At 40.4% G+C, this 143,577-nt stretch overlaps 10 protein-coding genes and 1 pseudogene across 14 annotated transcripts; 8 read left to right on the top strand and 3 right to left on the bottom strand.

The window, feature by feature from the left end:
- The first annotated feature begins 21,451 nt into the window (after nucleotides 1-21,451).
- On the top strand, nucleotides 21,452-22,879 carry LOC104414111 (UDP-glycosyltransferase 91A1). The gene has a single exon (XM_010025130.3). The coding sequence runs from the start codon at nucleotides 21,452-21,454 to the stop codon at nucleotides 22,877-22,879; it is 1,428 nt and encodes a 475-aa protein (XP_010023432.2).
- A 7,797-nt stretch (nucleotides 22,880-30,676) lies between these two features.
- LOC104414112 (UDP-glycosyltransferase 91A1-like) lies at nucleotides 30,677-32,347 on the top strand. Its single transcript, XM_010025131.3, has one exon. The coding sequence runs from the start codon at nucleotides 30,704-30,706 to the stop codon at nucleotides 32,129-32,131; it is 1,428 nt and encodes a 475-aa protein (XP_010023433.2). The 5' UTR covers nucleotides 30,677-30,703; the 3' UTR covers nucleotides 32,132-32,347.
- A 1,967-nt stretch (nucleotides 32,348-34,314) lies between these two features.
- On the bottom strand, nucleotides 34,315-39,445 carry LOC104414113. Its single transcript, XM_010025132.3, has 6 exons — nucleotides 39,069-39,445; nucleotides 38,834-38,940; nucleotides 37,611-38,431; nucleotides 36,974-37,106; nucleotides 34,780-35,105; nucleotides 34,315-34,706 (listed from the first exon to the last, which is right to left on the bottom strand). The coding sequence occupies exons 1-6, from the start codon at nucleotides 39,409-39,411 to the stop codon at nucleotides 34,583-34,585; spliced, it is 1,854 nt and encodes a 617-aa protein (XP_010023434.2). The 5' UTR covers nucleotides 39,412-39,445; the 3' UTR covers nucleotides 34,315-34,582.
- A 19,969-nt stretch (nucleotides 39,446-59,414) lies between these two features.
- Nucleotides 59,415-61,465, top strand: LOC104414114 (probable pectate lyase 5). The gene is made up of 4 exons (XM_010025133.3): nucleotides 59,415-59,671; nucleotides 59,777-60,520; nucleotides 60,636-60,774; nucleotides 61,025-61,465. Exons 1-4 carry the CDS (start codon nucleotides 59,556-59,558, stop codon nucleotides 61,244-61,246), a joined length of 1,221 nt encoding a protein of 406 aa, XP_010023435.2. The 5' UTR covers nucleotides 59,415-59,555; the 3' UTR covers nucleotides 61,247-61,465.
- Nucleotides 61,466-66,847: 5,382 nt separating this feature from the next.
- On the top strand, nucleotides 66,848-67,174 carry LOC104416958 (classical arabinogalactan protein 11-like). The gene has a single exon (XM_010028288.3). It carries the CDS (start codon nucleotides 66,848-66,850, stop codon nucleotides 67,172-67,174), a length of 327 nt encoding a protein of 108 aa, XP_010026590.2.
- A 1,650-nt stretch (nucleotides 67,175-68,824) lies between these two features.
- LOC104414115 (actin-related protein 3) lies at nucleotides 68,825-77,110 on the bottom strand. Its single transcript, XM_010025134.3, has 9 exons — nucleotides 76,523-77,110; nucleotides 75,927-76,389; nucleotides 74,224-74,370; nucleotides 72,276-72,368; nucleotides 72,051-72,170; nucleotides 71,211-71,321; nucleotides 70,708-70,833; nucleotides 70,505-70,603; nucleotides 68,825-69,454 (listed from the first exon to the last, which is right to left on the bottom strand). The coding sequence occupies exons 1-9, from the start codon at nucleotides 76,570-76,572 to the stop codon at nucleotides 69,374-69,376; spliced, it is 1,290 nt and encodes a 429-aa protein (XP_010023436.1). The 5' UTR covers nucleotides 76,573-77,110; the 3' UTR covers nucleotides 68,825-69,373.
- A 3,006-nt stretch (nucleotides 77,111-80,116) lies between these two features.
- On the bottom strand, nucleotides 80,117-85,963 carry LOC104414118 (protein SDA1 homolog). The gene is made up of 15 exons (XM_010025137.3): nucleotides 85,485-85,963; nucleotides 84,919-85,095; nucleotides 84,705-84,829; nucleotides 84,483-84,621; nucleotides 84,024-84,173; nucleotides 83,892-83,945; nucleotides 83,130-83,225; nucleotides 82,987-83,046; nucleotides 82,749-82,823; nucleotides 82,620-82,673; nucleotides 82,240-82,341; nucleotides 81,463-82,158; nucleotides 81,207-81,338; nucleotides 80,777-80,884; nucleotides 80,117-80,620 (listed from the first exon to the last, which is right to left on the bottom strand). The coding sequence occupies exons 1-15, from the start codon at nucleotides 85,884-85,886 to the stop codon at nucleotides 80,471-80,473; spliced, it is 2,520 nt and encodes an 839-aa protein (XP_010023439.2). The 5' UTR covers nucleotides 85,887-85,963; the 3' UTR covers nucleotides 80,117-80,470.
- A 635-nt stretch (nucleotides 85,964-86,598) lies between these two features.
- LOC104414116 (D-cysteine desulfhydrase 2, mitochondrial) lies at nucleotides 86,599-90,564 on the top strand. 3 transcript variants are annotated; one of them, XM_010025135.3, is made up of 7 exons: nucleotides 86,599-86,733; nucleotides 87,169-87,495; nucleotides 87,850-87,892; nucleotides 88,204-88,557; nucleotides 88,945-89,074; nucleotides 89,239-89,412; nucleotides 90,230-90,564. In XM_010025135.3, exons 1-7 carry the CDS (start codon nucleotides 86,650-86,652, stop codon nucleotides 90,462-90,464), a joined length of 1,347 nt encoding a protein of 448 aa, XP_010023437.2. In that variant the 5' UTR covers nucleotides 86,599-86,649; the 3' UTR covers nucleotides 90,465-90,564. The 3 variants fall into 3 exon arrangements, with proteins under 3 accessions (XP_010023437.2, XP_039155093.1, XP_039155094.1); XM_039299159.1 differs by having other exon boundaries at nucleotides 90,046-90,368; XM_039299160.1 differs by having other exon boundaries at nucleotides 90,205-90,368.
- Nucleotides 90,565-94,690: 4,126 nt separating this feature from the next.
- On the top strand, nucleotides 94,691-98,634 carry LOC104416959 (D-cysteine desulfhydrase 2, mitochondrial). Of its 3 annotated transcripts, none has more exons than XM_010028289.3 (7): nucleotides 94,691-94,833; nucleotides 95,292-95,618; nucleotides 95,973-96,015; nucleotides 96,326-96,679; nucleotides 97,065-97,194; nucleotides 97,359-97,532; nucleotides 98,323-98,634. In XM_010028289.3, the coding sequence occupies exons 1-7, from the start codon at nucleotides 94,747-94,749 to the stop codon at nucleotides 98,555-98,557; spliced, it is 1,350 nt and encodes a 449-aa protein (XP_010026591.2). In that variant the 5' UTR covers nucleotides 94,691-94,746; the 3' UTR covers nucleotides 98,558-98,634. The 3 variants fall into 3 exon arrangements, with proteins under 3 accessions (XP_010026591.2, XP_039155165.1, XP_039155166.1); XM_039299231.1 differs by having other exon boundaries at nucleotides 98,299-98,432; XM_039299232.1 differs by lacking the exon at nucleotides 94,691-94,833 and having other exon boundaries at nucleotides 95,481-95,618; nucleotides 95,902-96,679.
- A 9,998-nt stretch (nucleotides 98,635-108,632) lies between these two features.
- Nucleotides 108,633-112,300, top strand: LOC104416961 (protein terminal ear1 homolog). The gene is given in 7 exon segments (XM_039299879.1): nucleotides 108,633-109,179; nucleotides 109,221-109,716; nucleotides 110,029-110,354; nucleotides 110,357-110,805; nucleotides 110,932-111,069; nucleotides 111,197-111,338; nucleotides 111,536-112,300. Coding segments are annotated over 7 exon segments (2,520 nt in total). The 5' UTR covers nucleotides 108,633-108,966; the 3' UTR covers nucleotides 112,292-112,300.
- A 25,098-nt stretch (nucleotides 112,301-137,398) lies between these two features.
- Nucleotides 137,399-142,224, top strand: LOC120286784 (annotated as a pseudogene).
- Nucleotides 142,225-143,577: the final 1,353 nt, after the last annotated feature.

Consider the following 143,577-nt stretch of genomic DNA (forward strand, 5'->3'; position numbering starts at 1 on the left):
TGGAAAAAACATTTGATTTCAATCAGCATCATGTGGCGCAAAATTGTCATCTTGCTCGTGGATATATCATTGATCATTAAATTCTCTAGGAGTCAAGTTCTTATCAGAATGGCTACGACTCGTGAAAAAGGTTCATTAGGCATGCCAAACTATAGCTTTTAGTCAGAAAGGGCTTCTCACACACTTTTGATAAAATGGCTGCTTAATCTCATCCATTCATGTGGGAGATAATTGGTGGCTGAGGGTATCTCACATAACCCAGATCAAAGGCTTTCAGAAACATTTGATATGAGCACAATCTGATCAATCAAAAAGGTCTTTTGAAATGATCGCAATATAGGCTCGTTTAGGGCTTACACAAAGGAATTATTGCTTTGAGGCCAATAGGGGAACATTTGTTGCTATCTTCGTCGGGTTTACAAGTCGAGAACTTGAAAGATAAGACAAGATAGGATTACTTCCACTTCTTCAAGCAATAGCTTCTTTGTGGCATTCTCATTTTTACTCGAACCATCCCAATTAGAAGAGACTTCGAAAGAGAGTTGTAATGTTGGCTTAGGAAAGGCTTGAAAGGCTTAAAATTCTCAATGGGGTTTTTAAGAGTCAGTGATCATCATAGCATCGTGACCATGTCATTCGATCTTTCGAAGTCACTTGGCTTTTGAAACACAACACATCTCGAAAGTCCCTTGATTAATCATTTATGCATGGAGGTTCGCTCCTCTCTAATTTCTTTTGCACTTGCGATGATTTTTTACGCAGGCACTTGGACTTTGATAATTTTTTTTCACATAAGATGCAGCTTTTAGTTTTTTTCTTGACAGGCATTGTCATTGCTTTTACTAGGCATACTGGTTTTTCATGCCTCCTAATTTGTCTAACTTTTTGCTCTTTGAACTTTTGTAGCTCTTATGACTTTCGAGATGCTTTTCACATTTTCTCGTGACTGTCAATTGTATTTGGTCAATTCTTATGACTTGCCCCAGTGAAAGGGGATGATCACTGCTCAGGGTTCAGAAATGAATAATCAGGCCCAAATTGGTTAAAACAATGGATATCAGTGTTTGGGTAGAAAAGGAAATGCTCTTCTTCACCTTGGGATGAGTCAAGCTTTAATGAGAATTCATTTGAAGCTATCACTAGAAGATTGATGCAAGTGAAAGTAATAGAATCTTTCCCAATCTTTCATTCTACAACATGATCATAACCTCCTATGATGCCACAGTGTAGGGTTGTTCTTGACAATGGTACTTTAAAGTATCATCTTTTTTTTTTCCAGCCCAAAGTGATAACAGGAGATTAGTACAATGCCTGGGATTGATGAAAGGAACGCCTTTATCATTTCGATCTTTGTGCTCCATGCAAATGAATCATTTGTCCTAAGAAAAGGTCGATCTTCACTCAACTCTCAAAAGCGTCTGGAGGATGTGTCTGGAAATGGGCTTGCCTTTCTTCATCCTAAGTACTTCTTGTTTGGCATGGTTAACCTTTCACTCTTTTGCCCGAAAAAAGTCATTTTTATGAGCCATTTTTCTTGAGGGTCGCAGATGTGAAGTGTGCATAGTGACACCAGAGAATAGGTCATGTGAATCATGTCATGCATTTTTTGTTTTTGTCCTTATTCTTTTGTTTGTTTGTTTTGTTTTGTTTTGCCCTCCTTTTTATCATCTCGAGTTACCTCTCAAAAGAGACATTCAACCTGTTGTGCAAAGACTTGATGGATTCTTGAGTCAGTTCTTTCCCTTGCCATTTCCTCGTTAGACGGTAGGGTGCCTAAAACACAAGTAGTTATGCGTGTATGCAACGTATGCATGATATCTGCAATGCTATGCATGATGTGACTTGAATTGTGCATGAAGTGGCCCCTCGGCCTTAATTTCATTCATGGAAAATACTTCTTGACTGCATCAGCATTTACAGGTCTAGGCAATTCACTGTCATCCATTTCAACTAAAATCATGGTACCACCAGGAAGAATCTTCTTAATGACATACGGTCCTTCGTAGTTCAGGGTGAATTTGCCACGAGGATCTGGTATGATTGGAAGCACTTTCCTCAACACCAGGTCGTTGACTTCGAAGTGTCTGGGACGCACCTTTCGGTTGAAGGCTTTTGCAACTCGTCTCTGATAGCACTGACCATGACACATAACTTGCAATCTCTTCTCATCGATCATGTTTAACTGCTCATGCCTTTGTTGCATCCACTCAATCTCATCAAGCGTAGATTGAGAAAGGACCCTTAAAGAAGGGACTTCAACTTCAACAGGCAAGACTGCCTCCATCTCGTACACGAGTGAGAAAGGAGTTGCCCTCGCGGAGGTGTGGATAGAAGTTTGGTATGCCATTAGCGTGTAAGGAAGCCTATCGTGCCAATCACAATAATTTTCAGCGGTCTTTGATAAGATTTTCTTTATGATCTTGTTCGCCGCCTCCACTGCTCCATTCATTTGAGGACGGTACGGTGACGAGTTCAAATGCTTAGTTCGAAACTCACTAAACAAACCATCCACGACTTTGTTGTTCAAATTAGTGCCGTTGTTGATAATGATTGCCTCCGGCACCCCATAACGAGTGATAATGTCACGACGAATGAACTTTGCCACACTCTTGGCAGTAACATTAACATACGAGTTGGCCTCAATCCATTTGGTAAAATAGTCTATCACCATCAAGATAAATCGATGCCCATTTGAAGCTTTAGGGTTAATGGGCCCGATCACGTCAATTCCCCACATTGAAAAGTGCCAAGGTTGAGACATTTGGTGAAGTTCAATTGAAGGGACATTTATCCTGTCTCCATAAATCTGGCATTGATGACACCATCGTACGTGCTGAATGTAGTCAGACTCCATGGTCAACCAATAATAACCAAGTCGCATGATCTTTCTCACCAATAAGTGTCCATTCATATGGGGGCCGCACTCCCCTTCATGTATTTATTTCATCAACCGATCGGCTTCTTTAGCATTGACACACCTTAGCAATGTCAAGTCGAAGGACCTTTTATAGAGGACATTTCTACTAGTGAAGAATTTTGATGCTAGCTTTATCAAATGATTTCTGTCCACTGCTTCACTTCCTTCGGGGAATTCACCCTTCTGTAGATACTTCAAGATGTCGTGATACCAATGTTGTCCATCCAGTTCCTCTTCAACTGTCATACAATAAGCCAAGCCTCCAACTACTTGCAACATCGAAGACAAAGTAGCTAAGGCATCAACGAACTAATTTTGAGACCTTGGTAAGTATTCGAATGATATTTCTTGGAATTCTTTCGTCAACTCCCCTAGGAACTCATGATACATAATCAATTTAGAATCCTGTGTTCGCCATTTGCCTTCAGTCTGTAAAATGATAAAGGCTGAATCACCATAAACTTGCAACTTCCGAATTTCCATATCAACGGCGGCTTGGAGGCCAAGAATGCATGCTTCATATTCAATGATGTTATTTGTGCAAGAGAACGTCAATTTAGCAGTGATGGGATAATGTTGTCCATCCGGGGAGATAAGAGCTGCCCCAGTACTTGACCCGACTAAGTTAACCACACCATCAAAGTACATTGTCCATTTGTCACTTGATACAAGTGAAATTCGCTCTTCTGCATTACTATCCTCATCAAATGCTCTGGACCTCTCGGAATTTTCTACCAACATGTCTGCTATGGCTCAACCTTTAACAAACTTCTGTCCCAAGCTTTGAACATCAAACTCAGAAATTAAGTTTTGCCACTTGGTCAACTTGCCAACCAATGCTGGCTTCTCTAGGAGATACCTGATGGGATTATTTTCGGTCACCAACAAGATTCGGTGATAAAGTGTGTACTGCCGCAGCCTGTGCAAGACCTAAATTAAAGCCACACAAGTTCTCTCAGCTTCTGTATAGTTCATCTCGGAAATAGTGAACTTCTTGCTCAAGTAGTATATTGCACATTCTCTCCCATCATTTGGTCTTTTCTGGGCTAGCATAGTTCCCAATGACTCGTCATGTATGGTTAAGTATAAAATCAGGGGAATTTTAGAGAGTGGGGGCACTAAGACTAGTGCATAAGTGAGATAATGTTTTATTTTCTCAAAGGCACCCCGGCACTCGGCATTCCACTTAATCTTTGCATTCTTTTTCATGAGCTTGAAGAATGGCTTCACCGTTTCAGACAACTGACAAATGAATCTTGCCACATAATTAAGTCGTCCCATCAGGCTACGGACTTCTTTGATGGTAGTCAAGAGTCGTAAATCGTAAATGGCTTTAACCTTCGACGGATCAATCTCTATGCCCCTATTACTAACCATGAATCATAATAACTTCCCAGATTTCGCTCCAAAAACGCATTTTGCGGGATTGAGGCGCAACTTGAACTTTCGAAGACATTCGAACAACCTTCGCAAGACTTTAACATGATCTTCACCACGTCTCGATTTCACAATCATGTCATCGACGTATACTTCGATTTCCTTGTGCATCATGTCATGGAATAACATGACCATGGTCCTTTGATACGTTGCCCCAATATTCTTTAAACCGAAAGGCATCACTTTGTAGCAAAAAGTTCCCCAAGGAGTTATGAATGATGTTTTGCTCATGTCTTCCTCTTTCATACGAATTTGGTTATATCTAGAAAAGCCATCCATGAAGGAGAATAATTCAAATCCCGCCATACTATCAACTAAGACATCGATATGTGGGAGCGGAAAGTCGTCTTTGGGACTTGCTCGATTCAAGTCACGATAGTTAACACACACCCTGATTCGCCCATCTTTCTTCATTACGGGTACGATATTTGCTACCCAATCAGGGTAACGAGTCACTTCGATAAAGTCTATTTTCAGTAGTTTCATCACTTCTTCTTCAATCTTCTTGAACAACTCTAGTTTAGTTCTCCTGAGTCTTTGCTTCTTGGGTGGCACATTGGGATCCGTTGGTAAAGCATGTTCCACAATTTCAGGATCCAATCTCGGCATGTCAGCATATGTATAGGTGAACACATCTTGATACTCTTTCAGGAGATTAGTCATCCTTTCCACTTCTGACTCTGAGAGACATGCCCCGATTTTTACTTCCTTGACATTCTCTACATCACCCAAATTTATGGTGATTGTTCACTCTTCGGTCAACGGCTTCGATTCTTCGTGTCGATTCCATTCGTGCTCAATCACCTTCCGATCGTCATCATCGGTGTCATCGGAATCTGAGGGACTTTCTTCATGCACATCTGAGTCACATGCGTCCTTATCATGATTATGCATAATGTAATGCCTGAAATGTGATGAGATGAGTTAGGGTAATGTCAACAACAAAGACGATGCATGTCATTTTCAAAAAAATTTGAAGTATTTTTGTAAAAATTCCAAGAACTCATCCTCATATCCTCGGATTTCCTCGTTCTTGCAAAACAGTCAAATAAGGGAGCATGTGGAGACCTAGGCCTAAGCGACCATCATAGGGCTAGTTTGATGTGTCTCCACATGTCTTTAATAAAACATGTGTCTATTTTATTTAATGAAGAGAGATAAGGCTGTATTTTAACACACATCACCCTTGACCAACGGCTCAAGATCGGGGTTGACAAAGTTTACGTTACAAATGACATGAACAGAAAACAAAGAAAGAAAAGCTACGAGATCCCACATAGGGGAGAAGACATAAAATGAAAGACTAAGCTCAACGAGAGCCACCCTACTCTTGAGGGACAGCCATAACTTCAGAGGACTCAGCTTCCTCGCATGCCATGATGGTGCATATGACGTCCTCCTCGAATAGCTCGGTCACACCATAGACATCCTCCTCTTCCTCAAACATCCTTGGGGGTCCTGAAAACGTCTCATCCAGCAACGGGGAAAGCGGGCTTTGATAGCCCTCGTCCTCTCCAGTCTAGGCAACGCATTCACTCTGGTCTCTGTACCCGCCTCGGCCTCCTCGAGCACCTGGCCTCTATGCCTTCCACGGCCTCTTCGGTTGTTATGGCCTCCTCGCTTCTCAACATATCTTAAGCCTTTTCTTTGAAATTTTTACGAGCTTCAATGGGTTTTCGCACACCCTGGCCATGCAATCCAAGACCCTCCCCAGGATTATATCCGCTTGCTAGCATGATCTTTCCCGCAGCTATAGCTAGCCTAGACAACTCGGGAGCCCTTGTGAAAGAGCCCGTAAGCACATGAATCATGGACACCAGCTTTAATGTTTGAAAGCTGGATTCCTCGGTACATTCGAGCTCTACATAAGGGATGGCCGTCTCGTGGTAGATCTTGAAATCAAACTCTCCATGGACCGTGACAAGCCTGTTGTCCACCACAAATCGTACTTTCTGATGAAAGCTGGATGCAACAGCACCCACCGTGTGGATCCATGGCCTCCCTAGTGAAAAATTAAAAGCGCTTGGTATATCTAACACTTGGAATGGGATTTGGAAAAGTATAGGGCCAATCAACAGCTCAAGTTCAATTTCCCCTATCACCTCCTTCTTCATCCCGTCAAAAGTCCGCATAGTTGACTTGCTAGTATGAATTCTTCCAAGATCGATGTCGAGACGGTGGAGTGTAGCCAACATGCATATATTGAGCACCGAACCATTATCGATCAACACTCTGCAAACAAGAATGCTCTCATGCTTTACCAAAATGTGTAATGCTTTGGTGTGATTAGGGCCCTCAGGGGGGAGATCTTCATCAGTAAAGGAGATTTGGTCCTTTAGTAGAATGGCCCTAACAAACTCTTCCAATTGGACTTCATCGATTGATTCTAGCACGTGCACCTCATTAAGGACTTTAAGCAAAATATCCCTATGTTTCTCAGTAGATTTGAATAATTCTAGGAGGGAGATTTGAGCCGGCAGCTTCTGCAGTTGATCTACCACATTGAATTCACTAGACTTTACTATAACCAAGAGTTGCTTTGCCTCCTCCTCGGTCATGGTCCTTTTTTCTACTTCTTTATCAGGGGCGTAACAACGTCCTGATCGTGTGACGGCGTCTACCTTAGTTGTTCCATAGTCCCAAGGTACAGCTTTGGGATCAAATTTGGGAGGATTCTCCAACACTATCACTCAATCTTTCCCCCAAGGTGGCAATTCTATCTTGACTGGCATTGCGTTCCCTCCCGTGACTTCAATTGCCGACATCTCCTCGACCATAAGGTCGATCACCATGGGTTCAGTGATTTCCACCTTAATATCATTAGCGGGCTCCTCATCAAGTAGTTCAATCACCATTGGGGTTATCATAGCTATCACCCATTCCTCATACAAAGCTGGAGTCTTCGAAATTCCAGGCATAACCTTCTTTGCCCGAGATATACAAGCAAACTTGCGGAAAGAAGAACCGAATGATGATGGCATTATCATGGACACGACCCCCTCCTCTTCTTCTCCATGTCGAATTACCCCCATGGCTATCATCCTACGGACGCGGTTCAACTTCTCTTCTAGAGTCACATCATCCTGACCTCCATAGTATCCTGCCAGCACTAAGGAATCGTACAACCTAGAAGCATCCACCACTAAAGGCTGTTGACTCGCCCGCGTCTCCTCAGAAATTGAGTTCACTCCCCCTGCATGATTTGGTAGAGAGTTTTGTTGCACGTTAGGTTAGGCCCTTGAAAGTCAAGATCTTCTTGTCCAAAAGCTATTGAACTTTATATCTCAACACGTTGCAATCATCTACATCATGCCCCATTTCTCCCATGTGGTATTCGCAGGTCTTGTTCATATCGAACCCGGTGAACCTCGGGGGATTGTCCCTTGGTACTTCCTTCGCGACCATCCTCTTTTCGAGGAGCATGGGCAACAGCTTTGATAGTAGGCGTGGCAGTGGAGAAAAATCCTTTTGAAAAGGCCTCTTGACATTATCATATGATCGTGACAAGCTACCTTGGACCATTATGGGCTTATGCGCGGGTGTTGAGAATGATCGAGGGAAAGGCAGCTCCTGCACAAGCGCTACTTCAATTGCGGCCTCCTTATCTTTTCTTGCCATAAATTTTTCCGTGCCTCCGGTTGAAATCTTTCTCTCAACCATTGCCCATTTGACTCCTTCACCTACCTCAACTAGTTGCAAAAATGTCTAGCAACCCGAGAACACTAACCATTGGAAGTATTCAGGGGGCAATGTCTTGAGGAACAGTCGTTTCATCTCCCTCTCATTCAAGGCCGGCTTCACTTGTGAGACCATGGTCCTCCATCTTTGCGTAAAGGCCTTAAATGGATTGTTCCTCTTCTTCTCAATACGGGCTAATTCTTCCCTCGTGGGGGTGAGCTCAGTATTAAACTAGTATTGTTGCAAGAACTCATTAGTTAAATCTTCCCAACTAGTGAGTTCTTCAATGTCCAGTGCAATGAACCACGTTAGGGCAATGCCTTCCAAGCTATTTTGAAATGTGTGTATGAGAAATGGCACGTTGTTAGCGTAGCGAGCCATCTTCCTCATGTAATATCCGAGGTGGGTCTTAGGACATCCCGTTCCGTCATATTTTCTTATGAATTCAAGCTCCTGGAAGTTCTCAGGGAAGTTCGTCTTGGTGTATGGAGACAGCCTATCAGCCCATTTCAGCTCGTAACCTTGCAAGGCACACAGTCGCTCCTCCATCTTTGCCAAATGTTTTTCACTATCTTCGCTTAGGCGAGGTGTTGGGTTTTCTTTCGGAGGAGAATCCAGATTGACGATGATTAGCGTGACAGAAGGAGCCTCCCCGGCAATTTCTTTCCTGGGGGGATCAGCAACATGCGTGCCTTCCGTCGACGCCGGAGTAGATGTTCCCGTAACAACTACAGTAGGGGGCTCCTTGAGTTTCTAGCTTATTTCAAGCATAATTGTGGTGAGTTGGGCCAGCTGGTCCTCCATCTTGGCCATGTGTATATTAGTGTCCTCGTTCTCCATTCTGACTTTCGCGCACATGCGAATTGGGGATCTTCGCTTGGCCGTGTCGACGATCGGTAAAAGACAATCAATCGATTAATACCTTAACAATGATAGATAAGTATGTATAAGCAGGGAGTAATGATTAGGCGGCGGTCCATGACAAAGATCTAATCGCCCCAATTTGCTTATTTCATTGAAAGCAGGGTTGCTATATAACGCAGGAGAAAACATGAGGGAGAACCCCTAAACAACGAAGCTAATCATGACTCTTATCTCCCGATAACGCAACTCGAGACAATTTTTTTTTTTTTAACATTATAACATGTGGGCATGGGCCCATTACATATCGCACTTGACTCAATCTAACTAACGAGGACAGCTCCCGCTTGTGACCGCCCCACTAACTCGAGTCGACTTCGAGGCACGCTCCTCGACTTCTTGGAGCTTCCTTTTGAGGCGCTTGATCTCGGCTCGGTGGATGGTCTTTAATGGCACAACGAGAATCTTTGGGCGTAGGCTCTCTAGGATTTTATGCCTAAGGATGTATTCCATTGAGGCATAGTAGGTCTTCTCTTGCCCTTCCAACTCCTCTTTGGGCCATATAAGCTTCCGAGGATGGCACATATCCCACATCAACTTGACTAATGCAACGGAGTCTTCATGATCTTGGCATCCATCAGGGAAGTCTATCCGGAGTGGGTCTTCTTGAATCATCGGTGGAAGTTGTTGAACCTCTTGGAATTGACGGGCGACTCGGGTTGGGTAATACTTGGTGACTCTGGTAATTCCCAACAAAGGAACAGGTCTAATAAGCCCACACACGAACCGCGCTTCTCGAACTCGGAGCCATTTGGCATGCCATTGGAAATATTCGGGTCCAGGGTTGGTCATGAAAGCTAACCACTCAAAATAGTGATAGTCGGGGGCAAACGTCTTCATATCTTTAAACTTCAGGATAGGGTGGCTAGAGTCAGAATGTCATTCACGGTCATTAGACTACCAAACCCTTTAACATGAGAAGAACCAAATTTGCAAGAGTTCAGGAAGAGCGTGGAAAGTTTTGTTTTTGTTTTCTTTGAAACAAGTAAGGGAAAGAAAAGTTTCAATCAGGACGGCGTTAACAAAACCCTTTCCCATACATACCTCATGAACTACCCATGCCACATAAGGGTTAATAGCATTCCTACAATGTGGGAATAACATGAACTCAAAGAAAGCTAACAGGAAGATCCTATTCTTTTGAAAAAGCTCATTTAGGAATGAAAATGGGCAAGTCTTGCGATTAGCTTTCAAAACTTTCCTCACATCATCCTCCTTAGCTCTAAGGAAATCAGATAAGGTCGATGCATGCTTAGTCCCTATAGGTGGGCCAATTAACTCATACACCAAGGGCTTTCCCATGGCAACACTGTATTCTTCCAGGGTTGGAGTGAGTTCGTGATCATTGAGTATGGACGTGCAAGTTTCGGGGCACCACACATGCGCTAACGCTTGTACTACACCAGAATGAGTTTCTATCTCTAATAGGGGAAGTAAACGTCCAACATATGATCGCACCCAATCATAGCCAATTGGATCCAATTTATTCCACCACACGCGAAGCTCGGCTTTCGGGATGGAGATGATGCGAAGGTCGGGTACCCCCATCGTATGATTAACCTAATTTATCATGGACCGACCAAAATGAAAGCAAATAAGTAAATTGTGAAGAAAAGAATTCAAGAAAAACTTACCCTACTCATTAAGCATCGATGTAAAGGTCATGGATATGTGCATGGACAGTGGTTCGATTTCTACTCTAAATGGCCCAAAATGAAGCCATGGGATCACAGGACTAAACCAACAAGCTCGTGGCTAGATCGTGTTACCCATGACTCCGGCTTTATCAAAGGACCGACCCATGTCACATGCTCGTAGACTAGGGTGGGGACCTCTGACATCAAAAAAGAAATTTTGGGGTTAAGGTGGGCGACTCGTACGACATGCTTATAGTCGGAGTGGTATCCACCTCAACACCATCCTAAATGACCTATGCGGCCCAAGTTCGGTGGCAGGTAATGTGTGCTATAGTGTAGTGCAATGCAGGGGACTCATGCATGACAATTTAAAAACAATCAACATTTCAAACATAGATAAACCATTCACTCTTGCACCCTCTACAAAACAAAGGTTAGAAATCACCACCCCATAAACAATCAACATTCGACATGTTATGGATGCACATAATATCTTCGCTGCTAAACAAAAATATTTTTGAACAAAATTAATTTTGACCTAAGTCCTTTAAGGTTTAAAATCAAGTCCCCAACGAAGTCGCCAAGCTGTCGCGACCTACCCTCGGGGGGAGGAAACAGGTTTAGGGGTATTGCCTAAAGAACGGGCCTAAGGCCCATGATTAAGCGTGAGCTCTCCCAAGCCCATACCCCGTGTGACATTTGGATATTTCCTATGAATTTTGCAAAAATGAGTCGCCACTAGCCCATTGGGGTCGGCTACAAACCAAGTGAGGCATGGGAGTGTACCTGACTTCCTACGCAACTAGAGAATCTAAGGTTGGGGACTTAATTACATTAATTGGTCAATTAATGCCCTTTCAGTACCTAATCTTGTTCATTTTAACAAAATGATTTTTTGTCAGGCAGTTTGGATTGATTTTACTCATCCACAAACATATTAAAGTGATCATACGGGTGTAATCTAAATACGTACTATTAAACATACCATATGACTACACACATACCATTAAACATAACAAGATATACAATCTAAACATGCGATATAATCAAAATAAATACATAATTACACTTAAAACGACAACACCTAGCAATTTTTAACCAAACTCTAGCATTTTTTTAATTTTCGAAAATTTTTAATTTTTTAATTAATTAATTAATTTTAATTTTTTAATCATTAATTTACTTTTTTTTATTTTAAAATTTTTGAATTTTCGATTTTTTTAAAGAATTTCCGATTTTTTTATTTTTCTTTTTTAAAATTAAAATTTTTTAACATTTTTTTTATTTTCGAAATTTTTTTTTTTAAATAAATTTTGGGATCGAACCGGTCGGATCCGGTCTAATCCGACCCGGTTTGGCCCGGTCACAGAGTCGGGTCGATCGGAGACCGGACCGGGTTTGGTCCGGCTGGGAGACGAGCTGATTGGCCCAATCGAAGCCTTCAATTAAATTCAAATCAGGCCCAACCTAGTCTAAATTTTTTTGTTTTAAAACAAAGCCCACAAACCCTATGCACTAAAACAGCCCAAAATGAAGCCCATTCCTCTATTCCTATTTTTTAATCTTTTTGTGCTTTTGTTTTGTTTTGTTTTTCTTTTTCTTTTTACCCCATTTTCGATCGTCTTCTTCGGGGCCTCCCCTCCCGCAGCCGCGACACGCCGAAGCTTCTGCAGCTCCTTTACCGGTCCGACGCCGACAACACCACGAGTTCTGACCGCCCTAAGGAAGTCGTCGAACCACTGCCGCTCACCGGTCGTCCCCCTCGACCGGCGCCGGTTACCTATTCTGGCAACCCCTAATCTATTTCTGATGAAACGAGTCCTCAGTCCAACTACATGCCAATATCTTGCGCAAACCGTCTGAAAACACAACAAATTAGGGCAAAGCAACAAGGATTCAGCAAACATGGGGGGAAAATGAATAGGTCCGGTGTTAAAACGCGAGCTACTCCTCGGTCTTCTTTGAGGAATTTTGTCGAACACATGGTTTGCACTACCGAACTTGAAGGATTTCAGCTCAACCGAACACCAAACACTCTTTAGGGGTCTCAAGATATAACGTATAAGGACAGGGGAGCAAAGAGCAAAGGCGACATGGACCGGAGCTCACGAGAATCGGTCGACTGTGAGCTTCGGCCCACCGTTTTCCGGAAACTAGACCGCGGGGTTCGGGAGACCTACCTCGTCCGGTGATGGGCTATGGCGGACAACGGTTGGTGAACGAACTTCTAGTGATGACGAGCTGCTCCCTCGAGCTTCCTACCTCTGATTCAGCCTCTCTTTCCCTCCGTGTTACTCTCTCGCTCGCTATCAGCCTTGTGTTTTTTTTTTTTTGTTCGGATCCTCTCCTCTGTGTCGATTCTGTTCTTCGGTTTTTATGCCCGGCCAGCAAGCGCGCATGGCTCCTGTAGCTGCCAGCTTGCCGGCTAGACTGCACGCCCGACCCGCGGATCACGCCGTTCGCCTGTCACCGATCCTCTGCTGCCCCTGTTTTTGCTGCCCTCCTGCTGCTTTGTCTTCTGCAAGTCTTCGAGCGAAGACCAGCAGAAGAAAAGAAAAAAGGGATGGGCCGGTCGAAAGGAGAGAATGGGCCAGGCCCAACTCGCAGGGGAAGAAAAAAGAGAGAGAGAGGCGGGTCGGGCCATGGTCGAATCCGACCCAACCTGACCATTTTCGTTTTTTTTTTCAAATTTTTTTTAACTCTCTTTTTTGAATAATAACCCTTTTTGTGACTAATTCCTAACCTTTAACACTACTTTAAATTAATTAATTTCAGTAAAAAATTAGATCTCAACAAGATGCAATTATAGAACATATAAGTGGGTAAAATTCGTGCCAAAACAACCGACCACGTGATTCATGTTACTAGTGATAAAAACTGACCACAGGTTTCATGTTCTTGAAAATTCAAATGACTAAAGTACTAACATAAAATTAAACTTAAGGAGCAATTACTAGTGATAAAAAAAAAGTTAACAAGAAGAAAACTTCAGGTTATCAAAGAGCCACCATGTTCTGTAATAGCAAATATTTCATAAATAACTTATATAGACAACTAACTATGAGTTTCATGTCTTTTATGAGAGCCATCATCACCAACCCGACCGATGATATGGATTTTATGGTGATTCTATTAATTAAGTAATATAGCCAATGGAATAAAATATTAAAATCATCACAAAAAGTATTTTTTTTTTTTTTGTACCGTCATTGCAGATATTTCTTAAATAAATGAGCAAACAACCGCCATAATCGTCACCATAAATTATGATTTTTTCTATCATAGCATCATCTTCTGAAATTAATCCCATCTTCTTTTGTTCCTTTTTTTGTCTAAAAAAATAAACTTATCTCACCAAATTCACTTCTTTTTGGGAAAAAAAAGTGTCACTAATGTATCTACCAACTCATTCTTAGAATTTGTCTCTCAACGTGCTAATTTAATCAACTGATAGTCAATCGGTCAAATGAAAGGGGAAGGAGAGATGAGAGATCAACAATCAAATTCGATCCTAGAAAATTGTGGTGTAATAAGGAAAAGATTATTGCTATAAAACTATTCTTAATTTGGGAAGATCATTGTTTGGAGGGAATTATTGGGCGGAAAATGGCGAGATGATAATCTATTTAATGTTCTCCATAAGAAGATCTCTCGCACTAGGGTGGGAGACCCCACAATGTCAACCTTGTATTTCCTCTCCGTTGGGAAAAAAATAAAAGGGAATTAGAGGACCTCACGATGGTAAAGGTAGACATCATGTCAAACTTTTCAACCTTGACTTCCACCAAATAAGGTAAGTATAATAGCCTCCCATGTCTGAGGTGAGTGAAGGTATTTGAAAATCCCATTGCTGAGTTGGTTTGCCTTTAGGCAACGGGAAAATTATCAAAATAGTCTTAAACCTATTACAATTGTGTCAATTCAGTCCTAAAAAAATTTTTTTTTACCAAATGAGTCATAAACCTTTTACAATTATTTTCGATCAGTCCATCCGATCAAAATTGGCTAGCCGGCGCTGACATAACAGTTGGCCAACGCTAGTGATAATTTTTTTAATAATATTTTTTGAAATATTTTATTAGTTTTTTTATTTTTATTTTTTCCTTTTTTTCCCTTTTTTTTTTCTTCTCCCTCTTCCTCCTTCCTCCTCCTTTGCTCATCCCTCCTTCTTTCCTTTGGCTCCGGTGACTGGCCAAATGGGAGGGCTAGCCGTCGCCGAATTGAGGTGGCCAAGCTAGCTCGCCTCGCCGTCACTGGGCGAGGGCAAGCTCGCCCAACCATTGGCGGGGCAAGCCCTTGCCAAATCCCGACGAGGGGGCCTTGCCATCGCCGGGTCTGGCGAGGCAAGCCCCGCCAGTCAACGAGCTCGTGCCTAGCAATGGCGAGGCGAAACCCCACCGAATCTAGCGAGGCGATCCGATGGGCTCACCTTGCCTAGTCGGCGAGCTCGCACCCAGTGACGGCGTGGTGAGCCCCCGCCAAATCCGGCGAGGGCTCGCCTCGCCCAGCTAAAAGTTCCAAAATTTACACTTAAGTACTAAAATCAGAGAATGATAGAACACTTAAGTGCCAATGGTGAAAAATTCCGGGCTAAATTACTAGCATGACATTTTCCCACTACCATTTTTATTGATGTGACAAATTTTAAAAAAGAAATTATCCATGTGGCAATTCTTTTTTAAAAACTATCAACATTAATAAAAAGCCCCTAAAATTAATTTTAATATAAATAGTAATTAAAAATAAATTAAAAGCTAGATTATTTGTAAATAAAAAGGAAGGAGAAGGGGAACAATAGGTTCAGCGAGGGCCTCGGTCCTTGCCACCGCCGCTCCACCATCTCCGAAAAGAGCCGGCGATGGTGGGGCAAGTGTTTGCTAAGGTTGCGGGCCCCTAGGCAGTGGCCAACAACCTTAGTTGACCACCGGCTCAGATCTAGGGTAAGAGTCGCGGCCCTCCCCCAAATCCGACGAAAGTTGTCGGTCGACGCTTGCCCCACCGTCGTTGGCCCTTTCGGCGATGGTGGGGTGGTGATGGCGAGGGCCAAGGCCCTCACCGAACTTGCTATTTCCCCTTCTTCTTTCTTTTTGTTTTTTTAATATTTATAATTTAGTTTTCTACTTTATTTATAATTAATATTAAATTAATAAATTTATGGGCAAAATGACATTGTTTTGCACTTTCATTGTTGAGTTGGCTTTCGACGAGCCATAGAGATCATATATATTATTAAAAAAATGTCACGTCGGATTTTCAGCTACTCTCGCCAAATTTGGTATTGAAGTGTCTCATTTTTTAAAAAAAAATAGCATTAAATGTACTTTTTGGAACTTTTAACACTAAAGTATCTACCTATGCCAAGTTTTGACACTTTCACTATCATTTCTTCCTTAGACTCATATTGATTCGGGGCGGGCCAAGAAAGTTGTCACATAATAGCACTTAGAAGTAGTTATGAGTTCCAACCCGAATGGTCAAGTCTCCTCAAGGATATCCACGGCAAACCATTCTTCCCTGTTGGGGCAAATTCCCTAGAGCGATCCCGAGACGCAAGGCAAAACCAACATGTGGTGACCGATCAAGGAATGGCTCGATGCGCAGAGGAAAGGTACTGTAGTGTACATGGCATTCCGGAGCGCAGCCAAATCGAGCCAAACCGAACTGACTGAAATTGCCCTAGAGCTAGAGCTTTCGGGGTTACCATTTCTCTGGGCACTCAAGACCCGGCTCGGCTCGGCCGACAACAAGTCGGTCGTGTTGCCAAATGGTTTTGAGGAACGAGTCAAACGGTGAGGCATGGTTTGCAAGAGCAGCTCAATATACTCACGCACGAGTCGAGGGGCGGGTTCTTGACTCATGCCAGGTGGAGTTCAGGCGTGGAGGCGCAAAGCTTCGAGAGAGCCCTACTACTTTTCACATTCTTGGCGGATCAAAGGACTGAGTGCGAGGTTCTTGGAAGTGAGACAGATTGGGTATTCGATACCGAGAAACGAGTCCGATGGGTTGGTCACAAGGCAATTAGTGGCCGTGTCGCTGAGGCTGGTGATGGTGGAAGAGGAGAGTAGGGTTTACCGAGAGAAAAAGAAGGAGACGAGGCCTATTTTTGGAGACAAGGACATCCAAAAACGTTATGTCGACAACCTTCTGAACTATTTGAAGGAGCACAGGCTTATGAACCGCCTAAAATCATATGGGATTTCCACGTGAGCCAAGAAGCTATGACGTGGTTTGAGCGTTCTTAGGCGTGCGTATCTTGTGCTTCTGCTGAGTTATTCAATGTTTGGCGAGACAAAGGTGGTTTGCGTCCTATGTGAAACCGAGTGTGCGCTTTCGTAAGGAAGAATTTTAAGAAGAAAGTAGTGTGTGCATACAAGGTATAATCAATCAATAATATAAATCATGGGTATATACTCCACATAACTTTATGTTTAAAATTTTGAAAACCATCGCTTTTAATTGACTTGCTTCTCCATAATGCCATGTGACGTGGCCTCTACACAAAACACCTTTTAATTAGGACTTTGAATATTCTTTGCCAAATAGTTTCTTGAGCAGAAGTATTATTTTGCAAGAGACGGAGATTTATACCGGAGGAGTTGAAGATTTGAAAGTCAACTCAAATGCGATAATGAAAATGCTCACCGCCCATTACAGTCCATTTCGGAATATAACAAATGTAACTCACGCTGAAAGTAATTCACTGAAGAGATAGAGAGGAGAACTTTAATCAAAGAGTACAAATCCAAAATATCATTAAAATACTCGCTCACCCTCAAGAAAACTTTAGAGGAGTTTACACATACTTTAACTTGGTACAACCTCCAAGCATAGGCATATCTCAAGACTCTTATAATACCCAAGACAAAATCAACAATCCTTAGAAGATATATATATAAATTGACTGTTGACACTACTCCAGGAATAAAAACATTAGACTGGAACCGGCGTTTTCAACCATATATTATTTGACCATATTGAAGCACAGAAACCCTTCAAAATATCTAAACAAAGTGATCCTTAATAGATGGACTTAACCTTTATGTTTGCATTGAGTGTTGACGAGGCTCTTGCTCCTCACTGACATTTTGTTGGGTATGGTAATACCAGTCCAATACCCTGAGTCCATGTACTGTCCCCATTCAAGGTCCTACCTGATTTGGGTCACATGTCCATAAAAAATCCAATTCCAAAATTCTCCCCCTGCCCCTCTCCTCTCCTTTCTCAAGCTTCTGCACACAGACCACCCACCCTTGCCACCACGTGCCCACCGCCTCGCGACGGCCATCTTTAGCGGATTGTCATTGGCCTTCGTCAGCGGATGCCGTCGCTTGGATTGGCACGCTGCTTGTCTGACCAGCGGCTACCCCATCACTTTTCTGTGGCTAAACTGAACCTTCAATCAACCAAGGATAGATCGCATAACAGCAAAGCTGTTCAAGAAATGATCGATCAGAGAAAGAGTGAAGGAGGTGCTAGTAGTGTTGAAATCTGAGATTCAGAAAGCTGGTTCGCAACAATGCATGGATGTGTTTGGCGGGTCAACCATGGTTGCACCTTCATTAAGTTTAAAAGAAGTGCTTCATCTTTGTCAAAATTATTTTACTCGGTTTGAAGATGAAGAGGTGGATAAGTTAATGTTAGAAATCCTCAATTCTAGACCAGGCAGTGAGCTAGCAGTGGAAAGAGTGGTCACAAAGAGGTCAGATAAACGAGGTTAACCAATTATACAAATAGTGATCAAGTTTCTCGACCGAAATCATCAAACGTTCAAACTGCTTGTGACTCGAAGTGGGGAGTGGCATAGGCCCAAAGTACAGAAGTAAAGGGTGCCCGTATCAAAGAGGCTTAGTAGGGTGCACCGACCAGCCAAAGGCCATCAGGGCATAACAAAGACTCAGTAAAGGAGATGGCAAAGAATACGACAGGCCGAAAGAACGAAGAATGTGGTAGTGAAAGGATGGGTAGAAAAAGGCTAGCAGGATGCTGGTGAGGGTTTGGGCCAATCCAAGCGGGGAGAGGTCATAAGGAGCTACAGTTTGGCACCCTGCCAGCATTAGCGAAGAAAAAAGAGTGATTTGGTTACTCTTTCCCCTTCTGCCAAGAAGACTGGCTCTCACTCATTCTTTGAGGCCTTTGGATTCACACCCCCCCCCCACTCTCTCCCCCACTCTACACCGTGATCCTCCCCCTCCCTTCCTCCCCTGCTGTCACACCGTCGACGCGCTGAGAACCGAGGGCGAGGCGCCGACAAGCCGATATCCAAGCTCAAATCGTGCCAAGTGTTGAATATCTGCTCAAGCGAAGCTCATCCAGTTCTTTGCTTGAATTCGTTCGGAGACGACAACCGCGCTCCATCAACCCATCTTTTGTAGCACTAATTTAATGCACACAAAGGCTGACTGGGTTGGAAAAATATTGAGAAAACATCTTAATATGGCACGAAACAATAATAATAATAATAATAATAATAATAATAATAATAATAATAATAATAATAATAATAATAATAATAATAATAATAATAATAATAATAATAATAATAATAATAATAATAATAATAATAATAATAATAATAATAATAATAATAATAATAATAATAATAATAATAATAATAATAATAATAATAATAATAATAATAATAATAAGGTATTCGGATGCAAATGACTAAAGTACTAACACAAACTTAAACTTAAGGTTCCTACCAAAAAAAAAAAAAACTTAAGGAGCAATTACAAGTGATTAAAAAAAAAAAGTTAACAAGAAGCAAAATTTGAGTTATCAAAGAGCCACCATATTCTGTAATAGCAAATATTTCATAAATAACTAATATAGACAACTGACTACGAGTTTCATGTCTTTTATGAGAGCCATCATCACCAACCTGACCGATGATGTGGATTTTATGGTGATTATATTAATTAAGTAATATAGCCAATGGAATAAAACATTAAAAATCATCACAAAAAGTATATTTTTTGTGTACCGTGATTGCAGATATTTCTTAAATAAATGAGCAAACAATCACCAAAGTTTTATAGATATATAATCGTCACCATAAATTTTATGACTTTTTCTATCATAGCATCATCTTCAGAAATTAATCCCATCTTCTTTTATTCCTTATTTTGTCTAACAAAAATAAACTTATCTCACCAAGTTCACTTCTGTTTGGGAGAAAAAAAAAGTGTCACAAATGTATCTACCAACTTATTCTTGAAATTTGTCTCTCGATGTGACAACTTAATGAACCGATAGTCAGTCAATCAAATGAAAGGGGAAGGAGAGATAAGAGATCAACAATCGAATTCAATCCCAAAAAATTGTGGTGTAATAAAAAAAATATGCTATAAGACAATTGTGCGGAGGGAATTATTGAGCGGAAAATGGCTAGATGATAATCTATTTAATGTTCTCCATGAGAAGATCTCTCGCCCTAGGATAGGAGACCCCGCCATGTCACCCCTATATTCCTTCTCTATTGGGAAAAAAAATAAACAGAAAATTAGGGGGTCTCACAATGATGAAGGTAGATATCACGTCAAGATTTTTAACCTTAGCTACCATCAGATAAGATAAATATAGTGACTTCCCATGTTTGAGGTAAATGAGGATAGTTGAAAATCCCATTGCTAAGTTGGCTTGCCTTTAAGCAATTGTAGACAACCCCAAGCCAACTCAATATCTCTGGTAAAAAAAAATGTTAAATTATGTCTCAAGTTTGAGCTCATTAGACAAATATGCATAAGTATGGCCAAATAAACAAAGTTCATGGGAGATTTGTGATGTCTTTGAATTTTGATCAGCCATTAGTCCTAGCTCCATGCGTAGAAGGAAGAAGCTAAAGAAAGGCGCATGAGTGGTTTAAGTTCTTTGACTTTCAGGTGGGCAAGCGAAGTCAAAGAAGAGTGATTTGCCTCAGCCGAAAGGGTAGGCATCCACAATCTTCTGCATTAAATAAAGAGACCCACAGCCTGCAGCACATGCCTGCAGCACATGCATGAAGAAGAACCCTATAGCGTTGTCTTCTCTCCAGCAACAAGAGTTTTGAAGACGGCGGCCCACCTCATAGGCACGCGTTATTATCACTCATCTATTCTGCCTCATTGAATGCGTGCCCATGCACATGCACGATCTGCATGCATGCCTACAAATATGGTGGGCGTGGGTGAGGATTGTGGGCTTGTCTAGTGGGTGCCTGTGCTGCATTTAATGAGACCAATTACTTTCATTTTTGTCCTGTTTTTCTGCTCTCCTTGCTAAAAGGAGAAGACGTCTGAAGATGCAGAGAGAGCAAAAAGGAAAGAGCTCGAGAGAGAGTGAGAGGCGTGAGCTTAGAGAGGTTTGCGCAAAGTCAAGTCTATTGAGTTGAGTTGTTAAACACTGTGAGTATTGGGTATAAAGTAGGCTGAGAAACACTTTAGTGTATAAGTGATTGTAATTCTATAATTCTCCGATTTATAGTGAATTATTTTACTGGCTCTCTTTGTGGACGTAAGTTCTTATATTCGAACTGAATCATGTAAATTTCTGATGTCCTTTTATTGTTCCTCATTTTATTTTTGTCGATTTCTATAGCTTCCGATATAATTGCAAAATTACAATATGCTTCTGATGCGCCACCTATTCTAACAAGAAGATCTCTAGCAAACACGACTTCCAATGCCTGCAACATAATTAATTAAAGAGTCCGAAAAAAGATAACGTAAGATAATGCATTGCCACAAACGTCATGGATGACAAAAGTTTCTTGAATGATGCTCTATTTATAGAACTTCATGGTCTTATAAGCTCACAAACTTGTCAATACCCAGTACAGCGTTGTAGCTTCTGCTGAGCTCTCCATATTTTCGTCTATTGCGAAATGGCCGAAACACGTGACAGTCTCCACATAGTGATGCTTCCATGGTTAGCCTTTGGCCACATGATGCCATACTTGGAGCTAGCCAAGTTGATGGCCGGAAAGGGTCACCGGATATCGTTCCTATCAGCCCCGAGAAACATAGATCGCATCCCTAAACCCCCTTCAGACCTCGCCTCTCTCATCAGCTTCGTGAAGCTCCCCTTACCAGCCGTCGAACACTTGCCAGAAGGCGCCGAAGCCACCAGCGACTTGCCCTACAACAAGATCCAATACCTCAAGAAGTCTTACGACATGCTCCAAGAACCCGTGGCCCAGTTCCTCGAATCTTCGGATCCCGATTGGATCATGTACGATTTCGCCCCGTATTGGGCCGGCTCGATCGCTTCTAGGCTCGGTATAAGGAGTGTTTTCTTCAGTATTATGACTGGTGCCTGCTTGGGCTTCCTTGGGCCAGTATGGGCTTTAAAGGGGGGAGACTACAGAAAAACTCCGGAGGATTTCACGAAGCGCCCCAACTGGGTTCCGTTCCCGACAAGGGTCGCATTCCGCCACTTCGAGATCAAGAAGATTTTCGATGCGGTTATAGGCAATGCGTCGGGCGTCACAGATTTATATCGCTTTGGGGCAGGCCAAGAAAGTTGTGACATAATAGCACTTAGAAGCAGCTATGAGGTCGAACCCGAATGGTTGAGCCTCCTCAGGGATATCCACACCAAGCCAATCTTCCCCGTTGGGCTACTACCCCCACGCGATCCCGAGACGCGAGGCGAAATGGACTCGTGGCGGTCAATCAAGGAATGGCTAGATTCGCAGAAGAAAGGTACCGTGGTATATGTGGCATTTGGGAGCGAGGCCAAACCAAGCCAAATCGAATTGACTGAGATCGCCCTAGGGCTAGAGCTTTCGGGGTTACCGTTTTTCTGGGTACTCAAGACTCGGCTCGGCTCATCCGACACCGAGTCGGTCGTGTTGCCGAACGGTTTTGAGGAGCGAGTCAAAGGGCATGGTGTGGTTTGGGATAGCTGGGTGCCTCAGCTCAATATACTCGCGCACGACTCGGTGGGCGGGTTCTTGACTCATGCCGGGTGGAGTTCGGTGGTGGAGGCGCTAAGCTTCGAGAGAGCCCTTATACTTTTCACATTCTTGGCAGATCAAGGACTAAATGCGAGGTTCTTGGAGGAGAGACAGATTGGGTATCCGATACCAAGGAATGAGTCCGATGGGTCGGTCACAAGGCAGTCCGTGGCCGAGTCGCTAAGGCTGGTGATGGTGGAAGAGAAGGGTAGGGTTTACCGAGAGAAAGCAAAGGAGATGAGGCCTATATTTGGGGACAAGGAGATCCAAGAACGTTATGTCAACAACCTTCTCAACTATCTGAAGGAACACAGGCCTGTGAAACACCTGAAATCAAAGGGGATCACAATATGAGGCAAGAAGTTATGACGTGGTTCAAGTGTCCTCAGGAATGTCTGGTGCTTCTGCTGAGTTATTCAATGTTTTACAACAAAGGTGGTTTGCTTTGTACGTAAAACTAGATGTGTTCTTTTGTTACGTCAAGGAGAAAGTGGTTTATGTATCAATCGCTCAATGGACAAAGCATAATTGATCAATAATCATATTGTTTGCAATCCAAAAAACTATTGAGTTTGAATTTTGAATTCTCTTACTTTTGATTGACTTACTTCTCAATATATCAATGCCATGCAGCTACAAAAAGTACCTTCTTCGAATTGGGACTTTGGATATTCTTTGCCAAATAGTTTCCATGAGCAGCACAATTATTTTTCTAATGACATAGATTGATACTGGAGGAGTAAGAGATTTTAAAGTCAACACAAATGTGACAACTAAAATGCCCACCACCTATTGAATCCACCTCAGGATATGGAAAACGTTAGTCAACGCTTAGAGGAATCCGCCAAAGAGGTCAAGAGTTAAGTTAAAACGGTAATCAAACAGTTCAATTCCAAAGTACCGTTAAAAACCTTCAGTGAACCTTACAGGATTTTATATAGACTTAACTTGAAACAACACTCGTAGGCATGTCTCAATACTCTTATAATATTAGTTTCCCAAACAAGAACAATCCTTATACAATATATAATAGAAAATTGACTCTTGATTGGACTAGACATTCGTTAGATTGGACTCAATAAAAAATTCATTAGTGATGCTTCCATCGCTGGCCTTTGTCCACATGATCCCAGCCAAGTGGATCACCAAAAAGCGTTACCAGATACCATTCCTATCAAAGCCCAGGAACATAAATTCGTTACAAACGAGACTTTGACAAAGGATAAGGCACTAAAAATTTTAAAACTTATCACAAAACTACAATTTGTCTTAAAACTTGTGAAAAGTGTAATGAAATCTTGAAACTTTTCAAATTAGTATGATTGAGTCCTTCCATTAACTCCGTCAAACTTGCCTAACAAAAAATGTTGAAGTGGCTTATTTTAATCATTTCTCTCTCTTACACAACAATTAGTCTAATTAAAAATATCCACATATGCAAAACCATGACGCTTTGTATAATTCACTTATCCAAAACGATGTCTCTCCCTCTTCATAGTCGAACTTCGTCCCCTTCCTTCCCCAATTGAGGACACGGTTCGAACGTGAAGCCCCAAACTCAACATCGTCTCTGGAACATCTCTTCTTCTTCCCAAATTGAAGTCTTCTGACCTAACCTCCAAGCTCAACGTTGTCTCCCTCTCTGAACGAAATTAACACTCGTCTCCTTTTGAACCCTAAGCCCCAAATCAAGTTGATGATTTGGAGTTCTCTTGTGATTTAGGTCCCCTCGAGAGTTGGAATTCGACACCCATTGTAATCTGAAGTTCATAGAGTTCGAGTTTAATGCCCATCGCAAGTTCGCATTCTCTTCTTCGTTGACCGTGAGTTTATGCAAAGACCCATCGCGCGGTAGTCTCAGCGGCAGATCACATGGCATTGACGACGAAGATGGCGATGGTGACTATCTCTACTCCTCACGCAGGTAACGCATTGTTATCTCAATTTGAGCTTGATTGGAGTTTATAATTGTCATCATCTTACTGTAGTTGAGAAACCACAAACTAATGGTGGAACCAAAACCACACTACCCGCAAACCAATATTGGTGTCTGAGCCAGGTATGGTAAGGTTTGTATAAAGAGCCAAGCAAGTTTGGTTGGTTTTGGATATTTTTCCAAACCATACCTTTTAATAAAATGAAAGCCAAAGTCAAAGTTAGAGCTAGAGTCTTGTTCGGTTGGCTTTGCGCATTTGTCCTAACCGACTTCTACTAAAGTCATGCAAGTACAATTTCTAATACTAAAATTATGGCCAACGTTGCCTCACAAAAACTATCCATCTCTACTTTTGATGGGAACAGCTATTGACTATTGGACCATTTTGTTGGTGTTAGGGAAATCCCTTATGATGTTTTGAAGATGACAAAATAAATCAAAAGCTACTAACATGTTTAATGGTTAAGTAATAGACCATGCAGATGATAAAACATGTAAAGGATATTGTCAAAGTGTGAAGACGATCAGAAGACTGAACGGAACATATGCCCAAAGTATATTCTGAAGATTTCCAGACTTCTATGTCAAAGTCTTAAAACTGCCGGACTTTAGTGTCAAAGTTACGTTTTACATCGAAGTCCGTTTATTCGACAAATTCCGGACGTAACGTGAATAATGAACCGGAAGACGGACTCTATCTTTGAAGCTGAACAGGAAGACAGACTCTATGTTGGAGCTGAACTTATTCGAGACGGTGTTCGAGACCTTAAAGCTAAATCTGTTCGAAGCGGAATATGTTCGGACTTCATTGCAAAGTCTATCGCACTCGGACTCAGATTGTAAAGTCTATTGTTCTCGGACTTTACATCCGAACTCGACGTAACGTAACTCAAGCCCAATCATATAACGGCTAGTGATCTGGTTTTGATTCCACATCAAGATTGATTTGATTGACTCAATCTATTTGATTGACAATTGGATCTTGAGGACAAGATCTTTCTATACAAAGAAGCTTTACTTATGAAAACCAAGATTCCGTTTGTATGGGCGATCGGAATCAATTTGGGATTCTACCTTTGTCACTCAACGGCTACCAAATCTTCTAGATACAGAGCTGTCCAATGGGTATATTGGAAGACGATTCTCCGGGATACTGTCCAACAGGTAGTTTGGAAGTGGAGGAGTATTTAAGGAGATCATGGACCGATGAGCAAGTAAGAGACAGAGCGTAGAATTTATAATTCCAAAGTCTGAGCGACCTTCGATCATACACTTGTCTTTGGAGAGCTTAAACGTTTGTGATCATGAGAGAAATACCAAAAATAGTGACTTAGTGAGATAATGTGATCTACTAAGTGTTTGCACTCGAAGTTGTAATCTCTTATTGATTGCATAGTGGAATCCAGCCAAGAAGGCCGTTAGCGTGGGAGAGTGGACGTAGGCTTGGATTAAGCCGAACCACTATAATTTATGTGTTCTTATTCTTTTCCCTAACTCCTTTGTTTGAAGTTTATTTTATTCCGCATATATTTGCCAAGATTTAGTTTAAACACCTATTTACCCCCCTCTAGGTGTTAATACTAGCACTCTCAGATGGTTCAAGATATATGGGCCATTGTTAAAGAAATATATAAAAGACTTGAAAGAAGATGCAAGTGTTTCAAGATATATGGGCCATTGTTAAAGAAATATATAAAAGACTTGAAAGAAGATGCAAGTGTTTCAAGATATATGGGCCATTGTTAAAGAAATATATAAAAGACTTGAAAGAAGATGCAAGTGTTTCAGTATTGTAACTACAAAAGGATGCAATGGCTCTTGGAGCAAACATCGCAACCAAAAAAGGAAAGTTTGGGACACATTATAAGTTAAATTTCAAGGAAAGTTTTGGACATTATGAAACATGCTTGGAGTATGACGAAAAATAGGGAAGTGTTATAATTTTTGTACAGTGCTAACTTTGGTGTTGAAACTTTTTGTCAAATCATTTAAATATTATTTAATAAAAGTCACTTAAATGCCAACTTCAATTCAGGATGCCGGAAATCTGAATGTTTTATCAATTGCCTTGATCAACGTGCCTAGTTAGCATTAGCCCTAAACAATGTTGTCTAAATATTTTGCTCAAATAGAAACCTAATTTAAACAAATCAAGCTAGTTCCCTAAAAATCTTCAAACCCTAATCAGAAACCCCGAAATTAAGAGCTATATTTTGCAATGGAGAGCGGAAGCCGCACAAGTGGCTCAAATTCATTTCAGCAAGCAATAGGTTTGTTTCAATGTGGACAAAACACTCACCTTTTCCCTTATGCAAGATTCCTCCCTCGGGCACGAAGCCCCAATTTCTTTCCTTTAAGCACCAAGCCCTAATTCTTCCCTTCGACCACATGCCCTAATTATTTCTATCGCCGGTCGAGCGAGTGAAAGAAGATGACGATGGTCGAGTAACCAAGTGAGACAGAGACGACATGCAAGCAAGCGAGGGTGACCAGCGACTTCGAAGAGTGAGCGTGAAGTCAAGGAAAAGACAACGGTCAGGGATAGAAGTTTAAATTGTCACTGTTTTTAAAGCAAAAACAAATTTATGGTCGTATTCTTTATGTCCTATTAGGGTGAATGTGGAATCGATCTTTCTGCAAATGACTATAACGCTGAGTCGTGTTGGTGAAGTTAAGAATAACCAAGAGTACGAGAATACAAAAAGTATTGCTTTCTTTTTGTTTTTTAACCTTTCTTGAGCTTGAACTTTTCCAACTTCAGTTCTAGGTTTATATATTTCTGGGGTAGTAAGATGTACCGCTTTCACATTTTTTTTTTAATTAATTTGTAATTTTCTAATAACTTGTTAGTCGCAAGATTATATACTTGACTCTTGGACCATGTCGTCACTTCCTGTTTGTGACATAACTGCACATTGTCCTTCATGTGTTTATGCATCAGATTTGCTGACAATAATGATGAAGCTAAATTTTCATAGAGAAATAGATACATTACTCGAACTAGTGAGTACCACACCTCATTATTATTGAAAGGGACACAACGTATAGACCTGAATTTCCGACTTGAGATTAAGCGAAAAGTACTTTTCTTAAACTAGAACGAAAATACCTTCGTTGATATATTAAAATTAAGCTCCTAGGTTCCTCGAGATTTATTGATAAGAGGATGTGCGATGACTAGCTGTTTCATCATGAATGATTGTTGAATTAGCTATATCCCATCGTAGTTTGATTAAGCGTTAGACTACGGTGCACTTTGACTTTGTTGAAGTTTTGAACGATTTTTCTAGAAAAGCCTAGTAGACTCTACAAGCTTCTAGACTAATGCGTGGTGGTTGAAGATTGTGGCCAAGGATAAAAACAAGAAGAAAATCTAACCGGAGCCTATAAGTAGGCTTGGATGCTCGTTCATGTGTTCACAAGAAATCAACCAGAAAAAGCTACAAACACACGTGCGCACACTTTAATATCAACGTTTATTCCATATACCAACACCAGAAACTAAGGGCGTGCATGTTTATGTTCTTTTTTCTTGTTTATGAATAAAAATTTTGTTTTTTTTGTTCCCGAGAAAAAAAAAAAAAGAACAGAAACGCGTTTATTTGCGTTTTTGTTCAAAATCTTTTTTTTGTTCCCGGAACAAAATTGGAATGGAAATAAGGAACAAAAAAAAAAAGTTATTTTTTTGTTTTAGAAACACTTTGAAGAATAATTTTCTCTCTCATTTCTTTTCTTCTTCTTTTCTTCTTCTTTTTTCTTTGGTCGAGGCCGGCGACCTCGCCAAAGCATCGCCAGCCCCTGGCGAGGCTCGGCCTCACCGCGCCAGGGGAGGCTCAGCCTCGTCGTGGCTGGGCGAGGCTGCTGGCCCCCGTTGGCCGGTCGCCAGCCTCGGCATGGCCGTCAGCCGATCGCCAGCCTCGGCATGGCCGGCGACCGATCAAAAGAAGAAAAAAAAAAGAAAAAAAAAAAGAAAGGAAAAAGGAAAAATATTTAAAAATATTAAAACATTAAAAGAAACAAAAAAAAAAGAATATAAATATACCAAACGTGTTTCTATTCATTTTTTATTCCTGAATAAGTTTACCAAACGCGTCTTTCGATAAAAATTGTTCCGCAATGTAAATGATGTTTTCTATTTTTGTTAAGAACAATTTTTTAACAGAAACACAAACAAACGCACCTTACAGACTTGCAATAAATGAATGTGACTTTACTATCTTAAGCTCTAATTGATTTGTATTTACACCTGATTGAATCTCTGTGACAGTCTCTCATGACACTAAGTTGGCTGTTGAACTCTCGATATACATGAGTTGTTCGAAGACTATTAAGAGAGTGACATCGGATGTTTTGATCTATGCTGAGTCGTTCCAAGTTGGCCTTGGACACATGCATAGGCTCAGATTGGAGTGGAAAATAGGCCTAATTCATACTTGTATAAGATTATATAATTCTGAGTCTTTTACCGTTTTTTTTATCCGAGTGGGTGATTTGGGTATATGATGTCCGGATTGGATTCGATCTATCGTGTATGGACGATTTATTTTCTAGTGGTGACAAAACCTATCTTTAGAAATTTGAGAGTTTCTTGAAATTTACAGTTTACTATTAAGTGACTCATCAACACCGGCCTTTGCGGGAAATTTAAACCGTAGCAAATGCCATTAGGACTGGCTACAGAGGCATATTAATGACCAGTTCTCAATTTAAGTAGCTTACCTAGTCTATTTAATCTGATCATAATGGTGTGATGTGAAGTCAGTATCATCTTCCTATTGCTTTAGAGCAATTAGAAACTCCGAAAAATTAAAAAGTGTCGAAAGAATTCAAAAAAAAAAAAAAAGTAAAGAAGAAGATGAAAGTCTGTGCATACGCAATTTGTAAAAGTGACGTAACATTAGAGTTAATTGATCATGTCGTGTTACTTCATTCGTTTGTCAAATCGTTATCTTCTCATCACGACAGCCTAGTTGTGGTATGCGATTAGGTTTTAGTTGTCGAGGTGAGTACGCTAAATTCATTTAATACATCGAGAATAGCGGAAGAAAAGGGAACATGGACATTGAGTCCGAGCAAGAAAGTTTTGCATAGACTTAGTCCCCATGTTATATGATAAACATAATCATCCACAATATTGAAATTGCAAGAGAAATTGTATTTTCAATGGAACCAAGTGTAGGTCACATAAATTTTTATGGCGTGATTGATTTGATTTGGTGGACTCATCAATAAATAAATTTGCTCGATCAAAATTGGATCAATTATGGAAAATTGCTAGGGCACATATTTTCTAGCAGATCCAGGTAGATTGATGGCTTGACTGACAACTGATCGTTCAAAAACTAGTAATAGATATTTTGTTTTCGCGTCAAAGACTAATAATAGATTTGATCCACTCCATTGTTTTACACTTCAATTTACATTCAAATAAAAAATTTATGTGTTAGCAAGAGTGCCTGATCCTTCCAGTACTTCCTGACCTTTTTAATACGCACTTGCTGGTGTTATAAGTACTGAAAAAAAAAAAAAAAAAAAACAAAACAAAACAAAACTCCTCAATATGGCATTATGCTAACTGACAAATCAAACACTAATTGCATTTAAAATATTTTCATAATATCTAAGCATGACATGCAAATTAAGGTATTCCAATGCTTATATGATATTTACTAGGACAAAATTCAGGCAAGAATGAGTCACGTAACATGCTCTTGCTCTAAAAAAATAGCCTGTTAAAAAAAATCGTCCCAAAAATTATATTTATTGTCCTATGATAGCACATATTTCATCAAATGAGTAAATCGAAAAGAGAAAAATTATCCACTCGCCAGAAGTTTATAGAAACATAATCATTCCCCATGAAATACGATTTCTTCGTCGGAGCATCGTCCACTGAAATTAATTTCATCTTCTTTTTGAAAAATAAAAAGACAAAATTTTGATGGTCGATGGATAAGACGAAACGTGGTGGAATGAGGACGAGATGACTAAGAACTACTCCTGAAGATGTGGTTGAGGGATGAACTACGTGGCGAACACTGGCCCAATGAGATTTCCATATAATGTTGTCGGTAAGAACGATCTAGCAACCGGACCCACAGACGTCATGGATGAGGAAAGTTTCACTACTCATGCTCTATTTGCATGACGTCACGGTCTTGTACGCTCGCCCACTTATAAATGCCCCGCTACAGCGATTTAAGCTTTGGCGGAGCTCCCCACGCATTTTGTTCTATAGTGCGATGGCCGATCCACATGAGAATCTCCACATAGCGATGCTTCCGTGGTTGGCCTTTGGCCACATGATGCCATACTTGGAGCTAGCCAAGTTGATGGCAGGAAAGGGTCACCGGATATCATTCCTATCGGTCCCGGGAAACATAGATCGCCTCCCAAAACCCCCTCCAGACCTCGCTCCTCTCATCAGCTTCGTGAATCTTCCCTTACCGACCGTCGAACACTTGCCGGAGGGCGCCGGAGCCACCAGTGACCTGCCTTACGACAAGATCCAGTTTCTCAAGAAGGCTTACGACATGCTCCAAGAACCCGTGGCCCGGTTCCTCGAATCTTCGGATCCCGATTGGATCATGTACGATTTCGCTCCGTATTGGGCTGGCCCGATCGCTTCTAGGCTCGGCATAAGGAGTGTTTTCTTCAGTATTACGACTGCTGCCAGCTTGGGCTTCTTTGGGCCAATATGGGCTTTAAAGGGGGGAGACTACCGGAAAACTCCGGAGGATTTCACGAAGCGCCCGAACTGGGTTCCGTTCCCGACCAAGGTCGCATTCCGCCACTTCGAGATCAAGAAGATTTTCGATGCGGTTATAGGCAATGCGTCGGGCGTCACAGACTTATATCGCTTTGGGGCAGGCCAAGAAAGTTGTGACATAATAGCAGCAAGAAGCAGCTATGAGGTCGAACCCGAATGGTTGAGCCTCCTCAAGGATATCCACACCAAACCAATCTTCCCCGTTGGGCAACTTCCCCCACGCGATCCCGAGACGCGAGGCGAAATGGACTCGTGGCGGTCAATCAAGGAATGGCTAGATTCGCAGAAGAAAGGTACCGTGGTATATGTGGCATTTGGGAGCGAGGCCAAACCAAGCCAAATCGAATTGACTGAGATCGCCCTAGGGCTAGAGCTTTCGGGGTTACCGTTTTTCTGGGTACTCAAGACTCGGCTCGGCTCATCCGACACTGAGTCGGTCGTGTTGCCGAACGGTTTTGAGGAGCGAGTCAAAGGGCGTGGTGTGGTTTGGGATAGCTGGGTGCCTCAGCTCAAGATACTCGCGCACGACTCGGTGGGCGGGTTCTTGACTCATGCCGGGTGGAGTTCGGTGGTGGAGGCGCTAAGCTTCGAGAGAGCCCTTATACTTTTCACATTCTTGGCAGATCAAGGACTAAATGCGAGGTTCTTGGAGGAGAGACAGATTGGGTATCCGATACCAAGGAATGAGTCCGATGGGTCGGTCACGAGGCAGTCCGTGGCCGAGTCGCTAAGGCTGGTGATGGTGGAAGAGAAGGGTAGGGTTTACCGAGAGAAAGCAAAAGAGATGAGGCCGATATTTGGGGACAAGAATGTCCAAGAACGTTATGTCAACAACCTTCTTAATTATCTGAAGGAACACAGGCCTGTGAAACACCTAAAATCAAAGGGGATCACAATATAAGGCAAGAAGATATGATGTGATTATCTAGTGCTTGTGCTGAGTATCAATGTTTGGCAAGACATAGGTATTTTGCTTAGTGCATGAAACTAGATGTTAAGGAGAAAGTAGTTTATGTATTGATCGATCAATGGATGAAGTGCAATCAATCTATAATCGCGTGGGATATACTCCAACTGACTTTACATTTGAATTTTGAAATTTCTCTATTCCGATTGACTTGCTTCTCCATATGTTTACACCATGTAACATAACTACTACAAAAAGGACCTGTCTTTTAATTAGGACTTTGGATATTCTGTGCCAAATAATTTCATGACCAGCACGGTTACTTTACTAAGGGTAGAGATTGATATTGGAAGAGTAAGAAATTTAAAAGTCAACACAAACACAGCAACGAAAATGCTTATCATCTATTAACCACCTCAAAATACGACACATGGTTTAACACTAAATGGAATTCACTAAAGAGGTATAAAGTAAAAGGTGATATTCTAATTAGAGTTTACTTCCAAACATTCAATTGTCCTCAAGGAAACCTAGAGGAGTTCATATAAACTCAACTTGGAACAAACCTTATAGTATAGGCAATTATTAAAAGTCTCAAACATAATGTATATCGCCAATTCATTCTTAAATATTTCAGTTACATTAATTTAATCCTAAACTTTTTAATAATATATCAATGTAGTCATTCTTGCCAAATTTGACCGAAAATCATTAGCATAGATATCGGCCAACTTACGCGGTATGATCGGCTCATCATTCTTAAATATTTCAATTACATTAATTTAATCCTAAACTTTTTAATAATATATCAATGTAGTCATTCTTGCCAAATTTGACCGAAAATCATTGGCGTATATATTGGCCAACCTACGCGGTATGATCGGCTTCAACATGAATGATTCTATAATTCTTTAATCTTTTTTCTGAATTTTTCTTCTTTTTTATTTTTTCCTATTCTTTTGGGCAGCAGCCAATCTTAAGCAAGGGCCACCTTTGCCGAGACGAGGATGATCTTCACCCTCATTAGATCTGGCGAGGCCAACCCTTGGGCCACCTTTGCCAAGACGAGGATGATCTTCACCCTCGTTAGATCTGGCGAGGCCAATCCTTACTTGTGGCCGATCATAGCAATCACTTGGGATTAGCCACTGGCAAATAAAAAAAATAAAAAATAAAATAAAATAAAATCAGAAATTATCTACATCATTGATGTGATGCCATGAAACCCGACCAACGTTCATATCGATTATTTCCAGCTAAAATTGATCGAAAAGACTATTGGCAAATTGTCTAAATCTTTAGAACTAAACCGGCATACATATATTGCAAAAATACGAGATTCGCAAACAAAGTTGCGTCCTCATCTTGATTTTCTTGTACAAAGTTCGGTCAGCCAAAGCGACGAAATTAGTCGACCAAAACACAACGTCCATAGCTTCTTCTTTTTCTTTTTTTCTTTTTTTTTTTACTAAAAAAAAATTCAAGCCACACACGTGACGAGCTTAATTAAAATGCATCAAGAATCAAGTTTATACATCCAATAAGACTTTTCCAACGGGGGACTTTAGTAAAGTTAAATTTACATTACTAAAATGATGGAGTTCTACCATGAAAAAATTAAATGTGCAAGCACGCCATACCATGATGAAACATGTCATGCCACCATGAGAAGTGCATAACAGGAAATACTATCTAGCAAGTGACCTATTGATTTTTGTTGCCCCTCCCTCCTCTGCTACCTTCTTCCCACACCGAAAAGGCGAGAACCACATCTTAAGGAATAACAATAGATGCATTGTCATCGAAAAGAAAAGGCCTAGCGAAATTTACCCAAACTTAGACCACCGGATGAACCTAATTCAGCGTGTTTTCACACAATAAAGGGGAAAGAAAAAGACAGAATCTAATGAAAGCTCAACACGAATACTTCTGAATAATAAAAACAAAAACATGCAAAGCAGGCAGAACTTTGTCTTCAGGGAGGCGGCGAGCGTACAATCTCATTTCCTCGATAAGCTGATGAGAACTTCCAGGGGAAATACTAGAAAAAATGTCAATATGATTAATGGATAAATGTTCTTTTTTCTTTTTTCTTTCCTTGTTCTTTTATTTATTTTTCATTTTTTTCCTATAGAAAGATATCGGCACAAGATGCATGGCCAGAATACTCAGTCAGGTGGATATATCTCAGAAAGTCAGAAACTCTTAACTATTGTCTATTGCATGTTCATCGGAGATATCAGCATGCGAACTGTCTCCAGGAGACTACAAGAAAACAAGAGTATGACTAGCAACATCAGACCACATGGACATCTACTATACCCGTATTCAAGCACATACGTCATATCTAGTGAAAAAAAAAAAGGAATAGGGATTCCTTTATTCCCTAAACAAATGGCTCAGACGATTGCACAGAACAGTATGAAAGCAGCTAGATGTACAAATCTATTTACTTGATGGAGAGGAAAGCTTATTTTCATCCGAATCATGCTTCATCGTAGAATCGCCACCCATCAACTCCTGGAAACCTTCAACCTTCACAGGTTGAGCTCTAACCATACCTATATTCCTACACATAAACGAAACAGATTAGAGTTTGAGCAACAGCCCAATTAACATGCAATAGACAAAAGTTTCCTTACTGAGCCTGCATTTGGGATATTTGAAAAGCAGACATTGGTCTGAATTGATTATTGTGTTGAGGATGGAGATTGGACAATGCCGCCATTTGCTGCTGTCGGAACTGTTGCATTTGTGGGTGTCTCATATTGACAGCATTATTGAAAGCATTACCATCAATTGGTAGATCTGATGGGTTTTCAAGTTTCACTTGGACCATGGGCCGGCTCTTATCGAAGTCCATGACAGGACGAGGACCAGAAGCCTGCCGTCTTCGCATATTCTCTAAATGCTGTAAATTGTGGGAAGTCATCAATTGCTGCATCTGTGGAATCATCTGTCTTGGCATCTGCAGTTTCATTTGAAATTCTTCTTACAAAGTTGTGTCATCCTTCACTAAGTAAAAGAACTAGATGATAAATCCTTTTCAATAATCATTTGACCAAATTCATTTTTTAAAACCACATTGAGAAGTTTCTGATGAAAACAAAAACCAGATTAATCAACTATTTTAAAGTATATAAAAAGAAGTCGCTTTTACCACCAGAAAGATAATTCTTATGAAAATTCTTAAATTTGGTGGGAACAAATAAGTGCCAAATTGAAGTCTTAACTTATCTTATCACATATGATCAAAGACATATTGATTCCACTTGCATTTGATGAATCTAAAGCTTCCTCAACATACTATCTAGGTATGTCACATTAAGCATTTTGCATCAGATAAGAAAGCGTTATCCAATGCATCATCTGATAAAACATCTCATTGGATACATCGAGTATACATAGTTCTATAACTACATTTTCTTCAGCCTCCCAAGGTCAATTTGTTCAACACAACTACATATAACATTAAAAAAGGGATCACGTCATTCCTTGCATCATGTACTAGTAAGGCAATTGCTGAAAAATCGCTTTGAACGATCTAAATCAATGTCAATTGGTAAGTGTGAATGCCAAAACTCGTATAATGCTCTATGACATGCAAACTTTTGCCGTCATAGCCAACAACATTTTAACCTAAAACTGCTATAAATAAACTAGAAAAAAGTTGACCGAGAAAAAAAGAATCCAAACATTACCTTAGTCAATCATCGATTCACAAGAATACCATTATAACTCTAAAGAAAGACCAGATCACCTTCATACGAAGACCCAAAATTAGACCTATCACGTCCCATCCTCAACAACTTCAAAACTTTGATGGGAAGCATATGAAGAGCACCGCTTATCATAATTTAGATTCTGGATCATATATATATAATATTTAATTGAAATTTCTACTCTTCCAAATGTTTTTTGAATTTTTTGCAATGAGGGCCTTCAAGAACCAAAATTTTATGGAATGACCAATGGTGGTATATATGGTATCTTAATCCCGTTGACTTATTAATTTTATTTTAGACATCATCTTCAATTAATTCAAAGTACATTTGAAAGAACACTATCCACACGATTTGGCAACAATATATAATATAGCTGTTAGAGCAGCACGTAAGGATATGTGGCATTGTGTAATCTAAAATTAAATCACACGAGAAAAGAAATTGTCACATTGTGAATCCCAAATCATTAAAGCCCATAGATATGATTACATGTTTGAAAATACCCAAATTTAAAAAAAAAAAAAAATATATAATATATATATATAAATATATGCTTTTGATCTTTTGAGATCCTTGAGAACCTCTTCTTCATGACAGTTATTCCCTTATGCTCCTGACAACACCCTATAGGGAGTATCAGAACCATTTATCATCCACTTGGTAATTCTCATGGCTGACTATCATTGATATCATTATCTTTTGACATCAGTTTTACTGAGTCGAGTAAACCATCGTCTGACATAACAACCCCTTATATACTAACATTTATACTTGAGCTTGTAACTCCAAAATATCAGACATGCTATTTTATACAGAGGGGAGGTGGATATGCAATAACTCTCCAGACAGGCTAAGACTTCAGGTGTCACTAATTCATTATTAATGGTGCCAAGAGAAATTTCATTTCAGGGAATTATATACTATTTTATCATTCCAATGACAGAAGTAGTATCCTTTAAATTGAGGATGCAAAATGTAATTTCTAAAATGCGAAGGTGCAATGTGCAATTGTAGGTATAGCAGAGCAGAAAATATAATTTCCCAATAAGTACTTAGCATTGACCAAAGGAATTTATCAAGCAATGCATATAGAAAATCTCAAAATACATACTTGCTGGGTAAGTCTAAGGGGTGTTTGCTGCTGTGAATGCAATAAGGGCTGCATTTCCGGTACTTGCAGCTGACTTTGCTGAGAAAGGTTCTTAGGACCATCCTTGACAAGCTCCGCTAAGGTCCCAAGATTGCTATAAGGAAGTCAGAAAATTAAACATAAATAGAATGAGAAGAAAAACTACTATGTCATAAATCCCCCAATCTCAATCATTGCCTAAAGGCCGTTACTTCTACCAATACTGAATTTCTTCAGCAATTCAACAAAGCTCGTCACAAGCACGCTTTCCCTTTGCCAAAGCAGTCGAGCCCAGTAAGCTCTGAATTCTTAATGACACAACCATCCTAGTTTCCCTAATTCATGATAATGACAATGAAACAACAAGGAGAATCCTTTTCAGCCATAGCACTTGAGACTTCACTAAGTAAAATTTATATTTAAATGAGAGAAAATTTAAAATTTTAACTTTTGAAAAAAAATTAATACCTTCATCAGAAATTTAAACGAGGTGAAAGAGCCAGTGGTGGAACAAATTAATTAAGGAAAAAAAAAAGAAAAAACAAAAAAGAGGACAGTCAATAGAGAGACTCAGAATTACCTACGTCTTTATGCTCTATCAAGGATATATTGAGCTTACCTGAAACCAGATACTTGAAGGAACATTTTAAGCAATTCAATGGCCGAATATTGCTTCCGGTAACTATCTGCGAGGACTTTCAAGTTTCGGCCGAGTTTACAGATATGAGAACCCAGTAATTGAGCAAACACTTCTATTGGAACTTCTGTGGCACCTTCAAAACCCAAACCAGTCAACATTCGTGCGATGACTTTCTGAGAAACGAGTAATGCTTGTTCTTCACCAAGATGTTTCCCACTCCCTTCTAAACCATTTTTCCCTCGATACAAACTTCCTCCCTGCTCAGAGCTTAGGTACTCGGGCCTTATGCCCAGTCTCTCGATCATAACTGGGCTCCTGGTTACAACTTGAGGCAACGAATCAAGAACACCACGAAACTCCACTTTACTCTTGTCTTCTAACCTATATGATACTGGCAATGCACTATCAGGAACACAATTACTCATGAACATCACCTCTGGTAGAAAAGATGTGTCATCATCACTTCCAACATCTTGAACAGGACCTGCATTTATGCCGATGGGAGTGTGCTGGGTGGGATTTAAAATGCCAGCTTGACCATCCTTGTAGACAGCACGCTTTCTCTTATGTTTCTCCAGAAGTTTGAGATAATTAAACATATCTTCAGGTGTGCGCTTGCTTGATCCTAGACCCCCATTTGATATCCTATATGGTTTACTGGCTCTATGCTTCTCGATAAACTGATCATACCATGTCTCTGGCAAGTCTTCTTTCCTTGACCTCTGGGATGAAGCATCCACTTCTGCATCACTGTATCTCGGGCCAACACCAAAAGTTGCTTTAGATTGAGATTGCATACCCTGTCATAGCAAGTTGCAGTTGATTGTTTATCCAAGGTCCAATACAAAAATGTCTGCAGAAGGACAAATGCAGAGCAACTTGCCCAAAAACACAATCTTTTCATCGCAACACCCAAGTTAAAAACAAAGGCAACACCATGCCACGGTACACGCCTTTCAAAAGCAAATCAGCCAAACCCAAATCCAACAATTCCTCTAGAATACAGAAAAGTAATTAATCCTCGCGTAAGAATTTAAAGGAACGTGATCGAATCAAAATGTCAAAGCGTTCCACGCCCGATCGACGATTAACTATGGACGAGCAGCCCTACGACCCTATCACACTGCAGAGACTGACATTCCAACTCAACAAAATCAAATCCTCGTTTAGACCAAATAATCGACAAAACTAGGCCGTGATACCTTGGACGACATCGAACTGGAGGCGTTAAGACCTTCTCGCTGAGGAGCGCCATCCTGCGAAGCCCCGTCGAGCGTGAAGTACAAATCGTCGCCGTGCAACTGCAAATCTACGAAATTCCCGATTCGCCAAAAGACGAAGAAAAAGGGAGAACAAAAAAAGGAAAAGGTGAGCTAAAATCAACAACAGCAGCAAAAAAAAAAAAAAAAAAGGAGTAGTCGAATCGGGGAGACGCACAAGGGTGATTGAGCCTCGCGACGGCGACGGAGGTGGAGGAAGAGGAAGGGGCTTTCACCCCCGCGGCGGCGGCGGCGGGGGCGGCGGCGGCGGAGGGGGTGCGGAGGAAGAGAGAGACGCTGGCCTTGTCGAAGAGGAGGGCGCGGGCCCTGAGCTGGAGGTGGAGCTGAGCCCTAGGCGTGGAGCCGTCGGCCCGCATGAAGGCGTCCCAGGAGGAAGGCGTGGAGAGGAAGGGGGCGAAGCTCAGGTAGCCGGAGTCCCCCAGCCACGTCCGCCACACCCCCAGGCTCTCCAGCTTCCTCGCCAGCTCGTAGCCCCGGCCGTCGTCGCCCAGCAGCGCCATCGCTGTCTTCTTCCCCCCTCCCCTCACCTTCAAACCGAGGAAGAAGAAGATGAAAGAGAGGCGGAGGAGGGAGGAAGGCGCTTGTCCAGAACTCGGCCCAGCGGGCTCGGGCCCCGGCCCATTGGGCCTAGGTCAACACAGGCCCACGGGCTCGTTTCACTTCGCCGTGTTCTCAATCCCACGCTTGACACTTCCTAACGCTATTGGCCTGTTTGGTTCAACTTTGAGAATGAGCTTTGGAACTCTAAAGTCCCTTGGCCAAATGTAAACACGTTTGGTTCCATTTTTTGGGCGGTTTTGATAAGATACAATTGCATCTCTAAATAATTCTAAGGGCTCTTAGTTCAAAGCAGATTTGGAGATCCTTTAGGAACTTGCACTTTCGGAATGTAAGTTCCAATTACTGTTCATCTTCGAGGAAAATCACCGCATGGAGGCCAACGACCGCCGGCCAAGGGGTCGCGCGTGCTGGCGATTGCTGTCTAAGGGTCACCCAACCCTAGCGACCGTCGTCAGACCTCAGGCGACGCCTGGGTTGCGCTACCTAGGCAACTGATGGCCTAAATCGTGCGACCCAAGCGGCCGCTGGAGGTCAAGTGACCGTCTGAGGGCCAGATCTAGCCATCCAACCACCAGATCCAGTGGTCTAGTGGCCGGAGTTCAAAAAAAAAAAAAATACAAATATTTTTTTTGGTTTTTTTAATTTAGTAAATGTCATTTACAAATACAAATTTTACTAAACGATATTTTAGCCAAAGTTGTATCTCAATGTAAATTTTACCAAATGATATTTGCATTTCGGAAAATCTCCTTCGCCCAAAGGTATTTGTATTTTTGCAAATGTATTCCCAAAAGCTTAACCAAACGGGCACACTATCGCTCTCTAAGATCTTTCGACAATCCAAATTTTTGTTTTCACTTTCTCGTTACGACGATTTAATTGCCGTTTCCGCAGGTCCGGACGGCCATTCACCTAGGAAAACTCTGTTTGAGTTATTCAGTGAGTTCCGCCACGACGACATCCACATGCTGGCACTCCGGCGAGCAACTAGCCTTATGCGACGAGGAAGAGACCGAACGAGGACGACGATTGGATGGAAATGCATGGGCGAACGTCGCAATTTAGTTCTAGCTGAGATGCTACCCGGGAAGAAAGCCCTACCTCCAAAGGAAATGCATGGGCGAACGTTCTGGGTTGAGATCAATGCGAAAGGTGCCAATAAGATCCTCTGCGCGGTTTGTAGCGCCAAATTATTCGGTGAATCCACGAGTGGGACGGGTCACTTAAAAGAGGCACGAAACCAGACATGATGTGGATATGTCCGAGGCTCGGGGAAGCTCTTCAATGGCAATGCTGCACATTGGAGGCCTATTCAAGTACGATGAGCCACGGAATCTGTGGGAGCTAGCATTATATTGTTTTGGGGTCGTGCAATCCTTTGCCTTCACGGAAGATTCCAGCTTCGTCTAGTACGTGCGAATCTCTCTACAACATCAGTTCATGCCTATTTGTGAATAATAAAAGATAGTTAGGGGTGAGTATCATCCGGATTGGGCCGGTCCAACACCAAACCTAAGGACCAACTCTTCTCAATTTTTGGAACCAATAACTGACCCTATTGAGTCCGAGATCGAGGACTGGACCAACCCTATGAGCCTAGTCCAGCTCCAAAGTCAACCTAGGATCAACCAATAAATTTTTTGTTTTATTTTTTGTATTCCCTAAAAAGGCAAATCTACTATTTGAAACATATCCATCAACAATGCGACATTGATTAACTAAATTATAGTACATATCCAACATAAATTTTAGAAAATGTAACGATATAATTTCACAGAGTCCAACTAGCACTGTTTCATAAATTTCTATTTGAAAGGGAAAAAAAAGAAAATATAAAATATAAAAGGCCACAAGCAGCATGTACCTTCATCAAATACTTAGCATGACAATTCTACAATTTCGAGTGAATTTCAAAGCAAAACTCTAAAAAAATTTGTCGCAGAGGAGAAAGAAAGTTAAAGAAATATATTATCTACATGTTGATTTTTTCTTTCAATTAAAGAAGTGAACCCATATCCAATATCCTCTTAATCACTAGAAGAAATTTATCATTACTAAGGAAATACCGCTTCTTAAATATAGAATTCTACACCAGATTGACCCCACTAACACTCCATAAAAAGATTTACGGAAATCATACTTAAAACAAAAATAAGCATCTAAGTTCCAGCATTAATGAATGACACTAATGACTTGAAGCGGCCGTTGAGAAGGATTCTTTTCAGGCTGACATGGTGTTGATTGACCTTTTACAACCTATGGTTTTCAAAGTAATAAAGCAAGCAAGGCAAGGGGCGAGCTGCGACCGATATGCGGGAGCCGAGCGAGCAACAAGCGACGAGTGGGAGCAAGGTGAGCATCGAGTGTTGCTCATGAAAAGGGTTTCAAAATTTCTAATTATGGCTTTATTCTTTCGGAGTTACTTGGCAAAGATTTTTTTTAAGAAAAAAAGGACAAAATAGAATGCTAGAGGAGGAGAACTCGTTAACGCCATTAACGTTAAGTTAAGGTTATACACTTTATAATGGGAAAATTACCAAAAAAAGTCTTAAGCCTATTGCAATTATGCCGATTTAGTCATAAACTTATTTTTTTGACCAATTGAGTCCTAAACCTTTTACAACTATTCCCGATAAACCCATCCGGCCAAAAATGGCCAGCCGGCACTGACGTGGCAGCCGGCCAACACCGGTGACATTTTTTTAATAATATATTATTTTATAAAATATTTATTAATTTTTTTTTATCTTTTTTCCTCTCTTTTTCCCTCTCCCTCCTTCCTACTCCTCTCCTCCTTCTTCCCTTGGCTCCAACAACCGCCTAGAGGGGAGGGCTGGCCGATCGCTGGACTGAGGCGGTCGGCGGGGCGAGCCCTCGCCAGATCCGACGAGGGGTGCCTCGCCGTCGCCGAGTCTGGCGAGGGCTCACCTCACCAATCGGCGCGTGCCCAACGACGGTGGGGCGAGCCCCGCCGGATCTAGCAAGGGCGAGCCTCGCCCGGCGACCGCGAGGCGAGCCCTCGCCAGATACGGCGAGGGTTGCTAGCTCGACGGAGGAGAGCTCGCTAGAAGTAGCCAAGGAGAAAGGGGAAATCTGAGAGAACGAGAGAGTGCATCCCATTTCGAAGCGACGGAAAACTACAACGCCGGAGCTCGCCGTCAATTTTCAAAGCTCCGGTCAAAGGCTAATTAGCGAGTTTTTCTTCACGATTCGGTGTCAAAGATCGACGACACGAGATTTCTTCTTCAAGCAAAGGAAAAGCTCTAACTAGACACTCTTCATCGTCGTCAATCGAGACCTCGATCCGCCAAACAAATCAGGTCCAATCTCGCTTCAAACATTCTGCTCTGTCTCTGTTTTGGCCGAGAAAGACTTGCTCGGATCCGGCGAGGGGGGCTCGCCGTCGTGTCTGGCAAAGCCCTCCTCGCAGAATCTGGCGAGGGCTCGCCCCACCGTCGCTGGGCGCGAGCCAACTAGCGAGGCGGGGCTTGCCTCACTGCACCGGCGACGCGAGGCCCCCTCGCCGATCTAGCGAGGGCTTGCCCCGCCGGCCGCCTCAATCCGCGACCGACCAGCCTTCCCCTCGGCCGGTCGCGAGCAAGGGAAGAAGGAGGAAGTAGGGAAAAAAAGAGGAAAAAAAGATTTTAAAAATTAATAAATAAATTTTAAAATAAAATATTATTAAAAAATGTCACCGATGCCGACGGCCGCCACGTCGGTCGGCCGCCATTTTTGGCCGTAAGGACTGATCGGAATAATTGTAAAATGTTTAGGACTCAATTGGTCAAAAAATAATTTCATGACTGAATCGACACAATTGCAATAGATTTAGGACTTTTTTGATCATTTTCCCCTTTATAATAGATAAAAGAATAAAAAGAATAAAATAAAAAAGAAAGAAGAGGATAGAACATAATGCTAGAGGAGGAGGACTCGTTAACGCCATTAACGTTAAGTTAGGGTTATAGACTTTAAAATTGATAATAATAAAATTTTATATATTATATACAATACAAAATATCTATAGAGTCCAAGTTGGATCAACTATAAACTCTCAAAACCAATAACTAACTTGGACAGTGTAAAGTCCAGGGGTCCAAGAACCAAAGACTGACTCAATCCTCATGGGAATCAGACCAAGACCAACAAGGTTCGGCCGATCTAGGCTCAGTCCAAGGTTGACTTCGACCTTGCTCAACCCTAAGTGTGACCTAAGAAGTTTACGAGTATCCCATTAGATACGCCCGACCAGTGACATGTGTGACATGCGACCTTGGTACGGCCCATGTACCCTGCAAACCACTTCCACCACGTAAACCACCTCACCCCCTCCACTGCTCTTTTCTACCACTCCACCTTTAGACATTCGTCTCCCGAAGAAAATCATGATTTGAGGTGTGTGACCACTTTTTTTAGAGAAATATTTGGCCCCACTATATTACTAATAGGATAAGCAAAGTCGCTTCCAGGATACCATGAAATCACCAAATTACGAAGATCGTCATTCGCTAGCTATCAGATGACTCTTTCTACTTCTTGGATCTAGCTCGATTGCATTTCTAGGATACAATGAAATCACCAAATTATGAAGATCGTCATTCGCTAGCTAGTAGATGACACTTCCCACTTCTTAGATCTATCTTGATTGCATATCTTTTTTTTAGCAAACACTAGAATTTGATGTCATGGATGGTGAAAAAGTCAATGATGTAATGATAATGTAATGATTTTATCATCAGAGGCATTTAAATATATTATGTGATGATAACTCATGTTTTGATTATTTATACAAAACATTTGGTGCCCATCCAAATCCCAGTTGATGAGAAATGGTTTTGGAACTATTAAATAATTTAGAGAGATTGATTAACACGGAATTAATATTCTCACAATGAATAATCTTTTTTTTTATAATCACAATATAGGAATTTCATGATTCACTAGTCTCAATCCCTACTCATTTAAAGAATTGAATAGTCGATATTGAGTTTGGGTACACCACATAACTCTAGAGATATCTTAAGAATCTCATGCCAATTTCAAACATATATCTAAAATATTCGAAATACCCTAATTATTATTAACTAATTAATATATGAAAAATATGACAAATGTGAGAATAATATTTTAGCATCACCGCGCATCTCATGCTCAAACAAAATACTAAAGAAATAGAGCCACAGGCTGAATAAACTTCCAGGGCATGAAAAAATTGCGCCAAGCTCTTGTAGATACTACACTGCCTATATTATTGTTTGAGGACCTTTTGTAAAATAGAGACTCATGTCATGGTTGCCCTTGATTACTCCCATATCGTAAATTACTACTTGGAGATGAATGTCGCTATGCTTTGAAGCAATCTCCAATGTCTATACTATAATTACCCCCCTCAAAAGTTTAGATTTTAGGTATGTATTTCATGTAATATTTGCATTTTTATTTCATCTTAGTAAAATATAATAGAAAGAGGGTAAATTTCCTAGGGCCATCGTGATGAACATGCAACAAAGTCATTCCTACTCTCTAGTGATGTAAATATGCTGAAAGAGATGTCAAAAAAAAAAAAAAAAAAATGTTATTTAATTTAAGAGTTGTTGAAGGAGTACTCACCTTCATCTAGCAGCATCCGAGAATTACATCGATAGAGTCAAGCTCTTGGTTGACAAGTTCACTATGAGTGCCTTTAAGGGCGACGGAAAGGGCTATCTTCTAATTCACATCATGTGTAAGATGGGTCATCTTGAAACAATCAAGGTGTTGCGTCAACATTGGCAAGATTGATTAGAACCAAAAGAGTTGCTTACTTTCTACGAAGACCAAAATATACTTCATATGGCAGCAAAGTATGGAAGAGCTTCCGTAGTGCAGTACATACTTGGCGATCCCAAGCTTGAGAAGCTTATAAATGCAAAAGAGAAGCACGGAAATGCGCCTCTTCATGTAGCCACAAAGTAATGGCAACCCGAGGTTCTTCTCTCTCACTCGGGACAACAAAGTCAATCTTGGGCTTGTAAACCACAGCAACTCCATAGCTCTTGACATTGTAGATGAGCAACTAAAAAAATCGAAGACCCACTTCACCAAGTAATGATATCGACAAAAATAAATTAACTAGTTTATCTACTTCTGTTTTTCACTGTTGTTTTGGTTACTTCCTTTCTGGAGAGACCAAAGGAACTAAAGTTTATTTTGACCTATTGAACTCCCTCTAGAGTCACCAAGTGGAATTAAGTTTCTAGCGTAAGCTAAGAAAGATTGCACTTGCAAGTCTGTGTATCGCTTCAGAAGGTACTGTGTTTTTGAATCCTAAATCTTTGATTGTGAGTCCATCTTCATGGGTAATAGCAGTCTTTTTTTTTTTCCTATCACTCCTAACCAAAGCTTGACACGGACAATCTTAGTATCTGTCGAGGCACCCAGTAGTAAAGACAAAGCAATTTTGCAAACAAGAAGCTTTGGCCCGTGAGGAGAGCCTCCAGACATAAGTATACTAAACAGGAGTGCCGAAGTCCGTATGGTCATGGCAACACTCATCACTAGTGACATTCGCCGTTGACTTTTTTGTTCCTAGAGGATATAATAGTTCTGAACCAGATATTAGAATTGCTACACTGTTGAACAAGCTCATGTACAATGCCTTCGTGATCTACAACTCTATTGCCATGTACAACTCCATAATTGCAGTTGTGATCCTTCTTTGGACGCAGATTAATGATTTACATGCAGTGTTTCGTGCCCTTTGAATGACAAGGCTACTGCTGCTCATAGCTCTTGCCACAATGTCCGTGGCTTTCATGGTAGGGGTCTACGTGACCATAAGCAAACGCACGTAGGTCATCATCGTCACATTGGTCGTCGAAATCACTGCCCTCTTCATTATATTGATTCTTTACATTGTCCTGTTCGTTCAGCTTGGATACAGCTGTCATCTTGTACAGAATTTCGCCGACTATATCATTAGAGCTTCTATATTAATTTCGAGGAGAATGAGTGTGATCGTAGAAGCTTTTAGGTATCCCATTAGATACAGCATTGATCATCGGGATCACTGCCCTCTCCATGAGCCACAAAACATCAGCCACACATGCAATGCACTCGTTGCATGCGCCAGTGGTTCTACGCCCGCTACACACTTGCGACCCACGTGCAATGCACGTACCAACACCTCGCCACTTTCGGCAGGGCGTGAGGGTGCGTTTGGACTCCCCCAATGGCATGGCACTCATCGATTTTCTTGTTTGGACAAGAACTTTGATCCTATACTTTCAAAAACAAATTTTGACAAAAGTGGAACTTCGAGAAAGGGGGGTCGAACAGAACGTCGAGTGTTGGGATTTCTGCTCCCCAGCGTTCTTCGGCGTCGCTTCTCGAATTCCGGGCATAAATCCATGTATAAACAACAAGAATAACACTATGCTCTTATACCAATGATGGAAATGGATTCCTAATAAAATGGACACTCAAACTATCGAATACTAAAAACAAATGTAGAAACGAGGCCCAAGGATATATATAACACTAATCGAAAAGCACATCACCATAACGGATGTACCTTATTTTCCAAAGATTAAACACCGCTGCAATATCGAGAGGATTGAAGCCTTTGAATTCCTTTCTTGAGAGAGAATTTACCGATAGCAAAAAATCAAAAGAACATATTTACTGATTTTGTCTATCAACGTTCTTTTTATACTATGGTTTATTTTACATAAAAACAACTACTCTCTTTCTCTCTTATGGGCCCTTCTCTTACGAGCTCAGTTTGGCCCAACATAGGTGAACAGATTGAGTTTTGGCTCTACATGTTTAGTTCCTAAGCCCATCGTTCTCTAAATATCTAGATTTGCTGAAAGAGATGTTAGATCAGAAAAAAAGAGTTAATTTAAGAATTGTTGGAAGGGGTACTCCCCTCCATCCAGCAAATTTGAGAATTACGTCGATGGAGTCAAGCTCTTGGTTTAACAAGTTCGCTATCAGTCCTTTAAGGGCGATGGAAAGGGCTATCTTCCGATCCACGTCATGTATAAGATGGATTGTCCCAAAACGATCAAGGTGTTGCATCAACATTGGCAAAATTGGTTAGAACCATAAGAGTTGCTTACTTTCTACGAAGACCAAAATATACTTCATGTTGCAGCAAAGTATGAAAGGGCTTCCATAGTGCAGTACATGAGGAATTGTGTGTAGGTGTGTCTTTAAAACCATAAAAGAATGACCAACCTAGTTTATTTGGCTTGTAAATTACCTCTATTGCCGGTGAATTAGACAGAGGTACATACACAAACTAAATGAAGGACAACGGTGACCACATTAAACGTGAACAGATTCTAATCTGCAGTAAGTTGAGATAGGTCGAGTGCCTGAAAATCCTAAAGCACGGTATTTGATCATCCAATGTAGGCAGCTAGTAGAAGTCATGTGAAAGTTGGTAAAGCAACTTTTGACCCTGGATAAATTTAAAAGCAGCCAAGTTAGGTTAAGAGTATAATATGCCTATAATACAAAAGATCAGTTTATTTAAATACTTTAAGTAATGTGCTCATGAATTTAGGGTCGCCACTTAATAGGTAAATAGATGAAAATTGCGCTGGGAAAGTTATCTTAAATATGCAGTTCCTAAGTAGATTGCTCCGGAAAATTATTGTTCTTTGAGTGACATTTTTCAATGGTGCTGTCATAAACTCTAGCTTCACACTTGCACTAGAATTTTGTTCTTCCGATAGACTTGGCTGGTTAATTTCTGAATAGCTTCTTGCTTCACGTTTGCATAATGGCTCATTCCGTAAAACAAACCTTGTTTAGCAATGTCTTTATTGTAGAAAATTATTCACATAGACAACTAATCAATCAAGAAGAATTGGATCCATATATGATTGTAAAATACCGAGATTCAATAAACAAACGGAATTAAAGCCTACATGTTTGAGTCATTTCTTCACTTGAAGAAAAATATATCACTCTAATACCAAAGATCTATTGGAATGCCAGATTTTCCTCTCTATGAGTATAGCAGCTTTCAATGGGATTAAAGCAATTGATAAGTATTAATCTACCCTTTATAGGCTAGAGAGGAGACCTAACAAGCCCTAATCAATAACGTGTCAACCAGGCTATTCCCATTATGGGCTTCAGTTAAATACAATTGTCTACATTGTGCTGCTCAATTAGGCCCGTTATTAATAGATGCCAAAACACAATTCAATAAAATCACTCAAGGGTTTAACAAATATTGGAACATCCATTAACCCGATTATTTGAAATAGAAAATTAATTAATTAATATTATAGAAAATTTTCAACATTTCTTGCTTCATGCTTACACATATCCTGGTCCGACACATTATATCTTATAGTAAAAATAATTCCAATTCTAATTGTCATAGATAAAAGGATTGATAAATGTCTTCAATAAGTGAATTTAGTGGCACAAATAAAGGAGGATGAGATCTGCTGCATGGGAACACTTTAAAAGCACAAAAGAAATCAAGACCAAGCTAAATGTTTACATTTTGAGGCTCTTATTGGTTGTTCTAGAGGTCAAGGACCAGTGCGATGCGTAATCATTTAGATAGGTGTAAACAATTTCCATATGCAAACGTGGAGAAAAGGCAAAAAAAGTGCCTTGAATCAACTTGTTGGAATCAGTAGTTCCGATTCATTTGGTCCATGGAAATTTGACCAAGATGCTAGTCGAAAAGACCATACAACAATGATCATTATTGGTGAACTACCCTTCAAATTTGTGGAAAATGAGGCATTTCAGATGTTTTTTTTTTTTTTTTTTTGGTGAAAGGTAATTGTATTAAGCTGAGCCAATATGTACAAGCAAAAGGCACTGTGTTATGTTTGTAAATAGAATCTAGCTGAATTTTTTAATCCCTTCAGGAAACACATCGAGAGAAGACTGTGTTATACTCGGAGGAAAGAAACAAATTGGAAAAAAAAAACCATTATTCAGCTTATTTGCAAGGATGATTCTTTCTATGTGCACATTGAAATTTTCAGGATGGTGCAATGCTTTCAATGACATTTACGATATCATCAAATCAGAGAAAGTGGTCTGACTGAAGAGAGGGAGAAACTATTGTTCTTTCAGAGACAAAAATGAATATTAGATCCGAGCCTGTAGAGTTCCGTTTTCATGAAGCACTCGAAAGTTTAAAGTTTAAACCGATGTGCTGTGGAGGGAAAAGGTCAAAGTTCTTAGTACTTGCTGGTAGCTGTATACAAAAATCATCATATTCTAGTACATTTCACGTACCACATATGATTGAATGCAAGTGAGACACAGTGCTGATGCAAGACAAATGCATCTTTTGTGATCCAAAGGAAAGAAGCATCTATCTATGCATCGGCTTCTACTATATGCGTACCAATTTATTTGTATTTTATTTTACTAAAAGTTCAAAGAAAATGGTTTGCATTAAACCAACAATTGTATGTTTTACGCAAGATTTTGGACATGTCATCACTTGTCAAGTTGAAAAAGATCATGTTATCAGGAAAATTAGGGCACGTTTGGTAATGATTATGTTCCAGGGAGTAGATTCGATCGTAACCGATTCTTTTTTATTCTATTCTCGGGAACTGATTCTAAGCATTTTAAGCCGTTTGGTAATTGTCCAAAATTTCCGATTCTAGAATAGAATTGCGTTTGGTACTTGTGTTCATTAATTCTGTTCCAAATCAATTTCTTTTAATTTTTAAATAATTTTTTTACTTTTTCTTTTCTTTTTCTCATTTTTTCATTTTTTTCTTTTCTTTTTATTTTTTTCCTTTTTTCTTTTCTTTTCTCATCTTCTTCTTCTTCTTCGCTCGGCGACCTCACCGAGCGTCGCCGCCCTCGGCGAGGCCGGCCCTCCTCACCGGGCGAGGCTCGCTTAGCCCCGCCGGGTGGCCGAGGCCGGCCTCGTCGGGTTGGGCGAGGCTCGCTGCAAAGCCACCGGCGGGCCGGCGAGCCTCGCCGGTGGCCAGCGAGCCTCGCTTGGCCACCGGTGGCCGGGCGTCGCAAGGCTTGCCCGGCCCCTACCCAACCCCCCTACCGGCCCCCCGACGAGGCCTCGTCCCCGCCCGCGAGGCCCGCTCGGCCACCGGCGAGGCTCGGCCTCGCTGATCCTGGGAGGCCGAGCCTCACCGGTGGTCGGGCAAGCCTCCGGCGAGCTCGCCGGTGGGCCGGGCTTGCCTCCGGCAAGCTCGGTGGTCGGGCTTGCCTCCGGCGAGCTCGCGGACTCGCCCGGTCCGGCGAGCCTCCGGCGAGATCGCGGACCGCGGCGGCGGCAGACGGCGACGATGGCAGCGGTGGTGGACGGTGGTCGCGAGATTGGCCGAATGAAAGAAGAAAATTTCTTGATTTTGATTCTCAAATTCGTTCCTCGGAACAAGAATCAACTTTTTTTTTGTTCTTGATTCTATTCCCAACTTCTTGGGAACAAATTTGTTCCCGAGAACAAAAATTTTACCAAATGCGATTCTAGGCCGAAACCGATTCCGGGAACAAAGAATCGGATTTGACCCCGTTTGGATGGTTACCAAACAGGGCCTTACTCTTATGATATATGACAGCAAAAAAAAAAAAAAAAAAAGGTGAAAAAAAAAGAAACAAAAAGCAAAAACTGAAAATCCAAAATAAACCAAACCAAATTGGACCCAAGAAAATTACTCTTACAATAAATGATAGCCAAAAATAAAACGAAAATGAAAATTGAAAATTCGAACTGAACCCTACAATTGGTTCGATTTAGTATTTTTCCATAACAATTTGTTTTTCCTAGAAATCCAAAACGAATCGAACCATTGACACCCTACGGATGACGTAATCAATGCAAAGAGCCAAGATTGCTAACGATTGAGCTTGGTTGAGCACATCCTTAAGATATATTGAGTTTTTTAAAGAAGAATTGCACATAACATAAAAAGAATGGATCGAGAGCCAGAGAAGTTTCTTTATTTTGTTTCAAGGGCACTTGTTTAGGAAGTACATTATATATTAGGAGTGAGTAATTCCAAGTTCCGTACAAGTTTTATCTAAAACCTACCAATTAAAATAAGTTCCTTATTTTTTGAATCCGGAACCTACCCTACATACCTTAAAACCCAAAACCTATCATGTCATAGGTTTCAAGATTGATTCTAGGATCTACCCAAATTTCATCTATATTATTAATTGAACGATTGCAGTGAATTAAAACATTTAATGAACTACCATTTGCTATTACAATTCATTGGCCATAACTTATATTTAGACAAATGAAAAATATTAATATTAATAAAGTAAAAATCTCAATCATAAAATGGAAGCTCAAACCAGTGCTTCTAGATTATGCATTCATCATCAAATGACATGGAATATCACACGATCATGCAAATACCTAAACCAAGAAAAACACTAAACTTGTTCCAAATTCTAGTTTATTAGTTACAAATTTCAAAATCCATATTCCAAATTCTAAGTTCATCCAACTAAGAACCTCATACCTATCTGTTTCATTCCTCATTTTTGGAAGTTGAAACCTATCATGCATACCTTGGACCTAGAACCAACAACTCCCACCAATCATGTTCTCAGGTTCTAGGTTCTACCCTAGAACCATGCTTACTCCTACTATATACACATATTGAAGAGTGCCTTTAAGACATTTTCTATGACACATTAAATGTGTTTTGAAAATGTAAATTTTACTAATTAACGTGGGTTCATGCTTATAATGTGTCGATTTGTAATATTCAAAGTGTATTGAGAAATATTTTTACTATTTTTAGTTAACCTATCCAATCATCTAAGTAAACTTAGTAACAAAATACCCATATATTATAGAGGTAGTAGATCATAGGGGTGTGCATGATTCGGGTGGGTGGTTCCCTGCCTAGAACCGAGAACCGCCCGCTAAGGACCGGTTCCAAAAAATTGGAAATGGAAACCACCCATTGTTGCATGGATCCACCCGAGAACCAAACCGTCAATCCGATCCGGTTCCCGACTGGATCCATGGAACTAGTCTCACTTATAATAATATCGTTTTCCAAATCCCACTATGAGTACTTTTCATATTGAGTAATATTTTTCTTTAAATCGAACTGGCTTAATTAAGGGTATCATTTTTCTTTATTTTATTGGAAAACACTACCAAAGAAGAGAAATATGTTTTTTTTCATATTTTTTAATCATTTCAATTGAAATCTAAAATATTTTTTAAGTTCAAGATTATGAATGATTGTCATGTGTAGATCATTTTTTCCTTTATCCTCTAACAATGCTCAATCTCTTACAACATTTGCTTTACTGAATTTTTTTTGTAAAAACAATTTCACCAGTACTTCACATATTCTTGAACATAGTATTATATGTGAGTCCCAAAAGTATTTGAATGAGCCATTTGTTGAGTTGTTAAAAAGCAACTTACACACTTTACTAAATTCTTATTAAAACATGGAAACCATGAGAGAATATGGAGTCCTAGAATTTAGATTTGCTAATTAGTAATTTTGAAATTTATTTTAATATTAAAAATCAATACATTATTATATTATAATCGATCTTATCCGGGTGGGCGAATCCGCCTATAAAACCGGAAACTGGACCGGTACCCACCAGTTCCCATAAATTGGAACCGAAAACCAAACTGGTTCCCTCAAGAACCATTGGTTCCGGGCGGTCCGGGTGAATCCCGATTCTTTTGCACACTCCAAGTAAATCAACCTTCTTTTATCTCGACAAATAATTATTATGGTTACAGTGGAAACAGGTACGCAAATGGGGAATGGAAGCTGAAAAGGCCCACAAACATAGAGCCATAAAGGCCTTGAACAAGACAAATAAAGAATAAAGGCCATCAGGCCCAAACGCGAAGTAGAAAACAAAGAGCAACCCTATCATTCGGAAAGAAGGTGGAGAGAACCTGTCATATAAATTCCATGAAATAAATTGAAAGAATGTATATTTCTTTTTCGTGACAAGTGCAAAAAGATGACTTAAGATATTGGTTGTTGGTCAATCGGGAATTTTTTTTTCGTACGACTCAATTGAGAACTTTAAATTTCATTTTAGTCAATTAAGGGCATAAAATTTTAAAAACCATAATTAGATCTCGAGCCTTGCCATTGAAGGAATATAAACGTCGGAAATGGCATTGCCAAATATGTCCCGTCGAGTTTTCATGGCCCAAATTCCACCGACAGCAAGCTGAGACTTGATTGAGAATTTTATTTTATATATATAAAATATTAAGTTCTCCATTGAATAAGATAAGATATCAAACCCTCAATTAACCAACAATCAGAAGAGGAAGCCCTGTTTTTGTACTTACTCCTTTTTTTTCTGTCACTATAAATAGTGTTATTCTAGGAGTTGCCAAAGTGTCGGACTTCACAATTTGGCTGAGCACATGGCTTGCTAGTAATGCCATATGATGTTCTCTTTGACTCTGATTGAACTCAATACGTGGCCAATTCCATTTCATCTCCATATTTTTGGCTAGCCAACGATCACTGTAACTAGGTGCAACTCCCCTTTTTTGTAACGGACTTTAGATGTTCATGGTTACATTCTTGACTTTTCGTACGAAAAGCTTTTTTACTGTATTTTGAAAGCATCCCATTCAAAATAATGTGCACCTTTATTATGTGAATCAAGGATGCCAAGATTGCTGATTTCGAAAATTGTACATTTGCATTGCAATATATATATATATATATATATATAGGCATGATTCAAAAAAATCACCATGGAAGTTCTATATCCCCAATAATTTGAGATATAAATACTACTGATTTTGAGCAAACTTGTCACCACTGCTCTTCCATGATATCAATGAGAATAGAGTTGGTATTATCATACACCATGGCACAACAGAACATATGCCGGCAAACAAACCAAGACTTTCTTAAGCTTATGAGTGATTAGAAGAACCGTTACATCCGGTGAAGATTAATCAAGTACTTAAAGAGTCCTACACACCCATTATAAAAAAGAATACAACATAGGTGTGCCTCAACGTGGAACCGAAGCCCCACCCTCAAAGAATGGACCCTCGCATGCTTGGACAACACCACACACTCAAAGCACACATGATCAAATGGACATTTAAAATGTAACCGCGTTTGGTGTTTTGCTTCTGAATTTGTTCATACACGACCCGAACAATGCAAACGAGAAAAATCCCCTACCCTCCCACCGATTCTCACCTATACAAGCGTGAACATATACAGAAGATAACATGTGATCCCATGGCAAAGGAACCAGACAAAGGGAGCATTGTGGAGAGAAGGGCACAACCGACAGACCCATGCAATGAGCTCAAACGGGACCAATGAAAAGTTGTGGTAAGAACGAGGACAGCTCGAATCATTACAACCTTCACCACATTGGACTTAATGTATCCTCATAATCAACATCTTCTTGCTAGTTAAACATCAAGTTATTGCGTAATATAAATATTTAAAAACACATAATAAAAAAGACAATGAAAACAGTAATATGGAAATTTGGAAAACTATTATTTCCTCTACCAATTTTATTTTTTTTTGTGTCCCCGGGGGTGGGGGAGTTGGGGGGACACCTTTTCTTATCACATTGACAAAGAGTGACATTAATAATTGCAATGTCCCCTGCAAATTTCTGGTCACATGCTCCTCATAAATGCATACCTGCTCATATATTTATAGTACTGATTGATTGATTGATTTCCATCTTAGGGAAAAGTTTATTAGCACACATATCGAAAATCTTTTCACATGATTAATTATGTTATGTATTGTGATAGATTTCTATTAATTATTCGAATATGACAAATTTACTTATAAATTAAGTTAAAACTTGCAACATTTAGCTCATTAAAGCTATAAGAATTGATTTTGAATAACTCTTGTATTGTTCAAAAACAAAGTAGCATCGTAAATTCGGCTCACGATTGCTTGAGAAGGCAACACAACAAATGATAGTTGTGTCGGCACGGTCGCTTGTTTTGAAGGCTTATATATATACATGCACTTTTTCCTAATAACGATGCCCGAAACTCTTTGAATACCTACCTCAAACTTATTTAACGTGATAATTCTCATTTCACTCACAATGAAAAATCATGTGAAGCACAAATCTGTACTTTTCAGAGTGTTCAAGCCTTGCATTCTTTTAATTATGGCTTCCCATCAAGCTGTTTTTGATTGAAATAGAATGAAGTACAAGATAATTCAAATTGTCGTCAAATAAGCTGAAAAGAATGTGTCATTTCGAATTTCATATGTCAAAGCCACCATAATTGCTCAGATAAATATGCAACATCAATGTCCAAAACTTCTCGCCTTACAAATGTCAACCTCCCTTCTCAATCAGCACGAATGAAAGATAGGGAGCATATCTCAAGAGCTCCTAACAATTTTCAGGAACAATGAAAGGTTCGCGTTAACAAGCACTTGCGGATACTTGTTATATACATACCATTCGAAATGGTCAATTGCAATGAGAATTATAGAGCATTTTTGATCGGTTGCTTGACCAGCATGTCCGAGGCGCTTGTTAACAAAAGTCCATTAGCGAAATTCCACATGAATGGCAAGTGTGTTTGTGTGGATGAACTCAAAAGGTGGCTTCTACCGTATGCTTATAGGCACTGTGTGACAACATAAAAGCTCCAATATCTACAGTGGAAGGACTAGTGTAAACATGGAAAGCATGGGACTTCCTATACAATTGACAAATGAAGGCTGGTGTTACTCCTCCATGTGGTGGGAGTCCCCACAAGAATATTGAGTGGATGGGAAGTCAGCTGAGGATAACGGTTTATAACAGTAAAGCCAGTTTCTACGACCTCCCTAACCCCACTAACACTGACCCACCGACACCGTCCTCATGGTTTTGGCTCAAATCGGAAAGTCACTATGTTAATGAAAGGGAGAACCATTTCACAAAAGGTAAAAAAAAAAAAAAGTTATTTGGGAAAATACCGTAGACATTCCTCATTTTTCACCCCGCATACCACTTACATATCTCTGTTTTCTAAAGCACCAGTTTATACCTTGAGTTTTCCCTTTTAGAGTCCACATTGATACGTGTTTATCAACGTGGATGTTTTTTCAAAATTGCCGTGTCCTTACTAGAGATGTGATGCGTGTGCGTGATGGGGAATGTATTTTGAGTGATGATGGGATTTTCGAGAGATAATGATCCCCACCAAGGCATAAAGGATACGTCACAAGCCAAGGATAAAGATTGCAATAGATGGAGTTCACTATCAAGGCCTTAAGAAACACCACCAGCCAAGGATAAAAGACTTTTAATAGACGAAGTTTGCAACCTAGGCATAAAGGATTAAACTACTTGCTAAGAATAAAGGATTTCAAATTAGGAGAAGTTCATCACCAAAGCTTAAAAGAAACCCACGGTCAAGGATAATATACTTTTTGGTTTACCACCAAATAAAGAACCGAAATAAAAACTCTGCTCACTTGTATATTCAAATGTAAGTCTGGTCTCTCTATTATACATCTATTTATAGAGTGATTCTGTCAAACAAAAGAAAAATAATTTTTAGATCTTAGAAACTGAAATGACTCTTGGAATATTCACATACTTAAGATTGACATCATAATAAAAATTCATAAACACTAGAACTAGGACTAAATGCATTTAACTAAGATCAAATTCATGATAAGGGATATTAGACCCTTCAAATTCATCTACCAGCCTTGGAAGCCAAAATAGCCATATGGAATATCAATAAATAGCCATGGAAATCAATGAAAACAACCTCCAGTTACTAGGTATTCAATTAGTAGTCTCAATACAACCAAAAAAAAAAAAATTAGTAGCCTCGAAAGTGACAACAAACTTGTAAATCAACATCTTGGTAGTCAATTGCAACCTGAAATCAAAAACTAGTCCATTGAATCAACAACTTCCTTATAGAATCTTGATCTTCAACTTTGAACCCATCGAAGCAAGTCATAGCTGAGATTGGCCTTAGTTTGCAAGAGTAAGGATTGCAATGGATTAATCAACGAGACTTAAGTTAAGCTTAGGAGTTGTTCAATACATCTTTATGCTATCGCATAAAGATGCCCTCGACCTAAATCTAAGCTCCACGCTCTTAGAAAGCCTTTGAGCCAACCCAAAACCAAAAATATTATACCTTAAATGTAGTCGTCGTCACTAGGCACTTTCGTGCCCACCTTCACCTAGACCATATCACCTACTAACAACCTCACCATTATCCACTCACCCCCTCCCTCTCCCTCCTTTATGTTGTCTCCATTGCTCTTCTCTACTATGCTTGCACATTCTTGTAAGACGCGAAAGCACAATCCCAATATCTTCGTAACTAAAATCAAGAACGCATATAAACAAGTAAAGAGATTAATGCCCCTATTTTGGAAACCATCTTTCTTGATGCAAAAAAGCGACGATCAAAATCACAAGTGTTCTTCATCTATTGCCATTTATATCATTGGTTCAATGAAACAATCCCTCACCCTTAGCGTTTAATAAATGTTTCTTATGTGAGGATAATTATGTGTCAAAGTTAGAGAAGAAATTTGAGCATTATTTATAAAATTTTCAACCGGGTCCTTTCAGCACGGGATAAATTACAATATCAATTAATAAAACTTACATTAAAAAAACTCTTACAAAATTTGAGCATTATTTATAGAGTTTTCAACCAACTCCTTTCAGCACGGGATAAATTACAATATCAATTAAGTAGGTACTTATTAATACATAAAATCTACTTTGCCCATCACTCTAATAGTTTAAACGTCTTCAGTAAATGATTGTGCATGCTGCTTTGAGTTGGTCTAAGAAGGAGGTTTTGAGATCAATCCACACATGTTCATTGAACATGATTTTCCTCGCATCACGCACGAAGAGCTTAGATACTTTTTAACTTGCACGCATCGAATTCGCACGCCTAACATTTTGGTTGCCAAATCACCTCGAAGTAAATGGTTGCGCATACATAAATAAAAACCAATCATTTTATAAATATGTTAAAAGTAGAGGAAAAGGATAAGAAGATTTCAAGATGTAGATTCGTCGATTCGGCACGAGAAGCCTGAAATTGGACCTCAGTGGGAGAGTACGAAAACAGAGGGGTCACATGGGCTAACGTGCCTCCCCCAGGGACACTGCACGTCGGCAGCTTGACGGGACGGTACGGACTTGTGCTCGAGCTTTCTGTTGACCTATTTATAGATTTTCCTGACCTTCGTAAAAAGCAAAAAAGTTCGATGGCAGATTCCTCGTTAAAATTAAAAAGAGCATTGTCAGATTTCAAAGAGAAGATAGTAAAACGGTCTGAACATTCATTTTACCACGGCTTCAATTTCCAATTCTCTTCAACCCCATCATCTTTTTATGTCTGAAGGTGATTAATTACCCTAAACTAATCAAAGGAACTTTTATTTTTCCAAGTATAATTTTCCGACCAGCCCTCACATATATGAAACTGATTTGCACTTACTTTAGATAAATGGTTATTTACTTCACTTCAATACACAATCGATGTGCTAATCAATTTATCTTGTAATGCAAGTAAATGTAACTATATCGTAGCATAGATCGTCTTTAGTCACTGTAGTTGATGTTGCTGTCTCTGCCAGCTTGAGAATTATTCAAGTGTCAACATGTGCTCACAAGGGTCCATACAAGATGATACATTTTATATGATGGGACGAATGCATGCCTGATATTGATATGGATGATGGAGAAAGCAACCGAAGCAACACACAAAAGCATCATCTAGAAAACTGTCGGTGTGAAGCTAAGCGTGCAAGGACAGTGTGCTTAGGATGAATCAAACATAGTTCGGTCTTCACCATAACGACCACAAGCTCTTGCTCTTGCAACACCGTTTGCTCTTCCCCAAACAACCCTTGTTCTCTTCCTCAAAAAGGGTCGGTAAAATAGAGAGAGAGAGAGAGAGTATTGGGACCTTGAAATGAGAAATTATTCACAATTTGGGGCCCAAACAAGATGCCCTAGTGAAGCACTTTCGCATACCTTCTTTCCTTTATAAATTCCATCAAACCTCATCTTTTGCATTCCTGGCAGCAGCCGTCCCTCATCCCTCCAGCCAGGACTAGCCATAAGAGCAATGGCAATTCATCCATGCCTTCCACTTCTCCTAATGCACATTGTTCTGGCTCCTCATGCATTTGCTTCTCCATCCCCAGTTCAGGATCCTGAACTAGTTGTACAAGAAGTGAATGAGTAAGTGCACCCCCATAATTAACCTCCATTAGTACTTAAGGCACTAATTTGCCCAGCTACTCACAACGTGATTTTCTCCATATGCTCTCTTATGTTCTTCCACAGGAGCATCTTCAATGCATCCAGAAGGAACCTCGGCTTCCTCTCCTGTGGGACGGGCAATCCAATCGACGACTGCTGGAGGTGCGACCCCAACTGGGAGAAGAACCGGCAGCGGCTCGCCGACTGCGCCATCGGGTTCGGCAAGCATGCCATTGGGGGCCGGGACGGCAAGATCTACGTGGTCACGGACCCAGGCGACGACAACCCCGTGAACCCCAAGCTCGGGACGCTGAGGCATGCAGTGATCCAGAACGAGCCCCTATGGATCGTGTTTGCCCGGGACATGGTGATAAGGCTCAAGGAGGAGCTGATCATGAACTCGTTCAAGACGATTGACGGCCGGGGCGCGAGCGTGCACATTGCGGGCGGGCCGTGCATCACCATACAGTTCGTGACCAACATCATCATCCACGGCCTCAACATACACGACTGCAAGCAAGGAGGGAACGCGTACGTGAGGGACTCGCCGGATCACTACGGATGGAGGACCGTCTCGGATGGTGACGGGGTGTCGATATTCGGAGGGAGCCACATCTGGGTGGACCATTGCTCTCTCTCCAATTGCCGTGACGGGCTGATCGACGCCATCCGTGGAGCCACTGCCATCACCCTCTCCAACAATTACTTGACTCACCATAACAAGGTCATGCTCTTAGGGCACAGTGACAGTTACACTCAAGACAAGAACATGCAAATCACCATTGCCTTCAACCACTTTGGGGAGGGGCTAGTCCAGAGGATGCCCAGGTAATCATGGCAATGACTTTATCATCTAGACATCCACATTTGATTTTCTGAACTAATAATGAAAGCGATAGCTCGAATTTAATTTATTTAATTATTTTCGTTTATCTTTTTGCAGATGTAGACATGGGTATTTCCATGTGGTGAACAATGACTATACTCATTGGGAAATGTATGCGGTCGGTGGCAGTGCTGCACCCACAATCAATAGCCAGGGCAACAGATTCGTTGCTCCAGACGACGCCTTTAACAAGGAGGTGAGAAGATTACTCTTTTTTATTTCTTTTCAAAGACAATATTAACAGTTAAAAGTAGGAAGAATTGAGTGGTACAGGAATTAATTATCATGAGTACGCTCCTTTGTATTCGAATTGTCGCGCAACGTTTGAAGAGGGGCTATTTTCGCGTGACTCGTGTACTTAAAAATTCAAATTTTTCGAAGTGATCTTGGTATTTCGATTTCGCACTTCTTCGAAATCGCAGTATGATCAAAGGATGTAATTTCAGGTGACTAAGCACGAAGACGCGCCGCAGAGCGAGTGGAAGCACTGGAATTGGAGGTCGGAGGGAGATCTGATGATGAACGGGGCCTTCTTCACAGCCTCCGGAGCCGGCGCATCCTCGAGCTACGCGAAGGCCTCGAGCTTGGGCGCAAGGCCGTCGTCCGTGGTGGGTTCCATCACGGCGAGCGCCGGCACGCTCGGCTGCAAGAAGGGCAAGCGTTGTTAAATCAATTAATCCCATTGACGGATTAGTGATTACCTTAATCTGGCCTTTAATTAAGGAGCTTTGCTTGGGGGTTTAGTAATGGGATTGACTGCCAAAATGGGGGGAAAAGTGGATGGAATGGAACAAGGGAAGGAAGGGCAAGGAAAATAACAATGGCAACTGTAATTAAGACAAGAATTATAGTGATAATGCTTATATCTCAATTCATATTTAATCTAATGCAATCCTTCCCTTTTATTTCATTTTAACATCCCCGCAGTTTTCACGGCGGTTTGAGCACCATCTAACCTTTTTTTTTCTCTTCAAGCGTTACGACTTACGTTTCTCTTACATGGTGGGAATCCCGGTTGCATATCTAGACTGAATGCACTAGACACCTAGACATCACCCAACCCAATAAAGTCCATGATAAGCCCTATCGCGAACGTTAGTGGGAGAATATTCAATTAATCGATGGGCGCATTCTGTTCATTTGAATTTCTATCGGACTCAAAAGGAATTCCTCACTCGAATAGGCTCATTTCTATAAGAAAGAGATTCAATCCTCTTCATATGAATGACCCGGGATGACAACCAATCTCTAAAACTAGAAAGTTCGCCGACGTTTCACCTCGTATTAACGTGTGAAAAGCTGATGATTTGGTAGCATATGCATTACAGGAGAGGATGTGTAAAAAGCCAATAGAGTACCTTGACTGATGAGTGATTGAACAGTAACAGGACCGATCTCTTCTTTTTTTTTCGGTTCTTTACAAGTACCATTATTGAAGTAACATGCTCGTTCATTCCACACGACAGAGGGCAATGCCGTATTGAGGTAACATGCTCATTCATTCCACACGACAGAGGGCAATGCTTGCTCTCAGCTTTCATTTATTAAAGCCCCTCGTGCCTCCCGACAAGCACAGATTTGGCCACGCACGACCACCAATCCACCTCCCTACCACCACCCCCATCTTATCCATAAACAGCAAAAGCAGCGTCGGCAGACAATGGAAATCTTGTTTTGTCTAGAAAATGGAACGGTCGATTTTCTTGGAAATGTATAGGGTTGTTCTGTTAGATGCATGATCAGGAGGCTAACCATGCTACATTAGATAAGTTTGTGTCCATCCTTTTGAGGGATCTCCAATACAAATCTCATTTTTTTCTAAAGCATGAATCGATTGGTATATCGAATGATATTAGGATGATTTCTTTTACCTCAATCCACCTTCAAAATGTCTGTGCCATGAGTCTGTTCTAAGTAACCTATGTCTAATTGGCACCCCGAAAACAAGTGCTTGAGTACTAGGATGTGTGACAACCGTTCCATTACATACAATAAGAAGGGAATATAACTTTTGGAGGCATATGGATGATGAAGTTTTCGTTTAAACTATTTTAGAAGACGATATTACGTGATTGTCCATGTGACCAATCACGAAGGACTAAGAGACTCATCATAATATCAAAGTTTTGAAGAAAATTAGTCAAGTCCCTATCACAGAACCTACTATTTTAGGATCGCCTCGACGGATAGTGCGATCAATCTAGTGCTTTTGGACTTCTGCCCGGCTCAATGATGAAGCAGTAAAGTGGGAGAGACTCCCATTCGGAACATATGCACATAAAATCGACGACCTATACAAACTCAAAAATACCGAGACTTTTTCCTCAGATTCCATGGGATTATTGCATTATTGAAAGACAGGAACGCCAGCTATCGTACCCTTCAAGACGTTCCCTGTCTTTTCCGAACGCTGGCCCTTGGATTCTCCCTGCCCCACTACAGTCTGAGAAGAGATAAGCTGTTAATTCATACACCGATTGACTACCTCGGAAATTAGAATCCTCTAAAGTCAAGTTATTTTGAAAACATTAGGAACAAGTAAATTAGATAAGTCAGATCGGGTGTTGTTTTACCCCCTTTCTTTCCCTCGTTCTTCTTTCCCATTTTTGCCCTGGGCCCCTGTTCGTCGGTGCCAAGCCAACCATGACCACGACTCCAGCCACTTCCCCGCTTTTGTCGTGTGAATAATGCCCCCGTCTCCATCGGCCCGTCTCCAAGCACCCATCGTGACAAAATCTCTCACTCTTTGGGCGCTCTATTAGTCACGAGTCAAGTCTAGGCTCAGGACTTGGATCTAGTGTTGCCCAAAGGTTTGTCGGCGACGACAAGGGGGTCACAACCCCTAGAACCTTACTCTATTCGCGAAGATGACAAGGCAAAAGGGAGAAAGGTCTCGTCAACCTTAGGGGGCAACACTAGATTTGGCATCCCATGAGACTCAAAGGTAACACTAGAGTGCTCGTAACCTCAATTGTCGCAACTCTGAAATTGCTGTAGAGAGAGAGAGAGAGAGAGAGAGAGAGAGAGAACGAAGTCTGGCTAGCAAACGTGAGCTGGACCACTACACTGCAGAGGCGTAACAAGTGTGGCGGGTCCGGTAGCACGCATTCATCAGGGGGAGAGAAGAGGGTATTTTGGTCAATGGATAATTTATTAGTTAAATTTATCCCCTTACGCTATATTTTAATCAATTAAAAAGTGAGATCAAGAGAATTATAATATGGTTCAATATCGATGCACGCTTGGTGGGACACCCCTTTATAAATTATAAGATTCCAATCCTACTTTAAAATGCGCTCTTTATGCGCATGACACACACCCCACACACACATACACAAAGGGTCACATGAGGCATGATATTGATCTTTTAGAAATAGGCCTTTAATGGGGCTTACCGGGGTGCCAACCCTCTCATGTGATGAGGTACCTCACATTTATTACTTTGGAATTTGCAACATCATTAAAACTCTGAATGTTCATTCAATGTAAAACTACAAGTTGGGAATTGAGGAAAATAAATATTGACGAAAGTACAACAATGATTTGGATTTGTACATTAGATCATTCTAGAGGGAATTACACTATCAGTGTCATAAATTATGTACGGTGCTCACTTTGGTGCTAAAAGTTTCTGTCAGATCACTTAAATACCAAAACGGAAAAATAACGATCACTTTGGTGCCACCAGCGAGAGATTCCGACCAAATTAATTACGTGGCTTTTATATTTAAAAAAAAAGTTTCAGTTGCTATAAAATGACATCGTTTTCGGTCCTCCTTAAGAAAACGACGTCGTTTTGCCATCCTACATGGATGGCCTCACAAAAACGACACCATTTAACTCATTTGGGGATTTTTTTTTTTTTTTATTTGGGGATTGAAATTAGGGTTTTTCCAACCTAGCTCGCTCGACCATCGTCGCTCGGCTTCCGCCGTCACTAGGCCGCCGTCGCTTGCTCGGCCGCCATTGCTCAGCATTGTTCGAATGCCCTCGACAGCACATGAGGGAGCACCAGCCCCGGTCGCCGGAGCCTAGGTATTGGAAGACGCAAGCCAGGCACTCGTTGGGGAGATCGGAGATGGAGAGGGAGACATCAATGATGGCGCACTTGTCGACGGCCTCCCCAAGCACCGATCAGATCACGGCCTTCGACTTGGCCGCCAAGTGGCCGTCGTCGAGGTTGGGGTCGAGGTCGAGGTCGGAGTCATGGCCGCCGAGTGGCCATCGTTGGGGTCGGGGTTGGGGTCGGAGCCACGGCCGCCAAGTGGCCATCATCGAGGTTGGGGTGAGGTCGGGGTTGGAGCCACGGCCGCCAAGTGGCCATCATCGAGGTTGGGGTTGAGGTCGGGGTTGGAGCCACGGCCGCCAAGTGGCCATCGTTGGGGTCGGGGTCAGGGTCAGGGTTGGGGTTGGAGGCCCGCCGAGGGGGCCGCCAAACGACTAGCCAAAGATTTAGGGTTTTGAATTGGGGGAGACACCAAACGGCGTCGTTTTGGTGTTAGGATGGTAACTGTACTCTCCGGGGCGAGCCACATCGCCTTCAAAATTAATAAAAAAGTATCACGTCGAATTTCCAACCAATCAGATCAGATTTGGCACTAAAATGATCGTTTTTAAAACTTTTTGGCACTTAAGTGATCCGACAGAAACTTTTAGCACCAAAGTGAGTGTCGTACACAACTTATGGCACTAATAGTGTACTTGTCCCGATAATTCCATCACCTATCATTACTTGTCTTGGAGAAAACAAGCGATCTATGACAAAATAAATAGAACAAAGTAATAGATCAGATATTGGATTTGTGGGGTTTGGTCAGTGGGACCTATTGCATGAGGAAAGTAGCATAGAATACAATTTTAAATCAAGTGATATAATGAAAATTACAATCATACTCAAATCACTCAAACATTCTCAGAATTTCACAATTCCAATTATAGCTAATAACTTACCCAATATTTAACCCCTCAATTTCTCATAAACTAATTTCCGAATCTCACAAAAAAAATTACAAATCTTACCTGCAAGATTTAATTGGTTTCAACACTCTCAAAGTACTTCAGAGTGTAATTCATGAAGAAGCAATCTACGAAGTAAGCTCACTTCTTATATAAATAATAATTGGATCCAAAATAAGAAATTTGCTCAAACTAAGTAACCACTTGCATTGAAAACCTACTTGATTGGGAAAGTTTCATTTTCGTGTTCAAACTTAAAACATATTTTTAAGAATCTTCACATCGGTTCATATAGGCAAGAATTGGAACTACAGTAGGAAACCTCCTCAAACTAGGTAACCACTCATATATAAAACCTACTTTAATTGGGAACACTTTCTTTTCAACTCAAATTCAAGACATATTTTTAATGACTTGCTTCTTCATATTGTTGACTCAATAAAAGGTGACACTTGATGCTAACACAAAACCAAGATAGATGAATCTTACCATGTTGCGAGAGAGAGAGAGAGAAATTTCATCAATTTCACCACTAGCAACGCGGTCATCTTTGTCAGACAATAGTGGTTCTACGAATGATGCTACTTGATAAATGAGAATCTTGAAGGACATTGGCTTCTCTACCACTAATGAAGTACAAGGACAACATATAAGTTTTGATACGATTAAATCGATTTGTTACTTATTCTTTGTAAGTTTCATGCCTCATGCATAATGAATTAGAATGTTCTTTTTTTGTCGTTCCAAAAGCATCGCCGGATCAATGCCGCGAACAAAGTGCGACTCGCCTTCGTCCGCAGACAAGGGAACTCATCATTCGCACAAACCGAGAAACATTTCTTCACATTACAGCTTCATGTCATGCACGATAACCGTCGATGGTTTGCTGTTTACTTACATCTTTCTGTACAGCCCAATCAAGATCGGTCGATAATCGTCAATGCTGCACAGAGAAAGGTTTAGCAAGAATTAGGTTGATGAACGTTTGGCACTTCTTCAGCCGTTATATTCCCAAAAATAGGAAACAGACTAAGAGCCGCAGAAAACCAGGAAACGTGGTTTTCTGTCTAAAATTAGAGTGGAACCAGAACAAAGAGGCATGCACGTTCACGGCTTTCCTCACAAACAGCATGCCTTCCCCTCCGCATTGCCCGCTCCATCCTAAGTTCATCAACCCAACTCTCTTCAAATTCTCCCCCCAGCAGCATTGTCTCCCTCACCTACCCATTCTGCAGCTGTTTGTCTCTCAAACCTAGGAGAAAACATCTGCACAATACATCTCTTGCCCCCAGAACTTCAGCGAGAACTGCAAGATGGCACGTCAACTTGTTGTCCTCGCCCTCGTGCTCGTCGCCATCCTCGGCTTGGCATCCGCCCAGGCACCAGCCAAAGCACCAGCTGCACACTCTGGTGGCGAGGCAGCAGCCCCAGCTGATGACAGTACAGTCGGACCCATCGACGATGCTCCCGCCGGTGGAGATGATGCCATCGAGGCCCCGGTAGGTGGCCCCGTCCCCGAAGGAGCTTTCCCTCCCACCCAAGAGGGACCAGCCCAGGCACCTTCCTCCGAAAACGGCGCCACCGTCACCAAGGTCTCTGCCGTTGCTGTGGTTGCAGCTGTTGCCGGGTACTTCTTCTAAGTGACGAACGACAATAGCTTATCGAGAATGTCAAAGATTATGGTACCTTGTTCATCACATTATTATTAAAGAGTGGTGCCTTTCTAAGACGACCCTTTTCTATTTCATTTCATTTGTGATTTGCTTGTTCATTCCCTCCAAAACGTCGATGAAAGTGCAGTAAACACGGGACGTGCTTTTCAAGAGGCATGCATAGCAATGAAGTCGCAAAATGAGGGAACGAACGAATCTTAGGCTTCGATCTAATCAAAAGAATCCTCCACCTTGAGTCAATGTGCTTAAGAAGGCAATGCACGGGTTAAAACCAGCTCGATACTCAGTACTTCGTTACGGTCGACCAAGTTTCGATGGACCCTAGTAAGCATGTGTGTGCACCCGTTCGCGCACTTTTCCCTCGCCCCATTTTACAGTGGGACAGGAAATTGCGATGACCATCGATGTCAGAACGATTTGTTTAGCTATACGGTCGGTTCGAAACACGTTTGGAATGTTCAAACTTTCATTCGAACAAAAGAACTTGTTCAATCTTTCCTGAGAACAGTGGAGGCGGATAAAGAAAGGGGGTCGTCATTCATCGATATTGCACTGAAGACGCACAGAAAAGAGGATGATGAGAAATGGGAAATGTGAGGACCTGTCTAGTTCATGAAAACGTCTCCTGTTTTGACTTTTTTCAGTAATAATCTGGATGAATTTTTCTTTAGATTTGGTGAAAACTTATTTGATTTAGAAAATAATAATTTCAAACGGCACATAAACTTTTTTGAGAAATAATACTGTGACAGTTTTTAATCTATCATGAGAATAATAAGTTATTATAGATTACAAAAAATCAAATCACAAATAATTATAAATTATTATGAGATCTATTCGTGACTCACTTTAATAAACATACGACGTATCTCCCCGTACTAGAATTCAACTTGCATCTCCAAACACCCCCACCCACCCACCCCCCCCCAAAAAAAAAAAAAAAAAAAAAAAATCACTGTCTCCTTATTTGCGGAAGTGTCATTTTTCTTCCCCAATTGCTCTCGTCATACTTGGCCCTTCTTGAAAGAAAAGCTCCAAAACCCTACAATCCCTTCGTCTTCTTCCTCGTCCTTGCTCTTCCTTACCATCTTTGCTGCTGCCATTGCCCGATTCAGCTGTTATCAGCGCAACTTTCCCAGTCCGAGCCATCATCCTCAGCGTCCCGGAACAGGGCTCGTCATGCTTACAAGCCCGCAGCACTGTTTTCACCATGGCCGGGAGCTTGCAGCCCTGTGCAGATTTCTTAACAAACTTGCCGTGGCCACGAGCTCGTAGCTCCCTGCAGAGCTCGACTATGGCCGACCTTTGGATATGTTAGGGCCCAAGTGCCATGGTCGAGCTCTTCCAGAGCTTGCGTGCCAGATAAAGAGAGGAGGGGGGTCGCGACGAGGTGCTGGTCACTGTGTAGCTAGGTTAGGTTAGGTGATGGTAGGTAGTTTTCTTTTTTTCGGTTTCCTGTTTTAAGGAGAGATAAATGAGTTTTTTGAAGTTTGAATTTTGTTTGGAGGTGGAAACCGGCAATCGTTAATTGAAATGAATGTCAAGAGAGCATTTCTACAGCAACGGTAACTTGCTCCCTGACCCATCTATTTTCTTAAAAGCTAAGAGGAGCAATGCGTTGAAAATTCACAACTTTCAGCAATCACTGCGGACATACAATATCAGACGTTGCGAATTAATTCACATTATCTTATGATCAAACTCTGTCCAGAAAGAATCGAGTTCCAACCTCAAAATCTACGTCATCTAAAGTAATCGAACAACGAAATGGTAAAACCGAAAACAAAACCTTCTATCACTATCCCCCTATTCATCTAACCTGCAACCTAAGAATGCAATTAAGCTTCTCTGTATGTGACTGCTGAATGAGAACTATCGGTCGGATCCGGCATGGTAAGCCCTCTTGGCGGCAAAATCAGAGCCATCCTAATCTCCTATATCCTTAATGAAAGAATTGAGTTCCAGAAGTACATTCCTTGAAAGTAAGACAGAGCAGTAAACAGGCATGTATTGTACACCATCTCTGGACGCAATGGCGAGAGAATGTTCGAGCACATGGCAGCGTCAGTCTCAGAGGTAAATGGAGGTGCCACGGTTGCAAATGGTCAGGCATTTCTGGGTACCGTCCACCAGGCATGCCAACCAAGTCAAGCTCCTCATCATGTATCAATACATCCCCTTGAAAACTGGATTTGTGCGGCAAATGCTTGCCCCATACTCTTCGTACTCTGCTTTTGTATGGCAAGCCTGCAGACACATCAAAACCGTTTTAACCAAAGAATTCAACAAAAGGAAAAGGGCACTTTTTTAGATACTTTCAACAGATTATAGTCACTATTCAAATGAACGACAGATCAAGTAATTCAACAAAAGTAATCCCTAATGCAAAGTCCTGAAAGAATAAAGAAATGTCTTTAATTGGTCACTTGTAGATTAATAATAAGTTCATCCTCATCCTAAAATTGCAAATACAATGACAGTCAAAGCTAAATGCGAGGCACAAAGAATGGCAGGTTTAGTCAAAGCTGGATTTAGAAAAGGAGAATAGTGCAAGTTGAAGCTTATACAATAAACAAGAATCAACCACATCAAAAGCAGCATTAATTGATGAAGCACCGAAGAAACAGTCGATGTATCAACAGTTGACTCCTCTTCTATTCTCTTCTCTTCTTTTCTTTATAGAGTTGTTCCATCGAGTCTGATGCTCCTGTATCAATTTTACTTTTTCTTTGTTTCTTTTTCCGTTTTCTTTTGAAATGAAGAATGCTTTACTTATAGAAACCACAGACCGACCAAGAGTCAGGAAGGATTCTACCCCTAGCATAGTCAATCCACACGAAAGCCACTAGAAGCAGCTCTAGCAAAGTGGCAACAAGTGGCACCGACATTAAGAGCTATACTGGTACAGGCAGAGGTCCATGGGAAAGGAGGCTGAGACAGTGAATGAAGCGACAAAGTTCTTGCCTTGAAAGGCACTCAAAAGAGACTAGGACTGTGACCTAATTATATTGGTTGAGCCTGACATTACTCTAGATTGAAGAACACTTATGACGAGCAAGATGGCCATCAGAGCTGTTGACAGTGACAAACAGATGAGACAGAAGACTAACAACACTGACACATAGTAAAGAAAATCCGCGATTACGGGTGCTTGTAATTAGTTTGGGCATACGAGAACGGCCACAGAACAGAGGACAGAGCTTCATACGAATTGAGAAGAGTTCAGATACACATGAGAAGGAAATTTAATATGTGCAGTATCATATTCGCCTATGAGAAGAAGCATGAGTGACATACCTCAAAAAATTCTGGGGTTGACCCAAGTACAGAACCCCCAAACCAAACAGCAAATTTTTGAATAGGATGGCTAACAACATTAACTTCTACTGGCTGTGCCTGAAGGCAAGACAAAGTTGGCATAACCATTCAGCTAATTAGTATGATAGGAAATAGGCTTAGTCATTAGATCTCAAGGAGTTAATACAATCTAGCAAGCTCACTTTTACTTCCCCACCAAGTCGGGCATCAGAAGCAAGAACGCGGGCATCCACAATCTTTTTCAAATCCCGCTGTAACCTTCTGTGGAAATCCTTAAACATGGTTGATCCCCCAGACAACACAATATTCTGCAATCTCACAGAAGGAATTTGACATATACAAATGAGGTAACCAAGATCCTGTCAAGCACTGCATACAAACAATCCTACAAGTTTCAACTATTTCCATCCATTATTTCCTTGTAATTTGAGCTTTGCTTCAGTTTTTCAACTATATAACTGAATATTCCATATGTGTATTTTAATCTTCTAAGAGTAGGACAATAAATTTTCTTATACATGCTCTTATTGGTTTCTGCAGAGAACTAAACTAAAACAGCTTTACAGAGCATATAAACATAAATCTCAGAAATGCGATGAGATTGTTGTAAGCTTATATAAGCTTGTCCTGAGTTACAAATATAGCTAAGGTCATTTATCATTATTCTAGACTAACAATACCGTACCTTGTATAACGCCCTCCTCGTGTCTATCGGTGCAGATTGAATGCATTTGTCAATGACAACAGGCAAAGGGGAAGAAAAGTCAGAGCTGTAGATCTCTGGACTAAAGAAAACCTGAAACAGAAACAAATTATTACTATAACAAAGATGCGGCAATAACTAGATAAATCAACTAAAAATATATATATTGGATGGAACGTGTATACACACACTTTAAGAGAATGATAAATAGTAAGTTAGGGACAAGCATCAGGTATATTCTAATTCCTACAGCTTTTATTCATGAAAGGGTAGCAAGTCTTCCCCCATATCCGGTATTATTGAGTTGTCTGACAAGTGGCAATAAAGAAGGTGGAGTGTTTCCAAAACCAGGAGGTTGAACTGGTTGAATTGGCAGCGGAGGTTCAGTCTAATCAGATTCCGTACATTAAGGTAAAAAGATGGATAAAACACACCGCTGACTCAGTACAACAGGTATTTGCTCCTGACTTAAAATTTGGAGGAGTATATCCCACCAACTCAGATACATCACTTCTTAATACTCTAAGAACAAACAATAGACATAAATAAAGAACTAGGTGTGCATTTCCACCAAAGATAAAAAATGAATTGGACACACATGTGTAATCAACCCAACAACCATAATTCAGAGTACTGGGCACTGTGCCACCTAAGCTACATGGTCTTCCTTGTTTGGGCATGTACAACTGATAATGTTGAGTTCACATGCAATGAATAAGAGGTCCAACTGGTTGAACAGCGAAACATAGCCTGACAGTTTTAAAGACTGTACTGGTTCTGAAACCCATAAAAAGGATAATGGAAGAGATTTGAGAAGCTAACCTCAGGTCCAAGAAATCGTTCATATCCTATGTCACAAGTGTATGGAGCTCCTGTCTTTGGTTTAACACCTTTCCACTGCTTAATATACTTTGCTGGTTCCTTGTCATGCTTATTATATTCCTGATATATCATTACCAAGTTTGAGTCTCACCAGAAAATATATTTCAATCCTCAAAAGAGATACCTAGAAAAGGAGAATGGGCATAAATTTCAAGTTGAGTTGACCTTGACGATGTCAGAACAGGTATAACAATAAGTTTCCTTCACTTTCCTCGCTACTTCAAAAGAATCCTCCGGTGGTACATGTTCCCCTCTTTCCTACATGAAACAACATCCCTCCTCTAGTAAGACTGGCTGGATCTTAATCATACTGTACCATGTTCAAATGATAAAACACATTTATATTGAATGAACACTAAGAAAGGTCAGGGACGTAACCAAACGAAACGCAATGACTGGGCTTGAGGATTCATTTGAATGAGGAAATTTACTAGCAACGACTATGGAAAAGAAAATCTATTAACCAAATGGACAGTTAAAGGAAGTTGAAGAAGTCTTCTCTTTCAAGATAAGTAGTTTGGGACGTTTGAAACGAACAAACGACTGCATGTCGAAGTAAAAGAAAAGCAAGAATCATTGTCTGTTCAAAGATTCCACCGTGCTGGCAGAATGCAATTTACTAGTAAATAGACAACATCTACTTACAAATATGGCACTACATGAAATAGATTTCAGTAAGGTCACAGAAAATGCTGCTACTTGCCCGAAGTGAAGCAAAAATAATCTCATAAATAAGTTAGTCAGTAATACCATCATGAATCTCAAAGTCATGCACAATGCAACACAAAACCAAGTATGACAATAAGTGGGGTCCTAAGCTAAGCCTTGGCTAAACCTTCGAAATCTTATGCCTAAATCTTATGCCAGAATCCCTTTCAGATCTTTCCAGGCAATAATTCTTGCTAGTATAGTCATGACCATACTCGGTAATTTGAATTTTTAATATTGAATCACAAATAAAGCAATTGCTCAAACTCTTCTTTGGTGTCAAAACCTATTCCTTGACTAGGGTAGAATAGTGCCACCTATCCTAGGACATGTGATGCATTGCAAAAATATTATCATTACAATTTTAAATAAAAGTACACTAAGTTACAGTCGTTCATGCTCCCATTAAAACCTATAACACAATATTTGCAAGATAGGATTGAGAAACTCAACACCACTTCCACTGATCTTTAACATCTTGGAGCCGAGCCTTTATTTAGTACTTTAAAAATATGAAAGTAACGGAAAAATTGGGTCCATTCTCATTAACTCCAATTAATTATTGAATAGATTCAACCCATAGAATAGGTATCCATAACAACATATGATTTTCAATGACTATAAATATTAGTCATTACAATTCATTATTCAACCAAGGGTGCATTTTATGGACTCCACAACAAGGTTTTGAATGATTGGGCATTTTTTTCCACTTCAGTATTATCTTCGTCAGGACACATTCCAAGGTTTAAAAGTTTAATTTGCTTATTTTCTTCGAAAAATTGCTCAAAACTAAGTTGAAGGCATATGAGGCTTGCAAAGCAAAAGTGCAACTCTTATCAAGTCATTTGCAAGATAAAGCACATAAAAACAGTAATTGTTGGTTAGTGATACATATGATTGATCAAAGAAGTCTCAAATTGGATATCTAGTATGTATAGATCCCATTGTTGGAGAAAAGAAACAAAGCTTTTTGTAATCAGCCCACTGAAGTCAAATCACTAAACCAAACAATTGATTTTTATGAGGGGATTATTACGTACACACATTGTATACTTCTTTTATCTCACCCACAATTATGTGAGAGAAGGCATATACACTCTATGTGGACAAAATCACCTATTGTTTTGTATCTTTGTTGCAACTCTCTTTAATTCTTGTTTAATGACAATTAAAACATAAAGAATAGACAGTTTGAGGCTATAAGTTGTATAAGTACAAATATTAGAAAACTCAATCGGCAAAATTTTACTTTCAACAAACTAATGCTGCCTTCCTAGGAAGAAACTTTTGCAATCTAAAGATTTCAGATCACAAGGATATGTGCTGCCGTGACAACAATCACATTCTTATTCAGAAAAAGACAACTAGTACATTGACAGAGCAAGATTCAAGTAAAAGGTACCCGCATGAGCTGTTGAATAAAGAGAGTAACGTCTTTTCCTGAAATTGGTATAGACTTAATGCTGCTCCCAATAACATAACCATCAGCCACTGGTACAACATGAGTAGCACCATCTCCAACATCCACTACAACTCCTGTCATCTCGCACTAAGAAAAGCTAATGTCATTCTAAAGGAAAAAGAAGAAAAAAGAAAAGTACAGAAGATGAACGAAAGGCCAAATCATTTTGGCACAGAAAACACAAGGACATCTAGACTATTTTTCATGTATTCAGAAAATATTGATTCCGATAAACCATTTTCATAAGTATTCTTGAGCGGTAGAGCTGAATATCTAAGTTGATTCTCGATACAAGATCAACCAAACAAATAAGCCAACTGTTTATCTTTTCAATTATACCTAGAACCATGTAACCAAGCTATTTTTGTTAATTAGTAAAGGAGACAGAAAATATAGTAAAAGTCAGAACTTCATTCTAATTATTTGAACCGTATCAAAACAAACCTCTCCAGTTGCGCATGTCAATGTCACAATTTCAGATTAAAATACCAGAGATTGTCCTAGGTGAAGTCCACCATAGAACCGTAAGCCTTAAGCAAAATTAACAAGCTTTAAACACACCGATTCCACAATTCATCAGATCATGAGAAGAATTAATCCTGGTTAGTTACAGAAGTTAAAATTACGCAATCTGAAGATCATTAATGTTCTATATCAAGCAGTGAGCACAAGTCACTTAGATTCCACTTCAAGAAGGCATCAGTTACCGCTTCAGTTTAAATAGCCAAAGAGGGTTCACATCATAAATCTAAATATCCAGAATACAGGCAACAAAGAGGTAACCTACACCCAATTAAGTTCAACAATCTCACGTCGCATTTTATTGAATGACTGTTCCATATGCAATACCCAAAAAGAAAGAGCAGAGATCACTTGTACAGCAGAGTCTTATTAAAAGATTCAAATGCATTAAGAATATGGTGTTGAGCTCAAAGTGTTTCACTGCAAGCTCCAGTTCCCAACACAAATGCAAAGTAAAACCACACTCTTCAATGCACAATTGATTTGTTCTATTGGCCTCAACTACCATAACCATACTTCCAGACAACCTTAGCATAATTGTTTCTCCGAGGGCTAACTTTACACTAAAGAGAGTAGATTGTACTGTTATGCAGCCAACACTTGGTCCATTACTGCTCAAGGATTCTCCAAGAACTATGCTGCTGAAGATCTAACAGGACATTCTGCCCACAGGACGCCTCCATTTTTAAGTTTATAAAGGAGAATGGACTACAAAGAAGTATGTTCTCGTTATTACAAACGAAAAACCTCCAGACACTGATTTCAAAAACTAGAGAATACAGACAAATTGCCTCTAGAAATGACATGATTTGCACAAATGGATATAAATAAGGAAGCACTTCACAGTTTCATTAGCATCATGAAATAAATCTTTCAGAGTGCTAATCACAGCGGAATTTCCAAGAAGTTAGTCAAATATTTCAAAGATATTCCGTCGGGACATCTACGTCTTCCTACTGCACCAACTGCATTGAATATAACATCCGTAGATCCTACAAATCTGCCATTTATAAAGATCTATAAAGCAAAATACCTAGCTCGTAAACAGCCGCAAAACCTTACAATAACTCGCAGTCTATACCAATTATATCTAAAAAGAATGTCTGAAGTCCAATGCAAACCTTGGAAGTGGTGTACCCAGCAGCAAGAGCAAGCACCGGCTGCACTGCGATGTAAAGCCCGGGGATATTGAAAGTCTCGAACATGATCTCGCCCGTGTACTCCCGGCTCTCCGGAGCCGTGAGCGGGCTCTCCGTCAGCAGGAAGTAGTGGTCCTCGGGATCGCACCGCAGGTAATTGAAGATGCAGTGCTGCCAGAACCGCTCCATGGCGTCCCAATTCTCGACCTGCCCGTGCTTGATCGGGTAGGTGAGGTTGTAGACGCTGCTGGATCGGGATCGGGCGTGCGCCTCCTCCCCAATGTAGAAGTCGAGATCGGCCATGACCCCGGCGCTGTGCTGCGCCAGCCAATTGCTGCTCTTGGAAGAGCCCCGCGCCTGGTTCTGGAACGACTCGTTCACCGCGACCACCGTGGGGACTATGAAGCAGGGCTCCACGTTGCCGGCGAACCCCATCTTCGTGTACCTGCAGATCGCATTCCACGCCCCAAAAAAAAATGAATTTTGAAACCAACCCAGTCGAGCTAAGGCGCTCCCGAACACGAACGGCTCAAACGGCTAGCCGAAAGGAGGAAGCGCAGCCGAAACGGCAATCTCACCCGGTCCCGTTATCGATCACGACGGCGGGGCGGGAGGCGGCGGGGTCCATGGAGAGCGCGCGGCGGGGAGGAAGGGGCGGCGGCGGCGGTGGCTGTGGCTGTGGCGACGGAGATGGAGATGGAGATGGACCTGCGACTGAGATCCGGCGAGAGAGCGCGGGAGGCAAGGGATCATGTTCAGGCGATGCGCCTTAGAGGAGCGCCGACGCCGCCGCCGCCGTCGTCGTCGTCCTTGCCGCCGTCGCGGGGACGATTGGGATTGCAACAGGCCAATTCAAAAACGGAGGCTTCCGGGGCGGCCGGCCCTCGTCGGTCGGGGATTGGTGGGAGAGGCTGGGGACCGCGTCAGGCGGGAGAAGTAGGAGGGGCAGTAGGTGAAGTGGAGGAGTCGTGCATCATTGGTTGTTCACCACCAAGAGAGAGAGAAATAGCGAGAGAGAGAATCGATGCTTAACTTGGGAAGCAATCAAAATTCGAAGGAGAAGGACGACGCCGACGGCGACGGCGACGGCGACCGCGACCGCGACAAGGAAACGGGCTAAAAAGGGGACCGAGCAACCTGAAAATTTTCTTTTGCAGGACGGCGAAAAAGCGATGAATTATGGAGAGCAGGAAGAAATCGAGCGCTCGAGCTCGAGTCGACTCAGGGCCCCCAAACTTCACCCGGATTCGCGAGTTGACTCGGTGCGGGCGTACCTAGGGGGGGTGGGGTGGCCCTCCGGGCCGTCCGATGGGGGAGACCAGCGCAGCGGAGGAGGAGACCGACGGTCATTGGATCCCACCAGCTGGGGTGGGGCCCGCGCGACGTCGGAATCGATGACGCAGATACAGAGAGGAGCTGCGAACTTTGCTTCACGACTGGGTTCGTGTCGTGTCGTGTCCGCGCCACCGAGGGTAAGCATGTCAGAGTCGAGAATTGTCCGGATCGAATTAAACAGGCCAATATCGGGAAGCTCCTGTAAAGGTATCGATTCGTCCCCCGTTCCATTATTGAAACTGATGATAAAAGAGAACCAGACTACATCAGATTGATTATGTATAGCGACAAGTCCAGTATTTCTTTTTGGGACAAAGATTTAGCCGGTCCATTATGTGCCATTTTTTTGGGGAAAGATTTACTTTTAGGGTGTGTTTGGTAATTATTTTACTCTAGAAAATATTTTTTACTCATAAATAATTGTTTGTGATTTTATTCTCTAAAAGAGTTTATGAGTATTTGAAGGCATTTGATAATTGTCTAGTATTTATATTTCTAAAAAGAAATATGTTTTGTACGATCCTTAAATTTTTTTATGACTTAGAATTTCTTTTAATTTTTAATATTTTTATCTTATTTTAATTTTTGAATTATTTATTATGTTTTTATGGTATTATTTTTAAATTTTATTATATAATTTTATCATATTTTTAATATAATTTTATCATGTAATTTTACTATCATGTTATAATTTTATTATATTTTTTAATTTTTTAATAATTTCATTATATTTTTCAAGTTTTATTTAATTTTTTAATAATTTCGTTATATTTTTGCGAACCGGATAGAGAAAAAGAAGTAAAAACAAAAACAAAAACAAAAAGAGGAGAAAAAAAGAACAAGATTTGGCTTGATTTTGGAGTTGTTCCTAGAAATAAAGAAATAATTTTTTTCAACTTTTTAATTTTGTTTTCCAGAATAAAAAAGTTATTAAATAGATTTCTTTTTTTTTTTTCTTTCAAGGAACAAAAGAATAGAATCAAACATTGTATGTTACCAAATAGACCCTTAAAATATTGAAATTTGGAGGTGGAATGACCAAGTGACTAGTTCTATTGAACTGAACCGACCAAAACCAACTAGTCCCACCTACTTATGATAGTGGCTAAGGAAAAAAATGCAACTTCAAGAAAAAGAAAAATTCATCCCATGATAGTGGGATCTTCCCTACCCTCACAATCTTCACTCACCCTACGTTGCGCAGGCGGAGAAATGCCATCTATTTCAAACTTTTATTTCGAAAATCCGAAACTTAAACCGTTTTAGAAGGATGACCACCGAGGCGAATCCCATTAATGGAGAGCATCTTTACTATTTAGATCTTAAACCGTTTTAGGAGTCGCCATTAATCATTTTCTTAAGTTGTAGAAAAACTGAAATTCTAGTGTTAGCAGGAAGTAGATTAATCATAGGAGCCAGCGAGTCCAAAAAACCAAATATTTAGGTCAAAGAGTTTGGCTACGCATGTGGGGAGAATTACCAAAAGAATTTCCTAGTTTACATTTACATATAGTATTTTGCTTTTTGGGTTTTGAAAATATGAAAATTTTTCCGCCTACCGTCAAGTGAAATCGCCCAATTCATGATACACAACGACTCGACTCCATCATGCCATTTGTAATTGTTTTCATTTCAAGAAGTGCGCAATGCATTCAAAGCAAGTCCCACACATGAATCCAGTCCATATCGATTAGACATTCAAATGACATTCCAAATTAAATCCAAACAATATGCACAATCCCTATAGACCTCGTGGATATTCTAAATTTGAAGATGATATAATAGTTGCAAATCCGGTCCAACATGCCAAAAAGGCGATTCTAAATCAAATGAGGGAAGAATTCAAATTAACATGTAGATAGATAATCCACATCGTATACAGTATCTTAGGTTTAAAATAACAAGGACAAATCCAATCCCATTAGCAATAAAGTAAAAGTGTTGTAAAAGATTATTATTATTTATGATCGTGAACTTTTAGGTTTATTTACATTTTTTTTTTTTTTTTTTTGATTTATCATAATGAACAGAGACATTGAGCGGAATAAAAATAATAAAAAAATACATGATATAATATAAATATGTGCAACGTTATTACTTTATTCACTAAACAATTAATAAGATATAGCAAAATCTTTAAATTATATATTATATCCTATACAATCATATTCTAATTAAAAATCTAGATAGTCAAACGTAACTCAAATTTACTAGAATTGATTAATCCCATCACGACAACACTCAATTTTAGTATTAGCGTGCTATTTTAACATCTCATGCAATGTTACTACTTTATTCAATTTTATGCGATTCAATAACGACAAAGAGCAATTCAAAACCAGCGTGTAATTTCAAGGCAGCAAATAATTCAGAACATCATATGAGTTGTCATGCGTTTCTGCGTGCTTATTCATGCATTTGGCCTTATTTTATCATAAGCCTAGATAAATAAATAATAATAATAATAATAACAATAAATACCATGTTATTCATCATCATCATATTGCAATCGACATTTAAAGACAAAACCAATCATATTCGGTCAGCCTGCGCGACATCTAACGTGCAAAGCACACAAGTTTATGATTTTTAGTTCATGGCATGATTTCAATGTTAAGATCGCAGAGCAGTTTTCATCAAATCGAGTTTGACTTTTTATTTTTTGGAAAAATACATGTGAAAATAGGCACATACGCGGAGCCTCCATTCACGGACCGACGGCCTCGGGAGACTCCTCCTCGCAGTCCGCAGTCCGTTCGCCCGATACCTTCAGGATGTGAACTATCGTCATACCAAAGAAAACCAATAGAAGAAGGAGAAAACCCAAGTCGTTTCGATCCCGAATTCTCGTCCTAAACTGCAGTGAGTACTGACATGAATGTTAATCAGTTCAGCACTGTCAATAAGGCATCATCCTTCCATTTCATCGCTGAGATAAACTGCTCTTATGCTTAATTTACAGAACACAATCTTCCATTCTAGTTCCATCCTAGGCATCCACTCTAAAGTAACAAAATTGTGACCCGCACAGACAGGCCTAGACTGTCCCTCTCAAATGGGAAGAGAAAATCCCCACATCATGCAACTTAAAAGATAGAGCATAACTACAGAAGGTGAAGAAAAGTTAATACAGCTCTCCACGAGAATTATGATTCCACAATGCGTTTGCATTACTGTCTCGATTCACAAGATCATTTCCACGCTTTCTTCCCACGGAACTGTTTACCAAGTCGCCCTTGTTTCTTCTTTTTGTCCTGGCGAGATCTTTGTACTTTCGCTCTCTTCGCAGCCATAGGCATAACCTTCCTGTGTTCCTTCTGCTTGTTGCTCGAACCACCCGTCTGTCCATCATAGTTAAATCAATGTCATTAAGGTTAAATTACGTGAAGTAGCATCAACTACTTGTCTTTGGGGGAAATGCATTATATTGCAAGTCAAAATATCATTTTGTTGATAAGAGCTGCCAGCTTCCAGGCAGAAGGAATAAAATATCGTACCTTCTTCTGCTTTATGGCAGCTCGAGCTTGGTACTTCCCTCTTTCCTCCCGTCCAGCCTTCACGAGTGCTAATCTTTCCTCTTTACTTAGCTTTTGTTTCACATGAGCCTGAATTCCACAGCACACCATGCTTAAGTAAATAATAAAGAGAGATACAGAAGCACTCCAAATGAAAAAGGACAGAGCAAATTAACACAGTGATAGGAGACGAAAGATTTCATCCAAACAAGATTGCTGCAAGCATTTCACATGAATAACCTTTTCAAGACTATTGGGAGGAATTTTGGCATTTTGAATTCTATCACTTCAAGAAAACTTCATGGAGCAACTATCATCACGATGATAAGTAATGATGTATGCCATTGCTTCCACCGATTGAAACGCAGCTTTTTTAAAGTGCAGACAGTAAACATGAGACCAAACTAAGTACCTCAAGTTTTGCAGGATCCACACGCTTGAAGCTTAGTTGATCAGAACTGGGAACCTTAAAAGGTGACTTCGTTTCCACACCCTTTCCCAACAACCCATGCTTGGTCAAAGCAGCTTTGGCTTCTTTCTTGGCCTGATAAATAACCCGAAGCTTCAGTACTTTCAAAATCAATTGACCTCACCATGTTTAGAAACAGTGAAAAATACTTCTTCAGAAACAACTGGTGCAACAACACATCATAAGCAAATTTCAGTACCTTTAGTTGCTTGATACGTCGGAAGTCCTCATTAGAAAGAATGCCATCAGCCGAATCAGATGAAGGCTGACTCAATTTTGTTTCAGCTAATTTCTTCAAGGCCCTAAGACTTGTTTCAGCAGCATTAATCTGTCCATCAAGATCAGAGAATTTCCTCTTCCTTGTCTCAGAGAATTTAACTCCGGATCCAGTTTTTTCCTCACCACTATTAGTTTCCGAGACAGCATTACCTTCATCATGCACCTCTTCATTATCATCGCCACAATCTGCTTTTGCATCCTCATCATCATGCTCGTCCTCATCTTCATCTAACTCGTCACTGCTTACTTCATCCAAATCTTCAGCAGAAGAGTTATCTTCTTCATGCTCACTGTCACCTTCCAAAGATTCATCATCGCATTCATTATCATCAGCAGATGCGTGGGTTTCTTCGTCATCACTAGTAGCGTTATCATCATCTGACCCACAGGATACAGAAATGTCAATGCCAACACTACCTCCATCGTCACTGTCTTCAGTGTCAATGTCCTCCTCATCACTACCAATGTTATCGTCATCCTCATCATCATCACTATTCTGCAGCAGTTCAACACCAGGAACATCACTGGCAACACTGACTTCACCATATGCCTTTGGTCGTGCCGTTGGGTCACTGGGGCGTCCTCGGTCTTTCTTTACCAGCATTGAGGGACAAAGCTGTGATATGTCAAAGCAGCAATTAAGTGAGACACCCTATAAAACAGTAGTTATAAAACACTGGAGAGAGAGAGAGTATACCTCTCTAAATAAAGAGATAAGAGACCGAGCAGCTGCTGATATTGCCTTCTCATGTGATTTTTTATATAATACAAGATCTTGCAACAAGTCTTCATTCATCAACTAGATGCCATAACAAATATGCCAGTCAGAAGATGGAATCAAAACTGACACGAGTAAGAAAATGGCTCAAAAGTCAAGACGAAAGAAAGGTACTGGGACAATCGTATATTAAATTACTTCCTCCTTGTTCACTTTTTGTGAAGTTGTGAGTGCACATTCTAAGTTCACCAGTAAAGGTGCAAATGAAAGCATCATCATAGAACCAAACAATGCAAAATCAATCCTATCAAGTCTTGAAGAAGAAAATGAATACAGGCAGAGGAAAAAGAGGTAGTTACCAGGGGCATGCGTAGACATATCTCCCTTACGACATTAATTCCAACTGCAATAGCCTGGAAAATGCAATCAAAAGATCAGAACCTTGCAAAATTCATCACATTATGAAGAGGCTAGTCCCAAAAAAGTACCTCAGGACGTGATCGATCGTGTACAAATTGGTTTACTATTTGCTTAAATAGGGGTTCAACTGCATCGGGAGGCACCTACAGAAAACATAATTACTTCAAGAAAACAGAATAATCGACAGGTAACAAGAGCCAGCAAACCAAGTGAATATATTGATTCAGCAATCAGGAGGAAAATGTTGAAGTAAACAGAAAGAGAAAGACAGGGAAGGGGGAGGAAAAAGCAAGCCATCTACACTACCATATCATGACAGGCCTGAACCGCTGCTGCTAGCAAGGTTGTGACATCACGCTGGTGAGGCTGTAACACAAGTAGAAAATAATAAAATCTCCAACACCTAGCAAACAAGAAATGAACCACGCAGTATTTTTCCAAGCACATACCTGAACATACTTTTGGAGAAAAGGATAAAAATTTAACAAAATCAAGTGGTGAAGGCCCACAGTTCGTGCAACTACTTTCAACATCATCATCTTAACCTGCAACATATCAAGGAGACAATAGACACAAGCAAACATTTAGGCTTTAAGCCAATATATAGGGATATTGCACAGAAGAAAACCTTGAAATATTTTAGTGATAAAGTTAGAAATTGATCATAATAAAAGATTTTATTGGCAGCAGTTGTATTTTGGAGCTTAAAATGCTTACCTGAAAAAATCCATCTTGCCCAATGAAAATAGGAATTATACATACTAAATTCAGAATAAAATAAAACAAAAAAACCTTGCTGCTAAAACTTTTAGGGCAGTGAAGAAATTCCTAAAATTATAATGCTCATCTGAGAAATTCTTGCAGATAATTTCCATGTTCCGACACTATGCAAAGAAACTGATTTGGCACAAGATCTGTCTCACCCTCTTACTGGTTTTGTATGAAAACTTCTCATCAAAGTCTAATACCATATTCTTCAAATTGAAATTAAAAGATGAATCATGCCAGCAAATCTCCTAATGTAGCCAGCTATAATGCAGTAAAACCTTAATTTATTGATTTAGAGAAAAAAAAAATCATATTATGCTAAGAGAAGAAGAAGAAATGAAGAAACCTAATCAATCATAAGGAATACTTGTAAAGTTGCTATGGAAAGGCAAACTTCCAGATATGCAATTCAATATCTTCACTAAATAGATAGTAGTACAGACCTCAAAGCGTTCATTGCAAGTCTGAAGGCGTGAGAATAACTTTTCAGCGAACCCCTGAAGACAAGGTGAAAGTGATAAGAATACCAGTATAAGCTAAGGTGCAGAAGCACAAAGACAAAGAAAATGGCAAACCTGGGCATCTTTCAGATGATTAAGGGGTGAATAATAATTTGAAGAGCTCTTTTCTGAAGACAATCGCTGTTGCCTTTTCATGCTTCGCATAGCTCGCTGCAGCTTTGCCTTCTTTTTCTTCTTGCTAGCAGAAGTACCTTTATGGTGTGCCTGAAAGTCAGTTCAAAATGTATACATTAAGATTTTATCCAGTTTAACAATAGAAGCAATTAGTAAATGCAGCTCAACGGCAGCGAAAAGAGATCCTGACCTCTGACATCATATTTACTCGATTAGACATTGGAACTCAAATTCCAACTGGTACTTTTATAATGTAATCTCTTAAAAGTTGGTAGCAATCGCATGTTCAAAAAACTTTCAAGCATGAACATAGGCAATGCAACATTAACTTCTTCGTTGAAAACTTTATCACCAGAGAATGCACAATATGACTATAAGTTTTTTTGAGAATCTACTGACCTTATAGGCAGCTTCCTTACTAACAATAACATGAGGACTTTGATGAGATAATTCATCATCACTGCTTGAAGCATCACTATCCGAATCATCTTCAATCTTCTCATAATCAAGAAGAAATGATAGAGTGGCAATCATGATCCTGATGGTATCAAAGATACAAATGATTTTTTCTGAAGGTGAAGACTACAGAAGATTAATGAGAGACAGGCAAGAGGACACTACCTTGATGCTGGATGAAAGCACGCCGTACATATGGCATTAGCTGTTCTATCGTCAAACCATACCTTTCTTCTGTGAAGCTCACATAGTATAATTAGCGATTGCTTAGCTTTTGTCTCCTCCTCTTGCTACAACAGGACAGTCGCAATTTAGTACACGTAAGCATACCTTGACAAAGTCAAATTCCACAGGCTACAAGAAGATCAGAATTCCAAACCTGTAACAACGAAAACAACACATTCTGAAGCGATCGGTTAGTGGCTTCATTCTTGTGCTTCTGATTCATCTTACGAATGCTGTGAACCACATGTGAGAATGCCAATTTCCTCAAGGCTCTATCCCCCAGCGTCTGCAGCTCCACGAACAAAGCCAGAGTATCTCGTATATCGACCATCTAAGGAGATAAGGGTTACATCAAATCACGTCCCCAAAAGACTATAACTATAAAATGCTACTTTAGCATCAATCAATCAAAAGAAAACCCTAAAATTTAGAGGAATGTCAGGTTTCCGACCATTGCACAATCGCAGTAGACAGAGGCTCAATACTAATTATCCATCTGCACCGACAAAAATTCTCCAGACGCATAAAGAAGCTGAATTGTGAAGGTACATCCTAACAACATCATATGCAAACACGTAAAAAAAAAAAAAAAAAAAAACCCTACATTTCCGAGCGATAACAGCTCCTAGAAATTGACATATGCAACATCGACGAAGAAATGCCAAGTTCCCCACCGATATCAACCAAGACATACGAAATCAATTCCATATCAGGACCGACCTTCCGATTGACGAGCAAGATAAGCGCCTGAGTCACCGTGCACCTGAGACCGGAGGGCAGCGACCTCGCGGAAGAGCGGAGGAACTCGGCGAGCCGCGCCGGGAACTCGGCCAGCTGCTTGGGGTAGAACGGGGCCACATGCGCCAGGAACGAGGCGCGGTCGCCGAGGTCCTTGGCGACGGCGGGGTCGGCGGCGACGCCGCTGATGGAGGCGAAGCTGAGGGCGGCCTGCTGCTCGAAGAGCTCGAGCGAGGACTCGAACTGGCTGCGGACGAGGCCGAGCTCCGTCGCGTACCCCTCGGGGTCGCACTTCATCTTCGACTGGAGCGCCGCCAGGCTCAGCTTCTCGGAGCTCCGGCCGGACGCCGACAGGGCCTCCAGCGAGAGGCGGGCGGACGACATCGCCGGCGGCGCGAACGGAGCTGCCGACTGCCGAGGAGGGAGTCCTTCTTTAAACCCTAGAACCGGAAAAACCCAGGCGGAGGTGCGCTTGCCGTTTTCTTATATGTTCCGTTAATTAATCTACTTTATTAAAAAAAAAATTAAAATGATATTAATATTTTTCTTGAATTTTAATTTAACGTGCAATATCATTTTTCGCAAAGCATAAATTATTTAAAAAATTATCTCTAATTTATAATTGATCGATGAAAATAGTTTTTACTTTTAACCGTTCATTTATTTTTATAAATAATTATTATTAGGAAATATTTTTCAAATCACTTATTTTTTATAAAATTAACAAAACATAAACATTTAATGCATGATTTTGTTTCATCAAACAAGAGAGTTTGGATAAATTCATAAATTTATTGTGAAATGAGTCTCGTACTTCTAATTTATTCAACGGAGTCCCTCTACTTTTCAAAATAAATATAAATCGGTTCTTCACATCACAAATTTACATAATTACGCTATCTTTTCATTCATTTCTCAAATCAAAATGAAAAATAAGTATCTATCCTTTTGTTATTAGTATTTTACATTCTCAAATTTTTATAAAAGTTAAGACAGTTTTCATTTACATATAAATTAAATTATAATAATAAAGGTCGAACCAAAAGTGTTCTCATATATATGCAGACACCGTTTGTAATGACTGAATTTCTCATCTATCCCGTCTTCTCCGAAGCGGACGAGATTGGAGGAGGAACGATTTTCAGACATGAAGCTTCAACAACGTCTACCTCTTCCTCTTCCTGTCTCATGCGGCTTTCGCTCTTCCGCCCATCTTCCTCACACCCTTCAGGTCTCTCTCTCTCTCTTTCTGGGCAGCTGCTTTCCAATGGGAGTTCCTCACCTCTCCTATGAACAAACGTTGCTGCTCGTGTGGATGATTTTGGCGGCGTAACGCTTCTAGACTTGTATTGGGCCGGCGCGTATTGATCAATCTGAGTTCGAGCGCTTCGCTCAACGTACGGTAGTAGTGAGTCTAGTGACTGGGTCGTGAAAAAGGAAGCAGCTTTCTGGGGAACACAAGTCGGAACAGGATCATTTCGGCGCTTTATATCTTTCCTCCGGTCTCGGCTCTTGAATTTTGAGTGTGTTCAGAAACTCCAACCTCGCCGCTAATTGTGGCTAGTAATTATATGTCTACATCGCTTCCGTTGTCGGGTTTTGCTCCGCTAGGAATTGCACCGTATCTTCAAATGTGGTTGAACAAGTTGTTTGATTCGATTGCCAGGGGATTGCTGAAGCCAAACTGGGTTGCGAAGAATTTGTTGCGAAACTCCTTGACCGGAGGTGGACATTGCCCAGCCCGGATACTAGAATCCAGCAGATAGTGTCGGCTCCTAAGCGAATCGAAGAGGAGGATGGGCTGTTGAAGGATAAGTCCTGGTTTAACATTCCGAATCCATTGTTGGGTGATAAAATCACAGACAAGAGCGGTCCGGACTCTTCTTTCTATGTCATCAGGGACGACTTGCTCCATCCTCTAATCAATGGCAACAAAGCGAGGAAGCTGGATGCAGTGCTTCCTCTTCTGGAGGATCACTCGGTGACTGATGTGGTAAGACCCCATTTGCACGACTAAAGATTCACGTTTCTGTTTTTTCAAGTACTGTGTAGCTGGAAGCATCTTCGGAATAATAACCTATTTGATTTTATTCTTGGAGCATAAGATTGTCAATTTGTATCGTAACATGAATACGTTCTGCAGAATTTTGACTAAAGTATCTACAAGTTATCAAGTCAGTTATTCATCATTTATTATGCTTTTGCCGCTAGCCCCGTGCAATTCATTTCCGGGATCATGGGATCCCTCTAAATTAATCTTTGACTTGTCCATTCAGATTCAATCATTTGTTTGACCATGGGGTATGTCCATTCAATTCGCATGACATTCTGCTGGGACATTTTCTAGGTGACATGTGGAGGATGTCAAAGTGCACATGCAGCAGCTGTTGGTATTTTCCTTCTTCTGGAAATAATCACATTTATGTATTCTATGCAAAAAAATATTTCACATCAATACTTGAATTAGACAAGCAAGGAGAAGTAGGGAGAAAAAACACATTGGATTAGCTACATCTGGAATTTCTCGACATTTTTGTGACATGAGTCCCTCACTTTCTGGATCTTCTAAATCTCTGTTGTAAGTCAACTCTTTTGAGACAGTAACAGTGGAAAACAAGTGAAATTAAAGGTAGAATCTTTGATGTTTCTGCAAAAAAAGGTCTATCGCGAGTCATCATTTCCTAACAATGTGCAATTGCAGCTGTTTCATGTGCAGAACGAGGACTAAGATCACATTTGCTTCTAAGAGGAGAGCAGCCTGATATTTTGACTGGATATAACCTGATTTCAACAATGTATGGAAATGTCAAATATGTGCCCAGGTCTGTTTATGCCAATAGAGAAGAAGCTCTAAAGACCTATGCAAGTTCAGTGGCAGGTGGAAATGGATGCGTTCTTTCACTGTCTGATATTCTTGAGGCTCCTTTGACTGAGCAAATTGTTAGCTCTTCCCATCCTATTTCAACTTCAATGGAGGACCAGAGAAGTTTAGGAAACTTCTCAAGGAAGGTCGTAATCATGAATGAAGGAGCAGGAGATTCTATAGCATTATTAGGTAACACATTTGTGGGCATAGACCTTGTGTTTCTGTCTGCATGTTTACTGGGTCCACTAATGTGCTTATCCATTGACACAAGTGTACAATAATTTGTGTTATTGTTGGTAAGAAATGCATCCGGGTTGGACAGTAGTGGCATGCTTGGGGGCTCCTGCATGCTGCAATGATTCATTTAGAAGATATCTGAAGGTGGTTTTTAGGTGCGTAAAATATTTATATTGTTGACATAAGTAGATATTAGTTTGATCAATGACTGCATACTGATTTTTGTTGAGAAAATGAGCGCCAATATGATCATTGTTTTCTTTGGGGGGCTTCAAACCATCATCCTGTCTTCTCTTTCCTTTGTAATTCAGATGATGATACTATTCTATTTTCTCTTAGGCGTCATTCGCTTGGTACATCACTTATCTCAAAGTCACTTGCTCGGAAAAGAGAAAGCCATGAAATTTGTTGTAGATGCTGGTACAGGGACTACGGCTGTTGGTCTAGGACTTGGAGCCATATATTTTGGGTGTGTTTCATCCTGAGTTATTTGTCTATTCTTTTGATCAAGCTAACTATTATGATGATTGCATCAATTTTGAATTACTCAATTTAAACCACACTATTTGCACTTTGCCAAGTTGAGCCTCAATGAATGAGCTCAAGTGGTGACTTATACTTTCCTCTCCACAGGCTCCCCTGGAAAATCACTGCTGTGATGCTGGCCGATACACTTGATAACTACAGAGAAAGGGAGAGAAGGTTGATCTCTGACTTCAAGAGGCATTTCAGATTTGATCTTGATCACACCTTACGTGAAATTGACAGGGGAGCAGTGCACTGGGTGGAACGATATCATCCAAGAAAGTAAGTAAATCTCCCTCTATAACATTTCCATTGGTTGTAGCAGATGCATTGCAACGAGACATATGGATGGTGCACATATTTTAATCCCCTACACCCCACCTTCATTTAGACGTACTTGTGCACTCATAATGCTAAACAAGCTGCCTATCAATTGATCATTCTGGGGTTTTTGCGTTTTTTTCAGTTCTGGATGTGGATGTCCTCATCATGAATTCAGTGCCATCATGCTTTGATTGAACAGTTTATATAAACCTATCGTACAGCATGATGCAAAACTGGGAGTACTTGTTTAAATTAAATGCCTTTTAGCAATGGTTACTGCTTCATTAGGCAAAATAACTGCCTTTTTGTAATCAATATTCAATAGTTGTTGTCTTGTCAACTTTATAGACTGCTTCGTTTAGTATAACATGGTAATTGACATTTAAATCAGCAGCCATGTATCCATTGACTTTCACTCCATTAGTCAACACCTTAGTTTGACCAATGTCAACATCATCTTCATGTTTTCAGAAGACACTACTGTTTTAAGAAGACACTTCTTTTTATTTTTTTTGGTCGAATGGAAGACACTACTTTAGACATAGCTTTTTTAGGAAATCTTCTTGTGACAGTGTATTTGTATCTGCAAAGTCATATGCACATTATTCTTTCTGGCTAAACCATTTCTTAATCAACATTGGCGGATCATAAACTCAAACCATGTCAAAGCTATTCCTCACATACAGTGCTGATGGCCCATATCCAGATTTTGCTGTAAGACTTTCTTGGGCGAAAACTGATACTTTGCAGATCTTGATGGTAACTGTCTTCATAGATTCGGCAATGTAATTAAAGGTGAAGTAGAAGTATGCCAGGAGATTACCCGGCAAACTGGTATTCTCGTGGATCCAGTTTATACTTTGGCAGCTTGGGAGCTGGCAAGTTTGCTTAGCGAAAAGGAAGCAAGAGGTGACGCTGAGGTTGTGATGCTTCACACTGGTGGCACTCTCAGCATGTTTGGACTAGCACAAAGATATAAGTCCTATTTTCAGATGCTGAAAGATAGGTAGTTGAGCTGTTGAATAGTAAAACATGGGTTGTAATTGTGCAATTGTCCTCCCTAGTCTGGAAATCATTCTTCTCATGGAAAGGTGAAAGCTTGATGGCGAAGTGTCAATGCATATTTTATGAAAGTTTCGTCGAAATATCTCACTATTAATGTGAATTGGTCGCATCTAATGTGGTTAATAATAGAAATGAAAAGTATTAATGCTGCTGTTGAGCAGGCCTGAGAAAAATCAGGCAAAGCACATGCCTGACAAGCACATAAAATGAAGTGAGTATATGCTGCTTAAGCCTTGAAGAGGAAAAAAAGAAGTGAGCATACAGAATCATCATTGGAGAATCCACTGTAACCCCTCTGGTGTATAGTCATAGAATCAGCCATGGAAAGGTGAAAGCTTGATGGCAAAGTGTCAGTGCACACACTTCCATTCCTCAAACTTTTGCTTGAAAATTATTTTCTTTGTATGCGCTTCATTTTGCTTGTGTATACTTCCAGTGGCATTTTATGAAAGTTTAGTCAAAATATCTCACTATTAATGTGAATAGGTATACGCTGCTTTTAATGCCCTCTGGTTAGTCATAACAGAAATGTGAAAAAGTGATGGCAAATAATTTGCTGCTGTTGAGCAGGCGTTTAATGTGGTTAATAATAGAAATGAAAATAAAAAGGCCTGATAAAAATCAGGCAAAGCACATGCCTGACAAGCGCATAAAATGAAGTGAGTATATGCTGCTTAAGCCTTGAAGAGGAAAAAAGAAGAAGTGAGCATACAGAATCATTATTGGAGAACCCACTGTAGCCCATCTGGTGTATAGTCATTGAAGCACTCATGATTCATGGAAGCGAGCATACATATTTTGGAGAATCCACCGACACACGGTCTTGCTTTGTTATTGATAAAACTGCAAAGTCCGATGTATATTCGATCGAGTCTTGTTGTTCATGGAAGCAAGTATACACGACTTTGCTCCCTGCTATCTATAAGGATGTTGAGTTTTTAAGGTAGCAAGCCTCTCCTGGCTTAGAAATTGGTGGGGTCGTTGCAGCTCATGTTTGGGAAGAGAGATGATAAGAGAGCACTGCATAGCCTTTCCCCGGACCCGAGTGACCATTTTTCTTTAGTCCCAGATTGGAGTTCGCGCATCGACGCAAATGCAGACCACGAAGATGAACGAGTAACCTGAAGTTACTGTGTATGAACCCTTTATTCGGCACGACGGATGCAAGAAATTCGGTTACAAAGAGTTGCAGATCAACACCACCGGTTTAAACAAGCCTCCTCGTTACCTCTTTCTTAAGGAAATTGTTTCTCGTTTCAACCAAAAACAATGCTTCTCATTATTATAATAAGCGCAGTTGAAACTTGACATTCTTGACTTTAGCCAAAAAAAAAAAAAAAAAACTTTACATTCTTGATCACAGTGTTGCACGGTCTAACTTATACCCATAAAGAAATTTTGCATAAAGAACTGGTGGGGGACCCGACATATAATTGAACTCTTAAAAAGCTGAGGGCGGCCTGCTACTCGAAGAACTCGAGCGAGGACTCGAACTGGCTGCGGACGAGGCCGAGCTCCGTCGCGTACCCCTCGGGGTCGCACTTCATCTTCGACTGGAGCGCCGTCAGGCTCAGCTTCTCGGAGCTCCGGCCGGACGCCGACAAGGCCTCCAGCGAGAGGCGTGCGGACGACATCGCCGGCGGCGCGAACGGAGCTGCCGACTGCCAAGGAGGGAGTCCTTCTAAAAACCCTAGAGCCGGAAAACCCCGGGCAGGGTGCGCTTGCCCTTTTCTTATACGTTCCGTTAATTAATCTACTTTATTAAAAATAGGAAAAAGACCATCAAAAACCCCAAACTTTACCCAAAGTTACAAATTTGCTCCAAACTTTTTTTTTGTGACACGAAAAATCCCAAACTTTACAAAGTGACACATTTCTGCAGTTAAGAGCATTTTCGTCTTATTCTTTCGTTTTTTCTTATTCTTTTTCTTTTTCTTTTTTTTCTTCTTCCCTCCATCGGCCCCGGAGAGGGAAGCTTGCGCCGCGAGGGGCTGCCCTCGCCGGCGTCCGTGAGGGTCGCCCTTGCACAGGGCCGACGTCGGCAGGCCTCCCTCGCCGATCGGCGAGACACCCCTCGCGGCGTCTCGCGAGGCCGCCCTCGCCCGACGCAGTGAGAGCGGCTCTCGCCGGCCCCGCGAGGTGGCCCTCGCTTAGGACACCAGCCGGCGGAGGGAAGAAAGAAAAAAAAAAGAAAAAGAAAAAGCTTTTAAAAGTAAAAAAGACCAAAATGCCCATATGATTTAGGGTAAATGTGTTACACAATGAAAGTTCAAGGTTTTTGTGTCACAAATGAAAGATCAGGGTAAATGTGTCACAATTAGTAAATTTCGGGGTTTTTCATGTCACAAAAAAAGTTTTGGGTAAATTTGTTACTTTAGGCAAAGTTTAGGGTTTTTGGTGGTTTTTCCCTTAAAAATATTTAAAAAGTGACATTAATATTTTTCTTAAATTTTAATTTAACGTGCAATATCATTTTTCAGTACAATTCTCTTTGTTTCGCAAAGCATAAATTATTTTAAAAAATTCTCTTAAATAATTGATCAATGAAAAAAATTACTTTTAATTGTTCATTTATTTTTATAAGTAATTATTACTAGAAAAATATTTTTCAAATCATTTATTTTTTATAAAATTAACAAAATATAAACATTTAATACAAGATTTTGTTTGATCAAATGAGAGAGTTAGGATAAATTCATAAATTCATCATGAAATGACTCCCATACTTCTAATTTATTCAACAAAGTCCTCTACTTTTCAAAATAAAGATAAATCGGTTCTTCATATCACAAATTTACATAATTATGCTATCTTTTCATTCATTTCTCAAATCAAAATGAAAATTAAGTATCTATCATTTTATTATTAGTATTTTACATTCTTGAATTTTTATAAAAGTCTTTTTTGTCGATCCAACTTTACTCTATTCTAACTTTTACTTTCTTAGACTTTTGTCCTCGCCTCCTTACGGGGCGTGGGAGTTGAAACCCACACTTAAAATTAAATTGTCCCACCCCCACCTCCCCCCTTTCATGTTAGAAGAGTGGCGGCAAACCCCAGTGATTTTTATTTTATTAATAAAAGTTAAGATGGTTTCTATTTACATATAAATTAAATTATAATCTTGATGATGATAATAATAAAAGTAGAACCAAAAGTGTTCTCATGTATATGCAGACAGCATTTGTAATGACCTATGAAACACGAACACATTGCAGGTGCTTCTGTGTCGTGTCCGACACTCGACACGCTCGACACGCTGGTCACACGTATCGAATTTTTCGACACGTGGTCAACTTTTCTCGACACGCGTGTCCGGGAAGACAATGGAGGGTGGAGGCGAGGGCGAGGGAGAAGAGACAAGGTCACGAGTGACAGCGAGCTCGCCACGACGAGAGACAACCAGAGAAAGAGCAAAGACTGAGGTAAAGGCCACCACTCTATGATGCTACGATGGATCGACAACGAGGCTACAACTGCGAGGGAGAAAGGGCCAGAGGCAAGGCGGTGAACGATTGTGATGAGGACCGAGAGCAAGTAGAAATCGATAGGAAGAGGAGAGAAAGGGAGTTGTGGGGCGAGGAGGAGGAGGAGAAGGAGGGCGTTGGCTAGGGTTTTTGAGAAGGAAACTCAAAAAGAACGAAAATGGGATTTGGCATGATTTTTCATGTTGGAGGGAGGGAGGGGGAAGTGGTGGGGTAGGGAAAGAAAAGTGAAATAAATTTAGGAGTAGGGGAAAGAGACGAGGGAAAGAAGGGAGTGGGTTTTGGGGGTGGACCCCAAGGGGACTTTTTTTTTAATCAGAAAAATAAATGAATTAGATTAAAAAGATTTCGAAAAATAAAAGTATTAAATGTTGAATGATGATAAATTTTGGTGATCATGTATTTATTTAAATAAGTTGATTCTAATTTATTGTTAGTTATTAATTTCATCAATAATTTTTGTTAAAGTTAAAAACGTATTTCCAAACATGTATACGCATTAATTATGAATATGTCTTTTGAATGGATTTATTAATATTATTAATGTAAATTTATTGTAAACTCTTTTTTAATTAATTAATTATTTATAAATTTGAATTAAATTAATTAATGTATTGAAATTTTTATTTTTATAAAATGACGTGTCCTAGTATCGCGGCTAAGCAGTAGCTAATGACTGAATTTCTCCACATCTATTCCGTCTTCTCCGAAGCGCACGAAATTGGAGGAACGATTTTCAGGCATGAAGCTGCAGCAACGTCTACCTCTTCCTCTTCCTATCTCATGCGGCTTTCGCTCTGCTTCCGCCCATCTTCCTCACACCCCTCAGGTCTCTCTCTCTCTCTCTCTCTCTCTCTCTCTCTCTCTCTCTGTGAGCAACTGCTTTCCAATGGGAGTTCCTCACCTCTCCGTTGAACAAACGTAGCTGGTCGTGCGGATGATTTTGGCGGCGTAACGCTTCTAGACTGTATTGGGTCGGCGCGTATTGATCAATCTGAGTTCGAGCGCTTCGCTCAACGTACAGTAGTAGTGAGTCTAGTGACTGGGTCGTGAAAAAGGAAGCAGCTTTCTGGGGAACACTAGTCGGAACTGGATCATTTCGGTGCTTTATATCTTTCCTCCGGTCTCGGCTCTTGAATTTTGAGTGTGTTCAGAAACTCCAACCTCGCCGCTAATTGTGGGTAGTAATTATATGTCTGCATCGCTTCCGTTGTCGGGTTTTGCTCCGCTAGGAATTGCACCCTATCTTCAAATGTGATTGAACAAGTTCTTTGACTCGGTCGCCAGGGGATTGCTGAAGCCAAACTGGCTTGCGAAGAATTTGTTGCGAAACTCCTTGACCGGAGGTGGACGTTGCGCAACCCGGATACTAGAATCCAGCAGATAGTGTCGGCTCCTAAGCGAATCGAAGACGAGGATGGGCCGTTGAAGGATAAGTCCTGGTTTAACATTCCGAATCCTTTGTTGGGTGATAAAATCACAGACAAGAGCGGTCCGGACTCTTCTTTCTATGTCATCAGGGACGACTTGCTCCATCCTCTAATCAATGGCAACAAAGCGAGGAAGCTGGACGCAGTGCTTCCTCTTCTGGAGGATCACTCGGTGACTGATGTGGTAAGACCCCATTTACACGACTAAAGATCCATGTTTCTGTTTTTTCAAGTACTGTGTAGCTGGAAGCGTCTTCGGAATAATAATCTATTTGATTCTATTCTTGGAGCATAAGATTCTCAATTTGTATCATAACATGAATACGTTCTGCAGAATTTTGACTAAAGTATCTACAAGTTATCAAGTCAGTTATTCATCATTTATTATGCTTTTGCCGCTAGCCTCGTGCAATTCATTTCCGGGATCGTGGGATCCCTCTAAATTAATCTTTGACTTGTCCATTCAGATTCAATCATTTGTTTGACCATGGAGTATGTCCATTCAATTCGCATGACATTCTGCTGGGACATTTTCTAGGTGACATGTGGAGGATGTCAAAGTGCACATGCAGCAGCTGTTGGTATTTTCCTTCTTCTGGAAATAATCACATTTATGTATTCTATGCAAAAAAATATTTCACATCAATACTTGAATTAGACAAGCAAGGAGAAGTAGGGAGAAAAAACACATTGGGTTAGCTACATCTGGAATTTCTTGACATTTTTGTGACATGAGTCCCTCACTTTCTGGATCTTCTAAATCTATGTTGTAAGTCAACTCTTTTGAGACAGTAACAGTGGAAAACAAGTGAAATTAAAGGTAGAATCTTTGATGTTTCTGCAAAAAAGGTCTATCGTGAGTCATCATATCTTAACGATGTGCAATGGCAGCTGTTTCATGTGCAGAACGAGGACTAAGATCACATTTGCTTCTAAGAGGAGAGCAGCCTGATATTTTGACTGGATATAACCTGATTTCAACAATGTATGGAAATGTCAAATATGTGCCCAGGTCTGTTTATGCCAATAGAGAAGAAACTCTAAAGACCCATGCAAGTTCAGTGGCAGGTGGAAATGGATGCGTTCTTTCACTGTCTGATATTCTTGAGGCTCCTTTGACTGAGCAAATTGTTAGCTCTTCCCATCCTATTTCAACTTCAATGGATGACCAGAGAAGTTTAGGAAACTTCTCAAGGAAGGTCGTAATCATGAATGAAGGAGCAGGAGATTCTATAGCATTATTAGGTAACACCTTTGTGGGCATAGACCTTGTGTTTCTGTCTGCATGTTTACTGGGTCCACTAATGTGCTTATCCATTGACACAAGCGTACAATAATTTGTGTTATTGTTGGTAAGAGATGCATCCGGGTTGGACAGTAGTGGCATGATTGGGGGCTCCTGCATGCTGCAATGATTCATTTAAAAGATATCTGAAGGTGGTTTTTAGGTGCGTAAAATATTATATTGTTGATGTAAGTAGATATTAGTTTGCTCAATGAGTGCATCCTGATTTTGTCAAGAAAATGCGTGCCAATATGATCATTGTTTTCTTTGGGGGGCTTCAAACCATCATCCTGTCTTCTCTTTCCTTTGTAATTCAGATGATGATACTATTCTATTTTCTCTTAGGCGTCATTCGCTTGGTACATCACTTATCTCAAAGTCACTTGCTCGGAAAAGAGAAAACCATGAAATTTGTTGTAGATGCTGGTACAGGGACTACGGCTGTTGGTCTAGGACTTGGAGCCATATATTTTGGGTGTGTTTCATCCTGAGTTATTTGTCTATTCTTTTGATCAAGCTAACTATTATGATGATTGCATCAATTTTGAATTACTCAATTTAAACCACACTATTTGCACTTTGCCAAGTTGAGCCTCAATGAATGAGCTCAAGTGGTGACTTTTACTTTCCTCTCCATAGGCTCCCCTGGAAAATCACTGCTGTGATGCTGGCTGATACACTTGATAACTACAGAGAAAGGGAGAGGAGGTTGATCTCTGACTTCAAGAGGCATTTCAGATTTGATCTTGATCACGCCTTACGTGAAATTGACAGGGGAGCGGTGCACTGGGTGGAACGATATCATCCAAGAAAGTAAGTAAATCTCCCTCTATAACATTTCCATTGGTTGTAGCAGATGCATTGCAATGAGACATATGGATAGTGCGCATATTTCAATCCCCTACACCCTACCTTCATTTAGATGTACTTGTGCACTCGTAATGGTAAACAAGCTCATAATTTGCTTTGCCTATCAATTGATCATTCTGGGGATTTTGCCTTTTTTTCAGTTCTGGATGTGGATGTCCTCATCATGAATTCAGTGCCATAATGCTTTGATTGAACAGTTTATATAAACCTATCGTACAGCATGATACAAAACTGAGAGTCCTTGTTTAAATTAAATGCCTTTTAGCAATGGTTACTGCTTCCTTAGGCAAAATAACTGCCTTTTTTTAATCAATATTCAATAGTTGTTGTCTTGTCAACTTTATAGGCTGTTTCGTTTAGTATAATATGGTAATTGACATTTAAATCAGCAGCCATGTATCCATTGACTTTCACTCCATTAGTCAACACCTTAGTTTGACCAATGTCAACATCATCTTCATGTTTTCAGAAGACACTACTGTTTTAAGAAGACACTTCTTTTTATTTTTTTGGTCAAATGGAAGACACTACTTTAGACATAGCTTTTTTAGGAAATCTTCTTGTGACAATGTATTTGTATCTGCAAAGTCATATGCAGATTATTCTTTCTGGCTAAACCATGTCATAGCTATTCCTCACATACAGTGCTGATGACCCATATCCAGATTTTGCTGTAAGACTTTCTTGGGCGAAAACTGATACTTTGCAGATCTTGATGTAACTGTCTTCATAGATTCGGCAATGTAATTAAAGGTGAAGTAGAAGTATGCCAGGAGATTACCCGGCAAACCGGTATTCTCGTGGATCCAGTTTATACTTTGGCAGCTTGGGAGCTGGCAAGTTTGCTTAGTGAAAAGGAAGCAAGAGGTGACGCAGAGGTCGTGATGCTCCACACTGGTGGCACGCTCGGCATGTTTGGACTAGCACAAAGATATAAGTCCTATTTTCAGATGCTGAAAGATAGGTAGTTGAGCTGTTGAATAGTAAAACATGGGTTGTAATTGTGCAATTGTCCTCCCTAGTCTGGAAATCATTCTTCTCATGGCAAGGTGAAAGCTTGATGGCGAAGTGTCAATGCATATTTTATGAAAGTTTCGTCGAAATATTAATGTGAATTGGTCGCATCTAATGTGGTTAATAATAGAAATGAAAAGTATAATTGCTGCTGTTGAGCAGGCCTGATAAAAATCAGGCAAAGCACATGCCTGACAAGCACATAAAATGAAGTGAGTATACGCTGCTTAAGCCTTGAAAAGGAAAAAAAGAAGTGAGCATACAGAATCATTATTGGACAATCCACTGTAACCCCTCCGGTGTATAGTCATTGAATCAGGCCATGGAAAGGTGAAAGCTCGATGGCAAAGTGTCAATGCATACACTTCGATTCCTCAAACTTTTGCTGGAAAAATTATTTTCTTTGTATGCACTTCATTTTGCATGTGTATACTTCCAGTGGCATTTTATGAAAGTTTCGTCAAAATATCTCACTATTAATGTGAATAGGTCGCATTTAATGTGGTTAATAATAGAAATGAAAAGTATAATTGCTGCTGTTGAGCAGGCCTGATAAAAATCAGGCAAAGCACTTGCCTGACAAGCACATAAAATGAAGTGAGTATATGCTGCTTAAGCCTTGAAGAGGAAAAAAGAAGAAGTGAGCATACAGAATCATTATTGGAGAACCCACTGTAGCCCCTCTGGTGTATAGTCATTGAAGCAGTCATGATTCATGGAAGCGAGCATACACATTTTGGAGAATCCACCGACACACGGTCCTGCTTTGTTATTGATAAAACTGCAAAGTCCGATGTATATTCGATCGAGTCTTGTTGTTCATGGAAGCAAATATACACGACTTTGCTCCCTGCTATCTATAAGGATGTTGAATTTTAAGGTTAGCAAGCCTCTCCTGGCTTAGAAATTGGTGGGGTCGTTGCAGCTCATGTTTGGGAAGAGAGATGATAGGAAAGCACTGCATAGCCTTTCCCCGGACCCGAGTGACCATTTTTCTTTAGTCCCAGATTGGAGTTCGCGCAACGACGCAAATGCAGACCACGAAGATGAACGAGTAACCTGAAGTTACTATGTATGAACCCTTTATTCAGCACGACGGATGCAAGAAATTCGGATACAAAGAATTGCAGATCAACACCACCGGTTTAAACAAGCCTCCTCGTTACCTCTCTCTTAAGGAAATCGTTTCTCGTTTCAACCAAAAGCAATGCTTCTCATTATTATAATAAGCGCAGTTGAAACTTGACATTCTTGATCACAGTGTTGCACGGTCTAACTTAGACCCATAAAGAAAAATTGTATAAAGAACTGGTGGGGGACCCGACATATAATTGAACTCTTAAAAAGCAACCTAGAACTCTACACCCAGCTAGAAAAATAAAATAAAATAAATAAAATTAGTGCCTCTTTCTTCAATTCCCAACATGCTTAAATTGCATTACGATTCGCCACAGTAACAGAGCTAAGGGGAAGCAGGACGTGCTGACTCACGCACCAAACGAGATTCAATTCAATTTTGCTTCTAATGGGTCGAACACCCACTATAAATATTTATATCATATATACACACTTAAATAATTGAAAAGATAGATGGTAAATACCCTTTTGACCCAGGAATTGAGGTAATAAAGTAACAATAAAAATGACAAATAAAATATAAAAAATAAATAAGTGGGCCTCCTGAGAACAGGGGGGAAGCAAATGGGGATGGTCCCGAATGGTTCTTGTGCTTGCAAAACACTAAAGAAAAAAGGAGGAAAGAAGAGTTGGCACATCCTTTTTGAACTTGTCTTATTAGGCATAAGGGAGACCTGATGTGGCAAATGTACGAGTGCTTGGAGCCCAAAATGGAGGATGTGCTGGTTCAGAAAGGGGAGCGCCTCAAGTGTCTTTCCCTCTCTGCCATGTCTCTGGCTCATGTTGGTTTTGGTGGACATCTTCAAGTGACCAGACAAATATTCTCCTGTCCTAAAAGAGAATGGGAAAGGGAATGAATGGGGAGAGATGGTGAGAGCAAACAGTAAACAAAAACTACAGAGTCAGTACACTCTGCGGGTGAGCACTAGAGAGTGAATGGGATGGGAAAGTGGTGGTCTGGGAGCTTTTTTTAGGATCAGAGGAGGCTTTTTGCTTTTGTGACATGCTTGTAACTGTTTCCCTGTTTTTTAGTCTTATTTGTTAGGTTCCAATGCTAATTGTTCTCAAAGTGTGGCACATTGAATTGGCCAAAAATGAATGTGCTTGGTAATGTCCTTGATCTGCATGTAAACCTTTTGGTGAAGTATCTGCTAACCTCATATGTGATTCTATCAAACTGACTTTAGTGGATGGCTAGTGCCATATTATGCATTGGTGTGTCTGAAGAGTTGTCAATAAATGAATTTATACTCCTCCAAATTATTATCCTACCTAGTTGAAATAACATTCACTAAAAACCTTAAATAAATGAGGCATAAGTCAACCAACTATATTAATTGCTTTAGGTCATGGAGAGACGACCACCGCAGCTAACTCTGTTTTTGAATTTTTTTCCACAAGAATCATACACGCGTACAAAATATTCGATTTAAGCCATTGCTACTCAGCATCCGATAACTCAAAATCAGTAAAAGCCCATCCCACTTTCCATCCAATAACTGCTTTCTTATCGAAAGTGAACTTAGGGTAAAAGTAGGTGTGCTTCGGGTATGTTTCTCATTTTCTTTTCAATCTTTGCTAGGTGACAACGCTTTATTTGGCTAAGCAAGCATGACAAAGCCATTTCCATGCAATATAAATGTGAACATGCTTAGGAAAGAACAGCAGCAGAAAGGCTAGCTGCAGTCAAGACCCTGCTGCTCCCGCAATGCAAAGGGAATAATGTCTAATCTTGTTGGAGCAATATGCGCACAAGGCTCCTTAAAAAGAGGGAGTGAAATGGGGCGTGAGGAAAAGAAAACATCCCTTTCACCCACTTTTCGCAAGCCATGGAAAAGTGGGGGATATCTATTATTCATATGCAATGACCCCCATTTGTATAGTGTGGAGGAAATGGGGGACACAGTGTATCAAAACCTAGGGGGTCTAGTCTACATAGAATAATTTTTTGGGGATATTGACCATATAAAGAATAATAACTTTTAGGGTTTGGGAAGAAACCTGACAAGCCAGGATTTATTAGATGGATATAAGACAAGTTTATTATGACAAAGCTTCATGATGTTATCCCACTTTGTTCATTGATGATTATCCAACCAAAAGCACATAGCCAAAATTCCATGATTGTGTCTTACATCATGCGTCAACACGGCGGCTTTTCATTAGTTTATCATGACAAGGGGGATTAACGCGAGTCACTGCAGCTCGTGCGGTCTTAAAGGCGGCCTGCTTTTTTCATCCGAAGATTGGTACACTCAATGGATTGATAATGTTTCCGTGTGCATAGGTGATACATACTAAACAAAATCCATGGTCAGTATATCGTTCAACTTCGTTGCTGTCGAAATATGACTCCCTATCTCAAAAATCCAGAGATTAGTAGGTGCATCTTGTCTATAATTTAATAGGTCATAAAGAGATAGGTTAAAGACCTGAATGATAACAATTTTGTTCATAGGAACAATTTCCGGTCAGATTTTTATTTCTAGTCTCTAAACAAGTTTCTAAACAAAAATATACGTTAGATAAGTACATAAAATTTCTATTTTCAAAACAAAATTCGTTTGATAGACCTTATTAAATATCTCATTCTCATGTTTTTTTTTTCCATTCATTGTGCTCCATTGTTTCGTGAGATAAAATATCTTTAATCAATTGAATTGCAAACATCGATATGGAAATCACACACTGATGGGCAGCGGTTAGTAGCAAGAGCGAACAATAATAAAAGTCTTCATTTTTGTTTCTATTTCAAAAATAAATAAATAAAAGTAGAACATTTCTATTTTAAACTTATTTAAAGACTAAAAATTTGTCTCGGAAATAGAAAAATAAAATTACGTTAACTTTTTTTTACCAAAAAAAACTTGTTGCTGAGAAAAAAAAAATGGTTATCACGTGTGCCTTAAGTAATTTGTGATCCTCTTTCATGTATTTCGTATTGAAATGTGCATATATGAGGCTGTGTCGTGTGCTCATGTCTCTCTTGGTGGAATGTGCCCTAAAGGAGAAAGTTGAAGATGTTAGAGAAAGATGCAGAATTCGACAGTGTTGCCTCGAGATTCCCACTCTCCACAGAGATGACAGGATGAAGAAATCCTGAGCGCAGTGGGATGAGAAATGCCTGGAGCAAGCAAAGTCATTTCAAGAGGCTCAAAACGTGTATAGCGAAATGCATAGAACTGGACACGACAGCTTTGCTCCAACGCCATCGTACCTTTGTGTGCCTGCACCGGGGAGTCCTAGAAGTTTTATCCATTGGAAAACGATGGGTTGAGTTATGTTCTTTGAGAAAATACTTATAAAATGCCTCTACTTTTGAATTTGTCGTTGCTATTTCCAAAATTCTCCTGCCAATATTCTTGTATATCCATACCCTAATCAACAAATCACAATCCCATCCCCCGTCCCTCGACCATCATTGACAGTCACCACGGCAACTGGACTTGCCTGATGGAGGAATGTATAAAGATTAAACTACAATTTCATTTAAAAATAAAGTCTTAAATTCAATCTTTTTTCTAGACAACTTATTCGTCTCCCTTATAATATAGGCTTAGTCATAGGTCAAAGTCCAATCTACTTGTGTGAGGAAGTGTTAAAATGTTCAAATATTAATCTCGGCATTCATCTAATAACTTGAATTTCTAAAACCATTGGCAACAGTGCTACAAATTTTTTTATTCACTACTACTTTTATTGCCAAGGCCAAGTTCCATGAAAGGCGGCTAAGTCCCACCACAAAGAGACAAAGAGGGAGATTGTCCATGCCCCTACCAGTTCTTCTCAAAAAAAAGGATACTAGAAGTAGAATAATTCTCATATACCGCTCACTTTTGTGGCAATTTTTTTTATTAGATCCCTCAATCGACAAATCGGAAGAAAAAAATATCACTTTAAGTGTTCTGCCTAAAATTTTACATGGCTTTTTTAATAAAAAATTTATTTATATACGGATTTTTTTTACTAAAAAGACATGTCCATCGTGGACTATGATGTCGCACTAAGTCCTCTCAAACAATAGATTTTTCTCTGTCGCTGTCTTTCTCCCTGACTTTACGCTCACTCTTGTTCGTTGTTTGAAGTAGCTGGTCACCCTCGCTCGCTCACTTGCCATCTCTCTCTCTCTCTCTCTCTCTCTCTCACTCAGTTACTTACTCAACCACCATCATCCTCTCTCTAATGGTTTGGTGGTTGGAGGGTAAAGTAGGGCTTGATGCTTGGAGGAAAGAAATGGGGGCTCCATGCGAGAGTGAAAAATCTCACAGTAGGGAAAAGATGACTGTTTGTCCACGTTGAAACAAATCTTGATGCTTGTTGAAATGAATTTAAGCCGCTTGTCCTACTCTTGCTCTCCATTCCAAGATTCGGCTCTCAATTTTGGGGTTTCCAAAACTAGGGTTTGAAGAATTTGGGTAAATAGCTTGGTCCGTCCGAATCAAGGTTTATATTTGGGTCAAAACATGTAGACGATGTCGTTTAGGACTAACTATGCTAATTGGGCACGTTGGTCGGCGAAATTGAGCAAATATTATCGGGTCGGATTTCGTCATCCAAAATCGAAGTTGACGTTTAAGTTATTATTTTTTTAAAACGGCATTTAAGTAATTTAATTAAAAATTTTAATATTAAAGTGAGCATTGTGTAAAGGTTGTAATATTTCTAATATCCTTTCCCCAGACCTTCTCTATTTGGTCATCCTCAACTTCCCTTTCACACGCGCGAGGGAGTGCACCTCCATACCTAGGCAACCTCGTTCTAAGGTTCTTCATGACATTGCGACCTCATACCACAATTTGGATGTGTGGATGGTGTGACACTAGGGTTTACTGAACCTTCACATACGGAAGGCTATTCTAGGCATTTTGATAGAGTTGAAGTAGCAAACTTGAAAATAGAGGTATGTTCTTAGCATCAAAAGTGAAAACTTAGGTATTTTTTATTTTTTTTTTTATTTTCCCCATTAATTATCTTGATTTTGCGGCTCACGCAAATGATGGGAAGACAATGGAAAACAAAACTGCATGCTCACTTGAAATTTTCACAAATTCAACTTGGAATCATGCAAAAAGAAAGGAAGTCGAGCAAGTAATAGAGAGAGTAGGAATCAAAGACAGTCAAAATGAGGTAACATCGAATGACTATTCCCTTATAACAAATCTTCTTAAGTTGATTGCTTTGATGCTATCTTAGATTGATCGGGTAACTTGAACTTTTGAAATTTGGAGTTATCATATGACGGGATGAATCATATATTCCTATATCATCTACCATGAATCGGCAAAGCTAGGGTTACTGTAGGAATTTCAGTGCATAGCTCGTTCTTATGTACTGTGAATTTCATATTTTTTATCATGAATGTTGTACTGATTGGACAATGGATGTGATATTTAGGTACCTAAAAACTATTCATTACGTTTAACATATTAAAAAATGAATTCCATTTCTTCCACATTTTCACATAGCTCGTTCTTATGTACCGTGAATTTCATATTGATTGGACAATGGATGGGATATTTAGGTACCTAAAAACTATTCATTATGTTTAACATATTAAAAAATGAATTCCATTTCTTCCACATTTTCAATGTTCAGGAAAGAAACCACCGGTGGAGTGATGAAGTTAGTGGTGGGACCAAACTTTTTTTCTTTTTTTGGCTATCAAATGTCCCATCATCAATGCCCTAATGCCTTGAACATGAAAATTTGAGGTACTTTTATTTCATTTTTATCGTTAGGAATTATGTCACCCCACAGTGGACCTCCTTCGAATTCATTTGATCTCTTTATACCTAACAGTTTAAATTTTTGAATTGAATTGTCTAACGTGATATCAAAACTAGACCTATCGCTCCTAATCCAATTTATACGTGTGAGGGATATCGAAATATTATTCTATATCTTTTGACAACGGCCCGTATATACTCATTAATGTGGCAATTCCATCAAGATCTCTTCATTAATTGGGGGAATAGTAAGGAAGGACGAGGTAACCTTCTTAATGACCTTGAAAGCTGAGGACGCCCAGAGTAAAGGGGGTACTGTCCTGAAGGAGGTGGACCAAATCCTTAACTCATTCAAAGACATGATTTTATATTTTTTTGATCTCCATCAACTCACTTTAACAGTTTAAGTGTAAATCTCAAATCTTCCCTTGATATCAAGCACATTACTAAATACTTCTTTCTAGTAAACCAACTTAATTTACCGAACGAATGCAGAAGAATAAACGCATGATAATTCAAATTGTCCATCTCGAAAGCTAAGAGAATCCCTCGAATTATAATATCACTTTCAAGGGGAATTCTGGGCAGCACATGCTGCTTCGACAGGAGCCACGACCTCTCCCATAAAACCATGTCTACGGGCGTGAGAGAGGAGGGACGCAGGAGTGGTGGGAGACAAAGGCATGCACGAAGTACAAACTCGAAAGCATATAAATTACTGCGATTGAGGCGGTGTCGCGATGGTGGCTTTGGAATTCTCGTATGCTGCGAAAAAAAAACATGTTCGGTACCTCAAAGACGATGCGAACTTCGGTGCACGTGTGCCGGTCATATATGCTCGATCTATGCATTTGCATGGTCTCTCTCTCCCTCGGTTTTGACTATAAAAACATCAGTCTCTCTCTCTCTCTCTCTCTCCCTCTCCCTTTGGTGGGAGCCGAGAAAAATGTCTATTGGAACCCGAGGAAAGGAGGGCTTTTGCTGCTTTTATGCCCTTCTTCCATTTCGAAAGATCGTGTCGGACACTTGGAGCCCAAGAAAAGGGGATTATGCCTTATGAAGCGTCTTGAAAGAACTTGTTGAATACACTTGATAAGATGATGTTTGATAGTTTCAGATGATTGTCTAAAAAATTGGAGACCTATTGTACAACGGCTAATTCAATCATAAATTTTTCAATAGTGTTAGTTTAGTCATGAAATTTTGATGATTTGCTAATTTAATCTTAAGCATTTCCTAGTGTCAATTAAGTTCTAAGCTTTTTGAAAATTTGTCAATCTAGTCATAAACTTATTATTTAGATATTGGGTCAAGAACTATGTTAGCAAGTCATTAAAAGTTTATGACTAAATTGGCAAATCATCGAAATAAAAAAGAGAAAATTTATCGGTAGATTTTTAAGAGATATTACCTCTGAAAGCTAGCCAAAAATAATTAATATAACACTTGGACTCTATTTGTTTCACATAAAGATGAATAATTTGAAAAATACTTTTCTAAAAATAATCATTAGTATTGCTTACAAACATGAATAAACAAAAGTTATTTTCATTGTCTACAAAAAAATTTAGACAATAAATTATTCTTGATAATGAACTCATTTTTTTTACTACTTTTTTTTTAAATAATACAAGCGATCATTTTTAAGAAAATATTTTTAAAATTATCTATCTTCCATAAAACAAACATTTTTAAAAAGTGATCGATTGTATCACTTGTAAAAATGAATGAATAAAAATTTATTTGCATCGTTCACTAAAGTGCTTAGATGTAAATCATTGATGATAATATAACATTTTCTCCATTGATTAATTATTTCAAGAGATAAAAACAATCAAATTTTAGGAATACATTTTTCATATCATTAATTTTTTGCTAAACATATAGAACCTTGATTCGCCAGCAATAAGTCATCATCATTAAAAGCACATAGTTTAATCGAAACAATACCAAACAATAAAATATCAGTCTCGGGTACATTCGAAATGTAGTAGTTGTCGATGAAAGAAAATGAATAGTTCTATGAAGAGATCGATGAAATGACAAGCTCATTTTAATTGCTTTTTATCATGGATAACTTGGAAAATGGATATATTCATTCATTTTCCATTTGAAGGGCGACATTGAAAAAAAATTGGAGAAGTGTGTAAAAAGGTGATTTCGAAAGACTTTCTTTTTGGTTTCCTTTCTTTTCCGTGGAGTACCTGGGCGTTTTAGATCACACGACATTCTTGCGATGCCACGTGTATGGCCCACAACCCTCCTCAGCCAAAAAAAGCTTTTCGACTTATAGTGCCATCTCGCCCGACGCAGGGGCATGACCGTAATTTCGTGCACGAAGCATGTAGATGGCCAAAAGGACCTTCTCAGCGCAACTTTGGCTTTCAAAAGGCAGCTGAAGTGAAAAAGGCAAAAAGGAAAAATGATTATAAGCATATTGAACTTTATTTGCTAAAAATGGCTTATACTGACAAATGGGTTAATTCACAAAAAAATTCCAAATTGGTTACATGTACCATATTTAACAAAAATTATTTATTTTTTCTATACAAAAAATCCTAAATCCTTATACCCGTGCCACTTTATACCCAACTTATATTAAATCCATATTGTCATGACACATTTACCCTAATTTTGCCCTAAGATGTTAGTAGATTTGTCATAATTTTTTGCTTCACAAAAATTAATTTAGGATAAACGTGAGTTGAGTATATCGATTTAAGATTCTTTATACTATTAACTTTATTAATAGAAGCTTCCAACGCACTTATTGATTGAAACTATATTTTCCCCCATCTCTTGGTAAAAAGAGCTCCCTCCAAACATAGCTATCATTAGTAGGTCATGGATATGAAAATCACCCCACATATAGTTATATTAGTCAATTTAAAACCGCACACATCCAATACTTCATTTCATATCAAATATGGAAGGAAATATATAGCCCTCATTCGATGCGTTGAGTAATGGAACATCGGTTCTTAAGGGAAAAGAATCCGGTCACAATATTTTATTTTAAATGGAGTATCTTAAAAAAATAATTAATAACCATCTTCTTTATTAGTAAGGAATAGGATCCATTTAACATAGAATCTGAGGAGGCATGGGTTATGGCCCTTATTAAGGGAAATCTCAGGACATCATTTGGGCAAAAGCACATCTCATCCAGCTTTCTCCTTCTCGTTGCTGCTTCTGCTCACTTACCACTAAACTGTACCGCGACCTTGAGGAGGCGACACTGCTTAGGTTAAAGAGCAAGAATCGGCACAGATAGAGAGAGAGAGAGAAAGAGAGAGAGAGAGGGGCGGAGCCACCGTCGCCGTCGCCGTCTCCGTCGTCGTTATTGCCGGAGCTCGAGGCATGGAATTACACGGAGCGTCGGTCATGTGAAAAGGCCCCCCGGTCAAAGAGAGACCACCGCACGGTCCATGAGCCCGGTCAAACTCCGACCCACCACCGCAACCGCCGACCGTCTTCGCTAGAAGTGCCGCCGCTCCATGATGGCTGAGACCGGCGTCGTCCGGTTCCATGGCAACCTGGACCCGGCGGCCCAGGAGTTCCGTCCGGCCAGAAACCCTAACCCTCCCTTCTTCGCGGCGCCGGCGCAGCAGCAACCGCCTCCGCCTCCGCCGCCGCCGGCGCAGCAGCTCTACTACCCGCCGCCGTACGAGGTCCAGGTCGTGCCCTTCCAGTACCACCACCCCCACCACCACCCCCACCCCGCCGCGCCGCCGCCGCCGCCGCCGCCGCCGCCCCCGCCTCATGCCGCCGCCTCCGTGGCCCCGCCGATGCCGCCGCCCTCCCCGACGGCGACGCGGGCGCTGGCGCTGTGCCCGGTGCCGGGGACGCGAGCGAGTCGTGGGTGCGGCGGGAATTGGAGGTGTTCGGGGACGTGCGGGCGGTGCAGATGGAGCGGGCCCGCCGCGACGGGGTCGTGACCGTCCACTTCTACGACCTGCGGCACGCGAAGCGCGCGCTGCGGGCCATCCGGGAGCAGCATATGCAGCGCCAGTGCCGCCTCCGGGACCACTACTACGGCGCGCTCCCCTCCCTCCCCCCCGCCGCCGCCGCCGAGGACGCCTGCGGCGCGGCGGGGAGCGGCCTCGTGGCGGGGCCCGGGGTGTGGGCCCAGTTCGTGATCCCGGCCGTCCACGCCATCCCGGATGGGCAGAACCAGGGCACCCTCGTGGTCTTCAATTTGGACCCGGACGTGTCGACGGCCAGCTTGAGGGAGGCCTTCGAGCCATTCGGTATCTACCCCTCCGAAAGCATGCCTTGACGGATGCGATTTCCTCTTTCGCTCCTTGGGTTCGGATCGAATCCGTCGGCTTTGCATGAAAATCTTTGCTTTGCGAAAGCGAGCGTTTTTCAGTTTTTTTTTTTTTTTTCTGGTGGGGCTTGCTTCAGATAGAGGGGTTTTCTTTCTTTATTTGCTCGGGGAAAGTGGGGCGTAAAAGCTGGGATATCGAGCATTCTTTCTTCTGTCCCTTTTCATCTCCATTGCGCCTGTTTCTCCTTCCCCTTTGCATGCTCAGAACCTCTCCTCGATGTTTTCCGCGCAGGTCCGGTGAAGGAGCTGCGGGAGACCCCGTTCAAGAAGCACCAGCGGTTCGTGGAATTCTACGACGTCCGGGACGCCGCCAAGGCGCTGGCCCAGATGAACGGCAAGGAGATCCATGGCAAGAACGTCGTCATCGAGTTCAGCCGCCCCGGTGGCTACAACCGCAAGTTCCTGCTCGACGCCACCGGCCCGCCGACCCCGACGACCCCGACCGCTTTCGTGCACAATTCGTCGTTCCTCTATACCTCCCCGGCGGTCGCCTACCGTGCCAAGATTCCCAAGGATTCGCCGCCGCCCCCGCCCCCTCCTCCGCCTCTGACGTCGCCGCACCGCCTGGTCGCCGCTCCCCCGGGCTGCGAATCTTGCAGCCCAACAAGCCTGCCAAGAAACCGCTGATGGGTCCCGGCGAAGCGAGCCCTACCGCGGAGAAAAGCTCGGAGGTCGAGGCATCGATGGGCCGCTTGAGTTTGAGCGGCGGCGGCGATGCTCATGGAAGCGAGAGAGGAGAAGGAGAGTATTGTAACACAGGGAGCGTCGTCAGCGCCAGGAACAGTGGTGCCAAGAAGAAGCACGGCAATAGCATTAAGCAGCAATCGCAGCCGTGTCGGAGCAGCGGCAGCAGCAGCAGTAGCGGGAGGTCATGGAAGAGCAACAAGCAAGGCAGGCACAAGCTCGATTCCCGGTTCGTCATCAGCGAGGAGGACGGCGCGGTGGCGCAGGCGAGTTCCGGCGACTCCAGGACCACCGTCATGATCAAGAACATACCCAACAAGTACAGGTGAACAAGGGGGTCGCTCTCGTTCTCGCTTCATCATACTTGCCATTTTTGTGAATGGATTTCGTCTTCTTTCGTCTTCCTCTTAATTTATTATTAAAATCGGCAATTGTTTAATGTGGGGCGCAGTCAGAAGCTGCTCTTGAACATGCTGGACAACCACTGTATCCACTGCAACGAGCAGATTGGAGAAGACCACTGCGAGGACGACGAAGACCGCCAGCCGCTGTCCGCATACGATTTCGTCTATCTCCCCATTGATTTCAAGTGATCATCTGAACATAAAGATTCGCAAGAACCCATTTGTTTCTTTCTTTTCTTCCTATTATTGATTTCATTTGGGGTTTGAATTGCTGATGTCGGGATTGATCGATCTTTCGCGCATTTTGGACAGCAACAAGTGCAATGTGGGGTACGGGTTCGTGAACATGACGACGCCGCAGGCGGCGAGGCGGCTTTACAAGGCCTTCCATCTCCGCCACTGGGAGGTCTTCAACTCCAGGAAAATCTGCGAAGTCACCTATGCAAGAATCCAGGTATAGCAAAATAATTCAGGAACAAAGACGTTCTTTTTTACTGGTATTTCGTCTAGTCTAGACTTCAGTCCAATAGCAATTAGCATGGGGATTCAAGCGGGGCTCGAATGGCAAGAGAAACCTTCGCCTCTTTCAATGAATCCCGCGAAAGTGAAAAACGATGAAAAATGAGAATTTGGGTTTTTGGGTGGGTGAAGGGTTTGGAGGCGCTGAAGGAGCACTTCAAGAACTCCAAGTTCCCGAGCGAGGCGGAGAACTACCTGCCGGTGGTGTTCTCGCCGCCGCGGGACGGGAGGCGGCTGACGGAGCCGCTCCCCGTGGCGGGCCATTACCACCCCCACCACCACCCCCAGCAGCGGCACCGGCGGCACGAGGGGGACGAGGAGGAGGACGACGAGGAGGGGACGGACGGGGAGACGAAAGGAGGGCGGGGACCGATGGCAATGACGTCTGCTGCAGCGAGGAAGGAGGGGAGGCGGAGGGGTCGGGCGGCGGCGGCGGCGGGCGCAGAGGGAACAGCAGTCGAAGCTCAAACGACGGCGGCGATAGCGGTGATGATGATGGTGACAAAGAGAAGAATTGAATGCCGTGTCGCGTCCTTTCCCTTTGGTTCGGTATTCGCGCAGAAGAGAGAGAGAGAGAGAGAGGAGGGAGGAATGCGAAGCGTCACCGGCGCAGGGCGTGGGTGCACCGCCCAATGGGCGGCCGTCGAGCTCTGCGCCAATAGCCCTTCCTCGCACAGCTCGTCTTTCACTCTCTTCTGTTCTCTCTTTCTTCTTCTCTCTCTCTTTCTTCTTCTCTCTCTCTGGTTCTCCTGGTTTTTTAGTATGTGCATGGCTTTTTTGGTGTTTCTCTTTTTTGGTTTTCTCTGTCTAATATATGGTGACGTTCTTCTTTATTTCGTCATCTCTTCCTTTTTTTTTCTTTTTTTTGTAGTGCTTTTTTGGGAGTAATTTTGACATTTTGATGGGTTTGAATTTATTCATTTGTTTGGAAATGTGAAATTGCATTTTGGGGGGGAAAGATTCAACTTCCTTTTCCCTCTCTAGTTTGGGGCGTTTAAGATTGAAGTACATAATTAAGGATATGTTTAGAGAGGTGTTGTCGAACTCGAAATCGACCCCTAGACTCCTCGAGCTGAAGTAGAGCTTGAATGTGTTGATCACTTAAATCCTAGTTAGAGCTCGAATTCAAAGATATTTCTCTATTGTTGCTTGTTGAATTCGAACCTCCGTGCTTTTTTTATGGGGATGAGTAGGGACATGCAATGTTTCGATCTCTAAAGGTTAAAACTTTTGAAATAAAATTGTTAGGAATTGAAGTGATCGACTGTTTAATTAAATTAGTATGTGATGAGATTTGGCTCGATTTGGTGACTTGTTGGCCTGTAGTTATAATCATAGAGACATTTTCCTCCTTTGTAAATTATGGCTCTAATTATATGAGTTCCCCATTGTATGATATTAGATCGTTCAATCAACTATCATATATGGAAGAGATTTTAGGATGTTCCAAATAATTTACATTATTTTTTAATAGTTTAAATTTTTTAAATATCGATCACACTTACACTCATTTTCAAAAATAATAGAAAATTGAGTGGTGTTTATGTTTTTTTATTGCCATAGTGTTTGGGTTTAATAGCTTAAATTTTTAGAATATTAATCATGTATATAATCACTTTTATAATATCGATCCCCCATTCCAGCATTGACCATTAATCGAGTAGTGTAAAAGCTACAAGGATATATGCCTGATTAATAGAGTACATAGGTGTAATTTAGTTCCCTTGATTTTTAGAGAAAATATATACTTGCATTCTAGATGACTTGAGACACATAATAGTCTTCGACCAAAAAAAAAAAGACACATAATAGTCTCAAATTTTTATTTATGACCACCGTACTTTGTTACATTGCATAGTCAAATCATTAAAGGAAGATTGGAAATCCACGGAAAATAATGTACTCTAAATCTCTCGTGTACACTTGCATTGACGTGGCACTGCGTTAGCACAGCATCAATGGCATACCACTCCTTACTATAATAAAAATAAAAGGGGGCGACACTTCTTTAAGATAACTTTTTGAATATATATGTGTGTGTGGGTGTGTGATGGATCAACTAATTGCTTTCCCATGCCCCAACTGAAGGTCGTCAACCTTGAGTCGCAAGGGAAGTGGCTAGGGCTCATGAACCCTAGCAGGCGACGGCTCGCCATCACCACAAGACAAGAGCCTTAGTCAAAGCATAATTCCTCATCGCATTGACATGGTGCTTTGACATGGTACTGATTCAGCACTGCTTCAATGTCATACTAATTCTTACTGAAAGAATCAAATGGGTGAAACTTCTTTAATATAACTTTTTGAATTTATATATGCACACACATACATATGTGTGTATGCGGTGAATCAACTAATAATTTTCCCATGCCCTAGCATATGATCATTAGCCCTGAGTCGCGAGGGTAGGGCTAGGGCTCATGAACCCTATCGGGTGACGGTGAGGAGTCGCCATCACCACAAGACAAGGGCCTTAGAAGAAGCACAATCCCTCCTCACTTGCATTGACGTGGCACTAAGTCAACATTGCTTCAACATCATACCAATCCTTACTAAAAAAACTAAATGGGCGAAACTTCCTTAATATAACTTTCCAAATATATGTGCATGTGTGTGGCGGATCAACGAATTGTTTTCCCATGGCTAACAAAGGATCGTTGGCCTTGAGTTGCGAGGATAGGGCTAGGGCTCATGAACCCTATCGGGCAACGGTGAGGGGTCGCCAACACCAAAAGACAAGGGCCTTAGTGGAAGTATAATCCCTCCTCACTTGCATTGATGTGGCACTAAGTCAGCATTGCTTCAATGTCATGCCAATCCATACTAAAAAAAATCAAATTGGCGAAACTTCCTTAATATAACTTTCCAAATATATGTTTGTATGTGTGGCGGATCAATGAATTGTTTTCCCATGGCCGAACAAAGGGTCATCGGCCTTGAGTTGCGAGGATAGGGCTAGGGCTCATGAACCCTATCAAGCAACGGTGAGGGCCATCACTACAAGACGAGGGCCTCAGTCAAAGCATAATCCCTCCTCACTTGCATTGACGTGGCACTAAGTTAATATTGCTTCAACGTCATACCAATCCTTACTAAAAAAAACCAAATGGGCGAAACTTCTTTAATATAACTTTTCAAATATATGTGCGTATGTGTGGATCAACGAATTGTTTTCCCATGGCCTAACAAAGGATCGTCGGCTTTAAGTTGCGAGGGTAGGGCTAGGGCTCATGAACCCTATCAAATGACAGTGAGGGCTTGCCATCACCACAAGATGAGCCTTAGTCAAAGCATAATTCCTCCCCACATTGACATGGTACTTTGACATGGTACTGATTTAGCACTGCTTCAACGTCATGCCAATCCTTCCTAAAAGAACCAAATGGGTGAAACTTCTTTAATATAAATTTTTGAATATACACACACACATACATATGTGTGCATGTGGTGAATCAACTAATTGTTTTCCCATGCCCTAGCATATGATGATCAGCCTTGACTCATGAGGTAGGGCTAGGGCGCATGAACCCTATCGTGACAGTGAGGGGGCACCATCACCACAAGACAAGGACCTTAGTGGAAACATAATTCCTCCTCACTTGCATTGACATGACAATAAGTCAGCATTGCTTCAACGCCGTACCAATCCTTACTAAAAAACACCAAATGGGCGAAACTTTCTTAAATTTTCTTTCCAAATATATGCACATGTGTGTGGTGGATCAACGAATTGTTTTCCCACGGCCTAACAAAGGATCGTCGGCCTTGAGTCACAAGGGTAGGACTAGGGCTCATGAACCCTATTAGGTGACAATAAGGGCTCGCCATCACTACAAGACAAGGGCCTCCGTTGAAGCATAATCCCTCCTCCCCTCCCCTCCCCAACCCCAACCCCAACCCCAACCCAACCCCTGGTCTCTCTCTCTATCTCAATTTTTCTTAAAAATTTCTTTGTCTGAATAATTTTGTTTGTACTAAACCTCATTCAATAGTTGAAGCAATATGCTTGTCACATTTGTCGCGACATGTGATCTTCGGTGAAGTGCACAGGATGTCACATCGGACTTTGAAAAACCGGTTGAAGGTTAGTCGGAGTACATCAATCACGAAGAGATGTATAAGTTCAGCGCATTTGATTATTCGAAATATAGTTCATTGGCTTATTAAATGTGGCTTTCCTGTGATGAATAGTCACCTATCTCGAAAAGCACAGATTGCAGAATAGTGACGGGAATGATGCGAAGTAAGGAGACATAGATAGGTACAGCCTAGTCACCTCTCTCATAAAGCACATGGAAAATTGACATCGACATGATGTGATTTTAGATTTATAATCATGCGTTTATCTCAAGTGTACCTTCATTTGTCTAACAAAATATGGGAAAAAGGTGATCGACGTTTCGTTTCTTTCATAAAAAAAAATTATTTAAAAATTTTTTTGATTATTTATATTACTTATAAAAATACATTTTCATCGTTCATAAGATATTTATATAAATCATTATTGTAATGAAAATATTTTATTATTGACAATCAATATAGAAGATCATCTTTAAAAAAATTAATAAGTAGATATTACCATGCAAGAAATTTCCAAGAAGCTTAGTTCTTTTCCATGTTGTCGATCAACTAAAAAATCCAAAAATGAGCAACTTTTTACTACGTCAAATATTTATGCTTTTTTTTTTATTGTGTATATGACTGCCAGTTTTTTTTTTTTCCCCTTAACAATTGTCTCTTATATGCATATATAGTAGGTTATTGGATTACAATAAGAAAAAAATAAGAAAAGCAATTTTTATAGATTTTCCTAAATAAGATCATAATTATATTCTCCAATACAAAAATTCAAAGGATGCAATTTAATTTAATCAAACCTTTGAAAAAAGACATTATTAAAAAAAAGGCAATTAAATTTAATTAATTTTGGATTAAAAATATTAATATTATCCATGGAGTGCTTATGAAAATGTATCAATGTGTCTCAATATGCAGCACAGGTTTTATGTCATTGTTTAGTGTATTTTTAGATATTCTTAAAATTTCTTACACCTCTGTGTAAAAGTGTCTTATTGACAGTAAAAATAGTCATCAATTCTTAGATATAGAAAATACAAAGATTTGATGTTTTTTTCTCGAGATTAATCAAATAACAAATTCGCCAAAAAGCGAACCTTTTAGTTAGAAGTGCCAAAAGAAATTAATGAGTCGCTATAACAAAAATGGCGAAGAAGAGGTCTCTCTTTTATATTTCATTTTCTAAATAGCAATAAGTTTAAGTCTGAAGGTAAGCCATAATAATAATTAAAAAAAAAGGCCGAATTAAGGAAAATTTTGCAAAAATTGAAACCATCAATGACGATTTTGTCTACCTAGTGAATATTGGGTGCATAACAGTAAAAAGCCTCACCCTTTCAAAAATATTCTAATGAGTTTATTTCAAATACTTTTTAACTATAAAAAATAACATTTTATATTAGACTAAAATTGCGCACATTAAAATTTCCAGAAAATTGGTATAATTCGAGTTTCATTACTATGTGATAACAGATTATTTCAATGGTAGGTTTTTTTGAATATAGATTGGATCTAATATCATCAAGTTTTGTGCAAGTGAACGTATTTGATATGTTACTTAGATACTGGATTAGAAAACAAACCTAAAATGAGTAAAAAAAAGTACCCTTATCCTAGAACAGCATAGAAATTTTTTGAATTCATATAAACCATTTAAATTAAATGGATTAGTCGCAACTTTAATCCTGAATTTTATTGACAATGCAATTGGATCTCTAAGGCTTTTTATCGTGCAATTGAGTCATCCATCTTTACCGATATCTCGAAATTGTTTGTGTGACATGCCATGCAAGCAACGCTATGTTGCTGATTTAGCTAACTATTTTAACACTGGCTTTTCATGTGGCTTCATGTGAGGAAATAGAGAAATAAAAACATATATACCTATGTGGGGACAGAACTTTCTAAACATTCCTTTCTTATTTATTTATGCTAAAGCATGTTCATGTACTTTAGAAACTGAATAACTAGTGTTTTTTAACCTTCATGATCAAATGGGTTTGGCTCAGTGGTTAAGGAACGGACTTGTGTGGACTTGTGTGTAAATTTCACGCGCCACACTAATTCAATTCTCCGCACTATCAAGTGCAACCAATCCTATGGCTGCTCGTCCGGGTTTCAGCTCGCGCCTTATCCGGTTCATGAGGTCGGCGGGGTCCTCCGTAGGCCTGTTTTCGATGCTTTCCGTCGCCAAAAGAAACCACCGGGATCCCTGGAGCCAATGTCATGGCATCCTCCCCATTCAAAAATGCTGCGAAAGAGAGAGAAAGAGAGAGAGAGAGAGGCTTGGCAACATTAGGAGTGGTCCAATCTCCTGAAGTGGTCCTGCTGCTGCTATTCCGAGTCCCTTTGCCGAAATCTTTGTTTCTAGTAAAGGGAGAGAGAAGGGGAGAGCAGGGCAGCGTTTTGTCTCGACTCCTGGATGCGCATGTAAGGTCAAAGCAGGTCGCGTCAGCTAGAGAGAGAGAGAGAGATATTTAATGCCCATGTTAGAGAGAGAAAATGGAGATGGGAACAGAACAGAACAGGGGAAGAAGAAGAAGGTCGTCTCCCGCTGCTTTGGGCGCTTCCAAGGGAAAAGCCGCGTCAGCATCGTCTCGGACGCCAAACCAACGGTACGAGGTTGGGCCTCACCCCATCCCCCGCCGCGGCGGCGAGGATGGACGGTCGGGGTGGCGCGGCCGCCGCGGCCGGGGGATCCTCCCTGGGCCCCACCAGCGATCCGGGGGGGCGGCGTGGCGGGCATCGGGGAGGTCCACGTGTCGATACCCCAGGGCGTCGGGGAAAGAGCGGATGAGGGGATGCAGGAGGAGGGAAGGGAAGGGTCGCTGGACTGACAAGAAAGGACGTGGTGTGTTGTGCGCGCGGGTTGATGAGTATGAAAAAAGCTGTGGCTGGGGCGGGACAGCTGTCAGGCGAGGGACAGCCACGAGACACAGAGAGGATAAATAATAAGCGCGTTTAAGATTATCGCGAGAATGATGATTATAAATTTTTGAAAAAATAAATTTATCAATAATTTATAATAATTTATTATTTAAAGTTTTTATGAGTTCTCACAATTGATTATTAAAAATTATCATTCTTATCACTTTCCATTTTTATCCATAATAGCAGAGACATATTAACATCGACTATATTTAAACATTGATTTAATGTGTAATATTACTTATAAATTTTAATTTATTTAATATGATTTCTAAATTTTAGTCTGATGTATAAATATTGTTTTTGAAATTTCTTATTTATACAATGTGGTCCATGAATTTTGATTTAGTATTTTAATGCTGTCCTTAAATTTTTAAATATTATTATATAATTTAAGGACTATATTAAACATTTACCAATAAGTTAAGGATCATATTGAATAAATTTAAAAGTTTAGAGATAACATTACATAATAGATCAAAATTTATGAACCATTTGTATTATTATCCCTAATAGTAATGTCTCAATCATTAGATCGCCTTTTCTACGCTTAATAAATTTGATTTAATGATTAAGATTAACAAAGTGATTAAATCATTAAGTAACAGAGTTAGTGAAGATTTAGATGATAAACTAACTTTAATTACCCTCATTATTTGTGGAGAAGAAGACAAATGAAGATGACATTCGTTATGTATTTTCACGAGGACTTTTTTTTTTTCGATTAATAAATGCCACGGCAGTACTTGCTAAATGCCCTTATAATTAAATAAAGGTTGAAAGCCACAAAAAAAAACTAACTTATACTTATTATAATGTATTTACCTTAATTTTTTTAACTTAGAAAATTTCAAACTTATATTTGTGTGACATATTTACCATTCGATAACATTCTGTGAATAAGAACTACTAAAAATTTGTCTACATGAGCACCGTAAAGCGAACAATGTTGACGTTAAATCTACATAAAAATAATGTTTTTTTATTGAAAAATATCCGGAACCTGAATAAGTTTGACGTTTTCTATGTTATCACAAAAAGTTTAAGATAAATGTGTTAATGAACATAGGTTGGGGTTTTTTATATCAATTTTTTTTAAAGAGTAAATGAGTCGTAGTATACATAATTCGAGAATTCTGATGGCCTTTTCTATTAAATAAAATGTGTAAGTTCTCAAAACTTTATTTTCTTACGTTATACACGTTCAAAATAGAAACATTTCCTTTATCAAATATAGTTGATAAGTGTCTACAAAGAACTCACTATCAAGATTCTTTCATGTTTTTCAATAAAAAATGAAAAGGTTTTGCATCACTCGAAATGGGTGCAATTGTTTTACTTGGCAAACTTTTTCTTTAGATATTTATGCTTTCTTCTCATATAAATTCAAAACTGTTCTTTCGTTTTTAACATTTACCCTCCATTTTCCTCACCTCACCAACCCCATCACCACCCCCCCCTCCCAAAAAAAAAACCATCAAGGCATCCAATATTAAAGTGGCACTCGAATCTCAAACAAAAAAAAAAAAATCAATACGAAATTAATGCAAAAAAAAAAAAATCTAAAGAGAAAACGATCATTTTCTACATGATGAAGGAGTGAAATTCATGCTAATGTTTTACCTAAACAGCTTTCATACATTGTCGAACCATAAAATAGAGCGGAACCGTTCTTGTAATTTGTTTTTAGTTCTTCACGCAAAATAAATTGTCATGACATGATGTGAAAATGTAATCATGCCAGTAATAAATAAACCCATTCTGTTGATGTAAACAATTTTCCATCGAGGCGAACGAAATAGGCAATGAGAGGGATGTGTGTAGGGGTAAGCAAAAAAAGGGACCAAATTGGGTGTCCTTTCAAATCGAACCTAATTGGCTGAGTTTAGACAGTTTCCGATTTCAAAAAATCAAAACTTTGTAACCATTGGTTATCGGTTCAGTATTTGATCTCATATGTTTAAAACACGAAACCCTAATTGTTAATTACAAAACTAAAAGTGAAAACCCTAATTTCCTTTCTCTTCACTCACGCAGCCACGCCTCTCTCTCTCGCTTTCGTAGTCTCGCTCACTCTCCACCTCTCGTTGACACCTCACTACGCTCCTCCCTCTCCTATCAGACAAAAATTACCCTGTCCCTCTCGTAGTCAAGCCTGTGAACTTGCAAAGAATAGGAAAATAAATTATCGCGACCCAAGCCTAGGACTCACTTGGAAAAAGGACCAAATCGCCCAATTCAGTTCCTAGGTGAGTCCAAGATTAGGTAGGCCGGGAATCTTCAGTATCCAACTCTTGAATTCAAAGAGGCGGATAAAAAGTGGGATTACATCGAGGAGAGGAGCATGCGTGTCATAAATTTAGTATGTGCATGTTTGAGTAAAAGAATTTTTCACTAATTGATTTCTATTTTCATACGCTCGGTTTGTCCAGAATAATTAATCATGGAAAGCCATTTATGGTCATAAAAAACATGCACCCTTGGGAAAAACATTATATCTTCACGAAAGCATTTTCCTATTTCCTTCGCAAATAAATACACCCTAAGACTAATCTGATCCGTCGGAATTCATGGAACTTATTGGAATTCCAAATAAAATCCACCATCCTTAGCGTTTCAATACAAATCTAGAAAACACCAACATGCCCAAATAATGATTTTGCGCAGGCAGAGGAGATAGAGATGGAAGAGCAGCAGCAGCTGTGGAGACAGAGACTTTAGCGTAGGTGGCCTATGCTATACTAGGCAGCAGGCAACGGATAGGCTCTCCTAGGGCCTTCCTATTTCTTATCTCGTATGGTTGGATGTGGGCATTTAAAGTTGCCCTGTTACGAAGATTCAGCCGGGGGTTCGTACGGAACGGGCCGGTCAACAGACTCGACGCAACCAGCCAGATTACACACAGCACATGCCTCTTTTTTCTCTCCGATCCGATCACCCGTGGGTCCCGATTCGCGTGAGGTGGGGCCCTCGGCGGTCAAAGGGATTTTCTCCGTCCGGTCAAAGGCTCCCCCCCGGGCAGGGGCCCCGACAGCGTGGCGCCACGTCAGCAGCCCCGTCTGACCTGGCAACCATGGTACCATACCCGAATCGGATGGATTTGACTCGAGATGTGATCTGAGATAGCTCCGAGAAATTTAATGCGTGAGAAAATTGTGATGGGGGTGAATACGTCATTCAACCTCCCCAATAGGGACTTTCAAGGGATTAAGGCAACATTTGGTTGGTGGGGCCAATCTATCACATAAGACAAAATTTTGATTGGACTTTCAATGGAGCTCGTGTTAGTTTATAACGAGAATGATGACGCCTCACTTTGTTTTTTTCTTGTTTTTTAAATATTTTGCAAATAGGAGATATCCTATTCCGGAATATCTCACCTTCAAGATTTTTTTTTTTAATCTAGTTTATATCTTGATCATATCCGTATTTAAGCCAATTTTTATGTTACCTCAATCACAAAATAGGATATGAATTATCATATCCAGAGTTATATATGACTAATCAAAAGTAGAGTAAGATAAATTTTTTTATTGGTCGTAAGTAGAGTAAAATATTGAAAAGCTAGCAAAAGAGACTATGGCGCAGATAGCTAAGAGGGCTGGCAAAGACACCTGCGCTAATAAATTGAAGGGATAAGTTCATTAGAAATTCTAAAATTTGTTATGAAAATGCAATCGGATTTAACAATATCAAAAAGTACAATTAAGTTTTAAACTTATCACGAAAATGCAATCGAATTCTAAAATTTTCAAAACTGCAATAAACGAAATGACTTATTTTGAACAATTTGATAAGTTTTATGACTTGATTACATTTTTTGAAAATTTTAAGACTAAATTATACTTTTATGACAAGTTTTAGAGTTTATAATGAATTTATTCTTAAATCGAACATATCTCTGAAATGATTGGATGGTGGCCACATTTAAGTTTCTCTAAAAAATAAAAAAATAAAAACAAAACAACTACACTAATTTAACGTAGAAAAAATTGCGAAATTTGTTTTGGCCAACTTAAATGCTAACGAATGGGTTTCACAAGATAGCACTGTTTTTTGCCAAGGAATTTATCTTCCTTTAAAACTGAAATTTAACTAAAGAATTTTGATTACAAAAATCTCAAATCGGTACACTTGTAGCAAATTTACTTTGAATTAATTTCTTAACCATAAAAAACCTCAAATTGATAAACCTATGATAAGTTTACTTCAAACTCATTTTTTTGTTATCAAAAACCTTAAATTGGCACATTTGTAACATATTTATTCCCAATTAGTTTTAATTAAATCGGATTAATATCATAAAAATCACAAATAAGTACAAACGAAGGGTAAAACCTCAAAATGGTGCACTCGTCACTTGCTATATATTATTCAATTAAGCAATTTTAAAGTAAAATTTAACGAAAACAAGTAAATGATAACTTTGTCACAAGTGTTATAGTCTGAGTTTTTTAATTTGGGATATATTTATTATATTTGTATCAATTTATGATCTTTTGAAACATTAACCATAAACTAAATACATGCTTAAAAGATGAAGAACGTGCCTCTCTTCTTCTTATTAGATACAAAGATTTGCGAGTTGATCGAAAGTAGATGCAAGTTTACAGTAATTGAATAACCCTATAGCTTAATTTGTTTTGTAGGAAATGAATAAGTTTATAAATACTTTTTAAAAAAATGATTGTTTTTATAACTTGAAATAATTAGTCATTGAAAATATTCTTCATTATAGAAAACAATTTACACCTAAATATTTTCATGGACGATAAACTTAAGCGATTACTTTCTAAAAAATGGTTTCCAAACCTTTCGTTTTCCATGAAGGAAGCGCACTATAAATACTTGATGTATGATATTCGATTGGCGTTCGTTTGAACACGTCTTGTTTGCCATCATCTAGCAAAGGGGGCCTCACAAGAGATAAACTATTTTATAACTCTTGGGTCGAGTGTTCTTATTCGTTAATTGCATATATATTAATGTTATCGAAGACGAGATTATAAAATTGGATATATGACGTCAATTTAATATTTAAGTGCTAATTTCTTTCTTTTATTATTACTTTTTTTAAAAGGTAGGGGAGAGACTGTTTATCTCCGTGACAAGGGGGATTCGTTGTCCTTTTCCCGAGCGCACGGTCGTTGGTCGTTCCGAGGTCAATGTTTTTTTCGGTTTTGTTTTTGGGGTTTCGATTTTAGGCGTCGTCGGTTGGCGCATTTTTGTCGTATTTCTCCGAATTATGTCTTTTCTTTTCTTGGCTTTGACCGGGCGGTCAAATAACGGGGGCCCACACCGGTGGAAACTCGTGTGCTCTTTTCGAGTGCATCAAGGCCACACGGTTGGCCACCTGGGACCATCTCCTCCCTTTAATATAAGGGAAAAAGGCACAAAAAATTCCAAAATTTATCCATTTATCCTAAATTATTATTATTATTATTATTATTATTATTATTATTTATTATTTTTTTAGTAATCGAGGACTCTACCACGAGCCCAGACAACACCGAAGGACTATGCCCCTATACCTCGGGGGAGGCTAGTATTGAACCCCACCATCATGGCCCTCACTTAAGACGCTAGCAACTAGAGATTCGAATTTGCGACATCGGCGATGAAAAGTAAGCCTTGACCCATCATAGTTGCTTACCGGTGGGTTATCCTAATTTTTTTAATTATTTTTTTTATAACCCAGGAAAACCGTAAGCCGACAATCGACGGACAAACCCTGGGGTCCACGGAGGAACCCACCACCCCCGTGAAGTGGGTAAGTTTACCTGCGACGTGCTCGGGATTCGAACTTCTCTCTAGGGGGAGAAAGCCCGAAGCCAATAGCGCCACTCAGTGTGGTGGTCCTAAATTATTTTTTGTAATACAAAAAACTCCAAACTTTATTTATTGTGATATATTTACTTCAAATTTTTTTTCTGTGATATCAAAAACTTTAAATTTTTACATGTGTGACACATTTATCCCAAGTACAAATTTTTGAAATAAATGTCATGCATATAAAAATTTGGAATTTTTTGGTGTCACTAGAGTAAATATGTCACACAACAAATTTAGGATAAATGTGTCATAATTGATAAAGTTTGGAATTTTGGGTAACTTTTACCGTTAATATTATCTATCTATCTATCTATCTATCTATCTATCTATCTATTTATCCACTTATCTATCTTTTCAATTTCCTTTCCCCCCTTCAATAACGACCCTACAAAAAGGTGAGATTCCATTTATTTTCGATAAACCAAATGTAGAAATTATTAACATTGAAAACCAGCATGACCTACGTGTCATTTTGAGAGGGCTTTGGAGGGGACCAATTCGGCATGAAAAATTAACGATTTGAATTTTTTTTTTTTTCAATTTTTGATCACCCGTATTTCTTAGAAAATCGAATGAATAAACAATATTTTCATTCTGCTTCATGAAAAATTGATGACTCGAAAACTATTTTCTTAGAAATAATTGATTGCATTACTTAAAAAAATGAACGAATTCAAAATGTTTTCATGAATTGCGAAAATGTTTGAATATGAGTTTTTAGTGGCAATGAAGAGATTTTTCATTGACTAACTATTTTTAAGTGATGAGTCGATTATTTTTTAAGAAAATATTTTTTTGAATCATTCGCCTCCGTGAAGCAAACCGAAGTTTATAGGGCTTAGGGTTTGGAAAACATTTTTTTATTGATTCTTTTGCTTTGTTGTTCACTTGCTCTCAACTCCGGGGATGAAATGTCAAGTGTTGGCCCATTCTGTATCTGGGTGGGCCTGTAGAGCTAGGCCTGAGAAAGATGCAAGGCAACGCTGTGCGAAACGTGAAGATGGCGAGCTTTTACAAAGAAGAGGAGGCAAGAACATCTGAAAAAGATTCATGAAATCTCAATGCTATCGGTTGAAGAAACATGGGGAAAACTGCTAGAGAATTATCTAAATTATTTCTAACTAGTGTTGCTACCATCCTTATGCCACCATTGCTGCCATGCAATCCTCCAGCCACCACCAACCGCCCCTCATCTACTCTCAGTTGTTAGTAAAAGAAAAAAAAAGTAAAAGACGAAAAATGCTCTTTAGTTTAGGGTTTTTTATGTTACAAAAAAAAAAATTTGGACTGCTAAAACTAATCTAACTAGACTATGAAGAAGATGACAATGTAGGGTTGGATTGCAGGTCTGTCGTCACCATCTCATCTACTGTCGCCTTAACCAACTCCATAGCGTGTTCCAACACTAGCATGCCTCATCTGGATCCGCTGGCAGATAACAGAGCCTCCCTATCCACCAGCAGTAGATGAACCCCAGAGCGGCAATCAGGGCTACACCCACGAAAATCGACAATACCAGTGCCATGTAGTTCCCGCCATGCGCAGCATATGGTGGGAAATGCCCTTCTACTTGCACGTCTTGCAATATCTTCCTCATCTGGATAGAAGACAATATCTGCAAACCGAACATTCATCTTCTTAAAAAATTAATTCTTGAAATCTTGCTTCTCCTTCTTCCTTAAGTTTTTCATTCTTTCTCTCTTTCTCTCCCCTCCTCTTATCTCTCTCTCTCTCTCTCTCTCTCTCTTTGTCTCTTCCTTTTCCCTCCTCCTTGGCTCGCCTGTTGTTAGTTGTTTGCATGCCTGCCGCCCATTGTTCACACGCTCGCCGCCTGTGATTTGCACCCTTACTGCATGTTCATCGTGTTGCTCCCATCCTTGTGCCACCATTGCTGCCATGCAATCCTCTAGCCACCACTGACTACCCTTCATCTACTCTCGGTTGTTAGTAAAAGAAAAAAATAAGTAAACAACGAAAATGCCCTTTAGTTTTGGGATTTTTTATGTTACAAAAAAAAATTTGGACCGCTGAAACTAATCTAATTAGAATATGAAGAAGACGAGAATGTGGGGTTGGACTGCAGGTCTGTCGTCACCATCTCATCTGTTGGCGCCTCAACCAGCTCCACAGCGTGCTCCACAACCGGCATGCCTCATTTGGATCCACTGGCAGATGACAGAGTCTCCCTGTCCACTAGCAGTAGACGAACCCCAGAGCGGCAATCAGGGCTACACCTATGAAAATCGACAGTATCAATGCCATGTAGTTCCCGCTATGCGTAGCATATGGCGGGACTTGCACTTCTACTTGCACGTCTTGCAATATCTTCCTCATCTAGATAGAAACTACAAACCGAACATTCATCTTTTTAAAAATTAATTCTTGAAATCTTGCTTCTCCTTTTTCCTTAAGTTTTTCATTCTTTCTCTCTTTCTCTCCCCTCCTCTTATCTCCTCTCTCTCTTTGTCTCTTCCTTTTCCCTCCCCCTTGGCTCGCCTGTTGCTAGTTGTTTGCACGCTTGTCGCCTGTTGTTCACACGCTCGCTGCCCATGGTTTGCACGCTTACCGCATGTTCGTCGTGTTGCTGCCATCTTTGTGCCACCATTGCTGCCATGCAATCCTCTAGCCACCATCGACTGCCCCTCAACTACTCTCGGTTGTTAGTAAAAGATAAAAGATGAAAATGCTCTTTAGTTCAGGGTTTTTTATGTTACAAAAAAAGTTTGGACTGCACCATCGGCCGTGGTGGCTCTGCTGGGTAGGCTTCAGTCCTTTGAGGGAAGGTCAGGAGTTCGAAGCTCTTACGACGCAAGTTGCAAGGGGGCTGGTGGGGTATTAGGTAATTGACGCGTGGCGCCGGGGTGGTGGTTTCCCTGTTAGCGTCACTTGGGGTTTACGTGGCGGCTGTCGGCCAAAGCGGTTCCTCTAGCACCAAAAAAAAAAGAAAAAAGTTTGGACTGCTAAAACTAATCTAACTAGAATTTCAAGAAGACGACAATGTGGGGTTGGATTGCAGGTCTGTCCTCACCATCTCATCTGTTGGCGCCTCAACCAGCTCCATAGTGTGCTCCACAACCAGCATGCCTCATATGGATCCACTGGTAGATGACAAAGTCTCCCTGTCCACTAGCAGTAGACGAGCCCCAGAGTGGCAATCGGGGCTACACCCACGAAAATCGACAGTATCAGTGCCATGTAGTTCCCGCCATGCGTAGCATATGGCGGGACATGCACTTCTACTTGCACGTCTTGCAATATCTTCCTCCTCTGGACAAAAGACAATATTTGCAAATCGAACATTCATCTTCTTAAAAAATTAATTCTTAAAATCTTGCTTCTCCTTCTTCCTTAAGTTTTTCATTCTTTCTCTCTTTCTCTCCCCTCCTCTTATCTCCTCTCTCTTTCTCTCTTTGTCTCTTCCTTTTCCCTCCCCCTTGGCTCGCCCGTTGCTAGTCGTTTGCACGCCTGCCGCCTGTCGTTTGCACGCTCGCCACCTGCAGTTTGCAAGCTTACTGCATGTTTGTCGTGTTGCTGCCATCCTTGTGCCACCATTGCTGCCATGCAATCCTCTAACCACCACCGACCACCTCTCATCTAGTCTCAATTGTTAGTAAAAGAGAAAAGAAGAAGTAAAAGACGAAAATGCCCTTTAGTTCAGGGTTTTTTATGTCACAAAAAAAAGTTTGGACTGCTAAAATAACTAGAATCTAAAGAAGACGACAATGTGGGGTTGGACTGCAGGTCTATCTTCACCATCTCATCTGCTGGCGCCTCAACCAGCTCCACAGTGTGCTCCACAATCGGCATGCCTCATTTGAATCCATTGGCAGATGATAGAGTCTCCCTGTCCACCAGCAGTAGATGAACCCTAGAGCGGCAATCAAGGCTACACCCACAAAAATCGACAATATCAATGCCATGTAGTTCCCGCCATGCGCAGCATATGGCGAGACATGCACTTCTACTTGCATGTCTTGCAATATCTTCCTCATTTGGACAGAAGACAATATCTGCAAACCGAATATTCAAATTTAGGCTTACGCTTATGGATATAAACTAATCTATCACATATGAACTAGCCAATATACAAAGGGCAGCCAAGATAAAGCGAAGGAAGAGATTTTTGCACAAATTTGGTAATTTGGGTTCGAGCTATGGAGCATCTATCTGAAACTTTACTCAAAATGACAAATTTATCCCTTTTTTTTTTTTGTGATATGAAAATCCCCAAACTTTATTGACCGTGACACATTTACCTCACTAATGTCATTTTCGTCTTTTTTTTTTTTCTATTTTTTCTATTTTTTCTTTTTTTTCCTTCTTCTTCTGTCTTCCCTAAGCATATGCACTTTGATAGAAGAATCAACTCTGAGTGACTTTCATCTATTGATTCATACTTTAATTTAAACTTTTGTTGTTCATGCACTTTTATCTTCTTAAAAAATTAATTCTTGAAATCTTGCTTCTCCTTCTTCCTTAAGTTTTTTTTTTCTTTCTCTCTTTCTCTCCCCTCCTCTTATCTCCTCTCTCTTTGTCCTTTCCCTCGCCCTTGGCTCGCCCGTTGTTGGTCGCTTGCACGCCTGCCGCCCGTCATTTGCATGCTCGCCGCCCGCGGTTTGCATGCTTACCGTATGTTCGTTGTGTTGCTGCCATCCTTGTGCCACCATTGCTGCCATGCAATCCTCTAGCCACCACCGACGCCCCTCATCTACTCTCGGTTGTTAGTAAAAAAAAAAAAAAAAAAAGTAAAAGACGAAAATGCCCTTTAGTTCAGGGTTTTTTATGTTTCAAAAAAAAGTTTAGACTGCTAAAACTAATCTAACTAGAATCTGAAGAAGACGACAATGTGGGTTGGACTACAGGTCTGTCCTCACCATCTCATCTGCTAGCGCCTTAACCAGCTCCACAGCATGCTCCACAATCGGCATGCCTCATATGGATCCACTGGCAGGTGACATAGTCCACTAGCAGTAGACAAGCCCCAGAGTGGCAATCAGGGCTGCACCCACGAAAACCGATAGTACGAGTGCCATGTAGTTCTCGCCATGCGCAGCATATGGCGGGACATGCACTTCTACTTGCACATCTTGCAATATCTTCCTCATCTTGATAGAAGACAATATCTGCAAACCGAACATTCAAATTTAGGCTTACACTTATGGATATAAACTCATCTATCACATCTGAACTAGCCAATATACAAAGGGTAGCCAAGATAAAGTGAAGGAAGAGATTTTTGCACAAAGTTGATAATCTGGGTTCGAGCTGCGGAGCATCTATCCGAAACCGCTTTTATTCTTGCATGGCCAGAAAATTCTTCACATTGATTTTGGAATAACCTATCACATGCGCTGTCCATTCATGTCATTCCCTCTTCAAAGTTAAGATCCTATCCTATCTTGTCAGGATCTCCTGCATTCGCGAAGATTGGGTTCTTCGCGATAGCCAAGATCAAGGCACATGCTATTAGGCTAGACAATTTCTCCATGTTAAGTGCTGGGTGAGTGAGTCTGTGTGTGTGTTCTGTGGATTTTTGGTTCTTGCTGCTTTTATAGGGTCAAAAAGCGGTCCATAGTCTCATTGTTAAGATCCATTACTCATTATATTGGCTCATTGTTGAGCGATGTTCCTGATGAGAACTGATTGGATTCTAATGGTTGATTTATTGCTGAAAAATGGGCAAATAATATGATTACGTAAATCTTAATAGACCGAACATCTCCTCATCTTTATTCAATAACTGCACTAAGTATATGCTTCTGCCTGCAGAACATGCTCAAAAATTTAAAATATGGAAACAAGAAAGGAGTGTCGTCAGTTTTGCCTATCCTCAGGAAGTTTTACCGTCCTACACTTTTGGACGAGAAGCTCTCGACCTCAAAATTCTAAATTTATGTCCTCTTATAGTTGTCCCTAGCTAAGCTCTAGGGGGTGATGCATCCTATGCCGACAGCATCAATGTTGTTGATCTCCTGCAACTGCGAGCCATGGCATAGACCAGAACAGCAATCTCTAAGTGTTTTGGACTTCTAATTTCCATCAAGAAATGGCAACTTCTACAAGTTTCAGCTGACACATTATTTCAATAATCATTTAGGTGACATGCTTGCACAAAGCTTAAACTTTTATAATTATTTTGATGAATGGGGAATGGAGAAAATGGTTTATCATATCTACAGAAAACTGCTCAAATATCAGGCAAATCCTAAATGCAGGATGTGCGACATGAATAAGGGATTTTCGATTCAAACAGCAATGTCACTTAAGTTTTTATAATAGTTAGCAGTGGTTTCACAAAATCTCACACGATATTAGAATAGAAGATCTTAAGTTTAAATCTTTCCAGACTGCTATATATCTTCCTAAGCCCCTATTTACCTCATTAATTATATATTTCCACGCTTTGGGTTTAGGTCAAAATCCAACTTATGCATGAGCGGAAGTGTTAGAGTAATTAATAATATACCGTGCCTTTATCCCAAAGGAGAGCTAACTAGAAGCATGAAGCGCTGGGATGTAGAAGATGATGACATTAGGGTTGATGTTTGAGCGAGGGTGGTTTGCTGGTGCTGTTGGAGGAGGACCTGATGGCGATAAGAGGCGTCCATGGCGAATGCCGCACGAACCCTCTTTCTTGTCGATCCTGCGGTGCATTCTAACATAGCCTCTCACGCCGCAGTTGGTGCCCCACGAGTTTCTTTACCATCCAATACTCTGTCCCCTCCCTCGTGCTTCTGTGTCCTGCCGCCGCCACCCCGTGATTCAGCTCCGTCCTGCATTTTCCGTCGAGCAACTCCCTGCACGCGCATGCATCTGGCTCTCTTGTTTTGTTCGCGGTCTCTTTCAAAGTTTGATTTAGGAGATTAACCTCGGAATAGAATTGGAAGTCTCGATTGCCAGCGTCGATGGACACCGCTACGGGTTGGTTGGCCATGACTCTCATCAGAGCCTCGTCGTCATTTTTCGGCACCTTTCCGTGCCCGTGAATCTTGACTCCAGGAGCATTCCTCTGTCATCTGAAATAGCCACCAGAGTACATATTGCATATTTCTAGATAAGATTCTTACATTTAATCTATGTAAATTGAACTTGGGATACAGTAGGTACTGAAACATTATAAAAAGACATGCTCGAATAACTAGATCAAATCAAGCAGCTTCTAAAACTTTATCACATGCCATACTTTAACAGTATGTCACAATCGGAACCGATTGTATAAGTTGTTCTGAAGAACATAGATGTAATGGAAATTGAAAAGGTAGCGGAGCTGTTATTGGGAGGCAAGTGACGGTGCGTTCATCACTGCACTGCACATATTGCAAAAAAAATTGGACAACTTGCTTAACCGGTTTCTTTGTGCTTATTCATTCTCTGTCATACGTAAGGCAAGCCTAACGCCATCAGTTCTCTTTACGTATAATTCTCTCTTTGCTTTACCGGATTCATTTCACCCTTCATTTCTTTTTCCTGTTGTTACAACTAAAATGATATCTAACATGATTTTTACATAGCAGAATATAATTTTACCTACTCAATTCAGTAAAAAAATATGCCATTTACACATGGTCAAATAATGAGAGAATCACTTCGATGTGGTCTAGTTCTAATGACTCTAAATAAGACCAAATAAAAAAGATGACCAACTTAATCAAGAAAAATGATCTAGTAGAGTTTTAATTCACTCCTCAAGTTGGTTAATTGTAATGCCTTACCCTACTTAAAACTAATTGAAGTCCAAATCCTTAAAATAACAAAATTATTTACTTTAAACATTTCTGCTATCATTTTTTTTACGTTACTCAAGGCTATTTCTTTAAGTAATAGTGACGTGCTGTTTACATAACTTAAATCAGAGATAAGTTCACCTCAAGTCATGACAGTCCAAGTTAACATGAAAATCAAAATCATGATCATCTTGTGACTAGCCGAAAAATGAGATGTATTTAAAAGTTAAAAGAATATTGATTTTGTTTGATTAAATTTTTCACCTCACTCTTTTTATTTTTTTTTTGTGGGTACATCTCCACATGTCAGGTACCTTCAAATAACTAAACTAAATAAATATGTATTGTATTTTAGTTCAACCATTGCCATAAAGAGACTTTGTACTGTATAAATTGTCACTTGCTGGGTAATTCTTTGTGGTTTCATTAAATTAGGCAGAAAAAATACCCGCGTGATTGCTAATTTGACTTTCTTTATGTCTATAATAGGTTAAATTGTTTTCACAGGTACATTGCAAAAAAAATTGAGTGTTACATTTAAGTATTTATTTATGGTTAAGAAAAAATTCACATGCAGTAATTAGATTTCCTTCTTATTGGTTTCATTTCCTTCTTGGAAGAAAGAAAGTGTCCAATATAGGTTCTGGTTGTCAAATGCATATCAGTGGCCTTCCGTGGTACAAATGGCTTTGCCATTTACAAGAAGTAATAATGCCGTTAGCTTAGCAGCCCTGTATATATACCACTGAACCAATGAGCCCTTTGTGATATGTTAAGATAAGTGTTTCACCTTTTAGAGGTTCAGTTGGGGCATCCGGAGCTACTCTTACTTCATTTTTACGGTATAATAAACTACTTTTTACTTGTCATAAAGCATCACATGGGACATATTTAAAAACATACAAATACTGGCGATTATCATCACGTCGAATTTTTTCACAATTTACATAAATTAAAATGCATATATCTATTTTCTTTTTTATAGTTTCGATGGCAAGGTAAACAAAAGTAGCAGATGATTAAAAACTACACAAAACGTGTTACTAAAATGCATATTAAAGAGAAAATCTCAATGGGAATAGGGTCAACTTTTTCCTAGGGCTTTGTCTTCTTTTCAGAATGAAGGAAAAAGCACTATACTTTTCAGACATCGGACGTGGCTCCTACTTCATCTGGGCTGGTGTTTGAACTTTTTAGTCGTTGCATCTCTGCATGCTTTATCTTCTTTATCTGACTGTTCATGTATGGTGATGATTTAGTTTTCTCTGAGAATGCCTTTTCGGCTTGACATGCGAAAGTGTCTGATGAAATGCCGAGAACTTTGTCTTTTCTTCCATCGTAACTGGAAACTTTTCTCCAAAGGTTGTGGTCTTGGTAGGTCGGATTTGGATTGTTCTTTAACTAGAAACTAATCTTTCGCGCGTTCGACTTTGCCAAATATGTCTACGGGAGCTATTGGCGCAGCTTTTTCCAAAGAGTTTTGGGCCTCCAAAGGTCATCGAGCCGAATGCAGGAGCCTCTTAAGACCCAAAAAAAAAAAAAAAAAAAAAAAAAAAGGAAGAAAAAAAGAAGAAGAAGAAGAAGAAGAAGAAGAAGAAGAAAAACACTTATATTATTCTAAAACAACTCCATGTACCATGCATAACACAAATAGTTCTCGAATTTCAACCTAATGTGCAATATGGTCTTTCAACTTTTAATTTAGTCAATGTGGTTTTTGAATTTTAAGTCAATGTGCAATATGATCTTTAAACTTTTATTTTGTTTAATGTCGTCTGTGGGGAGTTTGGGACCTCAAAACTCTTTAGGAATGCTGCACCAATGATATAAGATGAGAAAATTACCAAAAAGTCATAAACTCATTGTAATTGTGCCGATTCAATTATAAACTTATTTTTTTGGCCAATTGAGTTCTAAACATTTTGTAATTATATCAATTCACTGAATATGGTTAGCTGTCGACGTGTATCCGATCGGCGTTGGCTTTTCAACCAACACCGATGCGGACCATTTTCAATAATATTTTATTCTTTCAGAACTTTTTTTTATTATTATTTTCAATTTTCTCTTCTTTTTATTTTTTCTCTTTCTCTTGTTTCTTTCCTCCTTCCTCCTTCATTTGGCCGATTTCTAGATTGAGGCAATCGGCCAAAGGCAATGGCCAGTCATTGAACTACTAAGGTGGTTGGCCAGTGGTGAGCTGGGCAAGGGCAAGCTTGTCGAGCCACTAGCAAGGCGAGCCCCCTTGGGATTTGGCAAGGGTGAGCCTCACCAGTGGCTTGGCAAGGCCGACCTCGCCCAATGACGATGAGGTGAGCCTTGCTAGGGGCGAGTGAGCTTGCCTAGTGATTGCCCTAGATCTGGTAAGGGCGAGCCTCGCTAGTGGCTCGGTGAGCTCGACCTCGCTATTGCCAAGCAAGGTTGGCCTCACCCAGCCATTGGCCGACGGCCTTAGTCTAACGATTGGCCAAAGGAAGCAGGAAAAAAAATAAAAATTAATAAAAAAAATCGATAAGTAAAATAATATTAAAAAATTATTCACGTCGGCATTCAATGGATGACCGACATCCATGTCGGTGTTGGCTGGCCAAATTTGGTTGAATGGAATAAATTGGCACAATTGCAAATGGTTTAAAATTCAATTGATAAAAAAAGTAAGTTTAAGATTGAATTAACACAATTGTAATATGTTTGGGATTTTTTGGATAATTATCCTGATATAAAATTGATGAATTTCAAATAAATGTATATTGAGCAACTTTAGAAAAAGGCTGCAAAGCTAATAATTCTAAACATAAATATACATGAAAATATTCGATTTCTTTGTTCCCTTTCCTTGGTTACGAAATCTGTGTTGGAAAGAAGTGAAGTAGCAAGTAGAATCTAGTTTGACATTTTAACTAGTACCCTCCTTGTCTCTCCTCTGGGGCCATGAAACAAAGTTTTAAGGGGCGAATCACAGATTGAAAGTATTAGTTTAATGGGAACAGATTTGTATCTACTTGCTGGTGAGGACGGGGAGAGAGAGAGAGAGAATTAATGAAGCTCTTAGCTCGGTTTAAGTTTTGTGATGTCCCGTGACAAGGTACAACTTGAAACTTAGTCAATTAAAACGTTTTTTTCTTTGGTTAAAAAGGATAAATGTTTTTTCCCCATTTAAAGTGCAATTTTTTTTTTATTGGAGATATTTTCCAATTGACTTACCATTTTCAAGAAAAATTACTAAAAAGTCATAAACCTGTTGCTCTTATACTAATTCAGTCTTAAATCAATTTGGCGATTTTAATCATAAACATTTTGTAAATTTGCTAATGTTGTATATTCAATCAATTTTGATAGGAAATCATTGATGTGGACTTTGATAATGTTACATGACATAGCGCTAACGTGAACAATTTATAATTATTATTTTTTTATAATTATTATTTTATTTCCTTTATTTTTATTTTCATTCTTTGTTTGCCGGTCTTTGAGCCTCAACAATGGCGACGACTAGCGAGGATCAACAAGGGATCTAGTGGGATAACCTAGCTAGGTTTGAGTGCGGCTTGACCTCACCTTCGCCTGCGGATGGCAAGGGTGACCTTTGCTAGTCATTGCCTATGGTTGGTCATTGACCATCATCAAGGCTTGGCGACCGGTGGAGGGAAAAAAAGGAAAAAAGAAAGAAGAAGGAAAATAAAATACAAATATAAATATTCAGAAAATATAACAAAAAATTGCAAAAACTGTCTATCTTAGCAATGACCATGCCATTTGGGATGCACTTATGTCAGCAAACTCTAGCCAAAATTGATTGATTAGGCCATATTGGCAAATTTTTAAAAAGTTTAGGACTAAATTAACCAAATTGAAATATTTAAAACTGAATTGACATGAGTACAATAGTTTAAGGACTTTTTTGGTTACTTCCTTCCTCCCATTTTCTATTTTCCAAACATAAAAAATATTGGGAAATATTTTCATAGAAATTCTTTTCAAGGAAAGAAACACATCATAAATAGTGTTTCTTTTCTTTCTTTCCTTTTTTTTGTCACCTAGGCAAAAGGCGCATACTTGTATTTTTTTGTCAAAAGGCATAGTATGCTTATGCAAAAGGGTCACGAAAACCCTAAAGTGGTACATTTGTGATAAATTTATCAAAAATTATTTTTAATTATCAAAAACTCAAAGCTGGTACATACATTCAGTAACAAATTTACTCTTTATTAGTTTCTATTAAATTTTACTATCAAATTACTGAGTTGATTGACATATGAAAGTTAACAGCGTCCCATTGGCGTTTACCCTCCATTTGTTATATATTTACTGGTTTATTTTCATGGTATTAATCAAATTTAAAGGAAATTAACAGAAAGTAAATTTGTTACAAATATATCAATGTGGAGTTTTTGGCGATTAAAAATTAGTTTAGGGTAAATTTGTTGCACGTGTACTAGTTTGGGATTTTTGATGGTTAAAAAATTAGTTTTTGATAAATTTGTTACATATATACTAATTTGGGAATTTTCGTGGTATTAACCCTAAGTAAAAATGGGAAAGATTCCAAGTTTTACTTCACATGAAGAAGAGGAGCTTATTCGATAGAAGCCTTTTAGATAAGATCCATTTTGAGGGAGGACAGCTTTTATCTAGTAATCAGGCTTACCTATCTGAGGGAAATGCTATAACTATTAAGGAAGGGCACTGCGTAAAATATATTCATTAGATAATATGATAGTTGATTATAGTTGATTATCAACGAATGAAATGAATCCACATGCCCCAATCTTTGAAAAATTGATCCGAACGTGCCGTGCCATATGTGACAACTTTGTAAGATTTTTTTAGGAGGACCCATCAGAATTTCTGTGCTCCAAATTCATTCTATGCTCCCAAATACTCCAATTTGGATACAACCAAGGTAGTTGCCGAACTCCGTTTGCTTTTTCTGCCGGATGGACCTTCTGTTTTATACGAACAAAACTACTAAAGATCAAACCGAATCATCAAGTGATAACCTTGCCATATGTTAATGAAACTGTCGTCCTGCGGCCTCAAGTGCATTTTCGCAAAGATTCTTATTCCTTTAGCATGTCTGATATCCCTCGCTTTGGAATGGGTCAAATCAAGAAATGAGCTTTTCCAACGTTAAAAGCTTAAACTGATGGAATGAGAATAAGCAAAACCACCACCTGCTAGAACCAAAGAAACATAGATGCTGCCGGCTTAAATCGATGACGCAGTGTCCGATTCGTACCAGTCTCGCGAGAGACGTGTGTTCACTGAGAGACAAATGCAGGGTGGCTGTTTTTCTTTCGAGTCCCGTTAGTAATATAAATTCAGTGAACATATGGAATCCTGATGCAGTACTGAACGGAAGCTGGCTTGTGCTAAATGTCGAAGGGGTGAACCGAAACACCTGAGCCTGAGGATTTTACTGGGGATTTAGATAATGGGACGTGAAGGTGGTCTCTTCCGATACGCCGATGGTGTCGACAAGTTGTTGGTTTTGCTAGGAATGGCAGGTAGCGTAGGAGATGGGCTGATGACACCGCTGACAATGCTCGTTCTAAGCGATGTCATCAACAAGTATGGAGGTGCTGGTCTAACGGTGCCTTCGAGAAAGCGACGGTGGATGAGGTATGTTCCATTGAGTAAACAAGCTCGGTACCCTTCTCCAATCTTCTAATGCAGTTGCTTCGTGACAGCATTAAATTGCGTAAAATATATTCTCTGGTTCAAGCAAAGTTTGCAAAATGTCGACTTGTTACCGAGAACAATCGGCTTAATGCAGCTAGAAGTTACATCTTTGACATTTTGTGTGAGATTAGTTATCAGATATGCATTTTCAGCTGCTTGTTACATGGACATTTCAAGCTTTTACTGACGATTCGGCTGCTTATTACATGGACAGCACGCGCTGAGACTATTCTATGTCGCAATTGGAGTTGGTGCGTCTGCTTTTATCGGTACGTGACTTACCTAAAATTTAAATCTTTGGTGAAGTATCTACAAATCGGTTTGGCCAAATACGTAATGTTTAACAATAGGGAAGTGTATGCATCATGAGATCATGGCAACGTATGGGTGACGCAAATGTGATTTGTCATCGAGATGATGTTTCGACGCACCTGTTTCCCTTTTTTTGACAGAGGGAATTTGTTGGACAAGGACCGCAGAAAGACAAACTTCTCGCATCCGAGTCGAGTACCTGAAATCAATCCTAAGACAGGAAGTTGGTTTTTTGACAGGCAAGATGCTTCTTCTGCGACATTTCGAGTAGTGTCGACCATATCTTCAGATGCACATTTGATCCAAGATGTCATAGCCGAGAAAGTAATTCCGACTTCTATTGTGTATGCATAATCTCTGACTCTTCTCCTTATAGCATTGATCTCACTCTCACTTCCGAACTCTTTTGCAGATCCCAAACTGCCTGGTCAACCTCTCGGCTTTCGTTTTCACGTTTTTGGTCGCCTTGAAACTTTCATGGCGACTAGCCCTTGCCGCTCTTCCATTTTCTATCATGTTCGTGATACCCAGTATCGGATTTGGGAAGCTACTAATGAACCTGGGGATGGAAATCAAAGAGTCCTATGCCATCGCAGGCGGCATCGCTGAACAAGCGATCTCGTCCATCCGGACTGTGTATTCCTATGCCGCGGAGCGTCAGACACTAGTTCGGTTCAGCCACGCGCAGCAGAGTACTCTGGAGCTTGGTATAAAGCAAGGCTTTGTGAAGGGCTTGATGTTAGGGAGCATGGGAATGATTTTCGCTGCTTGGGCATTTCAGGCTTGGGTCGGTAGCATTCTTGTCACTGAGAGAGGAGAAGAAGGTGGCCCCGTTTTCGTCGCCGGAATCTGCATCATCACAGGAGGAGTGTAAGTTTCTTCTCATCTGATTGTTAATCTTCTCAGCCTATATGATGAGTTCGGCATTCTTTTCACGTTGCCACTCAATTCAGTTTATGTAGTAGAACTAGAACAGTAGAACTCAAGTAACTACCAGGATGTGGTTGAACTGATGTGCAAGCAAGCGGTTATGCCATTCAAATGATGTTTAGTGCGTCAAAAGAAATATGGATGTCTGTGTAATTGCGCCAGAGACTGTTACGCTCCGAAGAAAAGTTTTGCAAACGAATGAACCTATCCATGCTTCGAAAACAGTTCGGTTTTTTTAATCTCACGAGTCACAACCGGTTGCTTGCAAAACCCAGGTCATTCATGAACATGCTCCCCAATCTCTCTTCTATTGCCGACGCCATAGATGCTGCAGGTCGAATCTTCAAAATGATTGATCAGGTTCCTCATATCGACTCCAAAGAGAAGAAGGAAAAGCTATAGCCAATTTTAGAGGAGAAATAGAATTTAGAGGAGTCGACTTCAGCTACCCATCGAGGCCGGATAGTCTAGTCCTAGACGGGTTTCATCTAAGAATACGAGCTGGCATGACGGTAGGTTTGGTTGGGGGCAGCGGTTCAGGCAAGTCCACTGTGATCTCTTTGTTGGAGCGGTTCTATGATCCGATCTGTGGAGACATTCTGCTTGACGGATACAACATAAAGAATCTGCAGCTCATGTGGTTGAGGTCCCAGATGGGTCTGGTTAATCAAGAGCCTGTTCTCTTTGCTACATCAATCAAGGAAAATATCATTTTCGGCAAAGAAGGGGCATCAATGGAAGCTATCACAAAGGTGGCTAAGGCTGCAAATGCTCATGATTTCATTTCGAAATTGCCGGATGGATATGATACTCAGGTACCACAGAACTCTTGCCTTCTCATTTCCTCTCAAATTCTATGTCTTGATGAAGATAGATATTCTGGGAATGTTAAGGAATCACCAGAGTTTTTCTTTGGGCTTTCAGGTTGGACAATTCGGAGTGCAGTTGTCCGGTGGACAAAAGCAACGGATTGCAATCGCAAGAGCTCTCATCAGAGACCCGAAAATCCTTCTACTTGATGAGGCCACAAGCGCATTGGATGCGCAATCAGAAAGAATAGTACAGGAAGCCCTGGACAATGCCTTGGTCGGAAGGACGACGATCATAGTTGCTCATCACCTCTCAACAATCCGTAGGGCTGATTTGATAGCAGTCATTCAATCGGGAAAGGTCGTAGAGTCGGGTTCTCATGATGATCTGATCAATATGAATAAAGGTGGAGGGGCATCTACGGGAAGATGGTGCAGCTACAAGAAGTGGCAACTGAAAACGAAGTGCCTCCTAGTCCATTCTTTCAGACAGAGAATGCATATCATGGTACAACAACGACATACCAAAGTCCCCGAACACCGAACCAGGCAAGGCTGAGCTGGCCAAAAAGCCCCACCTCCATCTATAGCTCGGTGTTTTCCATCAGTGTGCCGCCCTCCTTCCAAATGGATTCATGGGATGATTACAATGGTAGCGACTCAGCAAAACATCCTCATCCTCGGTCTTCTCACTGGCAGTTGCTCAAGATGAATGCGCCGGAGTGGAGACAAGCAATACTAGGATGCTTAGGGGCTGCTGGCTTCGGAGCAATTCAGGCGGTTCATGCTTATTGTTTGGGAACCATCGTCTCCGTTTACTTCTTGGGAGATAATGCCGCCATCAAGTCCAAAACCAGGATCTTTTGCTTCATCTTCCTAGGCCTTGCGGTTCTCAGCCTAATAGCCAACGTTGTTCAGCATCACAACTTTGCTATCGTGGGCGAGCGGTTGACTAAGAGGGTGCGGGAGCAGATGCTAGAGAAAGTCCTCACTTTTGAGATCGGTTGGTTTGATCGAGATGAGAACACGAGCGCAGCCATATGCGCACGGCTAGCAACTGATGCGCACTTTGTACGTTCCCTCATTGCTGACCGCGTGTCCTTATTAGTGCTAGTCATTGTCAGCGCCATGGTGGCCTTTGTGCTCGGATTGGTGATCTCCTGGCGAGTTGCGATTGTGATGATCGCTATGCAGCCTCTTATCATAGTTTCCTTCTACTCGAGGAGGGTGTTGATGAAGGGATTGTCCGAACGAGCTCGGAAAGTGCAGACCGAAGGATGCCAGCTGGCCAGTGAAGCCACCGTGAACCACAGGACTATCACTGCCTTTTCCGCTCAGCGTCGAATCCTCCATCTCTTCCAAGACACGCTCAAAGGTCCAAGAAGAGAAAGCATCAGGCAATCGTGGTTTTCGGGCATTGGCTTGTTCAGTTGCCAATTCCTGACGACTGCCGCCATAGCTTTGACGTATTGGTACGGCGGGAAGCTAATGATCCAAGGGTTGGTCACGTCGAAGCACCTTTTCCAAGTTTTCTTCATATTAATGAGCATCGGCCATAAAATTGCGGATGCAGGAAGCATGACTTCCGATCTGGCCAAAGGCTGTGATGCCGTCAGATTGGTGTTTGCAATCCTAGATCGGGAAAGCGAGATCGAGCCGCAAAACCCTGAAGGAATCACAATGAGAAGGCCGATGAGAGGCCATATAGAATTGAAGAACATACGCTTCTCTTATCCAGCTAGGCCCGAGCTGATAATTTTCAAGGGTCTAAGCCTCGAAATCGAAGCCGGAAAGAGAATGGCGCTAGTTGGGCAGAGCGGGTCGGGCAAATCCACCATCATAGGATTGATCGAAAGATTTTACGACCCTCTGAGCGGACATGTACTAATAGATGGAGAGGACGTCAAGAGCTATAAGCTGAGAGAGCTGAGGTCTCACATGGCTCTAGTAAGTCAGGAACCCACTCTTTTCGCAGGAAGTATTCACGAGAACATTGTCTATGGCAACGAGGAAGCCACTGAGATTGATGTCAAGAAGGCGGCTGCTCTTGCCAATGCTTCATAAAGTATGTATAAACCCTGTCCTATCTAGTATGACTCAAAAAGCATGACTATGTGGTGGTTTCTGATTTCTGAGAATCCGATTTTCTCATTTCAGTTCAATGAAGGACGGGTACAACACATACTGCGGGGCTAGAGGAGTGCAGCTATCCGGAGGGCAGAAGCAGAGGATTGCGCTTGCTCGAGCGATATTGAAAAACCCGGCGATCCTCCTGTTGGATGAGGCGACAAGTGCCCTCGACAGCATCTTGGAGAATCTAGTCCAGGAATCATTGGAGAAGTTGATGGTTGGCCGAACATGTGTGGTTGTGGCTCACCGGCTGTCCACGATACAGGGCTCGGATTCGATAGCCGTGATCAAGGATGGGAGGGTCGTGGAACGAGGCTCGCATGGGGATTTAACTGCCACAGGGCGTCGAGGGGCTTATTACTCTCTGATAAAAGCACAGGGCAATTACTCCACCTAGAGCGTTGAACAAAAGCATTGTGCAATAAGATGCTGTAAAATTGTATATCCTATAGTTTATACCTGACTTTTGAAGGGGAAATATTAGGATCTGAAGGCCTTATATCGAGCTAAGTTCTACGGACAAAAAGATCTCGTCCTTTTCAAAAGATTTTCTCTGAGAAAGCCCAGACAGACGTTCATGTTTCTTCTTCGATTTCACAATCTAGACAATCAGTATGGTGCTTACTATGTTTAGATTCTCTAAGTTAAGTCTATAGCTCCTCTTAACAGCACCGGACAAGCTGATTGTTTCCCACATATTAACATTGTCCTGAAGCTATTTACTAAGGATCTAGTGCATGATCTCTTGTAAAGTTATATTCATGCATGTCCGGGTGAACAAAATTAGTAGGACGCTATGAAAACAGCCGGGAGCTTTAAAAATTCCTTCCAAGTTTACCGCCCGGAACTTCTCCTCAAACCTGTCGCTCTGCATCACGATGGACTTGCCCTTGCGAAACTGATATGAAGGATCTCCCATTTGTAACAAATGCTTGTTGCCATAAAACAGCAAGTATCCGCGGAAGTCATTGACTCCATGAAGAATGTTCTACGAAAACAGGCAAGATAATCACAATTCACAACGGCGCATAAAAGGATTGCCTTGGATTGATTCGGCGTAGATATCACAATGTTCAGCATTTGGTGCTTGGATCATCTGAGAGATCTGCCCAGAAATTGGTCAGTTAGCATCAATTTCATTGCCATTCACGGACTCGGTGTCTATGAAATATTATATGCCACCAAACAATGAATACTACAACTATAAAGTTGAGGCCTACATACAAAGGCACCATGAAGGGGAGATCGCCAAGGAAGAGTCTGTTAATATAATGTTCTGATGTGAGATTTCTCTAACACAACTCACACGTACATCCTAACACGGTATAATACATATCATAATCCTTGCATTACATTCTTCCTTTCTTCCATCAAATGAATATATGCAACAAAAGATTTTGACCATACATTAATTCTGCAATTACCATTCATTGGCTGCTCAATTGTTTTATGATTGGCAATCACTTTGTCTCTACATGCTATTCCTGTGTATGGCACAAAGTAGTCAAAACCAAAAAATTGGTAAAGAAAGGGGACCATATGTCATTCATCAATGGCTGCGCATTGGCTGGACCGGTTCCTTAAGAAGGAACCCTAAAAGACCAAGAAAGGCGAATCTTAATAAAGTTATCCAGTAAGTCCTCAGCTAGGGTATTGGCCGGCCCTTGTTTGAAATCTACGACCATCTTGGCCAAAGTCATTGTAGAACATGAGACGGAGAAACCGCTCAAGTTCAAAGTTTACAAGACAA

This window comes from Eucalyptus grandis, chromosome 8 (genome assembly GCF_016545825.1).
Source record: "Eucalyptus grandis isolate ANBG69807.140 chromosome 8, ASM1654582v1, whole genome shotgun sequence".
NCBI classification, from domain to species: Eukaryota; Viridiplantae; Streptophyta; class Magnoliopsida; order Myrtales; family Myrtaceae; genus Eucalyptus; species Eucalyptus grandis.

Excerpts from the sequence above, each read along its gene's own strand:
- LOC104414112 (XM_010025131.3), top strand. The coding sequence starts at position 30,704 with ATGGCCGATCCACATGAGAATCTCCACATAGCGATGCTTCCGTGGTTG.
- LOC104416959 (XM_010028289.3), top strand. The coding sequence starts at position 94,747 with ATGAAGCTGCAGCAACGTCTACCTCTTCCTCTTCCTATCTCATGCGGC. Across the intron at positions 96,680-97,064 it reads AGATTCTATAGCATTATTAG|GCGTCATTCGCTTGGTACAT; the intron begins GTAACACCTTTG and ends ATTTTCTCTTAG. Across the intron at positions 97,195-97,358 it reads CTTGGAGCCATATATTTTGG|GCTCCCCTGGAAAATCACTG; the intron begins GTGTGTTTCATC and ends TCCTCTCCATAG.
- LOC104416958 (XM_010028288.3), top strand. The coding sequence starts at position 66,848 with ATGGCACGTCAACTTGTTGTCCTCGCCCTCGTGCTCGTCGCCATCCTC.
- LOC104414115 (XM_010025134.3), bottom strand. The coding sequence starts at position 76,572 with ATGGACCCCGCCGCCTCCCGCCCCGCCGTCGTGATCGATAACGGGACC. Across the intron at positions 72,171-72,275 it reads CCTGTTCTGACATCGTCAAG|GAATATAATAAGCATGACAA; the intron begins GTCAACTCAACT and ends ATGATATATCAG. Across the intron at positions 70,834-71,210 it reads CGAGGAGGGCGTTATACAAG|AATATTGTGTTGTCTGGGGG; the intron begins GTACGGTATTGT and ends GTGAGATTGCAG.
- LOC104414114 (XM_010025133.3), top strand. The coding sequence starts at position 59,556 with ATGGCAATTCATCCATGCCTTCCACTTCTCCTAATGCACATTGTTCTG. Across the intron at positions 60,521-60,635 it reads CTAGTCCAGAGGATGCCCAG|ATGTAGACATGGGTATTTCC; the intron begins GTAATCATGGCA and ends ATCTTTTTGCAG. Across the intron at positions 60,775-61,024 it reads ACGACGCCTTTAACAAGGAG|GTGACTAAGCACGAAGACGC; the intron begins GTGAGAAGATTA and ends ATGTAATTTCAG.
- LOC104414116 (XM_010025135.3), top strand. The coding sequence starts at position 86,650 with ATGAAGCTTCAACAACGTCTACCTCTTCCTCTTCCTGTCTCATGCGGC. Across the intron at positions 87,893-88,203 it reads TGCACATGCAGCAGCTGTTG|CTGTTTCATGTGCAGAACGA; the intron begins GTATTTTCCTTC and ends GTGCAATTGCAG. Across the intron at positions 89,075-89,238 it reads CTTGGAGCCATATATTTTGG|GCTCCCCTGGAAAATCACTG; the intron begins GTGTGTTTCATC and ends TCCTCTCCACAG.
- LOC104414111 (XM_010025130.3), top strand. The coding sequence starts at position 21,452 with ATGGCCGAAACACGTGACAGTCTCCACATAGTGATGCTTCCATGGTTA.
- LOC104414118 (XM_010025137.3), bottom strand. The coding sequence starts at position 85,886 with ATGTCGTCCGCCCGCCTCTCGCTGGAGGCCCTGTCGGCGTCCGGCCGG. Across the intron at positions 83,047-83,129 it reads TTCTCCAAAAGTATGTTCAG|CCTCACCAGCGTGATGTCAC; the intron begins GTATGTGCTTGG and ends CTTGTGTTACAG. Across the intron at positions 82,342-82,619 it reads TATGTCTACGCATGCCCCTG|TTGATGAATGAAGACTTGTT; the intron begins GTAACTACCTCT and ends TATGGCATCTAG.
- LOC104414113 (XM_010025132.3), bottom strand. The coding sequence starts at position 39,411 with ATGGCGCTGCTGGGCGACGACGGCCGGGGCTACGAGCTGGCGAGGAAG. Across the intron at positions 38,941-39,068 it reads CGCGAGGCTCAATCACCCTT|ATTTGCAGTTGCACGGCGAC; the intron begins GTGCGTCTCCCC and ends GGAATTTCGTAG. Across the intron at positions 38,432-38,833 it reads CCAGTTCGATGTCGTCCAAG|GGTATGCAATCTCAATCTAA; the intron begins GTATCACGGCCT and ends TTGCTATGACAG.